At 40.5% G+C, this 144,179-nt stretch overlaps 1 protein-coding gene across 2 annotated transcripts; it reads right to left on the reverse strand.

The window, feature by feature from the left end:
• Nucleotides 1-12,170: 12,170 nt before the first annotated feature.
• LOC124712049 (D-arabinitol dehydrogenase 1-like) lies at nt 12,171-107,471 on the reverse strand. 2 transcript variants are annotated; one of them, XM_047242341.1, is made up of 8 exons: nt 107,270-107,471; nt 104,279-104,403; nt 99,586-99,752; nt 90,439-90,636; nt 68,579-68,765; nt 57,981-58,088; nt 47,880-47,997; nt 12,171-12,304 (listed from the first exon to the last, which is right to left on the reverse strand). In XM_047242341.1, exons 1-7 carry the CDS (start codon nt 107,405-107,407, stop codon nt 47,880-47,882), a joined length of 1,041 nt encoding a protein of 346 aa, XP_047098297.1. In that variant the 5' UTR covers nt 107,408-107,471; the 3' UTR covers nt 12,171-12,304. The 2 variants fall into 2 exon arrangements, with proteins under 2 accessions (XP_047098297.1, XP_047098296.1); XM_047242340.1 differs by lacking the exon at nt 12,171-12,304 and adding an exon at nt 41,344-42,229.
• Nucleotides 107,472-144,179: the final 36,708 nt, after the last annotated feature.

The following is a 144,179-nucleotide window of genomic DNA, read 5'->3' on the forward strand; positions in this document are numbered from 1 at the left end:
ACGTCTTGCGAATGCTGGCAAATGTAAGCATATTTGTACTAATTAAGCAGATAATATATTGATTTAATATTATTGTTCACTTTTAGTTTGTAAGAGGCGATCCCGATTTCATGTCCGCCTTCCTTGAATTAACCTGCATTCGTGTAATTTACAGTGTAACGAGCGCAGCGGCAGTTTCAGCCAACGACGCCATTACGTGGCGATATTAACTTATAAGAATTAGCGGAAGCGGAAAACTCGCCCGCTATTAACATAACATACAACAACGCACCAGCGCTTCGGGTGAACGCGATGTTGCAGTTTCATCGTGACAACAACTTTGGTATGATTTATCATGTTCCTTACTCACCTAACCCGGCTCCTGGCGACTTTTGGCTGTTTTCCAACAGTGAAATACATGTGATCGCACATTCACTAGCTGGGTCACTACTGCATCGTCGGTTTTCCTGTAGTCAGGCCAGATTCCCAATTAAGCGTCCCCAGCGCCCATCAGATTATCCCGTCGACGTTTTGGAAAATGTGTACGGTTGCAGGGAGATTCCGTTGAGAAGTTACATCAGTTTCACAGTTTTCGTGTGACTAATTTGTGAGAAAAAATTCGCAGATGTAATCTGAATGTACCTCGCATATGCATGCAGCTCTGTGAACACAACTATTATAATCTTGGGAGTGTCCATACCACACTTTTCATGAAGGTGTATAAGAAAGGTCAACACTTGGTCAACGAGAATGTTCAAATAAACACTCTGGTTTATAAAGTACAAAAAGAGAGCATCATGTAATTATATAAACTGACGGTGGTTCCTGTCTTATTCTATGGAAGCGAAACCTGGGTTCCCACAAAAAAAAAAATCAACAAAAATAAAATTTAAACAGCAGAGATGAAGTTTTTATGAAGAAGAAGGGGTACACAAGAAGAGGCATAATTAGAAATGAAGATATTACAGCAGAACTAAATATTTTCAACATGAATGAATAATTTCAAAAATATCGTGACGATTGCAGAGAACACGTTAAGAGAATTCCAGGTCACAGAATTTCCCAGAAGATCCTGAACTACAAACCGAACGGGAAAAGAGATACTGAAAGACCTTATTCTGTTTATGAATTCGGAAGAGGCAATAACCTAATCATTCAAAGAAAGATGATGATGATGATGATGACGATGGTTTATGTTCACAGTAATCTGAATAAGTGTGCTCAAGTCATGGTACGAAAAGCACCTCCAAAAGATCACCGAACCACCTCCAGTGTGAACTACACTCTCCGCACATTGCATGTTGAATGCCTCATTGAGCCGTTAGTGCAGTCAACGCTTTATTTCATTTGAAAAGAGACCCCTTCGGACCACACCACACACCTACGTGCAGCGTCTGTCCAGTGTCCGTTCTTGTTGGCCCATTAAAGACGAAAGTCTTGATGTGCCTTACTCCAAGTGCCCATTGCAGGCCGTTTCCTTCGCAATATTCGCTCAGAAACTAATTGAGACGGATCTGTATTCACTGGCAGCAGGAGTTCTCGTCAAATTTGAAACCGACTTTCATTGACAGGGCTTAACGTTCGTCTCTAGTCCCTGCCAGTTAGAATCGTTGTACGTCCACTGTTCTTCACCGTGTTACCTATCGGTCAACAGTACACCATTCCTCGCAGACTTTGATGGACAGTCCGCACTGATGCACCAACAAATCCGGCAAATTCATTCACAGTGTAGTCGTGGGCATAATCAAACAAGGATAGCTGCTTTCTGCCATATCTCACCATCGACCATCTTACTGCCCTGATTTCACGCAACGGAACGACACACACACCGCCTCGCTACCATGACTTACTTCGTCGGTGGAGGGTCACAGGTCCACCAGAAAACAGTCCTACACCTTATACACATCTCATTAGCTACCAGTATGGTCCTTTAAGAGGTATCTAATATTTCGCCCATTGAGCTTCGTTATCACATTTCGACACCACTGCTGGTGACTTCTTGACACTTTTTGTGCACACATGAGAACCCTCAAAACGTCTCCTAAGAACCGTTCTAGCAACTGCCAACGACCTTGCCGCTATGGTTCCCGTCCGATCACCGAAGTTAAGCACCACTGGGCGTGACTAGCATTTGGATGGGTGACCATCCGGGTCTGCCGTGCGCTGTTGGCAAGTAGGGTGCGTTCAGCCCTTGTCAGCCCAACTGAGGAGCGACTCGATTGAGGGGTAGTTGCTTCAGGTCAAGATAGCTGACAACGGCTGTGTGAGCCGTATGCTGACCCCACGCCTCTCCAATCTGCATCCGATGACGCCTTTGGGCTGAGGTTGACACGGCGTTCGGTCCGTGCCGTTGGATCTTCCAAAGCTTTCTCGGACGGAGTTTAGTTGAGTATTAGCAGTTGCCTTCTGCTCATGGAGGAACGCTCGGTACTGCTGTCACGAATTGGGCTCTCAACGAATATATTTAAACTCACGACTTGGGCAAATAACTATTCTGTAACGAGGTTATATTGTCAGATCTAGGAATCGTCAATTCGTTCCACACTTCTAGTGTAGAGAAGGGTAAGTACAATGAGAAGTCTGTACAAGGTACGATGAAGCATACAAGTGATAAGATGGTTTGGCAGTAGATATCGGTAGAAATCCGTCGACCACTTGGGATTGCAGAAGGTTTGTATTGCATCCGACGTCGACTCGGATATCGCTATATTGGCAATTACCAAAAACCTATGGATATTGATGGTGAAAAAATTTCTGTTAAGAAAGACCCCTGTCCACGCTAAGTCTAGATGATATAGTCAACGTTGTAAGGTAAGATGACAGCTTTTGCAATAATCTCGTTGCCCCGAAAATTGTAACGAGATCTAGCATTATTTACGGTACTGCAAACCAAACCTGTATTTCGGCTTCGGCGTCTTTGAAATTAGGCAGTTCTTCCTGCAGCGTTCAAAACTGACAGTTTCACTAGTGTCCACGAAACCCATAAAAATTTTCTCAAGTTGGTAAAAAAAAAGTACACAGACAATCTCCTTGCACGCTTACGAAGCATCTCTTTGATGAGGAACTCGTATATCACTGTACAAGGCTACGTCTTGTCGGTTCCAGCTCATCTAGATCTACATTTACACCTGTACTCTGTAAATAAATATTAAGTGGAAGAGAGCACTTCCCATTGTATCAGTTATTAGAGCTTCTTCCCGTCCATTCGCTTATGGTGCGCGGAAGAATGCTTAAACGCCTCTTTGCACTGCAGTTAGCCGGCCGCTGTGGCCTAGCTGTTCTATGTGCTTCAGTCCGGAACCGCACTGCTGCTACGGTCGCAGGTTCGAATCCTGCCTCGGGCATGGATGTGTGTGATGTCCTTAGGTTAGTTAGGTTTAAGTAGTTCTAAGTCTAGCGGACATACAACCTCAGATGTTATGTCCCATAGTGCTTAGAGTCATTTGAACCATTTGAACCACTGCAGTTAGTCTAATCTTGTTTCCTCGATCCTGCAGGAGTGATACGTAGAGGGCTGTACTACATTCGTTGCTTCGTCACTTAAGGCTTATTTTTGAAGCTTTGTAGTGAGGCTTTCACAGGCTAATTTATGTCCGTATGCAAGTGTCTCTCAGTTCATTTCTTTCAACACCTCAGTAACACTCCCCTGCAGATCAAACATTCTTCTGACCATTCCTGCTGCCGTTTCTGTGTACGTTGAATATCCCCAGCTAGTCCTGTCTGGAACAGATTGCACATATTTAGGCAGTATTCGAGGATGGGTCCCACAAAAGTCTTGTACGCAATCACCTATGTAGACTGGTTATATTTCTCTAGTATTCCACCAATGAGCTGAAATCTGCGATCTGATTTATTTAAAAATGAGCCTGTGTGATCGTTCCATTTTATACCCCTAGAAAGTGTTACAAGCAATATTCGTATCAACTGGCTGATTCCCATTATGAATCACTGATGTTGTTAGTCATAGGTTACTACATTTTTCGTTTTGTTACGTGGACAGTTTTACGTTCCTGAAAATTTAAAGCAAGTTATCAATCTTTGCACCACTTAAAAATCTTATTAAGATGTGAACAGATTTTTGCAAACAGTATTTCATTTTCGTAAACCGGATCGTCTGTGAGAAGTCTGGGGCTACTATTAATATTTTGTATAAGGTGTTTCATATACAACATGAACAACAAGGGTCCCAACACACTTCCCTTGGGCAAACCGAAATTACGTCTACGTCTGTCGATAACTCTCCATCTAAGATGACATACTACGTCCTCCACCAATAAACCTTCAATTCAGGAGCGAACTACGCTTGATACCACGTAAGGCGGTGCATTCGATAATACACGTGGCTGTGGTACAGAAGCAAACGGGGACATCACACTTAAACCGAAGGGCAGAAAATTGGACACGTCTGTCTCATATGGGTTCGGTACATCGTGGCAGATTCCCACTCGTTAGCGCAGAGTTTGCGGTAAACCATTGCCAACATCGTTTGTAACGCATTAGGCTGTTTACACAGTTCGCTGGTCGTTACCCGCAGATCTGTGCGGATGATCTTATCGAAGTCACGTTTACTGTGAGCGGCCGCAGCCAAGCATGGACTCCAGAAACGAGGCTTGGCTTGTTATAGGCTCTTCAAGTGTTTGGCATGCGACAGCTGGCGCACTGTACTGCCTCGCCACCAATACACCATTGGAAGTCTGGCATTGTCAGCTCCCACCATGTTGCCACTTACTCTGAACTAAGCATTGTGAGTGTCACTTCCCAATAAGACAACTTTCCCGGACGTAAAAAATTCATCGATTAAAAAGAAACTCCAGCCATAACTAAAACTAAGAATGGTTACAGAAACCACAGAGATCACCCAGCCAACCCCCGATTCTTTATTAAATCCAGCTCCCATGCATAAAACAGCTTCCAGCGGTTGATTACTTTACAGTTGAATTTCTGTCAAATCTTTGCCTTTAAGGAAGAAAGTGAGAAAAAGTTTAAGAAGGGTTTGAAATTATGCTTCAAGATAGTTAGAAGTCGCTAAGTGGTGTCATTATGAAACACTTGATGAATATAAACAGGACAACTTGCGCTCAATTTTGAGCAAAAGCTAGTCTGTTACGAATCTAAATGTTCAGTACGTCATATTTACTGAATCACGTATCGTTCAGTGAAATAACTTAGGTATTTTCAGTGGTATAGGTGGATTTAGTTTGAAAAACTCTGTTACGAATAAAGTCAGCAGTAAAGAAGTAATAAATTAAAAAACGTCATACCTGATGCTGCTGTTTTCCTACATGAACAGCGATAACGCAGTAAGCTATAAACTTTTTTCCTTTCATCTTTTTTTGAGGGGTTTCAGCGAAAAATAGTTTCGCGAAGGTTTTAAATTATGTGTAAGGTTTGTTGGAAGTCGACAAGTGCTCTCATTCTTAATTACTGGATGAAGTAAGTCGGGGTTTTTGCGTGTCGTCAGTTACACTAATTCAAGACGAAAACACAACTTCTAACTTCAGTATTTGTCTAATTGTGTTAAACTTTTGACATGAGATTATACCTCTTAAAGAGTAGATTACGACAGAACTTTAAGTATAACCAGCAGTAAATAAACCATAAGCTGATGCAAAAGCGAAGCAGTAACCGCACCATCATATAAAGTTGTGCTCAGATTGTTTACGAGTGTACAGCCGTGTTAATGCGATGGTGCAGATGCTGGTTCGCGTTTGCAAGATATTTTATCTGGCAATATAAGCTCAGCCATTACGTTCCCATAGAAATCGCGATGATGGCTTAGTGGAATGCCGAAGCCGATTGCCTTTGGAATAAATCAGAGATGAAAATAACGATGTTGGTTTACGTGGTTTATTTATTTTTGGCTGTTTATATATGATGGCTGTCACCCTATCGTCCCTCCTAGCAAGGGTGGATGAAGTGTAATTTTAAATTATGAAATTCGAACAATAATTATGAGAAATATTGAAAATCTTTTTTTCATGCAACTCCGCTGCAACTGGTACCGGGTTCCTGGTTCCAGCAGAGCGCGTTTAAGAACCAAAGATAGTCTTATAATATGGTATGTGAATTTCAGAATTTTTATGTGGTTTTTGCCGAATACAGAGATTTTAAACTTCATATATGCTAGGACTTCGGTATTAATGAAACTGAAAAAAACTATATTTCTAAGATTCATTGACGAACAAGGTGTTTTTGATAATAAACCCGAAAAACAGCATTTCATGACTTAATTACTTTTCGAGACGTGACGTAATAAGTTTGAAACTATTCCCTAGAGGGCAAAAATTAACCGGTTTCAAAAAAATTAACGTAGCTTCGGCCCTATATAGAATTAAGAACAAATTTTTGACATGCCTAGACATGATAAGAAATCTAAATGAATGTCAGATTTTTTTACATAATTTTTGTGACAGGTAGACTTTCTAAAGAGACTTTCTATCTCGCATTGTGATGGATGTAGACAGCACGTCGCAACTTAGGATCATTACATCGAAGCGAACGCAACCGAATGTGCAACAGCGGGCGAGATTTCCGTCTGGTGTAAACGTTAGGCGCTTGTTACCAAATGGCATTTAGGTTGTGCGCGGTTCGCAATCGCAGCTGCTCGTTCGTATTCCGATGGTTGTCGATTTTTCAGCTAACCATCCAAGGAAGTTCATGTAGCCCCCGCTTTGGCGCTAAAGAGTACAGAACTCTTTCGTCAGTTACGTTGACTACTTTTATTATTGTTGACATCAGTTATGGAGGGGTAGGTCTACCATTTTTTTTTCTTGAAAATACGGGACATATGAAAAGGCTGTGATCAACTGATCAATAATTTTTTAAATATTGTGTTAACAGAACCTTAGGATGACGGAAACATGATACTGAATAAATGCACTTTGCAGTAGATCAGTGGTTATTAATACACAAAGTGAAGTGCTCTTACAGATCCTTCGTTACGACAATTTTTGTGTATTTTTCGCCTGAGCAAATTTGCTCACTTAACTGCTTGTGGGAACATCGAAAGCTTCGAGAGGTCGAAACCTCTTTGACGTCCCAGGAAGAAGATCTCTGAGGGAAGAAAAAGCAGAGACTAATAGTACGTTCTTTAGATTAGATTAGATTTACTTTCATTCCAATTGATCCATAGTGAGGAGGTCCTCCAGGATGTGGAACATGTCAGAAAAACAACAATACATGACAGATATTTAAACTAAAACAAATAAGCTAATGTACCATTCCACAGGTCCCAAGTGGAATGATCGTCATTTTTTAATGAACACTAAGAGTCATTTTACAAATACTATTGCACTGAATTTAAAATAAAAAAGTTTTTTTTATTTATTTATAAGGTAAGAAACATGTAATACAACTACTGTAATACTTATTTACAATGAACACATTACTGCACTGAAATGGTGCAGAAGTTAGATTATACTTGCACACACACACACACACACAAATTTTCAGTGAACACATTACTGCACTGAAATTGTGCAGAAGATATGTTGTACTTATATACAAATCAGTTGGTTTTCCTCAGAAATTCATCAATGGAGTAGAAGGAGTTGGCCACCAATAAATCCTTTAGGCTTCTCTTAAACTGAATTTCATTGGTTGTTAAGCTTTTTATGGCTGCTGGCAAGTTATTGAAAATGTGTGTTCCTGAATAATGCACACCTTTTTGTACAAGACTAAGTGACTTTAAATCCTTGTGAAGATTATTCTTATTTCTAGTATTGATTCCATGAATTGAGCTATTGGTTTGAAAAAGTGATATATTTTTAATGACAAATTTCATTAAGGAATAAATATATTGGGAAGCTGTAGTTAGTATCCCTAGTTCCCTAAACAGGCTTCTGCAGGATGTTCTTGAGTTCACACCACATATAATTCTTACTGCACGTTTTTGTGCCCGGAAAACTTTAGCTTGGCTTGATGAATTACCCCAGAAAATAATCCCATATGACATTATGGAATGAAAGTAAGCATAGTATGCCAGCTTTTTCATTTTTATATCCCCTATGTCTGACAAAATTCGCATTGCAAACAGAGATTTGTTAAGACGCTTCAGCAGTTCTGTGGTGTGCTCCTCCCAGTTGAATTTATTATCAAGCTGTAATCCCAAGAATTTAACACCGTCCACTTCTTCTATCTTCTTGTCATCATATGTTAGACATATACTCTTGGGACACCCCTTACAAGTTCTGAACTGCATGTAGTGTGTTTTTTCAAAGTTTAGTGACAAAGAATTGGCTAGGAACCAGTGATTAATGTCTACAAATATTTTATTGGCTGATCTTTCTAAGACTACACTTGATTTGCTATTTATTGCAATGTTTGTATCATCAGCAAACAAAACAAACTTGGCATCTGGTAATGTTACTGATGAAAGGTCATTGATATACACAAGAAAAAGTAAGGGCCCCAAAATGGAACCTTGTGGGACCCCACATGTAATTAGTTCCCAGTTGGATGATGCCTGATAGCTTGATACATGTCTCTTTCCTAATAACACCCTTTGTTTCCTGCCAGAGATATAAGATTTGAACCATTTTGCAGCATTTCCTGTTACACTATAATATTCTAGTTTACTTAAAAGGATATTGTGATTTACACAGTCAAATGCCTTTGACAGATCACAAAATATACCAGTTGCCTGCAATTTTTTGTCTAATGAATTAAGTACATTTTCACTGTAAGTGTAGATAGCCTTCTCAATATCAGAACCTTTTAGAAATCCAAACTGTGACTTTGACAGTATGTTATTTGAGATAAGATGGTTATAAAGACGACTGTACATTACTTTTTCGAAAATTTTTGAGAATGCTGGCAACAGTGAAATTGGACGGAAATTTGATGCTATTTCTTTATCTCCCTTCTTAAACAGTGGCTTAACTTCAGCATATTTCAGCCATTCGGGAAATATTCCACTGATAAACGACTGGTTACACAGATAGCTTAATATGTTACTTAGCTCAGAATCACATTCTTTAATTAACTTTGTTGATATTTCATCATACCCACTAGATGTTTTTGATTTTAAAGATTTTATGATGGACATTATTTCTGTTGGGGTAGTGAGGGTCAAATTCATATTATGGAAGTTACTTGAAATGTCTGGTCTAAGGTAATCCATAGCAGCATCTACCGAACCTGACAACCCCATCTTTTCAGTAACAGTTATAAAATGTTTGTTAAAAAGTTCTGCAACACTATACACATCTGTCACCAATGCATCATTTACTCTTAATGCTATTTGTTCCTCTTCATGTCTGGTTCTACCGGTCTCCTCCTTCACTATATCCCATATTGTCTTTATTTTGTTATCTGATATGACTATCTTTTCCTTGTAATATATTTGCTTTGACATCCGTATTACAGTCTTTAATATTTTGCAGTATTTCTTATAATGTGCTATAGCATCAACATTGGAAATGTTTCGGATTGACAGATACAGTTTTCTTTTTGTTTTACAAGATACCCCTATTCCTCGAGTAATCCATGGCTTCTTTGTAGACTTTGCTCTAACCTTGGTAAGTTTTGGGGGAAAGCAGTGTTCAAATAAGGTAAGCACTTTATTAGCAAAAATGTTATATTTTTCATTCATGCCATGAGCACTGTAAACATCAGTCCAGTGAATGTCTCTGAGGAGTGTCCTAAAATAATCAATTTTTGGCTTACTGATTACCCTCTTGAGCTCAGATTTAACAGATTTTATATCTTGTTCAGTATTAACATTTAACAGAAGGAACTGCATGTCATGGTCTGAGAGGCCATTGACTATTGGTTTTGTAATATAATTTTGTTCATTTGACTTTTCTATAAAGATATTATCAATGGCTGTTTGTGAGCAAGTGGTTATCCTAGTGGGGAACTTTACTGTGGGAATTAAGTTGAATGATAGTGTTACTAACTCAAATAGGTTCTTATTGGGAGAGTCTTTAAGGAAATCTACATTGAAATCACCAGCAACCACTATTTCTTTGTTTTTGGTTGTTAAATGGGCCAGTACAGCTTCAAGGTGGTTTACAAACAGATTAAAGTTACCTGCAGGTGCTCGATATACACTTAATATTATGAAAGATTTTTTGTGAAATTCTAATTCTGTTGCACATGCTTCCATATGCTGTTCTAGGCAAAATTTATGAATGTCTATGTTCTTAAATTTATGACAGTTCCTGATGAATGTGGCAACTCCTCCTTTCTCCATTTCTGATCTACAATAGTGAGATGCTAACCTAAACCCTGTAACACTTAAAAGTTCTATACCAGTGGTCACATGATGTTCAGAGAGGCAGATTATGTCAGCTGGGTTTGAAGACTCTAATTCATCTATGCAGATAGTTAATTCATTAATTTTATTTCTCAGTCCTCGAATATTTTGATGCAATAAAGATAGCTGACATTTCACATTGACTGACTTAAAATTGGATGGAGTTAAAATATCTGCTGACAGTTGAAAATTCTTAACCAATGGCTGTTTATGTTGATGTAATAAGCTGGAATTATGTTTTTTGATTTCTTTCTCAAACTGAAGGTTTGTCTCAGTTCTAACCTCTCTTAAAATTTGTTTTCTTTCTTTCTTGACGGTAACGGTGCCGAAGCTAAGCACATTCAGTTTATGCGATAAAAAGATTCATGCATAATCGTGTAGAGCATCATTTAGTAGTGGTTCTAGTATGCCTTAGTACCCTACTTCCAAATACATATTGCATAACAATCTATCATACAAGCCCGCAGATGAAATGATTACACACTGGCAATTGTGCTACCTAAAACATCTGCTTTAACACATGACCAATAATGAATCTTTTTTTTTCAAAACAAACGCTCATTTCCCACATTCGACACTGGGATGCATAGAGCAAGTTCCAACAATAACAGTCAGAACTATTACTTTTATGCATTTTCCTTTAACATTTTAAATGTTCCAAACAATCTAATGTATCATGCACTTCTTCCTTGAAATCGTATCAGTAATTTAATTTTTAAAATACAATTTTTTGACAATACAATATTCATCAAACAGTTCTGTGCTATCAATTTCTACACTGCATACTTCCTTTATCAGTGGTGTACCTGATTGTATATCATTCCATCATAGCTCTCTTTTCAAAGGTGTCCAACAAATTGAATTATAAACTGTAAACTGTCTTCCCCATAAAATCAAGTATTCAACTGCTACATTATTTAAAGCATAAACAAAGGAATAAAACCTACCTTGATCATCAACATACAATCATCCATATGTTTACAGTAATATGCTGCATGCACCTACTTATTTTTGACTGTCACTAATAATGCGATTATTTTAGTCTTCTGAAGCAGGACACTGGGTGCCTGAAACTGGTAAAGAAATAAATATTCTTTTGTGCAACTGGTTGCGGTTTTTTTCAACAAATACTTTTGTAGTTGCTGAAGACAGCTCACGAAATTATTTCCTTTACTGTTTTTTATCTAAGTTCATAACAGCATACTGTAACGCAAAATAAACAGTCTGCTTTTCGATTTCTCGAATGCTTGTTTCAAAGAGAATGGTCTGACTATGAGCAATCCACAGCCGTAATTCAGAGTTCTTATTCCTGGAAACTAATTGCAAAGGTAAAGAACAACCTGATACAGAGGAATAAACTGATTTAAAAAAAAGATATGAATTCAAAATTCTTTCAAGAGGACGAAGTAATGCCAAAGATCTTGTACGACGCAGTTGGCCATAACTGACACAGAAGCACATAACTCTTTCGATCTTTCCTCCCTTCAAGTATAAATATGAAAATACTTGTAAATTTCATAAATGATTTTCTTTTACCAATTGGCGGCTTCTCAGCGGCAGTTTCCACACTGTTGTTAATTATATGTACCATGCAGTCCACGCTTATAACATAATTGCTACCAAGGTTTGCTTGTAATTTAGCAAAAATATAGTCTCTGTCACTTTTGCTTGCTCTATCAAACATACATTTCATATTATCAGCAGATAAACAGAAATGACGTCTTATTTGAGATATTAGGTTAAAAGTTTTGTATTCAATAGTAATGAATTGAGATATTTTTTTTATTCACCTGCTTTCTGAAATAAAATAATTAATCAATACTAGACGAAACTTTGTTGATTTGTGACTACTGGTAGGAGCGGAAAAACTTACAAGTTTACATGGTCCAGATCTTCGTTAAGAAGTTGTTTGTACCGAGGAACTAATACATTATTAACGATGGCTTCAGCTTTGTTTTATTTACAACTAAACACGACTTGACACTTTTTTAATGGCATTTGTGATGCAATCCATGGTACAGTATGCAGATGTTCCCTCAGCTGCAGCCACTGTAGCCTCTTCATTTCCTGGAATTTCACAAATTATAGTTTTACTATTTTTTTCCATTCTGTACTGATACAAATTAAAGCTCATAACTGTAGTACGTGTAGTTCTTTCTATACAGAGCGACTTTAATGGAATATTTCCTAGCAATTATGGTTAAGTATCAGGTCAACCATCAACAGTAAAACTATATCTTCCTTTATTATAATTAATACAAAAGCTCTGTGATCCTGAACATTAAGGATTTTATTTCATTATAGCCGTTTAATAAAACAAATTATACCACCAATGTTTTACATTTTAAGTACATGTTTCATAGAAACAACATAAGCAGAATTTCTCACTATGTATAAACGAACTTACCCATTATTTTTTGTGAACAACTAACTGATTTTAAAAGTTGTTGCAACAGCAAACAGAAAAAGCAAGCTTAAATTAACTTTATTTATCGAGTTGAAAAATATCAGATTTCCCACCATGTGCAATCGCAAATGTGGCATTGCAAATTTTACAATGAACTTCATAACTAAGTTTTGTCGCTTCGAGGAAAGGACATTTTTCCTTTAAGTTGGAAGAAAAACTACATTACCATTTAGACATAATAGATTAGATCACACAAATAACAATACACCATGTCAACCGCCAACACTGTACTAGGGAATCTTCGTTTGTCTTCATTGTTCACAGAATGCGCCAAATAATGACAACAATAAGTGAGATAAGTGTCGATCCAGCATTTCTCAAAACATGATATGGCAAAAATTTCGGTTTTTAATTTAGGAAAACGGTGTCAAAAAACTGTTCGCCTCCCAGCAAAAATTCTGGAGAGGCGTGACACAAAAGCAAAAAAAGGGGACTGTCCCGTTTTTTTTACGAAACTAATGATAGGCTTATGAAGTGGTCTGAAAAAAAATGTTATTTGTTACAGATACGAGAATACCAGTAAATCCCCATTCTTTAACGAATCGAACTCTCATTTATTAAACGACTTCAAACATCTGATTCTCTTAAAAATGAGTTTATGTGCTAAATATTGGACATTAAGCACGTACGCGCACCTAACATAGCAACAACCAATGAGAGCACGAGTTCAGTCACACCTTCTGTTCCATGCGCAGTTGTCATATTATCGCCTTGCTACCTCAGCTGGTGGTTATTAGCTGTAGGTGTAGGAAACATGTAACAGTCCTCAGCAGATAGGAGGCCTAGGTCAGCTGCAAAGTCTAAAAGTCTAATAGAATAAAGAAAGTTCTGTTGCTTGGTAGTCCGCTGTTGCAGAAGTGTTGGGCAGTCAGTACCAGGTCACCAGCATTATAAAGCCTGGTGCAGAATTGGCTCACGTGACTGACAACATAGAGGACTTATGTAGGAATTTTACGAAAGAGGACCAAGTAGTGATTGTGGGTAGAGCAGGGAATAGTCTTGATAGGGACGGGGAATATGATGTAAGTGTTGACCTGGTTGCATTTCGTGCAACTGTTTCAGCGTCATGATCGGCCTCATCTTACTGTGGCTGTTAGGTGCGTTAACCTGGGGCTGGAGAAGGCGCTGATGACAGGGGGCATAGGTCGCATTTCCGTGGTGCCAGTTGAGTCTATCAGTAGATCGAGTTTCACTAGGCATAGCCTGCACTTCAATAGGTATGGGAAGGGGAGGCTGGCAAAGCTTATAGGTGACAGTGTAGTGAGGGTGGTGGGATCACTCATGGAAAAATTCGTCTAGTAGTTGGTTTGGAGCTACACCTTTTCTAGATAGAAGTCAGCTGATAGGTCTACCTGCTTTAAGGAAGTCCCTCTAACTACGGGCTCACCTTCAGAGGACGTCATGTTTTCAAGTACAGAAGGAATTCACATATTAAATCAAAATATAAGAGGTATCAGAGATAAAGTTACTGAACTGCTTATAGATGTTGACTCTGAAATTATTGGTATATCGGAGCACCACTTAAATAATTTGACAATTCAAAGGTTTCCTTTACCAGGATACAGATTAGCTGGCTGTTTTTCGAGGAGTTCCTTACGGGGTGGAGGTGTGGCCATGTACATAAAATACTGTATCCGTTTGCGTCCACAGATGTATCATGGCACTGCACTGAACAGATATTTAAATGTTGTGCAGGGGCAGTTGAATTTAGTGAAACTAAATTTCTAATTCTTGTTGTTTATAGGTCCCCTAGTTCCAACTTCAGAGCATTTCTGCTCAAGCTAGAGAGGGTTCTTGGTTCACTTTATATGAAGTACCAGAAATTAGTTATGTGTGGTTACTTCAATATTAATTTTGTATATGATGGTGCAAGAAAAAGGATGTTGGTAGATTTCCTAAATCCATATGATCTGATACAGACTGTGTTTTCTTACAACTATGGTGCAGGGGAACAGTAACACAGCCATTGATAACATTTTTATTTATTCTTCATCACTAGATGAGGATTCTGTTCGTAAAAGGATGAATGGCCTTTCAGACCATGATGCACAAATATTAACACTAAAAGTCTTTTGTACTCAAATAAATGTCACATATAATTACAAACTATGTACATAGGTTAATACAACAGCAATAGAGAGTCTTTTAAACCTCGTCAAGGAACAAGAGCATCAGGATGTTTATAGTGCTGATAACATAGATGATAAATATAATGCTTTCCTTGACACATTTCTCATGCTGCTTGAGAATTGTTTTCCATCAGAATGTTCTAAACGGGGTACTAGCATTAAGCTAAGTAGTGGCATAAGGATTTAATGTAAAGCAAACCTTTAATTATATCAAAATTTTAGAAGTAGTCACAATCAAGCCACAGTAGCACATTACAAATAATACTGTAAGTTGCTTAAAAATGTTATTAGGAAGGCAAATATTATGTGGTGTGGAAATAGAATAGCTAATTCACAGGATAAAATTAAAACCATATAATGAATTGTGAAGGAAGTGTCTGGTCAGCAGCACAAGGTTGACGATATTGGTCAGCAGCACAAGGTCGACGATTTAAAGTCAGTTCATAGTAAAAATATTTCTGTTACTGATCAATCAGAAATATGTGCAGTTTTAACAATCATTTTCTGATCATTGCTGGTGGATTAAATAAAAATTTAGTTTATACAGGGAATCACATAACTCTCTTGGCAAATGCCTTTCCGAGATTTATGTCTGAAATACCCCTCTGTGATGCAGACAAGGGGGAGATTGAGTCAATAATTAAATCACTGAAGACTAAGGACTCTCACGGAGTACCTAGTAGAATATTAATGTGCTGCACATGTTAGCCCTGTATTTAGCCATATTTGTAATTTTTCCTTTAGGAATGGTCATTTTCCTGAACGATTAAAGTACTCAGTATTTTATAAAAAGGGAGAAAGACAATGTAAACAATTTTAGACCCATTTCTATGGCATCAGTGTTTGCTAAAGTTACTGAAAGGGCTGTGTATGTAAGGATAATTCATCATTTTATGTCACACGATTTGCTATCAGATGTACAGTTTGGCTTTAGAAGTCGTTTGACAACTGAAAATGCTATATTCTCTTATCTTTGTGATGTACTGGATGGGTTAAACAAAAGGTTTCGAACGCTAGGCGTATTTTTTGTTTTAACTAAGGCGTTTGATTGTGTTGATAACAAAATATTGCTCCAGAAGCTGGACTGTAACAGAGTACTGAGAGTAGCTCACAGTTTGTTCACCTCTTACTTTAGCAACAGACAGCCAAATCTCATTATTCACAGTACTGAAAATGGCTGTGATGTGGGGTCTGAGTAGGGTATGGTAAAGTGGGGTGTGTTGCAGGGATCAATGTTGGGGCCACTCCTGCTCCTTATTTATATTAATGATACGCTCTCTAGTATTACGGTTAACTCTAAAATATTTTTGTTTGCTGATGACAGTACCTTGGTAGTAAAGGATGTTGTGTGCAACATTGATTCGGTTTCAAATAGTGCAGTTCATGACATAAGTTCATGGCTTGTAAAACATAAACTAACGCTAAGTCACAGTAAGACACGGCTTTTTTCAGTTTCTAACACACAGTTCAACAAAACATGACGTTTTAATTTCACAGAATGGGCATATGATTAGTGAAACTGAACAGTTCAAATTTCTAGGTGTTCAGATAGATAGTAAACTGTCTTGGAAAGCCCACATTCACGATCTTCTTCAAAGACTTAATGCTGCAATTTTATTGTTCGAATGGTATCTGAAGTGAGTAATCGTTCGACACGAAAATTAGTCTACTTTGCTTATTTTCATTCGCTTATGTCGTATGGTATTATATTTTGGAGTAACTCTTCCCATTCTGAAAGGATATTTTTGACTCGGAAACGGGCGGTTCGGGCAATAAGTGGAGTAAGTTCACGAACCTCTTGTCGAACCCTGTTCACAAATCTGGGTATTATGATATATTCCTTACTGTAATATCTTGCTAACAATATTAGCTTATTCCCAAGAACAAGCAGCTTTCACTCAGTTAATACTTGGCAGAAATCCAACCATCATTTGGATTGGACTTCCTTAACTCTTGTGCAGAAAGGTGTGCAGTATACTGCTGCATCCATTTCCAATAAGCTACCACTAGAGTTCAAAATGTTATCAGTAATCCACGCGCTTTCAAATCGAAACTGAAGAGGTTCCTCATGGGTCACTTCTTCTATTCTGTTGAGGAGTTCCTCGAAAAATTAAGCTGATTCTCGTTATATTGTCGATTGCGTTTACCTAAACTTATGAATTGACTTTTTTCGGGTTCATAAAGATTTTATTTTTATCTGTTATTTCTTTTATGTTGTAATTTCAGGTACTGACATGTTCCATTACCTTGGAGATTTCCTCCGCAATTTGGTCCTACAGAACTTGATGTGTAAATAAATAAAAAACGCATAGGACAGTTGCGATCTGTAGTATAGTTGTCGTGATTTGTTCGTGCACGGTTTGTTGCTTTGTGCGGTATGTTTCTTTTATGAAATTCGTGAAACTAACTGTGGCATTGCTGAGGAAAACAATAATACTACTAATGTCTTGCGAAGTGAGCTCAACATGCACATTAACAGGGATCATAATGCAGTAAATTGAGAACTCTTTGACTTCTTGCATAAGTTAAGACATCCATTACTAATTATACTGGCCCATGTTGGGCGCCAAAATGTGATGAACCCTTAAAACCTCTGTGATATCACATAGCCTGCAGATTGTCAATGAGACCGCCCCAACCTGGGAGCCAACAATTAAGTGAAATCAAACAGAAAAAAGGTTATGAGATTAAGGGATGGTAAGTGGATGGAACAGATTAATTAGAGGATTTAAATATGAGTTTTCGCTTTTATTACAGTACATTTTCTACATAAAATCACAAATTTCAAGACCGGTTTGATTGGGTGTGGATTGACTCATTTATTAAGGGGAAGAAGGGGTGAATGACTAATATCGCTATTAAAAAACTTCCTGGGAGATTAAAACTATGTGCCCGACCGAGACTCGAACTCGGGACCTTTGCCTTTCGCGGGCAAGTGCTCTACCACCTGAGCTACCGAAGCACGACTGACGCCCGGCCATCACAGCTTTACTTCTGCCAGTATCTCGTCTCCTTTGCCCGCGAAAGGCAAAGGTCCCGAGTTCGAGTCTCGGTCGGGCACATAGTTTTAATCTGCCAGGAAGTTTCATATCAGCGTACACTCCGCTGCAGAGTGAAAATCTCATTCTGGAATATCGCTATTCGTCATAGTCTTTTGCCGTATTGTGATCTCGTCTGTAGACTCTGGGTCATAACGACGCATCGTCTCGGAGCTGGCGAGTCAGCCACCCTCTTCGGTGTCCCAAAGTTTTAGGGTGAGGCCCAGGAACTGTCTCCGCGTTGTAGGCTATGTTTTCGTAGCTGATGCACCGTTATCACTGAGTGGGACGAGGATGTTAGGCAAGGAAATTGCTGCGCTCCGTTGAGTGCTTCATTCCCAAGCACTGGGCCGTAAGGATTCGTCCAGTTAACATGGAAGTGGCCAGGAATAAGTCACAATGTGACGATGAACATTGGGATGGGAGTAAGGATCAGTTTCAAAGTCAGCAAACGGGGTAGGAGATGAATATAAGAGAGACTGTGTCTTGTTGCTTCCACGCTGTCTCACCGACTTTCCTCTCCTCTCTTCTTCTCCTCACTCTGCTAAGCTCACCGACTCCTCGAATTTTTCCTCCTCTTTGCGGACTAAATTTGCAATGTTGCCCAGTGACTGATCGCCGTTTCATGACCACGCCTCCCAGTGCAGGGTGGAACTTATCTGTCTTGCGTGGACTGCCGTCTGACCCGAGAAAAGGCGTCTTTCTTATGTTTTCGCTGTCAAGACTGTTCCAGCGTTGGTCGCACATCGTTCCGATGATTTCCGCGTTGCTTAGTTACTACGAAAGCATTCACAAACACTTCTTTGTGACAGCTATCTCTGCATGAGGCCTGGACAAATGTCTGTGCTTCGTCGAAGAATCTGTTGGCGTTCATAATTTATGATCAGCCTCCTTACTCTCCAGAAAATATTCTTTTTTTTTTTAAGTGAGCTGACTTCTTCTGTAGTTCTTTAGTTTCCTACGCCTCCCTGTGTGAATTCTTGGTGCTTTGTGAGTACGCTCCATCCCAATATCATCAGAGTCCATAAGTTATTGGCACATGTCACGCTTTTTAAGGCAGGCGAAAATGGGTGCTGCCAACCAAACATTTCATTCACCTACAGGTGTGCATTCCTGTCACTTTTCTGTCTACACTGTATCTTAGTGCCTGCAGGGCTCCACCGTCATCTGCACGTTTCGCATTGTCCACCAGGGTCTTCGCAAGGTGCCCGTTATTCTTAAGCGAGGCGAGAGCATCCGTCAGGCTATCCCTTGTGTGTTTGCAGAATGCTTCTCTGGCGCTCTCTGTATGAGGTCTGGCTTTTCCCTCATCCTGGGCAACTGGTGCTGTGAGTCGGCGAAAGTGACCCCCAGCGGAGGTATCACCATACGAACGTAGTCAGTGTGGAACAGCATAGCTCCTGCTACTGGGGCCACACTGCGCCGCTTACTTATAACGGCGAACTGACAACATCCCCTCCTTCCATACTCAACTGTCAGTCACTTTATTATTTTGACCCAGGTGTAGATGGGTATGTATGTGCTTCGCAAATCCGAGTGATCCGCAGCAGAAATGCCAAAGGAAAAGAAATGTAAATGGTTGAAAATTAAACTGCTATAATTTGATTGGTAGAAGAAAAAAAAGGGTTCTACTGGGACGTAACAGAAACGATTAATTCATTAACTGCTTGCATTAGGCGGGAATGGAGTCAATAAATACAAGCTTCATAACTGTTACGAGGTATGACCACAAAGTAAGTTCCGTTTGCTTATATAAAACAAACGTGTACAGATATAAAAAATATTATTGTACAAAAATCTTCAACTGTTAAACTACTTTTCTACATAGCTTCCGAAATTTTGTAGGTACTTGTCATAGCGTGGCACAAGTTTTTGTATGCCTTCTTCATAGAAGGTTGCCACCTGTGTATTCAGCCATGTGGTAACATGTTCTTTCAGCTCGTCATCATCGTTGAAGTGTTGACCACCAAGGACAGATTTTAGGTGTAAGAAGAGATCAAAGTTGCTAGGAGCGAGGTCCGGGCTGTACAGAGGATGATCAAACGCGTCCCAGTGAAATTGCCGTAAGAGTTGTTTGGTCACATTTGCCGTATGAGGTGGGGCATTATCGTGGAAAAAAACAACACCTTTTGACAGTAATCCTCGGCGCTTGTTCTGTATTGCGCGGCGCAATTACTTAATGGTCTCGCAGTAACCATGTGCATTGATTGTTTGGCCTCGTGGTAAGAAATCAATCGGCAATATGCATTTTCTGTCCCAAAAAACGGTGCACGTGACTTTTCGAGGTGTCAAGATTTGCTTAGGTTTAACCTTCGTTGGGGATGAAGTGTGCCTCCATTCCATTCATTGCCTTCATCATTGTAGTCAAAACTGAAGAGCACTGCCCATCCATTGTTTTTTGTATTGTTCAGTAAGAATTTTGGGTACCCAACATGAGCAAAGTTTTCGGAATTTCAGTTTTTCAGTAACAATTTCATGAATTTGTGATCGTGAGATTTGTGGAACTTCCATAGCAAGGGCACTAAGTGTAAACTTATGGTTGTGCTTAATCTTCTATTCAATTGTGCGAACCAGTTCATCAGTAACCACAGACGGGCGTCCACATTGTCCTTCATCGTGCACTTGATCTCGTCCTTCATTGAACAGTCTGACCCATCTTCTAACCATTGAATCACTCATAGCATTTTGTCCGTAAACCTCGCAGACTTGCCAATGAATTTCCTTTGGTTTAACTTTCTTTGCATTTAGAAAACGAATCACGGATCTGATTTCACAGGCGGCGGCATTTTCAATTACGGCTGACATTATAAAGAAGCACTACAAAGCACACGTCGGCAGCAGCGATCTGAAAATGGCGTACATGTCTTCTCCTTGAGTCAGAGTAACTGCCGCGCATGCTCGGAACTGCGATCGTAGCGCTGCAGCGGGTAGAAATAGAAAAGGAATTTACTTTGTGAACGACCCTCGTTTTACTAAAAAGAAAGAGAACAGTGCAAGTAAACAGGTGCAAACATGTATCTATTATGCTAATTAAAATATACAAAAAAACTTCAACATTTTCGTTGCTTACGTTCACGGTATCTGTAATAATATGGCTGATGTTTTTTATGATAAATAAACATAGTTTACCTGGGATAATACTGTCAGTCCTCTAACAGAGTACGAGGGGCAGTCAAATGAATACTTCATACCCACTTTAATGGGACCATGGAATTGTTCCATCCAAAAATAATCACCACATATGTTGAGATATTTATCCCACTGGGATACGAGAAGTTCAGCTCCTTTTTCGTAGAAAGCGGTCCACCGCTGACGGATCCACAATGGCATCCACTCTTATACTGCAACCAGTTGCTGGCCTTACATAATTTTGTAGGTTCCGGGCAGTTGCACTGCACCGGCGGAGAGGAGAGGTAACTGTATATCAGTCGTCTCTGGTCGATGTTTTCCGTTTCCTCCCTTGCTCCGGCTTTCTTGTGTATGTACTAGTTTCACGATATTGTTTCCGAACCCTCCAGACAACCGAGGCTTTGTAGACACTGCACAAACAGTTTAACCTTCCTGCTGTAACGTCAGTGCCCGAACAATTTCTGTCTCATATGTCACATGGTTACTGATGAAACATGCGCAAAAAGTATACACATGCACTCCTTAGTTACTTTTAATATATGTCAGAGTGAGACGTTGCTCGTTAATTCCCTCATATTTATTTATTTATTTATTTATTTGTCCATATAAATCTCTTTTTAAGTACATATATTGTACACAGGATATTGGACAGAAAACATTTTTTGGCTATTGGATTTTCAAATATCAAACATAAATTTTATAAATTTTTATGACAAATTGGATCTAAAAAAGTTAATAATTACAAATTTTTGAAATACTGTATATTTATAACTTATTTCTACAATTAAAGATACAAATTACATTTTTTCTTGCATAAGATACTGTGAGACTGAATAGTAGCAGTTTTTCAGAAGGTAGGATGTCACAGACTTTTTAAAGCTTTGTAGTTCAGTAAGAGATTTTATATGTCTTGGTAATCTGTTGTAAAGTTTTGTTCCTGCATGATATACACCTTTTTGGCATAATGTGGTGTTACAATGATTGACGTGTATGTCACTGTCTGACCTGGTACTGTAATCATGGACACTTTTGTTTTGAGGAAAAAGGTTTTCTTTTCTCAGTATGCTTTTTTTGACATGCGTGACTATTTCCAGTATATAAATGCAGGGAAGGGGTAGGATCTTTAGATCTTTAAAGAAAGGTTTGCATGATTTTCTGCTACTCACTTGTTTCATTATTCTTATAATTGCCTTTTGTTTCCTGAAAACTGTTATGGCCTGATGTACATTTCCCCAGAAAATGATACCGTACTTCAGTATTGAATGTACACGAGCAAAGTATACAGCCCTAACTGTTTCTGCACTAGTACTGTTGCAGAGAATTCTTACCACATAGCTCATTTTTGCTAGTTTTGAATTTAGGGCTGTGATATGAGTGTTCCATTTAAGATTTTCCTGGATATGAATCCCAAGAAATTTAGTTTCATTGACAGAACTAATGTTTTGGTTATCTATACATATTACAGGTTGTGCCGGATTTTTATTTTGATCAGTGTGGAAATTCATTAGTACAGTTTTTTGGGGATTAACTATTAGCCTGTTTCTGGTAAACCATTCAGACACTCCTTTTGTAATATCTTTTGCAGATGCAGTAAAATTTTCGTCATTATTCCCTTCAATCAATAGACTGGTGTCATCTGCAAACAGTACTGGTTCAGAATCCCTAACGTGTGATGGAAAATCATTAATGTAGACCAAAAAAAGAAAAGGACCTAAAATGGAGCCCTGTGGAACACCATGAGTTAGTCCACATGGTTCTGAAACGTGTACCTGGAGTTCATTTCCTTCTGTGTACTTAATTTCAGTTACCTGAGAACGATATTCCAAATATGATTTGATCCACTGATTTGGCACACCTCTTACACCATACCATTCGAGCTTCCTCAGGAGTATAGAATGATCAATCACATCAAAAGCTTTTGTTAGGTCCAAGAATAAACCTGAGATATTTCTGTGGTTGTCCACTGCATTTACGACATGGTTTATCAGATTGAAAGTGGCAGTTTCAATTGATCTCTGTGGTCTGAAGCCATGTTGACACCCAGAAATAATATTATTCTTGTCGAAGAATGTAATTAGCTTTGAAAGGAACACTTTTTCAATAATTTTCGAAAACCCTGACACTAGAGACACAGGCCTATAGTTACCCCTACATTGATGATCACCTTTTTTATATAGGGGTATTACTTTTGCCATTTTCAGTTGCTGAGGGAAGACACCACATGATAAGGATGAATTGCATATGTCCAATAAAGGTGAAAGTATTTGTCTTGCTGTTATTTTTATAATATAATCTGGAATATCATCAATACCAGTTGAGTACTTACTCTTCAGTGAATTAATGGTATTTAGGAGCTCTGTTGGGCTTACTGGACTGAGGAACATGGATATATTATTTATTTCAATAGATGAAAGTTCTTTCCATGTTGTATTAGGTGAATTTCCAAATTTTTCCTTCACTAATTTCCCAGCAACAGTTGCATAGTAAGAGATGAAACTATTTGCAACTTCCCTAGGGTCAGTGACATTCTTGCCATCATGTGATATCACAATATTTTTGTGAGTTGTCTTCTTCCCAGTAAGATCCTGCACAGCTTTCCACATGGACTTAGTTTTATTGGATGACTTCATAATATATTTGTCATTTTCCTTAATTTTTGCCTCCTTTATGATGCGTTTCAAAACTAGCTTGTATTTTTTGAAATAATTAATAAATTCTGGACTGCTGTTAGTTTTTGACTGCAGAAAAAGTTCCCGCTTCCTTTTACAAGATACTCTGATGCCTGATGTAATCCAGTTTCTGAATCTATCTGTGCTCTTGGAAATAACTTTCCTTTGTGGAAAAGCTATGTCAAAGTTATGCTTGAATATGTTCAAAAAATGTTCCATCTTTTCGTTAGTATTAGAGGTATCATATACTTCTCTCCAAGATTGTTCACTGATTAGGTACTGGAAGCATTCAATATTTTTCCCACTATAAATCCTTTTATGGATAACATTTTCTATACTGGTCGAAGTGTGATTTACAGGTATGGTCAGTAATTGTGAAAGGTGGTCACTATAGCCGGTATCAAAGTTTTCTGATGTACACTTGTCCATGTTTACACATACCTGATCAAGGAGAGTGACACTAGTTTTAGTTACATGTGTTGGAGAGCTAACAGTAAGACAAAGATTGTAGGCTTTTATAATATTTAAAAACGTTTCCCTGTGAGGGCTATGGCTCAGAAAGTCAATATTAAAATCACCACATAGTACCACTGTTTTCCCAGTTGTCTTAAGTTTGCCTAAAGCAAGGTCCAATTTTTTGAAAAAAACACTTATGTTGCTAACAGGAGATCTATACACACATAAAATAATAGTGTTTTCAGACATTAACTCTACAGCTGAGATTTCAAAGTCTCTTTCACAACCAAGTTTGCAAACAGATACTCTTATAATCTACATTTTCTTTTACATATATACAAGTTCCCCCATGTTTTGATTCCCTTCTACAAAAGCAGTTTGCAAGGTTAAAATGTAATATTTTTAAGTACTGAAAATACTCATTTTGTAACCAATGCTCACAAAAACATAACACTGAAACATCTTTCCATTCACTATTGAGGAGTATATTTATTTCATCAACTTTGTTTGTTAATGACTGTACATTCTGGTGTACAATCTTCAGTCTATATTTGCAATTTAATTCTGCATCACATTTATTTGTGTTACAGTCTACTTCCCTAAAAAATGCCTTTCACCCTTTTTATAAGACATTGCATCTTTCTTTATGACCCATTTGTCCAAAGTACTTTGGACTGCTTCTATATTAGGCCTATTGTGATTCCAATTTACTAGACGACAGATTTCTTCAACCAAAAATTGTTTCCCAATGTGATTTAAATGAAGGCCATGGCTGGTGTGCATGGACCTGTCTAACGTGCTTACATTTATTAAGTTCACGTACAGAAACTTTTTGCATACAGTATCTATCTCTTTGTTTACTCTTTCTATTAACTTATTTACACATGACCAAGGAGGAAGGTCGTATCTGTGTGGTTGATTTACAACAGCTACATTTGTGTTGCTTAATTTGGGTAGCACACTTTCAAGAACAGTGATGAGTTCACTACCTTTATCTCTGGCAACATCATTCGCACCTGCAAAAATTACGACACAGTCTTTTGGGTTAAGGTTTTCACACGATTTTACCACTGTTTTTGTCACTTCTGCAATGCCTGCTCCTGGTTTGACAAAGGCTTGGACACTTGCGTTAGTTTGTGTATCTGCTACCTTTTCTGCTATCTGACGTCCATGATTATCGGCAAAAATCAACACTTTTTGTTCTTTTTTGCGCACTTGAGGCCAGTCGACTGATTTTTTAATCACATTTCTTTGTTTAGGATGCAACATGCGCGAAAAATTTACAGTGCACGGCTGTTGTTGTTTGTAATTATTATCTGGACTCATATGTTCCTGATTGACATTGTTTGTGGAATCACGTTTGTCATTATAACTATCTGATGCACTTACATTATTATTTCCAAGTTTTGTACTGGTTTCCACAGTAGTTCTTCCTTTGATTACATCACTCGAAGCTGATATTTCTTCCAGGTTCAGACCATGCTCTGTTTGTTGAGTTTTACAGCCAAGATGTTGCAGCTGTTTCTCCAATAAGGATACTGTCCTTTTAAGTTTACTGATTTCACTGTTTTTTGCAGTTAAAACGAGACGAAAATCATCGCAATGTTTACATGTCGATGTCACTGAATTTGCATTTGCTACGGTTTTTTCACTAGATTTTGATCTTGTAATGATTTCGTTTGCGTTTTTTGCTTTAACTTCGCAGCAGTAACATTTTCCAGGTCGAACAACGATACTTTTTTTGCACTGAATACATAAAGACTCATTCTTTTTTACGTTTTTCGCGGAACTCGATTTTCGTGAACCTTTTTTCACCGCCATCTTTACAATTCATTTGAAACATAAGCTGCGATGTTTGCAAAAACAGACATAATGTATTATGGGATAACAGCAATCAGTGATTTTATAATGTTACTTAAAATCCGTCTTGATTGCAATTTTTTTTTTTTATTCGTATGACCGGTTTCGGTTCATTCAGAACCATCTTCAGATCTGATATATCTGAAATATCAGAACTGAAGATGGTTCTGAATGAACCGAAACCGGTCATATGAATAATAAAAAAAAATTGCAATCAAGACGGATTTTAAGTAACAATAAGCTGCGATATTGTTGCAAATAAAACAGTGACCCGTATATACAATAAGTTTCCTTTAATTTACGTCTATGGTCACAAACTTTCTGTTAACAGATTACCGGTTTCGGTCTATCTGTATCTCTGACCTTGTCTTGTGTTGGGGTCGAAATCTTCAACTTCATAAGTAACATCAGGCAACTGTCTTACAACCTTATAAGGTCCAAAGTAGCGCCTGAGGAGCTTCTCAAAGAGACCAACCTTTTAAACAGGAGTGAAGAGCCAGACGAGGTCACTGGTCTGGTGGACAACAGGGCGGTGGCTGGCGTCATACCTTCAGAGAGCGTTTTCTTGAGCCTGCAGCGTGCAGAGTCGAGCTAACTGCTGAGCTTCCTCAGCTCTTGTTAACACCTGGCCGATGTAGTCGTCGTCTACGTCATCAAGATGTAACGGAAACACAGTGTCCACCGTCGTAGTCGCCTCACGCCCATCCACCAGGAAAAATGGCGTAAATCCTGTGATGTCTTGTTTGGTGGTGTTGTAGGCAAACGTTACGAAAGGTAGCACCTCATCCCTGTTGCTCTGCTCGACATTGACGAACATTAATAGCATGTCGGCTAAGGTCTTATTAAGGCATTCAGTAAGCTTGTTAGTTTGCGGATGGTAGGCAGTTGTCATGTGGTGAGTAACATTGCACTGATGGTTTATCTCTGCCACAAGATTCGATTTAAAAACCTTCCCTCGATCTGTAATTAACGACCTTGGGACATCGTGTTTTAATACAATGTCTTCCACGATGAATTTGGCTACCTCTGGTGCTTCGGCTGTTTTCACGGCTTTTGTAATGGCATATGTGTCAGATAATCAGTGCAAACAATAATTCATCTATTGCCACTAGCAGACGTTGGAAATCGTCCGAGGAGGTCAATTCTAACACGCTGGAAAGGTGTTTCGGCTGATGGAATTGGTATGAGTCGGCAAGGTGGTTTCTGAGGAACTGCCTTTCTCCTCTGGCACTCTCAGCAGTGCGACACATAGTGACAGACACTCTTAAATAAACCTGGCCAGAACAATCTCTTGCGGATTCTTTCGTATGTCTTAATAACTCCTAAATGTCGGGCCTCAGGTTTGTCATAGAATTTCTGTAGAACATCTAAGCACATGTGTTTAGGAATCACTGGTAGCCACCTCTTTCCAAATGGTTCAAAGTTTTTTTTTTTTTTAAGTAATACATTAACTACCTTAAATTGTCGCTTCACGTCCTCTGACTGATTTAAGGCAAGCAGAATTTGAGATATCTTGGCGTCCTTCTTCTGCTCAGCAGAGAGATCCTGGAGTGCAGTGAGACAGTCAATATCTTCATCAAAGTCTTAATGGTATTTCACAGGGTTTCTTGAGAGGCAGTTGGCATCTTGGTGATTTCTTCCACTTTTGTACACTTTGGTAATGTCATACTCTTGAAGACGTAGTGCCCACCTGGCGAGTCGTCCTGTTCGACCCCCCCCCCCCTCCCTCCCAAATGACCTATTAATTGAGTCTTTTTCCTGCCAATTTCCAGGTGAGGAAAGAGTAGGGGAGGGCTGGAGGTTTTCCCAGAGAGGGAGGGATTAATTGATTGACTGAGTTAATTAATTATTAAATCAAATTGATATCAAAAATGTGCTTTTATTGGTGAGTGGAGTTCCCAGTGGCATGGGGGAGGGGAGAGGAGGAGGAGGGGAGGGACAGGGATGATTTGGTAAACCACTTAACCAAACAATAGGACAAGGACCTGTCAATCGAAAGGACGGATCCCCAGGGACTCTTAGCAGAACAATAGGTTAGGGACCTGTCAATCAGATGAGAACAATAGGTTTGCCCCTGAATGTATGCTTGCCCCTGATGTGGGCAACCAGCACTAACAAATTGCCGTCGCACCTCCTACACCACATACTACTCATAGACACACAAAATTATTCCCAACAACTGTCAGATTTATAGTCCCAGGGATTGGAATCGTCACATACCTGCTTGATTGTTATGGGGACCCTGATGAAAAATCGATCAATATTTACATTAATATTAAAAATAGAATCAAAGCGCTGGATTTAGGATTTCACAAATGTATCTGCTTACTCAGCCAACAATGCCGATGTTAATTTTGGCGAATACATTTCAGTATACAGACTACTATACTTTCTCAAGATAATACCAAGATCGTGTCTGCAGTGTGCTAGGCACACATGGTACATGATGTCCATCACGCTATGAGAGGTGCGAGTTTGACGTGGAGCATTTGGTACTTAAAGTGTATGGGTACTTATCATATCATGCTCAGAGAGTCCAAACCGTAAGAGAACACTTTGCTGAATCTGGAAGTATTAAAAGACAGGTCAAAACAAGGTGGCTGTCATTGCATCCTGTTATTGAGAAAATTCTATGCTAGTTTCCAGCATTGAAATCATATTTTATAACTCTTGGAGATAACTGGTTCAGTTGTATTAGGAAAATATTTTGATGATAAACGCACAAAGAAAACACAATGCTTTCTTGGTATCTAGATAATGCTTTAAAAATATTTCAGAACGCCATCATGCTTTTGGAAAAAGATAATGCTTTATCTTGTGAAACCTACAACATCCTAACAAATTTACGCCAAATAATAGAGGAAAGAATAAATAACAAAATATTTGGATTTATTTGCTCAAATGCCTTCACCAATTTCACAGCTGATGAACAAAACTCTATCAAAATTGTTTTGATTACATGGTACAAAAATACATTGAAATACCTGGACGATCATTTTGATTTTGCGGAAGGTAATAATTTGGCAATAACGCGAATATTTGCTTTGGAAAACACAATTATTTGCAATGATATGTCTTGTGTTGTGGAAAATTATCACTTACCAAACTCATAGATATGGACGAACTTTATAATGAGTTCTCCAGTGTTAAGGAAATTGGGCAAAGCAAAAAAAACCCTATCTATTAAACTTGGCATGAACAGTTTCAGCATTCGAATACACAGAACTTATTAAAAACTTTCCAGTTTATTGTGTCCGTTCCATGTCCTAATGCTGCTGCTGAGATGGCATTTTCACTTTGCGGAAACGCCTAGACTGATTTGAGAAGTAACTGAGTGTTGAACTCTTAAAGGCGGAACTGTAAGTAAAAATTATCAGTACAATTGCATTGATTTTTATAATTACGTTTTGAAGAATAAAAAATTGTTCAAATGTTCCAAACCACTCCTTCAAAAAGAAAAACTAACTAATTGTGCAAAGTGCTTTATTTACTGATTTGTGTCAAAGTTTTTTGTTATTACTTTGTAATAACAAAGAATTTTGTTAATTTTGTTTCTAATTAAAAAAAAACTGATAAATTATTTTAATTGTTTTTCTCTCGTTTCTGTATATTTAGAGGCAGGTCCCGCTTTTTTGTCAAGTCCTGCTTCTAATTTTCTGGTTTCCTGCACGTCAGTGAATAATACACTGAAGAGCCAAAGAAACTTGAACACCTGTCTAATATGGTGTAGGGCCCCTGCGGGCACGCAAAAGTGCCCCAACATGACGTAGCATGGACTCTATTAATGTCTGAAGAGCTGGCCATAAATATTTAAGAGTACGAGGGGGTGGAGATCTCTTCTGAACAGCACGTTGCAAGGCATCCCAGATATGCTCAATAATGTTCATGTCTGGGGAGTTTGGTGGCCAGCGGAAGTGTTTACACTCAGAATAGCGTTCCTGCAGCCACTATGTAGCAATTCTGTGTGTGTGAGGTGCCGCATTGTGCTGCCGCAATTGCCCAAGTCCATCAGTATGCACGATGGACATGAATGGATGCAGGTGATCAGACAGGATGCTTATGTATGTATCATCTGTCAGAGTCATGTCTAGAAGTCTGAGGGATCCTATTTCATTCCAACTGCACATGCCCCACACCATTACAGAGCCTCCACCAACGTGAATAGTCCAGTGCTGACATCAAGTGTCAATGGATTCATGAAGTTGTCTCCACACCCATATATGTCCCTCCGCTCAATGCAATTTCAAACGATACTCGTCCAACCAGTCATGAACAGCTCAATGTCGGTGTTGGTGGGCCCAAGTGAGGCATAAAGCTTTGTGTTTTGCAGTCATCAAGGGTACAGGAGTGGGCCTTCGGCTCCGAAAGCCAGTATCGATGATGATTTGTTGAATGGTTCACACGCTGACACTTGTTGATGGCCCAGCACTGTAATCTACAGCAATTTGTGGAAGGGTTGCACTTCTGTCACATTGAAGGATTCTCTTCAGTCATCGTTGGTCCCATTCTTGCAAGATCTTTTTCCAGCTGCAGCAATGTCGGAGATTTTATGTCTTACCAGATAGCTGATATTCACGGTACACTTGTGAAATGTTTGTACGGGAAAATCCCCACTTCATTGCTGCCTCGGTGATGCTGTGTCTCATTGCTCATGCACTGACTAAAACACCATGTTCAAACTGACTTAAATCTTGATAACCTGCCATTGTAGCAGCAGTAACGAACCTAACAACTGTGCCAGACACTTGTTGTCTCATATAGGTGTTGCTGACAGCAGCATCGTATTCTGCCTATTTTCTTATCTCTGTATTTGAGTATGAATTCCTATACCAGTTTCTTTGGCGCTTCCATGTGTATACAGTTACAATTAAAAGTGAACTATTTTTCAGTATTAATTCATAAGAACACGCTTCTATGTGCTGATCACTACAAAATCTACTTGTTTAGATTGGGTGGGAATGCAACAGTTTCATCATGCGTTGGCAAAGCCAATGAATCTGGCACTGAAAAAGCAGTCTATGGTGACAGACTGATCTGTAGTGTGGCCCAAGGTCTAGTTTAGGTTAGACTACAAAACTTTGTTTGTGATTTGGCAAGGCCAACGAATGTGGTGCTGTGAAAGCTGTCTGTCATGAAAGACTGATCTGTATTGTGGCCCTTTTAGTAGGTTAGGTTGAACTTAAAACAGATTGCTAATGAAAACCAATTAGACCACATGTGCTGAGACACTCACCTGTAATGGCCCAAGGTCTATGTTAGTGTGAACACTTCACTGGATATTGTCAAAGGGAAAGACTGTCAACACTTAACTACAGTTGCTGTAATATACTGTTCTGGTTGATAAATAGTACTTGTTCATCCTTGTAATAACGTACTTATATTTCTCATTCCTGATTTTGCCTAAAATCTGGACAATGTGGTTCAATTAAAACTTATTAGGACAAATAAACTGATGTTATTAATAAACAAGTATTGTCATTGGATAAGAACAGTGTACTGACAACTGATCATATTCAGTTTGTTGGTTGTGATGCTTGTTTGGCTATTAGGTCCAAAAAGGTTTTGATTTACAAGGTTTTTGTTTTCATAAATATTTTGCTATTTGAAATATAATTTAAGCTACATTTATTTACAAAGCAAATAATATTTTCAGGAATCTTATTGACTAACTATATGTGAGTTATTTCTTGTGTTGACTTTCCATTATTTAATGCAGGAGCCATTATTAATAATAACAGACTCTGCCAAAGTCCCTGATACCTTAAGATCACTCCACTTATCTTCTCAGTTTTCTATTACTTCCCATACTGTGTATTCCTTTCTGTTCATCCATTTTCTTGTATTTATCAATTTTTATTTTATTGTGATTTCCTATGTAGGCCTACTCCACGTATTCTGTTGTTGCAATTATAATTTCTGTATTTTGCTTTATTTCTGCGTCCCTTCTCATTTGTAATACCTCTTCAAGCTAGTCCTTAACAGTCTTGTCAAGTACTATTTTATTTTATTATTATTATTATTAGTTTAATGTAGATTGTTATAATTAGAGGCACTGTTTTACAAGTTTAGTGTTAATGTTTTTCCTGTTTTGCTCCTTTTTATATTTATTTACTGTTCAACTTTTTACCTTTTTAATTTCATTACCACTGCACTGCAAAAGATGACATTTAATGTTTGACTGTGCTTCAGTGTACAAGAGTAACATCTTCTCCAAGATTGTTTACAAATCTTTTAACTTCTTTGGTGATGATAGTCAGTTAAAATGTGATGATGGCCTCGTAAGCTGCAAATCAACTAACTAAATAAATTAACTTCTTAGAATATAAACAATATAATTAGTTTTAGTATATGTCTATATGTTAATTGTATGTAGCTGCAGTCTGCGGAATTTCTTTCTTTGTTACAGATAGCAGCATACCACCAGTACTCATATGGTATATTATGTTAGATGATGTAATCGGGCTAATAAGACAGGCCTGCCCAAGGCTAATGGTTCAGAACTGCCGAACATGCATCGATGGGGCAGACGAATTTTGTGATCATATGTACATGTTTAGCACATTTATGTATTTGTGTGTGTGTGTGTGTGTGTGTGTACATACTGCTAGATGGCCATGGAAAATGTAGCATATAGATTCCTTTTTTAGTCTTTCTCTTTTTACTAGTATTAGTGTAAAAAAAAAGTGTATATGTAAGTATTAATATATGAATTAATAGAGCGAAACATTCCACATGGGAAAAATATATCTAAAAACAAAGATGATGTGACTTACCAAACAAAAGCGCTGGCACGTCGATAGACACACAAACAAACACAAACATACACACAAAATACTAGCTTTCGCAACCAACGGTTGCTTCGTCAGGAAAGAGGGAAGGAGAGGGGAAGACGAAAGGATTTGGGTTTTAAGGGAGAGGGTAAGGAGTCATTCCAATCCCGGGAGCAGAAAGACTTACCTTAGGGGGAAAAAAGGACGGGTATACACTCGCACACACACACATATCCATCCACACATATACTATGTCTGCTTGTGTCTGTATATGTGTGGATGGATATGTGTGTGTGTGCGAGTGTATACCCGTCCTTTTTTCCCCCTAAGGTAAGTCTTTCCGCTCCCGGGATTGGAATGACTCCTTACCCTCTCCCTTAAAACCCAAATCCTTTTGTCTTTCCCTCTCCTTCCCTCTTTCCTGACGAAGCAATCGTTGGTTGCGAAAGCTAGTATTTTGTGTGTATGTTTGTGTTTGTTTGTGTGTCTATCGACGTGCCAGCGCTTTTGTTTGGTAAGTCACATCATCTTTGCTTTTAGATATAAGTATTAATATAAGTTTTTAGTCAATACTGAAGTATCTCTGTACAAAAAATTTGCTAGTTTACAGTAAAAAAAAGTATCTTTCAACATATGTATAAGATTCTGCTCATTATTAAAGTATCTTTGAACAAAAATTGTTAGCAAATACATTAAACGTATTGCACAAAAGCTTTATTAACAAAGAAAATATATGTACATATTGCTAATAAAACTGGGATTAATTTATTATATATATATATACTGTTATTATTAGTATTAGTACTACTACTATTATTGCTGCTGCTACTACTACTAATTACAAACAGCTCGCATCCTGATCTCACCAAATCATATCACATTGGCAGGTCAACTAAATCTGATCTCTGCTCATGGTGATGATCCTTCCACTATAGTGCACAGACAAAGAACAACAAAACCCCCACACTTGGCCTAGAGAGACAAGGTCTGAGAAAAGGGGAACTTGTTTTCTCCAACTTTTTAAGTCATCCTATTAGCCTAAATAAATTGGGGAAGAATGACCATGAATTGTGTCCTTGTGACAGCATAGTGGATGGATGACCTTCTGTTCCCTGCCATTCTTATGCCATACAATTGGACAATGGGTATGGGCAGCAAAATAGGGACCTTATCTTGACACATGATAGGCACAGTAAAACTTTCTCAAAACGAAATTGCATTGGATTAAAATAATTTTCCAGTATGTGCAAGTTTCCACATTACACAAATCACACTATGCTATATATAATTTGTAAATTACCATGCACAAAAGTATAAATTTGTAATTATGCATGTTTTTATGTACCATTACTGCTGTACAATAGGTATTCACTTACTGTATATTTTACGATAGATCACTATACTATTACCCTAACTGATAGATAATATGGCAGGTTCATATTTTTACTGTGACTTCAAATTAATATATTGTTATACATCTATAATTATTATTCCTGTGTTTAGTCATTTCACATTTTACTTTTTTTTCACATATCAAAGAGGGAAACTTGTTTGAATTTCCTGTTCAGTCTCCCCCCTCCACAATTTTTTCCACTATACAATAATTACTGCAGCTAGAGAATGTGTGTGTGCTGAAAATTGCACATCATTGTCTAAGCATGCAATACCTTCATCAGGCATATTATTTTTTCTTGGGATATCATTTTACTCCTCCTCTTCTTCCTTTGATTCTTACTGGTTTCCTTCTGTGATGCAGATTTCTATTAGATCTGTTGCCCTAGTTTCATAAAGTCTCACAAATTTGTGTTTTGCCACATGTGAAATGCAATATTATTTCATGCACAGAGAGATTGTCTGTCTCACTTGCCTTGATTATCTTAATTTTTTCATTAAATGTCAGTGACAAACACTTTTTGTTCAACATTATGTTGTCACTTAAATTGCTACAAGTAAACTGAAACTGGCAGAAGGTAATGCACGTAGTGCAGTTTTTTGAAATGCTTGACCTTGCCAGGTAAAACCATTGTTTACAGGAATAACAATCACTTCTTTCTCTTAAACAATGTTGTCATGGCTGTATAATCTTCATGTAAAAGGTTGTGTCCTTGTACAGACATGAATAGCTAAGGTATACTTCAATACAGCAGTTCTGTGTAACCTTTTTTTTACATTATACAATGAATTGTTTATTAAGTCTTAAAATTTATGTTCCATTTCCACATTAGCGAAGTTCCACTTTATTCAAAAAATTAATGTATAAAAGTGTATTGCATGTGTCATCTCTAAAATGGCTGTACAACTTGGCCAAATTTGTGAATTATATATGTTGTGCTCTGATCAAGTTTTACTGTATATGGGTACATGGTGAAGTTCAATTTACCACATCCAGTTGCTCTATAGAGGTGGGCTGGGTTTGTCTTCAAACGAGCACTGATCCACTATGAACCAGTTCTTAATCTATACAAGTGTTCTTCATGATACATAAAAATGTATCCTTAAACTACCTGATTTAAGTGTCATAAATATTACCCCTTACTTTGCACAAATACTTGGACATAACTAAGCTGTTAGAGTAGGAAGATGAATATCAAAAAGGCTTAGCTAGAGTTAAAGCAAATAGCAGTCATCAACTAATACATTGCTTATAAAATTCTTGTACAGCACATACTGAAATATTGAAATGTTTGAGATCCATATGAGACTGGATAACTGCACAACTTGAACATACTCAATGAAGAGTGTTGTGTATCATCGCAGCCATAGCTTACTCATGTCAGGGGAAAGTGTAACAGAAGAGCTACCAATGTTGTTGTTGTTGTTGTGGTCTTCAGTCCTGAGACTGGTTTGATGCAGCTCTCCATGCTACTCTATCCTGTGCAAGCTTCTTCATCTCCCAGTACCTACTGCAACCTACATCCTTCTGAATCTGCTTAGTGTATTCATCTCTTGGTCTCCCTCTACGATTTTTAACCTCCACGCTGCCCTCCAATGCTAAATTTGTGATCCCTTGATGCCTCAAAACATGTCCTACCAACCGATCCCTTCTTCTAGTCAAGTTGTGCCACAAACTTCTCTTCTCCCCAATCCTATTCAATACCTCCTCATTAGTTACGTGATCTACCCACCTTATCTTCAGCATTCTTCTGTAGCACCACATTTCGAAAGCTTCTATTCTCTTCTTGTCCAAACTGGTTATCGTCCATGTTTCACTTCCATGCATGGCTACACTCCATACAAATACTTTCAGAAACGACTTCCTGACACTTAAATCTATACTCGATGTTAACAAATTTCTCTTCTTCAGAAACGATTTCCTTGCCATTGCCAGTCTACATTTTATATCCTCTCTACTTCGACCATCTTCAGTTATTTTACTCCCTAAATAGCAAAACTCCTTTACTACTTTAAGTGTCTCATTTCCTAATCTAATCCCCTCAGCATCACCCGATTTAATTTGACTACATTCCATTATCCTCGTTTTGCTTTTGTTGATGTTCATCTTATATCCTCCTTTCAGGACACTGTCCATTCCGTTCAACTGCTCTTCCAAGTCCTTTGCTGTCTCTGACAGAATTACAATGTCATCGGCGAACCTCAAAGTTTTTACTTCTTCACCATGAATTTTAATACCTACTCCGAATTTTTCTTTTGTTTCCTTTACTGCTTGCTCAATATACAGATTGAATAACATCGGGGAGAGGCTACAACCCTGTCTCACTCCTTTCCCAACCACTGCTTCCCTTTCATGCCCCTCGACTCTTATAACTGCCATCTGGTTTCTGTACAAATTGTAAATAGCCTTTCGCTCCCTGTATTTTACCCCTGCCACCTTCAGAATTTGAAAGAGAGTATTCCAGTTAACGTTGTCAAAAGCTTTCTCTAAGTCTACAAATGCTAGAAACGTAGGTTTGCCTTTTCTTAATCTTTCTTCTAAGATAAGTCTTAAGGTTAGTATTGCCTCACGTGTTCCAACATTTCTACGGAATCCAAACTGATCTTCCCCGAGGTCCGCTTCTACCAGTTTTTCCATTCGTCTATAAAGAATTCGCGTTAGTATTTTGCAGCTGTGACTTATTATACTGATAGTTCGGTAATTTTCACATCTGTCAACACCTGCTTTCTTTGGGATTGGAATTATTATATTCTTCTTGAAGTCTGAGGGTATTTCGCCTGTCTCATACATCTTGCTCACCAGATGGTAGAGTTTTGTCATGACTGGCTCTCCCAAGGCCATTAGTAGTTCTAATGGAATGTTGTCTACTCCCGGGGCCTTGTTTCGACTCAGGTCTTTCAGTGCTCTGTCAAACTCTTCACGCAGTATCATATCTCCCATTTCATCTTCATCTACATCCTCTTCCATTTCCATAATATTGTCCTCAAGTACATCGCCCTTGTATAAACCCTCTATATACTCCTTCCACCTTTCTGCTTTCCCTTCTTTGCTTAGAACTGGGTTGCCATCTGAGCTCTTGATATTCATACAAGTGGTTCTCTTCTCTCCAAAGGTCTCTTTAATTTTCCTGTAGGCAGTATCTATCTTACCCCTAGTGAGACAAGCCTCTACATCCTTACATTTGTCCTCTAGCCATCCCTGTTTAGCCATTTTGCACTTTCTGTCGATCTCATTTTTGAGACGTTTGTATTCCCTTTTGCCTTCTTCATTTACTGCATTTTTATATTTTCTCCTTTCATCAATTAAATTCAATATTTCTTCTGTTACCCAAGGATTTCTATTAGCCCTCGTCTTTTTACCTACTTGATCCTCTGCTGCCTTCACTACTTCATCCCTCAGAGCTACCCATTCTTCTTCTACTGTATTTCTTTCCCCCATTCCTGTCAATTGTTCCCTTATGCTCTCCCTGAAACTCTGTACAATCTCTGGTTCTTTCAGTTTATCCAGGTCCCATCTCCTTAAATTCCCACCTTTTTGCAGTTTCTTCAGTTTCAATCTGCAGTTCATAACCAATAGATTGTGGTCAGAATCCACATCTGCCCCTGGAAATGACCTACAATTTAAAACCTGGTTCCTAAATCTCTGTCTTACCATTATATAATCTATCTGATACCTATTAGTATCTCCAGGATTCTTCCAGGTATACAACCTTCTTTTATGATTCTTGAACCAAGTGTTAGCTATGATTAAGTTATGCTCTGTGCAAAATTCTACAAGGCGGCTTCCTCTTTCATTTCTTCCCCCCAATCCATATTCACCTACTATGTTTCCTTCTCTCCCTTCTCCTACTGACGAATTCCAGTCACCCATGACTATTAAATTTTCGTCTCCCTTCACTACCTGAATAATTTCTTTTATCTCGTCATATATTTCATCAATTTCTTCATCATCTGCAGAGCTAGTTGGCATATAAACTTGTACTACTGTAGTAGGCATGGGCTTTGTGTCTATCTTGGCCACAATAATGCGTTCACTATGCTGTTTGTAGTAGCTAACCCGCACTCCTATTTTTTTATTCATTATTAAACCTACTCCTGCATTACCCCTATTTGATTTTGTATTGATAACCCTGTAATCACCTGACCAAAAGTCTTGTTCCTCCTGCTACCGAACTTCACTAATTCCCACTATATCTAACTTTAACCTATCCATTTCCCTTTTTAAATTTTCTAACCGACCTGCCCGATTAAGGGATCTGACATTCCACGCTCCGATCCGTAGAATGCCAGTCTTCTTTCTCCTGATAACGACATCCTCTTGAGTAGTCCCCGCCCGGAGGTATTATACAGCTCATGAAAATGTACTTGTTAAATTCCAATAATTGGGTTTTAGGCAAAGTATTATATAGCCCCATACCTATGCCAGCAAAAAAAGAAAGGGCTGGACATCAGTTTAGTAAGGATTAGTCTGATCACTCTATCTGTTGTTATTTGAATGCGCATGTTGGTAACTTTTTTTCCATTATGTACTGCCTATATAGTTTGCTTTATCTCATTATAGCTATGTTCTTTACACACACACACACACACACACACACACACACACACACACACACACACACACACATATACATACACCACGAGAGACTGTATGTACAGTCTTGGTGCGGTGCTAAATGACACAATGGCTGATTTAAGTTTCATATTGTTAGCTTGCTCTTGGCTGCATTTCATTACATTACCATCTGTCAGTCATCAAAATCACTAAACCTTTTCAATGGTAACCTGGCCAAATGCTACACAGTAGCTCTGCAGCATGATAACATCCCAGAAATATGGGGAGAGGATGAACTCTTAAGGTAAAGAGAAGGAAACAAAAGTCACCAAAGTTGTCAGAATATCAAAGGGGAATTGCATTTAATACAATTCTTCCAATTGTATTAGAAATTCTAAAGAGAGATCTTTATTCAGTGATGTCTGTATTGCTGCCTTCGCAAGATCTGAGCTTACTGTCATACTAATTATCAGTCCTGATATGCTGCTGAGCCTCTACTTCCACATCCCATCAACTGTTACACTAACACATACTCCAATTCTTTCTCAATGAAACTTTTTACCCAGAAAATTAAATTTACCCTGATACTTATCCATCCTATCACCCCTATCTCATTCTTCCCTATTCCACCCCACAGCAGAGTTCCCACCACCTCCACATCTTTTGCTCTCTCTTTCCTCTTCATGCCATGGCAGGGTAAACACCCAAATCTCCTACTTCATTTCTGTTTCTTACTACCCTCCCCAAAACCTACCTCCATCACCACAGTTTCAACTAACCATTCAGTTCCTACAACCCTACAAAATGCCTCAGCATCCCTCACATAACTGCTCATTCCCTGTAAATATCATTCCACTTTCAGAGACTGTATAGGACTTCCTTTTAAGTTCATATTTCTGAAAAATCTTTCTTATTTCAGTTTTTAATTTGAAAAGGTGATCAGTCTACTGTTTAGTATCACAAATGAAAATCACCTTTTTAATAATTTTAAAAACATATATGTGTTTCATCCGTTTAATTTTATATGTGGCTGGTAATGGAATGCTTGTGCTGCTGACAATCCATCTCCCTTCCATTAGAGCAAGATGGACGAACCAATGCTAACTATAAAAAAGACTGTCACAAGTAGCATTTTGGACTTAAAACAGATATGGGTCTCCAGCCCATATGTCACTTTTCTCATCCTTCTTCATTAAGAACTAGTGCTCTATCTCTCTCTCTCTCTCTCTCTCTTCTACCTTGATCTTACTTCCTTATTACATTTACAAATGGAGAGCGTGAAGGCTGATTGCTTATATGGCTTAGTGCATGCTGTTACTGGCCTAATTTTATCTGCTTTACCTTTGTGGGAGCAATATGTAGGAAGATGAAGAAAATTTGTAGACTGTGCTCTGAAAACAGTCTCTTAAAATTTTCAAAATAGGTTTTTGTGGATTATCAGACATCTGTTTTTGAATTCTGTCAGCCTAAAAGTTTCAGCTTATCAATTACAATCCCTGGTGAGCAAATGAGCCAGTGTTCACAAGTTATTAATGAATTAAAAATCTGTGTTAAACCAGAACTCAGACCCATTTCCTTGACTGTCACAATCAATGCTCTTACCAGCTAGGTTATCGAGATGTGACTAATAACTTGCCTTCATACATTCAGCTTCGTTTCCATCCTGGAAACTCTTTGACACTTGTTCAACTCTCTCTGTATGTGCTATCTATTTTATTTACAGTTAACCCTCCATGATCACTGTCCAATTTGTGGGTTTCGGGTATTTCAATGATAAGTCTTATTCACAACGTAGCTCATTAATCCTGTAGCCAATGACCATTATAGTGTTATTTTTCTTGCAGTGAACAATTTTTACACTAAGAGTAGATGAAATGGGGTAGGGGGGACAATTAATTGCACCTTAGTGTGGGATAAGGCAACCAACTAGGATAGACCAAAATGCCCAGTTGAGATGTTCATGCCATGCAACTGTTAGTATGGGCCATAAGGTAATACTCTTGATAGAATGCCCAATGAGGAATAAATATGGATGTACTGCTTACTAACCTGCAGTACTGACAGCATGGTAACTCACCAGACTGCTACTCTCACAACTAAATACGTTAAGCATCATGTGAAGAATGACTGATTGCAAAATTATGATGTGGCAAGAGACTTGAGGGCTCTGCTGGCATGTGATTAGTATGTCAATTCACCATGTTCATCCCCAGCTCTGAGAACCAGAAGCACTGAGGTCTTGATTGAGAGTCATGTGAGCATAACTCTGCTACAATTCAGCACTGTTCAAAGTTCCTTTTGCCAGACTATTTACAGCTAGGTAAACATGTGTACCAAGCATAGGACTGTCAGAAGCCTTAACGCGTCATGAGAGTTACTGATATGGCAATACTCTGGCCAATACTCTGGCCCAGAGGAAAGAATGCTGGTCATAGTGGCCTGAGGTAATTCAGGCAATGGCTTTCAGCCATGGACCACATCCAGATACTTTCATGCCTGGGCCTTACTACACAAAGTTTGGGAGTTTGCTGGAATTTAGGAATGAAAGATAGGTCAGTAGAGTTAAAAATGATATCACACACATTGCAGAACTGTCAGATAGATTAACAGGACTTTTATAAAAAATAAACAAAAGACAAACTATGGAAATCATTCAAGTCTGTTTACTAACATGATCACCAGATACAGATCAAGAAAAAGAATATCAATCTCAGTTGTAAGCTAACAATTATTTCTGGACATTTCCTGTGATATGTTTCCCTGATACAGTATTTGGAAAGACCTTCCCATCCTTCACTACCTGTATGTCTTAACTTTTATTTTTACTGATCTCTCTTCTCTCATAAATACTGATCTTGAAATTAATTTCAGCATTTCTCTAATAGGCATTTGTAATAATGTACAGTGGTTTGACTCTGGACAGAAATAAAACTTTTAAAGTACAGAGAGAAAGTTGTTTCTGCATAAGCCTACATGTGATTTTTTTTAATGCATTAGAAGCACAATTTCAGTCATTGCACAGAAAAAGAAACTACAACACACTTTAAACTAAGATATGAAGTTTATATATTGAAACCAACTAGTTTAATGTAGAACCAACAAGTCTTTTGAATGACAGTTTCTGTTGCAGTAGACACAGTTAAATTTTTCAACTAGAAATAGAGCACAACAAAAATCACTATCAGGAATATTCTGATGTTGCAGTGAGACAATTGATATCATCTCACAATTACATTGGAAAATCTTTCAAGTTTTCACAGGCTGATTGGTATCCATACCATCCATGAGACTGGAAAATCAGAATCTGAATATTAAATCGCAAGGTGACAACAAGACTGAACAGCCAGGTATATTCCTATTGTATATGGTCCTTAGCAATGTCACAATGTTTATTCATGGGTCTTTTAAAATGGTTGGTTAATAAATCTTTATTCCCATGTAATTTTTTATATCCATATTTTCAATTTCATAGTGGTTTTATTGTTCTACACTGTATGCTTCACTGTTTTTGCGTAGATGATAGAAATCTGTAACATGAAACATTCTAATTATTATTTCAGTTATTTGAATTAATGAATTCTCTAGAATTAATTATTTCATAATGGTCTGCCTACTTGACCTATGAGACATTCTGAAAGTATATTTTATAGTTAAAGTGCAAGGTGAAGCAGCTAAGACAGCCCACCTCAAATGGCTCAGAATGATATGTGTATTTTCATACATGTCTAGCAGTAACACTGACAATTCCTCTCAAAGTAAATAATAGCTAGTAACTCTGCCTCATAATTTTATACTTTTCTTGAGGGAACTTTCCTTTTGTTACAATAAATGTGTTGTGTGATTTTTGCTAAGTTACAGCAAACTGTTGCAGATTTTCTGATCCATGCAAGTAATTTTTACTGTTTTTAGTTGCTGAATTATGACTACAATTTTTAAAATTAAACTATATACAGATCAGATGGAATTTGATATGATACGCTGCCAGGAGAAGAGGTCCAATGATTTTTTGCTCTGCTAAACCAAATCCAAACCAACAGTAACTCTGGTATGGCTCAAATATTTATTACACTGACAGGGCAGAGGAGCGGTGGGGGACAATAGAAAACACTTTTAGAGGTTTCCAATTCTCTCAAGATTTATTGTGACAACATCATTGGACATAGAGAACATAAAATGATTTACAGATCAATAGCACAAGTGGTTCTGTGGTACCATGCTGAAACATCCATATCAGTAAGTGGTGTAGGCTCCTTGGGCGGAAACGCAGGTGCTGACTCTGGCATCCAGTTGATTGTACAGCTGGCAAATACTGTCATGGGATGCGTTATGTCATGCCTGCTTGACCTGTTCACATAGTTCTGTAAGAGTTGTTGACTGACAAGTTGCATTGATTGGAGACAAGTCCACATATCATGCTGGCCAGATGCAGAGTACATTGAGTGTCATGGGCAGTATGTAGAAGAACACAAAAGAACAGGTGCAACAACATTCTGCACACACCAAGCACTGGTTAGTGTCCCCTCCACAAACACAAAAGATAAAAGAGAGCTGTACCATTTCGCAACCCAGACCACAAGGCCAATATGTCTTGGATGAATTCACTCTACAAGACAGTGCTCACCAGGTCTTTGTACATACAAACAACCATCACTTGCATGCAGGCAGAATCTGCTTTCAGCACTGAAGATCACGTCGTGCCATTCCGGTCTCCCAAGTGATCTTCTAATGGCACCAGTTAAGCTTAACAAGGCATGAGTGGAAGGTGAGCTAGGTGTGTGTGTGCCTGTAGCTCCACCGCTAATAACTAGTTTGCAGCAGTTCATATTGACACATCTGGCCTGCCAACACTTTTTTCTGTGCTGTGGTAGGTGTACAGCCTGCCAGATGTACCTTTTTTTTTTTTTTTTTTTCAGTGTATTATGACTGTTATAGCAAATGTTAAAATTATTATATTGAGCACTGACACAGGCTATAAAGCATTTCTGGAGAGATGATTTTACACAGTGATTTCCATTAGAACTTCTCATAGTAAAGGCCAATGTTATAAGGCATTTTATAGCTTTGGGTGTCATCGTTGTTTCCTCTTATTTTAACTTTCCCCATAGGTAAAAGTCCAAAGCCTGGTGAGCAATCAAAGCATTTTGCGTTTTCTGAATGACCAAACTAAATCCAAATGTTCTGCTAAGAATAAGTGTAATTATCTGTGCAGAATGTATGGGACAGCCACCATGTTGGTACTACATGAAATGCTGTAAGTCCACTGAGGTTGTCTTCCAATAACTGCAGTAGCTTAACAGTTAGGAATTGTGGATAGTTTTGTCTGTTCAGAGTCAAAGCAAGAAAAGAAGGACTAAAGGGCAATTCTTGAAAAGCCTGGACAATATGCTGACAGACAAAGGTTGTTTTGTGCACTCCTCTCACCTCATGTGGATTTTATCATCCTGGCAGTAGAGTACATTGACCCATTTATTTGCCCGTGGTTGGTAAATGATGCTTCATCCATAAAAAAAATCTTGCATGTAAATGCTGCATTACTTTGCAGATTTTGTAGCCACAAGTCAGAGAACTGTAACTGATTTTGAAAGTCATTTCCACGGAACTGTAATAGATATGTAAGAGATGAACTGCAGTGGAATGTAGTATTTATATAACACTCCTTTGTCTGATCCCACTTGCACACTGAAGCTGCCTTGTAGTGGCATGTGGACTTTGTGTTACTACTGCTAAGACATTAGTTGCATTTATCTTATCAGTTGTTCTTTTGTCTTTATGTATTTTATGTTTTGCACTGCCAGTTTGCTGAAACATTTTTTATAAATTTTGTGAAGTTAGCTCATGAGAGCTTGGCATGATCAGGATACCTTTCAGCTTATAAAACTGATAGTGAGGTGACATTTCCTATAAATGAAAACCATATCCATCTCTTTGATTTTTGTATATGCTTTTAAAATCTGAATGGCTTCAGGAGCAAATTGTCTGGTTACTGTAGCAGCAGGGCACAGACTGACGGGCAGCAAGCAGACCATACTTTTGTCACATGCTTGCCCTATATTAGGTGCAGTCAAGTGGGTATTTGTGGGACCTCTCATGATGTCAACAGTAGTTTGCAGCAACTGTTACCTCAGTACTATTTGATCAAGTTCAACACCCGTCACACTGCTGAAGTCCCCTCTGAAGGCTCTTTCCAATGCCAGAGGAGTAAGCACATTGTCTTATTACATAAAAAATCAGTGTCTTAATGTGACAGCTATTAACAATAAAAATTACTTACTGACTCATGAACTACAATAGTATTCACATAGGTTGAGACACAGATGGGTATTAGATTGTTGCTAGTTCAAAGCAACAGTTGCAGTACCTTGTTTTGGTAAGACCATATGATTTGTATCACAGCAGTAATAAGTGGAGAGCATTCATGACCACAAGTCAGTTATAATGGAAATTACAGCGACGGGTTAAGGTTTTGTGACAACAGAAAATAAATGATTTTACCATTACAATTTAACAAAAGTAGCAGAGCTGCAGGTCTTTCAAATATAAAATGGCAGAGAGAGTGAATAGAAACTGGAACAACAATATATGACAAGTGGAGACAGTTTAGAGTATTTATGAGGAGGGTACAGGAACAGAAAGGACAAAAAAAGGCAAGAGGAGGACATGACCTGCATATTATAACAGAAACATAACAAGATTAAAAAGCAGATGCAGGACAGTGCACAATAAGTTACAAAAAAGGTTTGAGAAAATGGTTTACTTAAGACAAATAAGCAATGTGAGGAGCAAAAAATAATTTAATGTCACATATGGTAGAAAAAGATAGAAAGACACAAGGAGGGTTTATGATTATGTAGGATATGTAAAAGAAACTAATAATGTTCCATCTGTGGAGGAAGAAAGACAGATCCAGTCACATCTGCAAGGAAAAACCTTTAGTTATTTGTGTGGAAAGATGGTGGGTAGTATGTGGTGTATAAACTAGACATTAGTAGAGAAACAAGGTGGGCATGTAGCATGAAATGTTTCTGGGAAATTCCAGTTGCACATGAAGGAAATCATGAAAATACTTAGAAACAGCAGGACTGGAAAGGCATGTGGACAAGACAATATCTCTCTGACCTCCTGAGAAAGCTTGATTTGGCAGTTAGTTCACTACCTGGCATAATTGTTCAGACTGTTCAGATTAAGCTTACAGAGAGGGGAGGTGCCATATCACTGGCAAAAAGCTATACTACATAGAACACAACACATTGGCTCAAGGGAACTCATCACTGTTTTAGGGAACAGCACTCTTCTGAATCATAATTTGTAGGTTTTGCTGAGGATGCAGCAGACAGATTATATGAGATAAGGCAACTGGTCTGCATCACTAGCATTTGAGGAAAAGGCATTTGAGAGAAAGTCTGTCATGAGTTTTCATTGCACAAATTACAAACTGCTGGAATAGAAGACCTTGAATACAGGCATTTCAGCAGGGCCTAATCCAGAGGGTATACTAAGACCCATGTTATTTGTAAAATATTTATAAATTATGTAGACATAAGGATCCACTGTAATATTAGGAGTTGGAATATCTCACAATAAAGACAATTATGATTTGTGAGACTTTCCAGGAAGACCTTGCAACAACAGGGAAATGGATAAAAATAAATGGAATGATCAACAATGTACACAAGGGCCAAGTGGTTATTTCATGCTCCAGAAAATCCAAGACAGCACTTGAGTATAAGATGCGGGAAGAAATAATTTAAATGTCAACTAATTTTAAATATCTAGGAGTGAAATCTGGCAGAACAATACATATGGGTGTTCCTGTGACAGGGGTAGTTTGAGAGGTAAATAAGGTCCTCTTCCACAAGACAAGAATCTGGAAGGGCTTCAAGCACGATGAATAAAGATACATTGTTCTATGGTAAGGCTTCAGCTGGTGTATTGCAGTTCTGTATGGGACCCATACCAGTCATACCTGACATCATACCTGGAAGGCATACAAAGAAGTGCAGCAAGATTTGTTCAGGGGTTTTTCAACAAATCTAATAATGTCACTGCCCTGACAAGGGAGCTGAAATAGAAATAACTGGAAAGCCAGAGAATAAAATCACTGATCAGGTAACATGTTTAGGTCCATTGCAGGTTGCAGTGCATTGGCTTGTACTAAGAGTAAGTTTTAATGTGGAGAAATAGAGGAGAAGTCAGAGTTTAGATCATTCCCATATTAAAAATGTACTACAGTGCTAAAAGTCTGAGAGCTGGTTTTCTTTCATAGGTAAATGGAAACAGGAATGGAACATTTGACAGAAATGTTTTATATCCCAAGCCTAAGACACTACAGTGTTTCAGGAAGAGGCTGAAGTAGGGCATACTGAGAGATTAAATGAAATTCAGTGATTGTAAATATAACTAAAATGTATATTGCCACAGAAACATGAATGCTTCATTGCAGTATGATGTATTTCTAATAAATTGAGAACTAGTGAATATATTGAGTTGTGGTTGTCACTAAGCTATACATATTTGGAGTCACAAATGATGGCTGTCAAGTTTAGTTCTGCACCCCTTCATCATGCATTCTCTGACAACCGAGTGCTCTGTTATGGATGTCTTAGCCAGTGTCAGCATTAAACATGGTCATAGAGAATTACTTAGTGAATTTTTATTCCACTTTTTGCAAGCTGTCATCACTGATGCTGTTAAATGACAAATTCTACACAAGCAAGGAAGAAACATAATTTGCAGGATACATACTCTCTTTGCGTACAAAACAAATCCAAAATTAGTTCCTTGGTTATGGCCTCTGTTACTATTTGCTTAAAACCTCCATCCTCTAGCAAAGTGTTTGCTACCTGCCGCTTTTTTGTCTACACCTCCATTTTTGGTGGCCTGTTTTAGCTGCCTTACCTTGTGTGCTTCACTACTGATTCACACATAAACTAGGAAAGTGAAACTTGAGACAGCTGTACTTAAAGAAATACAGCAACCAGCCACTTTTGTTCAAGTACTTTAATCCACAGTCACCAGCCATCATTACCATGTATAAACTGATGCCACTCAGCTTCATTTTTATGCAAACCAGCTACATCCACCTCATAATCATATGCACTTTTAATTCAATTTGAGCATGTTTACAAATTTCATATTACAAATTCTTCTGTTTGATTTGACTGAGGTTTATGTTCTTACCTAGCCCCCAATTTTAAAGACAGCTTTAGCAATTAGTCCCTTCTTCAGCTCTGAAAAGGCTTCCTTGTGCTGTTTCATTGAAAAAACTTTTACTCCCAGCTTTTCATAGTCCATATATCTGAAACAAATTAATATGTTTTTTAGTATCACACAGGACATTTTCAGGTAACATGGCTTCAAATAGGCGATTCACATTAGTACTGTCCTCTTTCTTCTTAGTTTCAATTAACTTTATCTACAACTGCATCCATATCCTGCAAACCACTGCGGAGTGCATTGCATGTGGTACTTACCATTTATCACAACTACTGCAACTATCTGCAATAATCAAATAATTAGTGTCTTCAAAATTCCAGTGTTTACAAAATTTTAAAAGTGCATATTATTAGAGTGTTCCACGTTTGGAATTAGGTTCTGTTTATCATAAAAAGATGGGGTAGAAGTTTTCATGAAGCTACCTTCTTAACTTTTTTTTTTTAATTAATAAGTCAAGTCCAATTTTTGTGCCAAAAACTGAGGCAATGAGTTAGATTAACTAAGTATGTAAATTACAAAGCTAAAATGACAGCCCTGTATTTGATTTAAGTGATAATGAAACTGCACTGACTTTCATTGTGATATTGTAATTCAATAAAGATACAGAAATCAGGAAGAGACAGTTCAGAGAAAGCTATCTGTGCTGGTATATGCCTTCGCCAGCACACCGGTCGGCACTAGGAAACATTGTATTGCAGGTGCTAAACTAGGTGCGCCTATGACAAGAGAAGACCAAAACATGCCCCCAGGCTAGGCACCGATAATGCCCCCTGGGCAGCATGCATATAGGCTGCTGCTGCCGACCGAGCTTTCTCAGTCTCTCAATCTCAGTACCTCAGTACATAGCATCGGGACTCAGTTCTCATTGAAGCTCAATATGTCACACTGTGCTCTAATCTTCCACAGCAATAGTCTTTGCCTTGTACCTTACCTAGCTGTGAGGGAACAATAGTCACTGCAAATACAGGGTGGAGAAAAATTGTGACGTGAAATTTTAACCCTGGATAGCTGATGCTAGTAGGAACCAGACTTACTAGTGTTGTGTAAGTCGACAATGCATGATTTTTAAACTATGGAATCTTGGCACCACATGCTATGATTGGCCGTGGGATTGCCCTGTTGCTGGCTGCTCTGGACAACGCATGACTGCAAAAGCTTTGCCTGCCAGAGATTGCGATGTATCCAAGATGACCTGCATGCTTGGTGGTAGCATGTCAACCTTCCACCCTGGGGGCGAATCCGCCAGAGTCCTGACACATCCATTGTAGTTTCATGATAAAATGTACTGGGAGAAAACCCATCAACAGCTGTTAGTTTGTCAACAGAAAGTCTTTTAAAAATTGAATTGGCCCTCGAAAGGGCCTTTTTTATAGCTAGGACATTGTTTACTTAAAGCAGGTGCTCGAACTAGTGGCCCTCTGACACAACACAAGCTTGGCAGCATCTAACGGTGTTTTTCCAAACTCTTTCAAAGATCCCTGGAATTGACCTGATGTGATTGGTGGCATATTGAATGTTATCCATTAATTCCTCTTCATTTCTAGGTGGTTTGCTTCTGGGTGGGTGAACTAGAACCTTGAAGGATCTCCACAGGAAATAGTCCGGTTGAGTGATGTCTGGTGATTGTGGGGGCCATGTCATATGAGCACCTTTGCCAATTACCCGGCTATTGAAGAGTTCATTTACATATCCACACAAAGCATGACTGCTATGTGCAGGATACTGTAAACACATGCATAGCTGTATGTCCAGGGGAACATCTTCCAGCAGGCCGGGTAGAGTTTCTTGCTAAAAGTGAAGGTAATTTGCCCCAGTAAGTTGAGGAGGTACATGGACTGGCCCAGTCAGGTGGTCATCCACAATGTCTGCCCAAATGTTTAGCAAACATCCTTCCTGGTGTTCATGGACGTACATGACATGATGATTTCCCCTTTCCCAGTAATGAACATTTCAAGTGTTGTAAAGGCCATCCCAATGGAAGGTGCACTCATCAGTAAACAACACAATGGCAGGGAAGTTGGGATCTTGTGCAACACATCACAGAAACCACTAACCACTGGCAAAATCCTAGCCTGTGTTCATAGTCTGCCACAGGGTTTAGGTCTTGAACAGGGTGAAAATTAAATGGATGTTAGCCGTCATCCTTCAAAACCTCAGGCTAACCAATGAGTGATCCCCATGTCATGTCCAACTGCTCAAGTACTTGTTGTAGGTGCTTCCTTGAAGTGCTTGAGAACAGTCTCTTCAAATGCAGCATCCCATCATGTTTGAGTTTGCCAAGACGCCTGTGAATTGCTGTAAACATTTGCAGGTGTGGGTGGTGTCTTACTGGGTACCGTTCCTCATACAACCATTGAGTTCTATGTGCATTACTGCCAGCTAGTCCATAAACAAAAACCATATCTCATTGTTCTTCAAACGAATACTGTGCCGCCATGCTTACTGTATGATTAAATTGCAGGTGATGTGTGTGTGCTCCGAAGTGAAGCTTACATGTGAATGCCTCTGACATGAGGTGGAGACAAACAGCAAGACCTATCGGACACATGTGCATATCATGTTGTGGCAGTGACGAGGTGAGAGATGTTTGTGTATGTGAACTGACAACCATAGCACTGCCCATCAACTGACAAATGGCAACAGGGCAATCCCATGGCCAATTGGAGCAAATGGTGCCAAGTTTCCATAGTTTAAAAATGGTGCATTGTCGACCTACACAGCATTGGTAATTTTGGTTCCTAATGGCCACAACTTGACCAGAAGAAGGGATCGGTTGGTAGGACATGTTCTGAGGCATCAAGGGATCACCAATTTAGTATTGGAGGGCAGCGTGGAGGGTAAAAATCGTAGAGGGAGACCAAGAGATGAATACACTAAGCAGATTCAGAAGGATGTAGGTTGCAGTAGGTACTGGGAGATGAAAAAGCTTGCACAGGATAGAGTAGCATGGAGAGCTGCATCAAACCAGTCTCAGGACTGAAGACCACAACAACAACAACAACAACATGGCCATCAACTACCCAGGGTTAAAATTTCATGACACTATTTTCCTCCACCCTGTAGTTGTATTATGGACACACACAAGATTCAAGAATTAGTACATATTATTTGATTGCTGTTAGCTTCAGTACTCCAGATTGGACATCACTCAAGTTAAGTACTCAATTGATTCCTGTAATAAATTGTATTTTAACCACATGTGCATTTTGTGTTGTAGTGAGGGGAAACTGGCCACCCACCTGCCATACGGCCATCTCCTCATCCATCCACAAAACATTACAAGAGGGCACAGCCATAATAAGTGGCAACAAGTCTGACCAATAAGTTTTGTTTGTTTTTCATGTGTTCTAGGTTGCTGCAGTGATTCTATTTGCTCATTTGTTCTTGTTGTTTAATGTATTACAGGAGGGAGGCTGCAGAACTAATCTACTTCTCTTTTCAGAGGCTTTGCACATTGCTTTTTTCTTTGTCTTTTCATATTTTGTTGTAATTTGTCAGTGTCAGAAAGATTATCCTGCCCCTCGACCCCTACCCTGGCGTCTCAGCTGCAGACCACTCTTGCTATGGAACTAAATCAGATTTTTCAGTTTTAGAACCAGCAAATCACCACATTGCTATCTACTGTACAGCAATTGCTTACCGTACAAACTGTGTCAGCTGCCCGACCAACCAACCAACTGATCCAACATGTGCCACCACACAACATTCCACCATTTTGGCACTTCAATGAAAAAGAAGTGGAATGGATTAAATATCTCACCCAGTTCCAGGCCCACTGTCAAGTCCATTGACTTCAAAGTACTGTGAAATCTCATTATTTCTTGTCTGTCATGGGAACCCCTGTGTTTTGCTTAATTCAAAAAGTCTTCCCTAGATCCTCTGCCGATGCACTCTCTTATGATGAAATAGTAGGTGCATTAAGACAGTATTATGAATGGCAGATTCAGGTCATGGCAGCCAGATTTCAGTTCTTTCACCTTACAAAAAACCTGAACGGATGTACTGTCAGTGGTATACCAACTTACAGGGACTCACTAAGAAGTGTAAATTGAAGTGTAGTCTTGGCAGTTTTTATAGTGACATGATAATCTGTGATGTGATCACATACAATGTCCCTGACAACAGAATTACAGAACAGATTCTCAAGTACTCAGATCCTTCGCTCCATCAACTGTTGCAAATATTAGAACAATTTGATGCCAGTGTCATAACCACCAATAAACTTGATCAGATCCCGATTTGCTCACTACTGCCCCACTCAGCAGCCACAATAAATGCGCACAGACATGCAGATAGCCCAGTAAACAAGTGGCCAGGCCTATAAATCCAGTGATGTCTTACCCTCATTGTTTTACTTGCCATAAGTGGCAAAACTGCCCGTCACACAATGCGAAATGTTACTCATGTGGAAAGGAAGGCCCTGTCCAGGCAGTTTGCTTTCAATGGCAAAAGAACGTCAATTCTGCCCACTCTCACAACAACAAGTCTCATGCACATTCTGTGAATGCAGTGTTTTCAAAACTGACTACAGTTTCTAGCAGTAATTCAAGTAGGATTGTACACTCATCTTGCCCCAGTGCAGTGTGATGCCATTCCAACAAATTATTTGTAACATTATAGACTGCTGCCCATCACGTTGGCTTTGAACTGGACACAGGTGCTTCTGTAACTTTGCTTAATCATGCCATGTACAAACAGTTAGGCTTACAAGCCTGTCAAAGTCTAGCATCCACCTCACTGTGTACAATGGACAGGAAATCCCAGTGCCTGGACAGTGTAGTTTGCCTGTCACTTACACCTCTCACACTAGGACAGTGAAATTTACTGTGTTGCAATCAAGAGACAGTGAATACTTAGATTTGTTTAACTTATTTGGCCTTAGCATCCAAGACAGGGTACTTTCAGTGACTGCTTCCAATCCGAAGACAGTGTCGCTAGTTTGCTCAAGGAATGTCCTGAACTCCTTTCTGATGGACTTGTAAATGCTAATAATTTTGTAATGCACATTACCATGAAAGACAATGCACAGCCTAAGTTTTTCTGGGCTTGGCCCATTACCATTGCTTTATGAGACAAAGTGGCCAGTGAATGAAAAGAATTGCAAGATTATGGTGTGATTCCTCCAATACGAGCTAGTCAGTGGGAAAGTCCATTGGTTTTGATATCAAAGTCTTCTGCTTGCATTCACATTTGTGTTGACTTCAAAACTACAGTCAATCCACAGACAATAATTGACACTTATCCATCTCAGGTAGTACACTAGAAGAATACATTGCCAATTTGCGTACTCTTTCTCAAGTGTTGTCAAATGCAGTACTCAAGTGTTGTCTCAAAAAGTGTAATCCGTGGCAAATCACAACACTTCATATGCATTTTTAAACAAGAGATATCCAAGCTTCATACCTCCCACACACAGGAACAGCCAGTGCAACACTTTCTTACCTCCTATAACTCCCATCCACGAGACAGACCATCACCACCAGAACTTCTGCATGGCCACCGCCATTGGATGCTGCTACACTTGCTACACCCACTACAGCATCTACGTATTATCACATTCCACCACACAATCCTGTTCTTTTCAGGGTTTGTGGCAACTGTTGGTACTGGGAGAGAGTCATGATCCAAGAACACATTGGCTCTTTTATGTACTTGATTGCAGGTCCTGATGATTTGTAGCACCATCCTCAGAATCAAATTCACATTTGTCATTTGCCCCATGATTCTGCTGCTTTTCTTCCCCCAGGTTCATGGCCTCACAGGATCACATTGTCTTCACAGCCGTAGCACACCAGGATGAGCCAATTGACATCACCACTCTCCGACTCAGTGGATCTGGACCTGCTGTCACAGTTTCCATCACCATCATTGCCCAAGTAGATGCCCTCAGGACTGGACATACGTGTCCTGATCAGTGTTTCCAGGAGGATATTCCTCTGCTCTCGCAAGCCAGATCATGCGGTACAGCCGAGAGTACACGGCCCTCTACAGCTATGGCTCCCAGCTCATCTCTATATCCAGCTTCCTCCCTCCCTCCCCATTGTCATTCACACATATCCAGTACACGACAACGTGTGGTGTTTTGGTGTGGGGGGGGGGGGGGGGGAATGTGCTGACATATGCCTTCACCAGCACACTGGTTGGCCCTAGGAAACATTGCATAGCAGGTGCTGAACTAGGCACACCTATGACAAGACAAGACCAAGACATGCCCCCAGGTTACATGTGGATAATGCCCCCTGGGCAGCATGCATATAGGCTGCTGCCACTGACAAAGCTGTCTAGCCACTGGTATATTTTACATACATCCAGTATCTCTTTGGATTTCCTGCCAGATTTCAAGGTAGAGCTTCAGGGTAAAAACTGTCAAAAGCATCTCGCACTAAAGTCCATTCCAAGTGTTGAGCATCTATAAGCCATTGTCAGTCTTGAAGATTTTGTGTTCTTTTAAATCAGGATTTTTTTTGGCTTCTACACAGTGTCCTGATCTTTTTTGTCTACCAAGGAGGGGAGTTCATTCTGTCTCTTATTAATTTACTCAGTATAAAAATGATTCAAATGGCTCTGAGCACTATGGGACTTAACTGCTGAGGTCATCAGTCCCCTAGAACTTAGAACTACTTAAACCTACCTAACCTAAGGATATCACACACACCCATGCCCGAGGCAGGATTTGAACCTGCGACCGTAGCAGTCGCGCGGTGCCAGACTGTAGCGCCTAGAACTGTTCGGCCACCCCGGCCGGCTTACTCAGTATAAAACTCTGTGTTGCCATGAGCACCATTTCTTTGAATTTAATCCACATTTGGTCAATGCTTATGTAGTTACTGTGGAAGGAATGGAGACTGTTGCTTATGAAGGCACGAAATGAATTTTTATCTGCTTCCTTAAATAAATGTATTTTGCATTTATTTTTGGTAGTTTTGGCTGTTATGGTTTTCAGTCTTGCTGTACTCACTTTGGGATCACTAATTCCCGTATCTGTCATGATGCTTCTATTTGCTCATGAATATTTCTTGCTAAGAGGCCAAATCTGTTCTGACCATCATTTACACTTCGTGTGGGATTGTGAACTAAATGCTCAAAATAATTTTTGGAGAACACATGTAGTACATTTTTGATGGGTTTTTATGCTTAGCACCAACTTTAAACCAGTATTTTGTCAGCATGTTGAGGGTACATTGAAGTCACCACCAACTATAATTGTACAAGCCAGGTACCTATCCAAAATGAGGTTCAAATTTTCCTTGGATCTTTCAGAAGCTGTGGTATATTTTCTGAGTCAGGGGAGTGGGCTGGAGAGGTAGGGATGATCACTAAAAGGAACCAATTATTAATTTATCCCAGTTGTTGAGTATCACCTCTATCCATACTAGCTCACAGAAACTTTGGTAAAGGCTTCTGCTGAACTTATCCCTGGCTTTAGCGAGCTTTCAGCAGATATAACAAATTCCACTTCAGTGATTTCTATGAGTGCTTAAAGCTCTGGTTCTTTCCAAACAAAGCTACTACCAATGCTTCCTAGATCTATCCTTGTCCTGTGTTTAGCCTGCTCCCTTTGAGACTGTGCCTCTGTTTGTACTTTATTGAGACCCTCTAACCTAAAAATCCACCCAGTCCACTCCACATAGCCTTCGCTACCCATGCAGCCACATCATGTGTGGAGTAGACCTATTATCTATTAAGTGGATCCTGACACCTTTCCATTGCATGGCCCAAGTCAAGGAATCTCCAGCCTACATGGTTGCAGAACCATCTGAGCCTCTGATTTATACCCTCCACTTAGCTCTGCACAAAAAATCTGCAGTCAGTCCAGTCAATGATGCTACACATGGTGAGCTCTGCTTTCGTCTTGCAAGCAAGTCTGGCTCTCTTTACCACTTCTGATAGTCACTAGATAGTGGAGACATCTCTTCAGATCTGAAGTGACACACATAATTGGTATCAACATAAGCCACCACCAGCAGTTGGCTGCACCCTGTGCCCTTTATGTCATTTTGTAGTATTTGTTCCACATCTGAGATGTCTGCCTCCAGAGTGGACTCTGTGTGTACACTGGATTTGTTCCACTCCTTGGCATACATATTCCTAAGGGGCTCCATCATGCACCTAACACTGAAGCCACCAACTAACAATAATCCCACCCTCTGTAAATGCCCAGATCTTGCAGTCTGCTCAGAAACAGAGAAATTGGCTGCATCTGGTTCAGGATCTCTATCAGCCATAGACAGCACCTGCAACATGACTGTCAGACATACTGTGGAGGCCTTTTGACCAGTCTCCAGGAAAGTCTTATGCTTGGCATTAAAACAACCTTCCACTCGACTCTGGGTTAGGGTCAATCTCTAAGCAGGCTGAAACAAGGAAATCCACAGCAGTGGAATGATTGGGGGACATGTGGGACATGCTGGACACCTTTTGGATCCCCATGTCTTGCTCTCCCACAGTGATATTCACTGGCAACAGCCTCAAGCTGCATGACCAAGGCAGCACAAAAAATATTTTGCAATGCGGAGACCTTTTGAGGGCATATAGCATGCATGGCATAGACACAACAGCTGTCCAAACCAGTCCCTATCCCAAAGAAAGAGAGTCAAATAAAACTGAATTTATAATTCCAGCTACAGATTCAGCTGCCTACAAGATTTTGAACTTATTGACAATAATCTCAGACAAAATGGATCATCAATTAAAAAGACATAAAAATTAAACAGTCAGTTTGTGAAATTATATTAATTTTCCCCAGCCAGTGAGTACCACCAATGGATAGCGTACATGGAGGACCATCAAATGGAAGGGCAAAGTAATTTCAACATTCTCCATTTGTTTCATGCAGAAAATCCTCTAGATGGCAAATTTACTCAGAAGTTCATAACCAACTTTTATTAATTTAAGGTGACTGCATGCAGTACTGTCAGCATACCAGTTTCTACCTCATTTGGGGAATTTGCATCCAAACAGGTGTCCAAACCTTTGAGACAAAGAGACTGAGCCACCTGCCGAGGCAACGCTGCACCAACAGTGTTTTCTTCCTCTGTCATGTCGACTGTAAAGACTTACTTGTTAACTATGGAGATGCACTATGGTGTGGCATCCAAGTTCACAAACAGCACTAAGGGCCACTCTTGAAGTCAATTCAGTTGCTGATTTGGACAAATACACAATATAGGAAGGAGGGTGTGGCATTTACAGCCATTCTAGTATGTAAGTGTTGCCTTCCACCATCCAGGGAGCAGCATTGTAATGGGACCGTCTGGTGTGATCAGCATGTTTCTTGTTAGAAAATGTGCAGCTCTTAAAATGATTGATTTTGTGTGATCATGCCATTTTTCACCACAAGAATGTGGAATTGCAATTCCACTGATCACAATGTGGTATGTTCTGCTGTTTGGATCCCGCCTCTGTGCCTATGACACAAAAACCGTGGCATGGCTAGCAACTCTCAGTTTGTTGGTTTGTTTCAGTGAAACAGTCCTCACTCTCTCTGGGGACTGGACCTATTCTTGATTAGATTTTCATTGTGTGAGATGTGTTGTTTTAGTCTCATTCCTGGCCCACAGCATGGTGACATCTTGCCAAGTTGTCCAAAACTGTTTCTATAAAATACTATGACTGGTTACTTTGCATTTGTCTTTCTTCTTGCAATGTACTGTATTATTCAAATTTAATTGCTCTTACTGGCTATCATTGATCTGTAGGTTTCCCCCTGCCCCCTTTTTTTAGTTAATCAATCAGGCACTGAAAAACAGCTGCCAAGTGAAGAAGTCTCATGGTCCAGGGATAGCAGACTTTCAAGTGAGTGTTACTACCTTTGTGATAAGGAAATGTTGATAGGTAGTGATTTCCCCAGTTTTGTTCATATCACTCATAATCTACAGATCAGACACTACAATCAGACATTGCAATTTTACTGTATTTGGACTACAGGTATCCTTTCCTTTGGTGCACATTTTCGTCTAGTATTTGTAAGATGCTGTTCACTGACAAACAAAACAAAAAAATAAAAATATCACATTTGAAAAGGAGTATGCTAAAACATTCTACTAAAAGTTGTAAGCATTTTACCTTGCACCCATGGATTCTAGAAAGCCCAGTGCCTTCGGAAAGCTAAATGGGTTGATCTTCACTGCAAAAATTGTGATTTCATTCTTGTACAAAAGATATGGTGATACACTGAAAGCAGAAGAAAAGGATGCACATCAAAACTTCGCTGTGTTACTCTGTGATAACTTTAGTGTCAAGTGGCAAGTATTACTAACACTGACTGGTCAGCTTTTCTATAACTTAATAAGCCATCCCACAAAATATTAGATGTTTTTGAAAAACATTTTCATATTTCAAGGTTGTTTCATCATGTTTACAGGCATTGCTAGCATCATTCTCTCACAGTTAGATAGTTTCATGGTCTTTTCACAATTTTCAAACAATAATGTGGTTACAGTATTTCAGAACATTAAAATGTGAACAATTTAATTGTCATGTAGTATCTTTGATTAGTGGTCACTTTGCCTGTGTAATACCTTTGGTCAATCAGTCATGTTTTATTCATGTGTTGAGCAGCAATTCTTCTGGAAACAGCAGTTAACTAAATTTTAAATGAATGTTATTACTTGTCAGATTGGTTTCCAGTATTTGAATGGAACAGGTAAAGTATCATTCCTGGCTATTACAACCAATTATGGGCCCAGATACAGTGAATCCAAGTGTTATGGTGTACCAGTAAAACCAGTAGCATGTGAAATACAGTGTACCAATTACATATCCTACTATAATGGTGCAGGTAATGGAAAAAAATATAACATACGAGGGTCGGTCAAAAAGTAATGCCTCCCATTTTTTTTCTACTTAAAGAAATTAAGTTAAGTGAAAAATTTGAATTTGGCGCCATTCCTCAAACCTTCTTCTGCAATCCACTGCAGTAGTAACTTTCTGTGTCAACAGGTGGCAGCACAGCAGAAGTTTGTAAGATGGCCGACATCGATGTTCGTTTGAGACAGCGTTGTGTGATTGAATTTTTGAATGCAGAAGGTGAAACACCCATACGCATTCATGAAAGACTGAAGAAGGTGTATGGTGTTGTGACAGTGGATGTCAGCACTGTTAGACGATGGGTTCGTCGTTGTAAGGAAGCTGAAGGGCAAACACCGTTGACTGACGAAAAGCGGAGCGGCAGGCCGGTGAGTGCAGTGACTCCACACAACATTCAGCAAGTTGATGACATCATTCGTGGTGACCGTCGGGTGACTGCAGATGAAGTGTGTCGCATTATTTCTCTTAGTAAAGGCAGTGTGATCACGATTATTAAACAATTGGGGTACTCAAAAGTTTGTGCACGGTGGGTTCCAAGAATGTTAACCGATCAGAATAAAGAGGCAAGGAAAACAATAGCCTCCCAACACTTGCAGCGCTTCCGTTTGGAGGGAGATGAGTTTCTGAAAAAAATTGTGACCGGGGACGAAACATGGGTGCATTTTTTTGAACCCGAATCAAAGAGGCAGTCAATGGAGTGGCGTCACACAAGCTCGCCGAGGAAGAAAAAATTCAAAACTGTGCGATCGGCAGGGAAAGTTATGGCAACAGTTTTCTGGGATACAGAGGGTGTGATTCTGGTTGATTTTTTGGAGCAGGGATGCACAATAAATTCTGTTCAATACGTCACAACCCTCAACAAACTTAAAGCACGTCTTCAGCGAGTTCGCCCAACAAAATCAATGGCAGATGTTCTTCTTTTGCATGACAATGCAAGACCACACACCAGTCGTCACACCTCTGACGAGATTGTCAAAATTGGATGGGAAGTTTTGCCTCATTCCCCATACAGCCCTGACCTGGCACCATCAGACTTCCATCTGTTCGGGCCACTAAAAGAAGCTCATCGTGGGATTCATTTTGAAGATGAGGAGGCCGTCAAAACATCCGTGCGTCAATGGCTTAGGAAGCAGAGCTGTGATTTTTACCGTGCTGGGATACATGCCCTTGTTCAAAGATGGACCAAAACTGTAGAGATGGGCGGAGATTACATTGAAAAATGACAAAATGATCCTCAATGTTGTGGTTTTCAACCTATGTAATTGCATTTAAATTTCCTGACAATTAAACGTAGAAAAAAAAATAGGAGGCATTACTTTTTGACTGACCCTCGTACCTTTGTTTGATGGCACAAACTTCAGCAATTGAAAACTCAGGCTGAAAACTCTCATAAGCAAACTTAAGTTACTATTTTGTTTTCGAAAGGCAGTAAAAGGAAATTTTGGACCTTCTTCGAGATGACACAGCTGGACAACAAGCACAGAAGGACAACTGACGAAAGAACACCACAACATGAATAGAGAAAGTAACTCATAAATAATCTAGTAAATCTTGGACAGCTACTCAGAGTATATCAATGACATGGAGACCATCTATGATTTGTGAAATTCACTAACAAAAAATTTTGAGCAGAAAATTATGATGAATCAACATTTTGTGACAGTATGTAAAATGTTGTTAACAACGAATTTCAACATAAAAGAAGATGTCCTTGAAATCATCAACTGCAAACTTCTGTTAGCTGAGAAGTTTTGAGAAACTGATGCTGAAGACACTGTTTTTGGAAAAGTATTTCAAATAAAAATAAAATATATTCTTGTAATGCAATGATTATGAAACAGCTTCTTGCCAGAGGAACTTAAAAATGGCTGATGATCACATTATTGTCAGAAATTCACTGTGTTTTGAAACGATGAAAAAATTACAGCTGCAGCTCACAGCAAAGACTCAGGATTGTATGCTTTCATGTTCAAATGAATGAAAGCAATGTCGAGTGTTTGTCTTTCATTAGTGACAAAATCTCATTGCATAAATACTTCAAGAATATAGAGAAATTTTGTTTGCTAATACATGGACAGGGAAAGGCCAAGGTTTCAAATCCTTTAAATATATGTTTGGACTGCCTAAAAGATAAGTAGACTCATTTATGTCATATTCAGTCTCTTTTTCCCACTAAAAACCATTTCAATTGGTACCTAGTATTGCATATGGGCCTCTAACATTTGTGGCTTTAGATGTAAAGAAATATATAGTGACTTTTGTTGATGATTATACTCACTTTAGAGCAGCTCATGCTCTTCAAAGCCAGAAATTTTTCATTACTGCTCATTTTAACATTAAAATCAGCAGATGTAAATGTGGTGATGGTGGAAAATGTATTTAAAATAAAATGAAAACATTCTTCAAAGAAAATTTCATACAGTTTGATTTTAGGATGCTATACATACCTCTGTTACCAGTAAGTCATATTATAATTGAAAATGGTTGCATCATTATTATTACAGGAAAACTTGGAAAGCAGTTTTTCATAAAAAGATATAATAGCACAAGTTTTATCATTAATTATGCCCCTGCTTCAGGTTTGGATGGAGAAATTGCATAAACACTATGTTCTGTTTGGAAATCAAATTAAGAAACATTACTTACTTTTGTGTAAAATACGTATTTGCAGATTCCTAAGAAATTAATCACAAACATGTCTGAAATGAAATCATTGAAGTGTTTCATGACTGATCACTGTCCAAACGGTTATGGGCTATTGGGTCCTGAAGAATGTAAAATTGTTTTCAGAAAATATGTCGTTCTCGAAGCATGGAAGTTTTTGTTTAAAAATGAAACAAGTGATGGATGACTCATAAAGGGAACTGTTCAGACAAAATACAGAAGAATATCAAGGACATCTGATGAAATCGGTTTCAAGAATTGTGTGTTCAGAAGAAATTAAGCAAACTGATCTGTTGGATGAAGCAGTAGACTAACAAGAAGACATAAATATGTGGATGATTATTGTTGTGACTCGCCGATCTTTCAAAGTGCCGCCGCGCAGTTACGCGCGTCCTCTACATGCGGCGCTGTCTGCCAGCCATACAGCAGCAGTGCCAACTAAGCGGCCAGCCAGCCAGCGGCCGCTAGACTCAGAATCAGTTATGGTTTGACTGTTAAAGTGTACACATGTCTTACTCTGTTCACTTGATCTGTGACTTTCATGTATTGCATCTTCCTTGAAATATATTTGTTCACCTTGAAGTTATAACAATTGGCAACAGGATGGGATTTTTCTTTTCCATCATTGACCCACACGTTTCCATGGCTACTTTAGAGCAACTATTGCAAGAACAGCAAACGCTTCTCACGAATGCGATTCATGATTTTGTTGCGGCATCAAATGCGGGGCATCTCTCGTCGTTGTCTCTACCTGCTCTTCCTCCTTATGATGAGACAGTGGAAGACTGGTCTGATTACGAAAAACGTCTTTGACAGCACTTCTTGTCATTTCATGTTGCGGATGAACAAACATGTAAGTCTCTGTTCCTTTCATGGATTTCACCTCAAATGTATCGGTTGTTGTCGCAATTGGCTCCTTTGAAAGATCCTGCGTCTTTGTCCTTTGCTGAAATGTGCTCACTTCTGTCCATCTATTTTCAAAAGCAAACACATGTGGTAGCCTCTTGTGTTGCCTTTTATCATTGTCAAAAACAACTGAATCAATCCTATCGCGTTGGGCCACTCAATTTCACGGCCTCAGTAGAAAGTGTCAATTTGTTACTGAAGTTCACAAAGAATCCTATGCCGATTCCATGGTGCAGGATGCTATTATCCGATCGGCGCCCGACAAAGAAGTTAGGCAGCGTGCCCTTCAGTTGGCAAATCCGACTGTAGATGAAGTCCTATCCATCGCTCTGTCTTTTGAAATTTCTCACGCCGCTGGAGCACAAATACAGGCTTGGGGTGACATCAGGGAAATACAACCTCTGTGCGATGTTGACAAAGCGTGTGGCATGTCCCTGCCGGCCGACGTGGCCACAGTACGCTCCCAAGCGCAGCCTCGGCCTAACCGTAAACAAACCTCTAAGAAACTGCAGCAAAACCCATGGCAATTTCCTTCATGTCCGCAGTGTTATACGAAACATTCACAAAAAGATTGTCCACAACATTGGGCCGTGTGTCACAAATGCAAAAAAAAGGGTCATGTGTCATCCGTTTGCAAATTCGACCACATACATGATGTTCATGAACGTGTCGCTGTTTCTGATTCTGTGTTGTCTGTCAATTGTACTTCTTCCCTTTCAAGGAAGTTATTCCTCACTGTCCAAATACTTGGTCGAGATGTTCGCATGCAGGTGGATACTGGTTCTGCTGCCACTATCATCAATTCTCAGACGTATCTTCAGTTGGGTTCTCCAATCCTGTCACCTGTCACTAGGCAATTACGGACTTACAATAAACAGAAGATTTCTCTCTTGGGACAATTTGATGCTGAGGTATCTTACAAATCTGTCGTTCACACTGTTCCCATATTTGTGTTCGACCATAGTAACGCAGAGAATCTTTTCGGTTTCGATGGCTTTCACGTTTTTGGGTTCTCCATAGATGACTCTGTCAATATCGTCTCTGATGCTATTCCTTATGCTCAATTGGATTCCTTATCGACGACATTTTCGTCCCTTTTTTCTCCTGGGTTAGGCCATGCAAATGACTTTGAAGCTCATATGCTCAAACCCACTGCTCGGCGGCCTATTCCTGTGGCCCTTCGTGATCAGGTCAAACGGGAGCTGGATCATCTCACTGCTTCAGGGGTCTTGCTTCCTGTCACTTCCAGCGAGTGGTCCTCCACTGTTATTGTTGTTGCTAAGCCAAATGGTGATATTCATCTCTGTGGCGATTTCAAAGCCACTGTAAATGCTCAATGCCTTATTGACATTGATCCTATGCCTCTACCTGAAGAATTGCTCACTAAACTTACTGGAGGCCAGTATTTTCCTAAACTTGACCTGTCAGAAGCTTATCATCAACTTCCTCTCGACACTGCTTCCTGGCAGTTTCTGGTCCTTAACACGCCTTTCAGCCTCTATCAATACCAACGATTGCCATTCGGGGTTGCCAGCACCCCTGCTCTCTTTAAGCGATTCTTGGAACAATTATTGCTCACTGTCCCTGGGTGTATAAATTACCAGGATGACATTGTTGTCACTGGCTCCACCACTGACGAACATCTTCAAAATCTCCACACACTTTTTCATGTCTTACAGACTGCCGGTCTTAAGTGTAATCTCCAGAAATCAAAATTTTTTCAGGCATCTATCACGTACTTGGGGTTTCAACTCTCTCGGGATGGTATTCGTCCGATTCAGCAAACTGTCGCTGAGATCGATGCCCTTCCTCACCCTACATCTGTTAAGGAACTGCAGGCCTTCTTGGGGAAAATAGCATACTATCACAAGTTTTTTCCATCTGCTGCTTCGGTGGCTAAGCCGTTGCATCGCCTGTTGCATAAAAACGTGCCTTTTCACTTGTCCGCATCATGCGATGCGGCTTTCCAGAAATTGAAGACTATGCTGAAACAGGCCCCGTGCCTGGTTACTTATCGACCTGGCCAACATCTTGTTCTTGCCATGGACACCACTCAATACAGGGTTGGTGCAGTCCTCGGGCACCGTTTTTCTGACAGTTCTGAACAACTCATTGCTTATGCCTCCAAAACACTCACGGATGCCCAACAAAAGTATTCTCAAATTGAAAAAGAAGCTTTGGCCGTTATTTATGCTTTTCATAAGTTTGGTGTTTTTCTCTATGGATCCAAATTTCATCTTGTTACAGATCACAACCCACTTGTTTCCTTGTTCCATCCATCAATGTCACTTCCCAATAAGGCTGTACACTGCCTCCAGTATTGGGCTCTTTACTTGTCTCGTTTCAATTATGAGATACATTTCCGGCCGATGGCTCAACATGCGAATGCTGATGCACTGTCTCACCTTCCCATGGGTCCTGATCTGGCATTTGATTGGGACAAACATTTGTGTTTCCACCTGGATGTTGCCGAGCAGCGCGTTGTGGATGGGTTCCCCATCACCGGGGACTGGCTGGCACCTGCTACGGGTTCTGACCCTACCCTCTCCTAGGTTTTATGCTGTATTCAGAAGGGTTGGCCAGATCATCCATCCACTAAGACTTCTGATCTGTTGCAGAACTACTACGCTTTGCGTTACTGCCTCACGGCTAGGGATGGTGTTATCCTCCTTTCCACCGAAAATGCTTCACCGCGTGTTGTGGTACCTGTGTCTTTGCATGCTTCGGTCTTATGCCTCCTTCACCAAGGGCACTGGGGTGTCTCTCGCACAAAATCTCTGGTGTGCCGTCATGTGTACTGGCCCAGCATCAACTCTGAAATCGCACACATGGTTGCTGTCTGCAGCCCTTGTGCGTCATAGGCTGCCGCCCCGAAGCCATCTTTGTAACTGTGGCCTTCGCCTGAGAAGCCCTGGAAGTGTGTTCATGCTGACTTCGCGGGACCTTTTTAGGTACTTATTGGCTTCTCGTTATTGATGCCTACTCTAACTTTCCTTTCATTGTCCATTGCACGTCGCCTACCACCGTGGCAATCACCAACGCTCTAGCTAGCATTTTCTCTTTGGAAGGCCTTCCCTCTACTCTTGTTACTGATAATGGTCCGCAATTTGCCTCTTCTGATTTTGCGGATTTTTGTGCCTGTCACGGCATTGTGCATGTCACGGCCCCTCTCTTCCATCCACAATCAAACGGTGAGGCTGAACGACTGGTCCGCACATTTAAGGCTCAGATGAGGAAACTCCTGACTTCTTCTGCTGCTGATGATGCACTTCTCCAATTTCTGGCTTCTTACCGTTTCACCCCCATGGGCGACCACAGCCCGGCTGAGCTCTTACATGGCCAACAACCCCGCATCTTCTGCGGCCATCCACCTCACGGCCGCAGGTGCCTTCGCTTGGCCGGTTCACTGCTGATGACCTTGTATGGGTACGGGGATATGGCAGGCAGCCAAAATGGAGTCCTGGCTGCATCTTACGACACCGTGGCCAATGCCTGTATGTAATCCAGACGGACACAGGTGTTGCAGTGCATCATTCGGACCAGCATCAGCCTCGTGTGCCGGCAACGCCTGTTCCGGATGCTGCTACACCACCTTCGGCTCTACCTGATGCTCGGGATACTGGAATCTCTCATTACTCACAACACAGTCCTCTCACCATCATATCAGTGCCAGCACAAGAACTGACGCCAACAGGAGACATGCCCATGCAGGAACCAGATGACCATCATCTGTCGGAGCAACTCTACTCACCTCCTTCTACAGACACGGACACATAACCCATGTCTCCTGTTATAACTACTGGACTTGCCGCAACGGGCCGATTGGTGCACAGGGCCCCAGCAGATTCGACCCCCATGTCTCCTGTCATCTCGACCTGTTATCATCGAGGACACTTCTGTCCGTACGGGAAGCCTCCTCCTCGAGACTTTACGGCCAGTCAAACAACACTTATGGACATTAGCAATCTACAGGCCACCTCCATCAAGACCTGTGCAAAAACTACAAAGGGGGAAAGGTGTTGTGACTCGCCGATCTTTCAAAGTGCTGCCGCGCAGTTACCCACGTCCTCTACATGCGGCGCTGTCTGCCAGCCATGCAGCAGCAGCGCCACCTAAGTGGCCAGCCAGCCAGTGGCCGCTATACTTGGACTCAGTTATGGTTTGACTGTTAAAGTGTACTCACGTCTTACTCTGTTTACTTGATCTGTGACTTTCATGTATTGCGTCTTCCTTGAAATATATTTGTTCAACTTGAAGCTATAACAATTATGCAGAATGGATGAATGAATGACTATGTGGCTAGAATGAAGAACGGTTTGAGGAAGATGTACTCCAAAATTTGTGGAAGTGAAGGATTAACATGAAGAATTTCTTCTTCCTGTCACATAGCTGATTGTCTGCAACATTTTGTTATAAAAGTTAAACACAAATTAAACAATGCATTACAAGGACAGCTCCAGTTTTTCATTCTGCTGCACTGAAGACCTTACTCAGTGCAGTGAATGGTCATGATCTTCTCAACAAATGGGCTAACAGAGTGCATTTCTGCGTATAGGACAAACTGAAAAAAAATTATGTGAAAGTGCCTCAGGGATCAAAGATTAAGGAAGGCTTGAAAATACAGCCATATATGGGATCAATCAGGCACAAGAGTTCAGAAATTCACATATGACAATGTTTTGAAGGAAATCAGTCTACAACAATCTGAGGTTGATATATGCCTCTGTGTTTGATGTTTTGATAACTCTAATATTTACCTTGTATTATATGTTGATAATATTCTGTTTGCTGGAAATTGTAAAAACAAATTCAAACTGAAATCAAACATAAGTGAGAGATCCTGAAAAGCACCAGTGCTTCTTGGGAATTAATATACAGAGAACCATTGGGAAACCGTTCCTTAGTCAATGTGTTTATTTCCAGAATTTATTGAAAACTTCCAATATGGTGAACTGTAAACCCTGAAAGAAATTAGCGGAAGTCAGCCTCAGTGAATATTTCAATAGACTTAGTTAAATATAAACAACATACAGAATTAATAGGCTCTCTGTTGGATGCAATGACAGCTACAATACCAGATATCAGTGCATGAGTTAATTATTTCAGCAGACATTGAAATAAATGTACTGAATGATATTGGAAATGTTTGGAATGAATTCTTCATTAGATTAAAGGCACACTTGATTTTAATCTGCTTAATAAAATTTCTGTTGATTCTGATTAGGGAAGTGAAGAATGCACAACATTTAAAACAGGATACAGTCTCCAAATTTTTAGAAACGCTGTCTGTTGGACAACAAGGAGGCAGACATGTGTTTCAGTATCTTAAAAAGGAGCAGAATATGTTGCTTTTGCAGTAGCTACAACAGAATTCTTGTGGCTGAAGAGTCTTCTTGAAAAATTTAAAATATTTCAAAAGACTCCAACAACTTTTGCAGACAACCAGCCATGCATAATACTATTGCAGAAATTGGAGCACCATCAGCTGAAACATTTAGACATTAAATACAACTTGATATGCCAACATACAACAAAGGACATTTGTATGCTCAATAGACCAGCTTCGAAGAACTAGTGATGGATGTCCTGACAAACTCTGTTAAAACTGTACTGTTCAGATTACTGTGTTTCAGAATGTGATTGGTGCTAAAGGAAATTGGATTTGTCTATCATCCTTAAATTTGTATTCAAGATTATTAAAAGTTTCTAGCTGTAGCCTAACAGTTTATATATGTCATGTTTTTAGACAAGTAAGATAGTTATTAAACTGAGATGGAGGGGACGTGAGTCTTCCAAAACCTGAACTTATTTTGTAATTGTGGTTTATTAGTCTCATAACAGATATAATTTAAATCATTTGATTCAGGTAAAGGAGACACATCAAAGTTGTGGTACAATATAGTTTCACGCGAAAGTCGGAACTGTTTTCCTATGTTTCTCACACAGAATCTGATGCAACCTTATTTTTAGAATCTCTTGTTTCATATTACATATGTTTTTGCCCATTATGTTATTATCTGTGTAACATGTTTGATTAGTGATGATTATATCTCTTTGCCTGTGTGATTTATTTGCTCAGTCAATCATTTTTTTGTTCTTATGTGGGCTAAATGCTTTTTTATAAAGTATAATTAAATAGATGTTATTGTTTGACAGATGGCTTCCAATTTTTTGTGTATAATACCTAAAGTGTTAATTCCAAATACTTACAACACAAAAAAAACCTAATCTCATAATCAGTTTAAGTATCAACCTCAAGATTTAATTAAACACAGTTGCTATACCTTACTCTTGTTTCTGGTGCAGCACAACCAAAGATGGCCAGTTTTCCACCACATTTGAGCATCCACACAGCATCTTCTATTGCTTTTCCGTTTCCACTGCAGTCAATAACAACATCAAAACCAAACTTTTCATCTTTTTCCTTCAGTTTTTTTAAATTGTCTGGAGTGACGACTTCAAATCCAAATCCTAGAAATTAGAGTAGCTTGTACATTAATCCCCCAAAGAATCTGCTGAAATAATAGTGGATGTATCATTTTATTATAATGAATATATGGGTGTGTCTGTAGTGATGGTTATGAGTAAGATATTTTCAAGAAAAACAGGTCTAGGCGTGGCTATATGGAAGCTTCAGTGTCAGAAAGGTTGTAAAGTGGGTGATGAAGCAAAGTTTCCAATATTACCATGAACAAGGAAAGTAAGTTCCTCACTACTAGAGTAGTTTGATGAAATTTAGGTGTCCCCTAAAGGCTACTCCTTCAACTAGTGAAGTGATTCATGACAAAGAGAACTCCTGAAAAAAAAACCTTGTAATAATGGTTTTTTTTGGCTGATATAGTTAAAGACATGATTAGATTTTAAGGTTGGGGTGGTGCAGGGTGTTGGTACAGCTTTTAAATACCATGGATGCAAAGAAAACTTGTTACATGTGTCAAAAATCTTATACAAATAATTGAAATTGAACACCAGACAGTTTAGAAGGAAAATTTCACTCTTTTTTTGAAACATATTATAATTGTACTTTGTGGGTCATTTCCCCTAAACCCAAAGGGGTAAAGTCAAAGACAGGCAAGAATAAGTGATTCATCGCTGTTTGGACTGAGGCATCTTATATTAGGTTGAGAGAGTTACCTAATTCAGAGGAGAGCTATGTTTAAGAGCTGAAACTCTATTATGACCAGTATTATAAAATCATCCAGTCTGTTATTAAAAGAGTGAAAGTTGTTTGCAGTGTTCAAGAGAAATGAAATACAACCAGAATAATGCAAAAAGAATTTGAAATATTATTAGATGTAATACAAACAAAAGTAGCAACACAAATGAATCTGAGTCCCCTAGAAAATTCTCCCCCATCTCCTCTCTCCCTCTCCCTCCTTCTTTCCCTCTCCCTCCAACCATCCCCCTCTCTCCCTCTTCTCCCCCCCCCCCCCCCAAAGGCCCAATTTGCTGACCAACCACCATGTCATCCTCGGCCAGTTGGTGTTTACAGATGCTGATATGGAGGGGTTTTAGGTCAGCACGCCATTCTCCTAGCCATTGTCAGTTTTCATGACCTGGAGCCACTACTCTCAGTCAAGTAACTCCTCAATTGACATCATGAGGCTGTCTGCTCGCAGGAAGGTCAACCGCATATGGCTGCTCAGATGGCTACCAGTCCACGTGGAAACTGCACCTGACAGTGCTTAAGATGACCTGACAGAAACAATGTATCCACCACATGTGGCTGTTGATCCCCTAGAACATAGCTCTACCAGAAAGACACTGTGGCACTTTTAAATCATTGGTAATCATATTCAATGATTACTTCATTGCACTTCACAAAATGCTTCATCCACTAATAAACAATCAAATACAGGCTCCAATTTTTTGGTTTCTCCTGGTGTATTTCTTGCTCGAACATTCCAAGGGTGTACTGTCGGTCCATGTGTCCAACAGGCAAAATGTTTTGGTAATCAGACATGTCACCATCATCAGGTGCACTGACGAACTGAGCTCCGATGCCACCACAGATGCTGACGCCAGGGTCTCAGCAGCTGCTGACATGCGGCAGCAGGCACAGACAGCGGGGAGAATGCCTTGCAGAGGGAGGGGATTTAAGACGGCTGCCCACCCTCAGGAGCTCAGTTCGTCAGCGCACCTGATGATGGCGACATCTCTGATCACTGAAATATTGTGCCCTTTGGACACTATGGACTGGCAGTACACCCATGGGCTGTTCAACCAAGAAATACGCTGGGAGAAACTGAACAATCACATCATATACTACTACGAGGAGGAGCCGTATCACAGCATGAAAAAATTTGATAAGCTGTGCCACCGAAAGAGCCATTTGCTGAGTGGTCTTGCTTTTCTGAAGAGATGTCATGCTGATCAGGTTGTGCCAAATCTTGCTAAGGTCACGCATCACATCGATTCTGCAGCAGCTAAGAGAATTAAGAAGGTGCTAACCTTGCCTTGGTTCATGAGAGGGTGCCCTTTCCTAGGTGCAGCATTGACTACAACTCCTAGGAACAACTTAAACTACATCTACAACTAGCCAATCATTTTAATTCTGGGACCTGGGACTGGTTTGATGGTGTTACCTAGGTGACGACCAATTCTGCACATAAGAAGACCTTGGGATGTCAGATATCTAAATTCTCTCATCTCTCTGACAAACCATCACTGGAGGCCCCATGCAAGATGGTCATCAATCTCATGGACATTGAGCTGACTGGGGATGCGATTTCTGTTCTGTAGAAGGGACTTAATTTTGCTCCCACACCTAGGTTCATGCTGGTAGTGGACATTGACAGTGCAGTTGAAGAGGTTGCTGTGCGGCTACCACCTGAAGCAGCTGAAGAAGTATGCCAGGAAACCTGCCGTGCTCTGATAAGAACTAAACCGATCAAGTCGAATATTACCAGCAGGGAGAGGGCAGTCATTCAAGACCTGAGACAGAGCCATGAGATTGTTGACTTACCAGCTGCCAAAGGCAATGGTATGGTTATTCTTTCCCATAAGGACTACATTGAGAAGATGCAGAGCCTGCTAGTTGATGAATCTTACAGGAAGATCAATACTGGCCCCACAAAGAAGGTGGAGAACAAGACTAGGGCTCTTCTCAAGGACATGGATGTACCGGAGTGTGTTGCCAAAAAATTTAACACCTCAAGGACCTGTACCGCCAAGACTTTATGGACTCCCTAAAGCCCACAAAGAAGGGGTGCCATTACGCCCAACTGTCAGCAACATTAGGGCACCTACATATTTGCTGGCCAAATACCTGGCAGAATTACTAACCCCTTATGTCGGTAAATGCCCTTATCATGTTCTCAATTCTGTGGATTTTGTAAAATGTCTCAACAGCTTCAAGCTGAAAGACTCAGATATCCTGGTGAGTTTTGACATTGTTTCATTATTCACCAGGGTACCTCTTCAAGTGTCAGTTGAGCTTATTGCACAGAAATTTGACAAGAAGATGACCGACCTTTTCAGGCATGTCCTGACCTCCATGCATTTTTTCTTTAATGGAGATTACTATGAACAAACAGAAGGAGTCACAATGGGGAGCCAACTCTTGCCTGTGGTTGCAAATTTCTATACGGTGTACTTCGAGCAGGAAGCTTTGGCATCATCCAAACGGAAACTTACTTGTTTACTGCACCATGTGGATGACACGTTCATGATCTGGCCCTTCATAGACTCTTCACAGAGGATTGGGGCGCTAAAAACACTGATGCACAGGGTGTGCACCATCTCTGACACAGAGAGTCTGCCCCATGAGCTGGAACACCTCAAAACTGTTTTCCAGAAAAACGGGTACTCGGGATGGCAGATCAGACACGCTCTCCACCCCACCTCTATGGTACAGCATGTGGAAACAGAAGTCATGGAGGAAGAGATAGCCACTGCCTATACAGGGTGGTCCATTAACCATGACCAGGCCAAATATCTCACGAAATAAGCGTCAAACAAGAAATCTACAAAGAACGAAACTTGTCTAGCTTGACGGGGGAAACGAGGCGGTGCTATGTTTGGCCCACTAGATGGTGCTGCCATAGGTCAAACAGATATCAACTGTGCTTTTTAAATAGGAACCCCCATTTTTTATTACATAAAGAAATATGAATGTTTTAGTTGGACCACTTTTTTCGCTTTGTGATAGATGGCACTGTAATAGTCACAAACGTATAAGTATGTGGTATCACGAAACATTCCACCGGTGCAGATGGTATTTGCTTCATGATACATTACCCATGTTAAAATGGACCATTTACCAATTGTGGAAAAAGTCGATATTGTGTTGATGTATTGCTGTTGTGATCAAAATGCCCAACGGGAATGTGCTACATATGCTGCATGGTATCCTGGATGGCATCATCCAAGTGTCCGGACCATTTGCCGAATAGTTACGTTATTTAAGGAAACAGGAAGTGTTCAGCCACATGTGAAGCATCAACCATGACCTGCAACAAATGATGATGCCCAAGTAGATGTTTTAGCTGCTGTCGCGGCTAATCCGCACATCAGTAGCAGACAAATTGCACGAGAATCGGGAATCTCAAAAACGTCGGTGTTGAGAATGCTACATCAACATCAATTGCACCTGTACCATATTTCTATGGACCAGGAATTGCATGGCGATGACTTTGAATGTCATGTACAGTTCTGCCACTGGGCACAAGAGAAATTACGGGATGATGACAGAATTTTTGCACTCGTTCTATTTAGTGACAAAGCATCATTCACCAACAGTGGTACTGTAAACCAGCATAATATGCACTATTGGGCGATGGAAAATCCACGATGGCTGCGACAAGTGGAACATCAGTGACCTTGGTGGGTTAATGTATGGTGCGGCATTATGGGAGGGAGGATAATTGGGCCCCATTTTATCCATGGCAGTCTAAATGGTGCAATGTATGATGGTTTCCTACGTAATGTTCTGCGGTTGAAGTGGTATTGAATAGCATATTTGCCCATTGGACACTATGGACCAGCAGTGCACCTGTGGACTGTTTGAGCAAATACAGGTTCCATTCCTGCAGTGACAATATATTTACCATAAAAAGAATTTTAGAGAAGTTACGAAAATTCAATTTGGAGACAAACATAGTTTTCATTGACTTCAAAAAACGTTTTTGACAGACTGAACAGGAAGAAACTGTGGGACCTAATGAGTAGAGCTGGATATCCTAGACATCTTATTGAAACTACAAAAATATTACACATGGGCACAAAAGTAATCATAAGGTTTGGTAATAATACATCTGAAGAAATCACTACCAATAAGGGACTCAAACAAGCCTGTAGCCTATCATTAACCTTATTTAATGTATATGCAAATGATGTGATTAAAAATGTCAGACAGGAAGTAAATCTAGCTATACAGGTTAATAGAAATAAATATGTTAATATTGTCATGTACACAGATGGTGTTAACATTTTGGAAGAAAGTGAAGATGATTAGTCCATAAATTACATCAATTAGGAAAAAAGAATAGAACCCTTGAACATCAATAAAGAAAATTAAAATCATGCTTCATCATGGGAAATGCCCCATACACCAAAAATAATAATAGATAATACACCACTTGAGCAGGTCTCCAACTTTAATTTCTTAGGATGTGAAATAAGCTGTGAACTGGACAAAGACATAGAATGAAGCCAATTACCGTTTGGAATGATAAAAAATTCCATAACAAAATTACAATTTTATAAAACAATGGCTACACCTGTATTGCTATCAGGAATTGAGTCATATATCCCTAAAAAACTTGATAAAAGCTAACTACAATCAGCAGAAATGAGATTTCTAAGGAGAATGAGAGTTGTTACCAGGGAAGATGATATAAAAATTGAAGATGTTAGGAATGAACTAAATATTTGTAATGTTAATGAAAAGATTGAATAAAACAAAGCATTGTGGAACCATCATCTACATAGAATGAGTGCAAGAGAATCCCACTCCTGGCCATTCTGTATGACACAACAGGAAGCAGTAACACAGGAAGACACAGAATGAGATGACACTGAAAAATGAAGACAGAACAGGCACAAGGGCCTAAGCCTTCAAATTCAGAAGAAAAAGAAAATATAGGTGCTTTAGATTTAATTGTGCAGATACTACATACACCACCAACAGACACTAGTTTCAAAAGTACAACCCCTCAGGAACTACAAAATTCCATCAGAATACAGAAAATAAGTGTTCCTACTGGCTATGGTAGTGTCCAATGATTTAAAAGTGATAAAATTCAATTCAATTTATTATCATCCATCTCATTATTTACTGAATATAGGAATTGTTATATAGAAAGAAAGAGAGAGAGAGAGAGCATGATTTATATTTTTAACAATTAAGGGAAATAACATTTTGTTAGTTACACTTTACATATTTTGTCTTCTTTTTACATGAAAGATGGGAAAAAATTTACAAGGCTTATACAAAGAAAAATCCATTAAGGGGAATAACATTTTGTTAATTACACTTTAATATTTTTCTTAATTAAACTCCACATATTTTGTCTTCTATTTACATGCAAGTTGAAGAAAAACGAAGGATTATGCAGAAAAATCAAAAGATGAGCAGTATCTCTTTGGATAGCAAAGAAATTCATCAACATTATAGAAACTCTGACCTAATAGTAGCCTCTTCAATTCTTTTTTAAATATACGTAAGTTTTGTATGCTTTTTATTTCTTTGGTGAGGCATTGAACATTATTTTGCGTAGATACATCACACTATTTTGGTACAGGTATTTTGAATGTAAGTTTCTCTGGAATTCGTGCCTCTTTCTGGTCTGATAGTCATGTACTTCTCTGTTTAGAGAAGATAATTCTTGATTTGACTTTAGGAAACATACTGGTTCATAGATGAATAAACTAGGGAGGGTCAAAATTTTTAACTCCTTAAAGAATCCTCTACATGGATCTCTGTAGGCAACACCCTTCAGAATACGAATAGCTCTCTTTTGGAGCTTAAAACAACTTTTTGCGAAACCTTTATTCCCTCAAAATATAATACCATATAGTAGATTACTATGAATGTAAGAGTAGTAGGCACATAGTACTGTTTCAAAATTGCAGTTTTCTTTAAGTTTTCATAATATATAACAGTATCTACTAAGATTTTTTATTAATTTCTGGTAAAGCTGTTTTCTATGGGGTTAACTGCTATGCTGTAGTGGATATGCTGTTTCCTGTCAGATCACAAAAGTGCTGACTTGGTTGGATTATCCTAAAACTGCCCCATTATTAATCATGACTCAACACAAATTTCCTGACAGGAAAGCGATTCAATTTTAGTTACAGACATATTTAATTATTTCCACTCTTTTCAAAAGTGGTGTGTGACAGAATACTCATTTAACTGAGCAGAGCTTGTTAACTCCCTCTTAGTTTGATTCTTGTAGAGTATTCATCACAGCAAAAGCAATACAGAATCTCACAAATGAAGTTCTAGAAGAAAAATTATCCTATTGCAACATTCCGTGATGCTGAAGCCTTTGATTGGGTGGCTCACAAAATTCTGTCTGTCAGACTAATGTGTTAGGGCATTAACAGTATCTCTCTTTCATGGATGCAGAAGGTAGCTAAACAGGCTTGCAAGTGATCACAACCAACAGTTTTAGTCTTAATCCCACAGAGATTCATATTAGAACTTCAAACAAGAAATAATAGTCTGTTAGCACCAGAAGTAAACATTAATTTCCATACATGGAATGAAACACAATGTGGAAAATTCATACAGTCCAGTTGGATGAAAAGTTAAACTGGATGTAACACATAGGTAAAGCAATCAAGCAGCTCAGCTCAACATGTTTTACCTTTAAAAGAATCTCTCACTATGTTGACTTAAAGACAAGACTGTGGGCTTATTTTGTATATTTTCACCTCTACTGCCTTATGGAAAACTTTCCTGAAGCAGTGCATCTAGAATAAATAATTATTCAGCAAAAATAAGCAGTAAGAATCTTGTATAAAATGGATAACCATGCTTCTTGTAGCAACATTTTTAAGGATTTTGCAATTCTTATACTTGCTTCCCTATGCATTTACTCCATAATGGGTTTTAATGCTGACAATAGTAATCAGTTTCTGCTGACCTGTGCTGTGCATAATAATAGTACACGATACAGGTGTAGACTTTGTCTGTTAGTCTAAAGTAGTTTAGAGTGGAGTTATATACTCTTGTGTAAATGTAGTCAACTAACATAAAGCAAAATATTGAGAATAACCTCCAGTGTAAAAGAAAACTAAACTATTCCTCATTAGTCACTTTTTTTTTTACAAATTATTTGAATATCTAAATTCCTAGACTGAAAGGTGCAACATTCGAAGTAGGGTATCAGTTTTAAAGGTGCATGAAAAGTAGTGCTGTACTGTAAATAGTACTCAATATAAATAAATATTAAGCTAACAATGTATATCTTTTCTTTTGTGTAAATAAAGCAGGGTGTATGTGTGTATGACTGGGATCTCCTTCCAAACCCCTAGATCTATTTCAACCAAATATGGCACACAAACAGCAGGCCTCTTGTGTATCAGCACTGTGGGGTTCATACCTCCTAGCTCCAATAGAAGTGAAGAAATGGGCAAACATGTGTTTTTCTGGCCCCTGCCATAAAGACTGCCCAGCATGACAGGTGTGATGTGTGGGAATAGTATCAGCCTGCCTCATCAACCTGCTTTGCAGGGTAGCCAACACATCAGAGGCAAGAAATGGTTTTCAGCCCCTGGTGTGTAAGCTGCCCTGCACAATGGGTGCATTGTGTTGGAGTAGTATGGAACTGCCTAACCAACCCACTTTGTAGGGCAGCTAACATGTCAGTAGCAAATAATAGTTTTGAAGCCCATTGCTTGGAGGCTACCCTACACAACAGTTACATGAGAGTTATGTCAGAATCCATCATCAACCTGTTGCGCAGGGGATGGGTAGAGAGCAGGGGCAGGTGGAAATGGAAGGTGAGAAGGGGGCAGAAAGGATGGACTGAGGAAAAGGGCAGGAGGGGCTCTTTCAGGAGGGAGGATGAGATGGGCAGAGAAATGAGCAGCAAGAGATGTGCAGAGAGGGGTGAGGAGGAGAATGATATGGGCAGAGAGATAGTGGAAGCAGAATACTGTTAGAGACATGGGAATGAGGAGATGGGCAAAAGTGGTGGCAGAAGAAGATGTGTGGAATATACGTGTAAAACAAGTATGTGGTGTGGTGAAGCTATGGGGTAAAGGCTATTGTGTGTGTCTGTGTGTGTAATAAAGCAGAGGGTATGTATGTGTATCTGGATCTCCTCCCAAACACCTCAATCAATTTCAACCAAATTTGGTACAGAAACTTTAGGCCTCATGAGTATTATCAGTGTGGAGTTTATAACCTCCTAGCTCCAATAGAAGCAAAGTTAAGGGCACAAACATATCTTTTAAGCTGCTGTCATATTGACATCTCGTGGGAAATCGGGTTTTCTGCCAGATATCAGCGTCTTCCAAACACGATATTTTGACGTCATTACTTGACGTCTTCATCAGGTGTGACTGGAAACTGGCTGCTTGCTGGACCGGGTCGCATATTTATGCCTGCCTGGTGCCTGGTGTTCTGTTTGCCATTCCCTAGTCGGTCTGTGCCCGCGAGTCGCGCTATCCTGCCGCTCTAGGTGTTCCCTATTCCGTCCGCGCCCGCTCTGGCTGCCTCCAACTGTGGTCGTGGCCTCCTGGTGTTGCCTCCTTGATCCGGGCCTGTGAGTGGCGTTCCCCTGCCACTATGGACGTTCCCTATTCCGTCCGCAACCACTCTGGCCACCTCCATCTGCAGTGGTGGCCTCCTGGTGTTCCCTTTACAGTCCGTGCCCACGAGTGGAGGCGACCAGAGCGGGCACAGACGGAATGAGGAACATCCAGAGTGGCAGGGGAACGCCACTCATGGGTGCAGACCGAGAAGGCAACACCAGGAGGCCACGACCGCAGTTGGAGGCGGCCAGAGTGGGCATGGACGGAATAAGGAACACCTAGAGCGGCAGGATAGCACGACTCGCGGGTGCGGACCGACTAGGGAACAGCAAACAGAATAACAGGCACCGGGCAGGCATAAATATGCGACCTGGTCCAGCAAGCAGCCAGTCTCAGGTCACACCTGATGAAGACGTCAAGTAATGACGTCGAAATATCATGTTTGGAAGATGCTGATATCCGGCAGAAAACCTGATTTCCACGAGATGTCATCAAATCGCCGGGAAAGTCTAAGAAATTGCTGTCATATTGGTTGCTGTGCACAACAGGTGTGTTGTGTGGGGATAGCAGTAGCTGCATTACTGGCCTGCTTTGTTGCTCAGCCTGCATATCAGAGGCAAGAAATGGTTTGCAGCATCCAACATGTAAGGTGCCGTGCATGAGAGGTGTGTCTTGTCAGAACAGTACTCACCTGTTTTTTCGCCCTGATTTGCATGGCAGCCTAGACATCGGCAAAATATGATTTTCCAGCTCCCAACATGTAGGCTGCCATGCACAACAGGTATATTGTATAAGAAAAGTGTTAACCTGCCAGATCAATCTACTTTGCAGGGCAGTGCACATGTCAGGGGTAAAAAACAATCTTTTGGGCCCCGACATATAGGCCACCATGCTTGATAAGCATACTGTGTTGGAGTAGCATTGATCTGCTTTATCGACCTGCTTGCATGGTGGCCTGTATGTTGGAGCAAATAAATGATTTTCAAGCCCCTAGTGTGTAGCCTGTCCTGCATGACAGGCATGTTCTGGGAGTAGTATTGGTCTGCTTTATTGAACTGTATTACCCGCATTACAAGTGTTGATGAACATGTCTGGGCACAAGTTAAAAAGGATAGAGGAGGGAATGGACAGAGCAAGTGAGAGGAAGTAATGGACAGAGAGATGGAGGGAGGTGGAGAAGCATGAGGTAGGTTGAAACTGTAGAGGGGTGGTGGGAATGGACAAGGGTTAGGCAGAGATGGAAAAAAAAGTGGGAGAGAAGGGTATGGTGAAAGAGAAGGGAAGAGAATAATGATATGGTCAGAGAGAAGCAGTGGAGGAAATGGGCAAACAGAGGGGGAGAAGGAGATGAAGAGACACAAGAGGAAATAGACAGGGATGGGAGGATGAGGTGGACAAACAGAGGGAGGAAGAAGTGGACACAAAGAGGAGGAGAAGAAAGTGTGTTCAATACATATGTCGAATACATATGCATGCAATGCTGCATGGAAAGGATATATAAAGTGGACTGTAAGTATGTATGTATGTGGGTCCAAGATCTCCTCCCAAACCATTGGATTGATTTCAACCAAATATGACATACATATAGCAATTTTTATGAGAATCAGTACTGTGAGGTTTAAAAACTCCTAGCTGCAATGGAAGCAGCAATAAAACAAATATGTTTTCTTTCTGCCCCTACCTAAGAGGCTGCCCTGTAGGAGAGGTTTGATGGAGCATCTAAAAGGACACCCTCCTCTAGTATTATTTTTCCTCAATAGAAGTAGCCAATATCAGAAATATTTTCAAAATCTGAATAGGTCAATATTGTCTCAGCTGTTTTTCTAAAAAAAATCATATGATTTTGTACATGATGTTTTATGTTACAAGCCAAAATCTATAAAAAGAAATTACTTTATTTTCATTATTGCAATCTATATGTACTAGCTTTGAATGTACAGCTGAAATTGTTAGTTTTCTTTTAGAAACACTTGAATTTACAAAATATTTGGTACACTTAAAATTTATATTATAAAGAATTATTTAGTACATTTTATTATATTTATTTCTGGATTCATTTATAAAATAATACTATAAATTAATAGAAATTCATTTGTCAAGAAAATTTGTAAACCTTTTGGAATATTTTTATTACCATGGATTGAAAAGTAGTGGGTATGCCTGATATGACTGGACGTGTTTTTTATATTTGGGCTTTATATTTGGCTTTGTTAATGTGAAAATTCAAAAGACAGGGTGCTACAGAAAAATGTGAGAGAATAAATTATCATGACAACAAAATATTTGCGCAGGCTTAATTCAAATGTAATTATGTCAATTGAAACCATGAGATCCCAAAATATTAAAATTTCAGCTTCAAGAATCAGCTCCTAGACATTAAGAACTGCAGTGAGGTAAGGGGAAAAAAGGTAAGTAAATAGTTTATTGTAAATCTTACTCCTCTTGTATTTTTCAAAAAAGAGACCATACCAAAAGCAATAGTAGCGACATCAACAACAAATTTTGAGGGAGGGGGAGGTTACAAGCAGTATCAGCCTACCTTATCTACATGTGTTGCAGGGCAAAATTTTTTTTCAGCCGCTGAAATGCAGATTATCCTGCATGACAACCATATTATGTTAGAGTATTATGAGCCTTACATGCAGGATGTCTTGCATGAGAGGTACATTGTGGGAGTAGCATTGGTCTGCTTCATTGACCTGTTTTGCAGGGATTACACATGCAAATGTTTGTGGTTGGGGGAGGGTTGAAACGGACAGACAAGGAGATGGAAAGAAAGGGACAGGAGTGCATGGACAAGGAGAAAAGGAGCAGGAGATGGAACAGAGGGAGAGGAGGAGATTGATAGGGAAGGGTTGAGGAGAAGGTTGAGAGGAAGAGGGGAAGGAGGGAGAGGTAGAGGGAGGGGCAGGAGGAGGCGGATATAGAGAAGAGGAGGAGCAAATGGATAAGGAGAGGGGCAAGAGAAGATGGACACTGTAGAAGTTTGGACAGAGAGAAAGGGATGAGGAGGAGACAGACAGGAAGAGGTGGGAGGACAAGATGGACAGAGAGGCATGGGAGAGCAGGAGATGAACAGAGAGGATGGAGAGGAGGAGTAAATGGACATATAGGGAAGGGAAGAGATGGACAGAGAGAGTGGAGAGGAGGAGATGGGCAGAAAGAGAAGGGAAGCAGGAGGGGATGGGCAGAATGAGTGAGAGGAGGAGATGGGCAGAGAGGAGGGGAAGTATGATATGGGCTTAGGTGGGAGAAAAGTATGGACAGAGAGATGGAGAGGAGGCTATGATGAGAGTGAGGGAGAAGAGGAGACTGGTGTGTGTCGGGGAAGAGGAGATCTAGAAAGAGTTGATGAGAAGACATGTACAATACATGTTAAACACATATGCAGGTGAAGCAACAGGGAAAGGAGCACAGATGCTGGCAATCACTTGTTTCTCTACAGCCCCTAGCGTATAGGCTGCACTGCACAACACACAGGTTTTTTATGGGAAGCCTATATGTCAGGGCTGAGAAACTGTTTCTGACCCCTGACATGTAGACTGGCCTGTACAGCAAGCATGTTGTATTGAAGAAGTATAGGCCTGGCCTGGCGACTTGGCTGAGGTGCAAGAAACTGGTTTTGAAGACCCTGACATGTAAGCTGCCCTACATGGCAGGCATGTTGTTGGACTAGTATCAAGCAGCTCCATCAACCTGTTGGGCTGGAGCTACAAATGTGAACAGGCACATTTGGGGAGGTTTGATATAGATAGTGGAGTGGATGCACAGAGAGCAGTGTAGGAGGCGATGGATAGGAAGAGAGAGGGTGCAGAAGGGTTGCACAGAGAGAGGGACCAGGATGGGATGGACAGAGTGAGTGGAGACAGAGGGGAGGAACAAAGGGGTTTTAGAGGGTTACAGACAGGAGGAGGAGTTGGATAGGAAGAGGGGAGCGTGAGGAAATGGAGAGTCGGAGGTGGGCAGTAGGAAATGTACAGAGAGACTGTGGCAGGAGAAATTGTACAGAGAGAGAAGGGAAGAAGAAGATGGTCAGAGACTGAAGGCAAAGGAGGAGATGGACAGAAAGTAAGGGGGAGGGGGGGGAGGATAGAAGTAGTGGGAAGAAGAGATGGAGAGAAACATTGTGGAAAAGTTAGATGGAGAAAGTAGACAGGATGGTTTGGGTAGAGAGAGGGGGCAGCAGGATAGGGGAGAGACATGTGCAGAGAGGTGGAGAGAAAGAGATATGAAGAAAGAGGAGCAAGGAAAAGATGTTCTGACAGGGGCATAAGGAGGAGCTGTGTGAGAGATAGGGGAAAGGAGAAAACAAATTAAGGGAGGAGAATAGTATTGACAGAGAGAGGAGGGAAGGAATAGATGGTCAAAGAGAGGGAGAGGAGGAGATGGGCCAAGTGGAGGAGGAGGAGGAGATGGACCAAGAGTGGAGGAGAAGGAGATGTGTGTATTACATGTGTCAAACACTTATGTGAATGAACACCAGGAAAAGACATTTATATAATAAATCAGAATAAGTTTGTCCAGAACGTTGTTCCAAACTCCTTGATTAATATCAACCCTATGCAACAGACAAACAGCAAATGGTATGAGTATCAGCACTGTGGGGTTTATACCCTCCTACTTCCAATAAAAGCACAGCTAACGACAAAAACATGTTTTTTCAGTCCCTATCACACAGGCTGCTTGGCACAACAGGTATGCTGCATAGAGATAGTATAGGACTAGCTTATTGACCTACTTTGCATTGCAACTTTCACGTCAGATGCAAGAAATGTATTTCCAACCCCCGACATGTAGGCTGCCCTGCACAACAGATGTGTTGTGTGGGAGTAGTACTGGCCTGCTTTATCAACCTCTTTTGCAGAGACTACATGTGTAGATGTGCACAAATGAACAGAAAGATGCAGAAGGAGATGGATAGTGAGAGGGGAGGAAGGACGAGGTGGGCAGAGAAAAGGGACAGGAGGAGAGGACAGAAAGGGGAGATGGGTAGAGGGGAAATACAGAGAGGGGGAGGATGAGATGGGCAGAAAGCATAGGGAAGAGGAGATGAACACATGGAGATGGGGAAGGAAGAAATATACTGATAGAAGGGAAGGACAAAATGCACAGAGAAGCGGGAGGGAAAGATGGGAAGAGAGAGGGGAGGAGGAGATGGTCAGTGAGAGCAGAGGAGCAGATGGACATGCATGAGGCAGGTGGAAGGTGTAGATGGTAGTGGACAGGTGGAAAAGGAGGAGGTGGATTGGAGGAAACCTAGGTATAGTGAGTGTGGAGGAGGAAATGGATAGCTATTTATGAATGGATCAGGTGTGCAGGGATGCAGAGTGACAGGGGAAGGAAGAGTTTGGCACAGAGAGAGAGGAGGAGGAGATGTGTGCACTGCATGTGTTGAATGCATACATGAGTGAAGCTAAGTGGAAAAGACTGCTCTGCATGACAGTTGAGTTGTGTGGAATAGTATTGCCCTGTCTTATTGACATGTATTGCAGGGGCAAGAAACAGTTTTTTAGTACCCTGGACGACAAGCTTGTTGTGTTGGAGTAATATCAGTGTGCTTTATTGACCCTTTTCGCAGGGCTACTCCTGTGAATGAGCATGGATATGGATATGATGAGATGCACAGAGGATGGGATGTACAGAGAAGGGGCAGGAGAGGATAGACAAGGAGAGAGTGTGTAGGAATGGATGGACAGGAGCAGATGGACAGAGAAGGAGTGGAGGAAATGAACAGACTGATAGGAGCATATGGCAAGGTGGATAGGGGGAGGGATGGCACAGGAGGGGAGGACAAGAGGACATGGGCATAAATAGGGAGAGTGTGTTGTGCAGGTAGAGTAAGCATGCCTTACAGGGGCTACATGTGCAGATGGGCATGGCTGTGCAGGGAGGGCAGATCGGATGAGTAGTGAGAAGGGGAAGAACGATGTGGACAGAGAAAAATGGCGGAGGAGGAGATGGACAGATAGAGAGGTGGGAGGAGGTGATGAACAGAGAGAGAGGGAAGAGGGGTATATGTAGAGAGGGAGATGGATGGAGAGACTGGGGAGGAGATGGATGGAGAGAAGGGAGGAGGAGGAGGAGGTGAAGAGAGAATGTGGAAGAGGATGAGGTGGACATAGAGGGGGGCATAGGAGAAGGGCACTGTGAAGAACAAGGATGGTTCAGAAGGGGACATGGGGAGTAGAAGGTGGGCAGAAAGAGGGGTAGGAGGATATAGACAGAGGGAGGTGGAGGAAGATGTGATGGGGAAGAGAGGGCAGAAGAGATGGAGAGATAGAGAGAGTGGAGAGAAGGAGATGCAGTGAGAAAGGAAAGTGAGTGGTGAGGAGGACACAGACAACAGAGTTTGGTGGGAGGAAGATGTGGACAGAGAGACAGTGAAGGAAGAGTTGAACACAGGGACCTGGGATGAGGAGATGTGTGCAGTATAACCTTGAAACATGTATGCAAGTGCAGCTGTGAGGAAAAAGCTAAAAGCATATTAAAACAAAGGTTATCTAGAATAAATCAGGAGGTAGAAATGTTTTTTTAAAGTAGCAGATATTTTTTCTAATTTAATTTATTAAATTTAGCTGGTATAAGCTTGAATAGCTTTAAGCAATATAGTTAATTGGTACTATGATATACAGACAAAGTTTCTATGATATCCTTGCTTTACAGCTTAAGTTTCTAGGATTTATTTGCCTTCTGTTAATTTACAGCTTGATTGTTACACTCCTGTACTGTTCTTCTTGATGGGGTCATCAAAACATGGTGAACAGATGAATGAATGTGGGAGGTGAGGAAATGAGGACTAAGTAGTTAAAGTAATGAGTCAGGTTTGCAGCAGAGGATGGGCAGAAAAAAAGCAGGTATATTTGAGTTTCATGTCCTGTTTGTGTTATGCTTATTAGAAGAGTTGCACTTTCTAAGATGAGCAAGGTTTAGGAAGGCAATTGGCTTCCTTCTTGTTGAAAGAATCATCCTGACAAGCACCTAAGTAAGTAAAATATAAATCTGGATAACTGCACAGATATTTTGAGTCTCATTTTTCCATAATATGAATTCAATGCCTTAATCAAGGCACAGAAAATAGAATAGAACAGATGACTGGAAATAAAAGAGAGGAAATTTGGAAATTGTGAACAAAGCTATTAAAATGGTTTAAGAAAATGTATACATGAAGAAAGAGAGAGAGAGAGAGCTGCAGAAGGTGATATACAGAGAAACGCATAGCTAAGAAAAACATTCTGTAGGATATGAATTAGTGAAGAAAATGTTGTGAGCAATACTTACAATAAATATCTATATAAGCTGAAAGAATGACAAGACAGCAGAATTATATTCAAGAAATATAAAAATGAAGTAGGTGAAAAAGTATGAAAATGCAAGTAAAAATCAGCGAAAGATACAAGAAACAGTAAATTGCCTGAAAACTGATATATATTACAACAAGCATACTGAAAGATAGTAGGGAGGAAACATTGAAACAAATGAGAAGAAAAAGAATTGAACATAGAAGAGGAATAGTTAAAAGCAAAGAAAGAGAAAAATGAGTTGTTATTAAACAACAGCAAAGAGCACTAGTGGAAAAAACATACAGAATAATGAAGATTAGTAAGAAGTAAGCCACAAAAAGAAATACATTTATTGAAATTTGGCAGGGAAGAATTGAAGGTATTTTATCCAATAAAGAAGTGTTTTTGTCTCGCTAGAGATAGAAAAGTGTTAATGGTAAGTTCTGGGCACATGTAAATAATTTAAGGAACAAAGGTAGCAACTCATTGAATAGTAAAGACAGTGATTTGCTGAAAGGCAAATAAAAGAGAACGAGAAAATTGCTAGCTTTTGGACAAAACCTTTTTTCAGAGCTATAGATTCTCTCTCTCTCTCTCTCTCTCTCTCTCTCTCTCTCTCTCTCTCTCTCTCTCTCTCTCACACACACACACCCACACACACACTCACACACACACACACACACACACACACACACACACACAGGTCCATTGAAAGGAACACAAATAAGAATGCGAATTTTGAAATCTGTGTGTATACAGGGTGGTCTATCTGAAGGATGATTTAATATTTCTTAAAATTTAAAAAACCTCTCTCACACCGGCCTGATTTAGCTTCACTGATCAGGATAGTGAAAACATGCATATATTAAGGGGATTTTCATTAACAAAGCAGGCTTATCACATTCACACAGTTCAATACTATTCTATCCTGATCTGCTGGTAAGACCGTATTAGCCTATTTATTTGAAGTAACTGGATATCTTGAGCATACAAAATGGCAGGTTCGTCCAGTGTAAATCAGACGTTCCCCACTGATCCTGTGCAACACAGCGTAGTAAGCAAACACTGTCAATAATAAACAGTTAAATAATACGCGAACACACTTACTTTAGTTTAGTTCATGTATTAAATTCCTTCTCATACAGAATCTCATCAAGATGACGACTAGCTCAACAATACATACATATACATCCTTCTTTCATGACTAATCGGCAAGAAGTCCCCATTCTTTTCATAAGAGAAAACATAGATAGCAGAGAAGCTATTCCATGGAGTAAATGGACGCTCCAAGGAATAATTGGGCTTGAAACTACTTTGCATTGATAATCGGTAAGATAAGAAAAGATATTTCAAGATATGTACTGAGTTATATAATTTATAAAATTTCTGAAAATATCGCGGAGCGACTGCTGCAAGAGACATTACATCGAGATGGACAGATAGAGAGGTAGGAGGAGGTGATGGACAGAGAGAGAGGGATGAGATTATCTCAAAAACTATACATTGAGTAAAAATAGTGGGTAAGACAAGTTCATAAGCTCAAAGGAGGACATCAAACGATACTACATGTGACCTCCAGTGCCCACCCACACTGAAATCAAGAAAAAAGTAAAAGTGGGGAAGAACTATGATTTATTTAGAATCATTCGAGAAAGATGCATCAAATCAATAAAAAATGTGTGTCAATTCTTTCTTTACACCAAATTAAGCTATTTTTGTACAAAATGTACTGTATCCTACTTTTAGTATTACTCAGGAACAATGACATGGACGCAGTAGAATGATGTTCCCATGAGGTGTTTCATAAGTGTGAGTCCCCTTGCTTTTCACAATACGGGGTGCTTAATTAATGAAATTAGCCATGAAGAAATTGTTCAAAATTATCCCCATTTGCTTCAATGCATAACGCCACTCATCTGTGAAAGTTGCCCACAGTTTTGAGCAGCACATCCTCTGGTATGGCTGCCCATGCTCTTCAAATGCATTGCTCCATATCATTTTGGGTTGTGGGCTGTCTTTGATAAACAATATTTTTTAAATAACCCCACAAGAAAAAATCAGGAGATGTTAGGTCTGGTGAACATGGAGGCCACTGAATTGGTCCACTGCGTCCTATCCACTGACCACTGACCAGGGCACCATAAATTTAAAATGTTCCACTCATTTTTAGCATAATGGGGAGCTGCTCCACCCTGCTGGAACCACATTTGTTGCCTAGTTTCTAAATCAACATCTTCCATTAGCTCCAACAAATCATCAAGGAGAATTTGTAAATAAGATTCCCCAATAACATTTCGATCAAAAAAATATGGTCATATCAAGCAACTGTTTAAAATTCCACACCAGACCTTTAACGACCATTTGTGTTGATTATCAACAGGTCTGTGCCAGTGTGGATTGACAGGGGACCAATAATGACAATCATGACAATTTAATCCGCCATTGTTTTTGAATGTGGCTTCATCAGTGAACATGATATATCTAAAGAAATCATTGTCACCTCTTATCGTTTCCAAGGCCCACTGGCAGAAATGCGGGTAGGATACATTTTGTAAAAAAATAGTTTAATTGGTGTAATTAAAGAATTGGTGCACATTTTGTATCTATTTGATGTGTCCTTCTCGGATCATTCTAAATAAATTGTAGTTCTTCACAATTTTAATTTTTCTCTGTTTCAGTGCCATCTGTCAATGGTTTAAAAAAATGTTTCAGACTAAACTTGATTACCTTTTTATGAAGAATCCGAATCTGCATTAAAAAATGGGGGTTTCTGTTCAAGATTTAAAAGTTGCCCCCCGCCCAACCCAATGGGGCAGGGGCTGCAGGTCATGTGTAGTATCATTTGATGTCCCCCTTTGAATTCACAAACTTGTCTTACCCACTATTTTTACCCAATGTATAGTTTTTGAGATAATCTCATCTGAAACTTCAGATAGACCACCCTGTATATGGTGTAACTATAAAATAATGGAGCTATTGCTGAAAAAATTTTATTTCAAAAACATACATATTTAGTTATTGGCATCCTCAATATACTCCCCTCCTCTAGCCCTGCAACACTCTATGAGAATTTTCCACTGATGTAAACAGTGCTGGAAGTCTTTCTCTGCAAGCTCCATGATGAGGTGTGCAGCTTTTTCTTTCACAGCTTCAACAGATTGAAGTTTTGTTCCTTTTAATACAGCTTTGATCTCAGAATAGATAAAAATCACATGCTACTAAGTCAGGTGAATAAGTTGGGTGGTCTAACAATGGGATGCTGTACTTTGCTAGAGACAGACAATGCAATATATATGAAGATAGTAATTGTTCTCGAAAGAACAGATGCCATTCATGACCAGGCAGCTACTCTAAAATAAATGATAATTAATTGAAACCCTCAGCTCCCAACAGGTGTTGTTGACATACCTCAATGGGGACAGCTGAAAATGTGTATCCTGACTGGGACTCGAACCCGGGATCTCCTGCTTACGCGGCAGCTAAGGGTTTCAAATACTTATCATTTAATGCAGTATATGACGGTGTTTTGTCTTGATGCAGAATCCATGACCCATGACTTGTTCTTCCACAGTCCATGTCTTTTTCCCTTATTTTCTCACAGAGTTGAGCAAGATGCTCAAGGTAATAATGTTGATTGATAGTTTGACCTTCAGGAAGATATGCAGTTCCATGAATATTGAAAAAAAAACACAACCAACATTGCTTTGAATCTTGATTAGCTCATTCTATCTTTTCCCACTCAGTGAAGTTGGGCATTTCCAGTGCAAGGATTAGCACTTAGTTTCTGGATCATAAGTGACAAATGAAGATTTGTCACATGTTGTCACCCTTTCCAATAATATAAGATCATTTTAAATGGTATTCAAAGTAAGTGCTAACCTTTTTGTGGTCTTGTTTTTGTTTGATCATGAGAATTTTTGGCATGAATTTGGCACACACTTTCCTAAACTTACATTGATTATGTAAATCTTGCCTTAAGCACTTTTTGTCAATTCCTACATTTTCAGAAATCAAATACTTGACCAACAATTAGATTGAACCACATTGCGGAATTTTCAGTATTTTAATCCATTTCTAATGCTGAATGGTGAGTCAAGTATGATTGATCTTCAACCATCTGGGTCACCTTCGAAATGCTTGAACTTCTTTAAAACTTGTATATGTGATGAACAGTCTTTGGTATGTTTTCTTTTAGAAAAAGAAAAGTTTCAGTGGCAGTTTTTCCAAGTTTCATATGAAACTTCACAACAATTCATTGCTGTATTATTACACATATTACTCTTGGCAAAACAAAATAACACCTCTTACACAAATTAAGGCCACAGCCACAGTGATTTGACTACAGACACCGGAGATGCTGCATTTGACTGAGAAGGCTCCACTCTTCACAGCCATTGGTCATTCACGGTATGGCATGTTGTTCTAAAAGAAAAGGAAGGAAGATTGGATGTAATGTCCTGTTAACATTGAGGTCATTAGATTGGGTTGTTTTGGGGAGAAGACCAGACAGCGAGGTCATCGGTCTCATCAGATTAGAGAAGGACGGGGAAGGAAGTCGGCCATGCCCTTTCAAAGGAACCATCCCGGCATTTGCCTAGAGCAATTTGGGGAAATAATGGAAAACCTAAATCAGGATGGCCAGATGTGGGTTTGAACTGTCAAGAGGTCATTAGAGACAGAGCACAAGTTTGGACTGTGTCAAGGAAGGGGAAGGAAATAAGCCGTGCCCTTTCAATGGAATCATCCTGGCATTTGCTGGAGCAGTTTAGGAAAATCACAGAAAACCTAAATCTGTATGTCCAGACATGGGTTTGAACTGTTATCCTTGCAATGAACTAACCATGGCTCCACCTCACATGGTCCTGTTATTTTATACCCACATGTCATGTGTACCTTTCAATGTTCATAGCCTCTACTGTTCAGTGAGCTGTTACCTTCACTCCATAAATTTTATGAACTTCACAATACATCTTAATAGAATTAAATCAAAATCAATTAAAATAATTTTATTACATGACATATGCCTAACTGAAGGCCGTAGCATTTTGTCACAATTTTTGGAATTCTACAGTTGATGAAAATTAATGTTGATATTTGCTACAGAAATTAGTAGTTACTTATGGTTGTCACAAAATTAGTATGATAAGAGTACTAACCAAGATTTTCAACAATCTTGCGCCTGTCTTGCATAGGCTCACAAACAGTAACCTTTCGATGGCCCTGGACATGAAGTATACAGGCCCACAAGTTGCCTATAATGCCAGCACCTATGATAAGAATTTGAGATCCTACAGGTACAGGGCTGAGCATGTCCCAACCATGGGACACACATGAAATTGGTTCTACCAGTGCACCTGAAAAATAATGAGAAAAACTTGTGAACTAATGTAAAAAAGTACAATATGTAAGTGAATAAAATCTTAATAATGATAAAATTAAATCATCATAAAGATTGGTGAACTGTTCTTAGGTTATCAACTGAGAAACAGTATCATACTGGTTCCATATTTCTACAAGTTCCCTAATCATCATGTTCTGGGAGTCTAAGATTCCTGGAGGAAGTTATCCTCTATAGATACCAAGTGGCATTCCTTCTTGCCATTGAAAACCACAGACTGGTCATTATGTTTCTTGTGAAGCAAATGTCACAGGTGGTAGGTAATTAGTAAGGGGGTTGCTTTCTCTGAAACCTACTTAGAACCAATGGTGGCTTGTGAGTGTACATTGTGGGTGTTCACAAATTTTTAGATTCAAATAAATTTGGGAGTGTGAAATTAAAAGCATCTGCTCTATAGCAGTTGTGCTTATCAACAAGTTTATACAACTACAGCTACTGTCAATAATAATAACAATGACAATAATAAGATTCATAACCGATCTGACAAAAGTAAGAATTGTTTTGTGAAATTTTGTTGTTTTGTACATAATTATGTACAGTTTAGGACAATAATGTGTAAGCTTCCATAACTCTCTGTTTCACATTTTTGTGCAAGTGGGAGTTTTTGTGCTTTTACTTTTTTTTGGACAAGTGTGCAAGATCCCTAACAGATGTATTAATTCACAAATTTACTTCCGGGCAGAAAATTAGATATTCTTATGATGCACCTACATAACATCTTGTGCTAACTGTACACTTTCCTTGTTAAATGTTCACTTGTAGTCACGCTTATTTGAGTTCGTCACTCCCACAGTCAAAGGATCTGTTCTCAATGGTTCTAGTTCCTTTGTGGCTAACGTTTCCTGATAATTTACTTTTACATTCCTAGAATGAGATTTTCACTTTGCTGCAGATTGTGTGCCGATATGAAACTTCCTGGTAGATTAAAGCTGTGTGCTGGACTGAGACTCGAACTTGGGACTTTTGCCTTTTGTGGGAAAGTGCTCTACTGAATGAGCTACCCAAACAGAACTCATGACATATCCTCACAGATTTACTTTTCTGTTAGCATTTAAAATAGATTCAACACAGTTCATGTTTACACTGCACACAAAAGCCGATTCCCACACAGTAAACAACCAACTCCAAACACAAACTGCCATTTGGGGGAAATGGTTAAACTCAAGTAGTAATGACTACCAACACGGTCACTTGACTAGAACTCAAAAGAGGTGCCAAGATCCATAATGGCCTAAAGGACACCACCATTGGTTCCACATTTAAGTGAATATCAGAGAAACCAGTGATATAGCTTTTGATGAATTTTATAAGATCAACAAATTTCAGAAATATGAATAAATACTACAATCTCACAATCAACAGTGATGTGCTTTCGGCCCTAATGATTGTCACCACCTCCAATGGATTTCTGTATGATAAAATTCATAACTTAATATTTTATAACTCATTAAGAAATGCACAAAATAGGTTTACTGTCAGTACAACTTCAACGTACTTTACTATATAGTGAATGAATTAGTGTATCTGAGGAGTGTGCTATCATCTAGTGAGGTTTATGTCACGTGAATGGGGATAAAAGTTTGTCGCAGTGTGCTACCATCTGGTGGCAGTGGTGTAAACTTCTAGTGGAGTGGCAAGGGTTAGCTGTGCACCTTGTGAACCATGCAAGCTGTTTATCAAATCCATATGCATTTGGCCCCTAAGTCAATTATGTCACACAAGTCATTCATGTACAAAAGCTCCTTAAAACATGCACAACTGAAGCTGTGCTCATGACCCAGATGCCAAGTTTCATGGAATCTATATGAGCAGTAGTGCAGTAGATTTAAGTGCCATATCTTTCAGTTTGGAGCATCTATGTTATGTTTAACAGCATTCAAAGAAAAATAACCAATAAATCTGCAAGATGTTGAAAGTTAGGATGGTCACGTGCTCTTGTCCTCTTACACAGCAGCTGCCACTGCTTAGAACATATAGTTCAGAAGCAAAGTCATGATTAGAAACATATTAGTTTTAATAGCAACAGGTAGACATGATCCTTTGAGGATATCTGCACTGAAACTTTTATCACTACTGTATTTTATGGACTATATGACCCACCTTAATTTTTAAGCACTTTTTTAAAATATAACATTTTTATGACTTTTACAAGTAGACTGCAGCGCCAGACTAAAAAGCATCTTAGTATATAAAACCAAACTGACTTTTAAAATCCTTCAAAATCTTCATCTGAACTTTGTTCTTCTTCTTCCTCTTCATTTTTGTCATTGTTTTCCTCTTCGTACTTAAGACAATCTTCACTGTATCGAGAGCATTACTTATGCTGCACTTCTTGAAAGATTTAACAATGTCTTCTCTCACTCAAGGCCATGACTGTTTTATCCACTGACACATTTGTTGGATTGTAAGTCATTTTAAACCTCCCTTCAAAGTTAATTCATGTTGTGTTTCATCCATCATCCATTTGTTCCAAAAAGGTACAACCAAACTTTCAAGAAACATTCCCCACACACAAATAAAGAAAAGATGTTATGTGGACATGTGTCCGGAAATGCTTAATTTCCATGTTAGAGCTCATTTTAGTTTCGTCAGTATGTATTGTACTTCTTTGATTCACCGCCAGTTGGCCCAATTGATGGAAGGTAATATTGACTTTGGTGCTTGTGTTGACATGGGACTCATTGCTCTACAGTATTAGCATCAAGCACATCAGTATGTAGCATCAACAGGTTAGTGTTCGCTACGAACTTGGTTTTGCAGTCAATGCAATGTTTACAAATGCGGAGTTGGCAGATGCCCATTTGATGTATGGATTAGCATGGGGCAAAGCCGTGGCGCGGTACGTTTGTATCGAGACAGATTTCCAGAACGAAGGTGTACCGACAGGAAGATGTTCCAAGCAATTGATCAGCGTCTTAGGGAGCACAGAACATTCCAGCCTATGACTCGCGACTGGGGAAGACCTAGAACGACAAGGACACCTGCAATGGACGAGGCAATTCTTCGTGCAGTTGACGATAACCCTAATGTCAGAGTCAGAGAAGTTGCTGCTGTATAAGGTAACGTTGACCACATCACTGTATGGAGAGTGCTATGGGAGAACCAGTTGTTTCCGTACCATGTACAGTGTGTGCAGGCACTATCAGCAGCTGATTGGCCTCCACGGGTACACTTCTGCGAATGATTCATCCAACAATGTGTCAATCCTCATTTCAGTGCAAATGTTCTCTTTACGGATGAGGCTTCATTCCAACGTGATCAAATTGTAAATTTTCACAATCAACATGTGTGGGCTGACGAGAATCCGCATGCAATTGTGCAATCACGTCATCAACACAGATTTTCTGTGAACGTTTGGGCAGGCATTGTTGGTGATGTCTTGATTGGGCCCCATGTTCTTCCACCTATGCTCAATGGAGCATGTTATCATGATTTCATATGGGATACTCTACCTGTGCTGCTAGAACATGTGCCTTTACAAGTACGACACAGCATGTGGTTCATGCACGATGGGGCTCCTGCACATTTCAGTCGAAGCTTCTCAACAACAGATTCGGTGACCGATAGATTGATAGAGGCGGACCAATTCCATGGCCTCCACACTCTCCTGACCTCAACCCTCTTCACTTTCATTTATGGGGGCATTTGAAAGCTCTTGTCTACGCAACCCCGGTACCAAATGTAGAGACTCTTCATGCTCATATTGTGGATGGCTGTGATACAATACACCATTCTCCAGGGCTGTATCAGCACATCAGGGATTCCATGCAATGGAGGGTGGATGCATGCATCCTTGCTAATGGAGGACAGTTTGAACATTTCCTAAAACAAAGTGTTTGAAGTCACACTGGTACGTTCTGTTGCTGTGTGTTTCCACTCCATGATTAATGTGATTTGAAGAGAAGTAATAAAATGAGCTCTAACATGGAAAGTAAGTGTTTCTGGACACATGTCCACATAACATATTTTCTTTCTTTGTGTGTGAGGAATGTTTCCTGAAACTTTGGCCATACCTTTTTGTAACACCCTGTATACTTTAAATGGTTTATTTAGTAGAACACCAAGAGGTTGCAATTGTGTAGTAAATCTTCTTGGAATAATGGCAAGCCCTGCATTAACCTGTCTCAATTTCTCTTTCACAGAATTTTTCAAATTGATGTAGCATGATAAGATAACTCTTCTTCAACAATGCACCTTTCCTTCTCTCTCATGCCCTATTAATCCATAATTTCATACCAGCCTCATCCACCCAACCCTTTTCATGTACATGAACAACACCTGGTGGTATTTCAGAAGGTGTTGGCATTATTTTGTGCTTGAAAATGATCAGTAGATTAAATTTAGTATCATCAGCACAACATGAAAGGAAAACAGTGTAATACATTTTTTCAGGTCGACTAGTTTTTATAGTTACAATTTTAGTACCTTCCGTTGCAACAGTTGTCTTACTTGACACATCAAATGTCAAAGGTGTTTTTTCCATATTTGCTATTTGGCTTATATCTGCACTAGTTTCCTTTCAACGTACAGTAATAAAGTGATGGAAGGTTAATATTTTCTCTTTATACTCTTGTGTCATTTTATAAGATATTTTGGTTTTGGTTCACATACTAAGTCCATGACACTCCATAAACCTGTAGCACCAATCAACTCCACCCTTAAAGTCTGTTAAGTTCCAGTGTAGCGCTAGCTTACAAGCATGTGTTTGAATCTTTTTTGTACTAATTCCAATGCCATTTTGATGGTGTCACTAAATGCGTTTCAGTACATTGTGGAGGTTATCGACTGCAAGAGTCGACGGCCTCATCTCTCAGAATAAACTTCTTTGAAAACTGTTGATCTCACTGTGTTCCGAACTCTGTATTCGAGCAGATGTGTTTGTACTGACTTGATCAAAATAAAGTTAATTCACTATAAACGAGCGAATACTTAATGTTGGGTTCAATATTACTGTACGTAACATCGTGATCCCCACACTGGTGAGCCCGACCCTCATGAACGCTGCTTATGATGCCAGAAATGTGCACTGGAACATCGCCATGGACAAACAATGCAGCAACTCTTTGTTGGATTTCTACGTCCATCGACTTTGCATCGCGCCGCATCTGGATGCAGTGTACAGGAAGTGTAATTAGTGTGTAAATTCCTGACTCTTGTGTGAATCATGCTTTTTGACAACTTTCATCACCTTCTCACACATCAACAATGCGACCAAGGTGAACACGTCGTCCGTCGAAACCCGCTCAACGCATCGGTAATTTCACTTCCGGACAGCGCAGTGCTCCTTCGCCAATTAATTTGGACTATCTTGACTTGCTGTTGTGTAATGAATTAACTTTGTGCAGTGCTTCGATACTGGACAATCATGCCAAACAATGAACTGCAACAAACGGGGACTATGTTGCAAATCCCAGTGAGCACGAACTCCAAATTACGACTAAATTGCATGCCTGGTCGAATTCACAGGAACAATTTCATCAAGGACATACTACCGATCAACGACAGTGCACCAATTACACCAACAACAATGCTGGCTGTTTCTCAGTGCAACACTGGACATGCCACGCCTCCCTCTACACAGCACCTGAGCCGCACTGACTCGGCTTGACCCCTATCGACAGCCACGCTACGGCCACCGCCTGCTGGCTCACTGAACTCGACCCAGTCAAAACAATCAGCTGCACATATCAACAACTTGCCGACACTACGCACGCTTACTGCCCGGCCGTTCACTACTCAATGTCGCCCGCAACTTGTTTACCCACCCCAGAAGACGATTTCAGCCGTATCAGTGCTTCATACAGCAATGAACATGTTCTAACTCTGCTGCCACCGAGTACTGAGTTTCACATTCACGATCGCCCACACGATCTCATCTACTCAAACTGTTACATCAATACTGTGCCGCCGACCTTATCTTGTACGGCAGGTTACCCTTTGATAGAGACAGATTCTGATTTTGACCCCATCTTACTCAGTCATACACAGAAGACTGCTTCACGACATACATTTTCGCCTGAACAACTGCAACAGCTACATGAGCAAATTGCGACATACAACTTGTTGGTACAAGATCAGTTACACATGCTGCATCTGACACTGACCGAGTATGACATGCAACGAAATGCTCCTGTCATTGTTCTGCCTCCGACTGCTGATGATCCTTCGCTGTTACTACCAGCTACAACTAATACCCTGATGATCACGCTACATGGATCTATGTCCCAGATGCCACAACTGTCATCATCACGCCACCTCAAGTGGGAATTCTACATTACTGATGTGATACAAGCAACTTATTTACGCCGCTGCCACCTTTCCTTGGTAGTCCCAAACACCTCATTTCTGTACCACGGCATAACCAGCCGCATTCCAGTGCCTCTTGCTTTGCTGCCCTCTTCACTACCTCCGCAATGTATGACCAAAACATCTGCTGTTTCTGCTTCAATGAGTGAGCATCCTTCCGCTCCGACACATGACTGTGCAGCAGTTTTGCGCAAGCAGTTTGCAGCCTTATGACTTGACCGCAGTGCTGACAGCAACAGCACACATGCTGTTCCAGTTCCATCGAACTGTGTCACCTCTCTGCCACAGACCAGTAGTTCATCCACCAATTCGACTTCTTCACGTTCACATTATGTCTCATCACCTTCCTGCTCCGACCATGGTTTCGCTGACCACGTCCGCCTTCCACCACCTCTCGCCGTTGCCATGCCTCATGCACAGGGCTCACGGTCACACCCCCCAACCTTCGATCACAGCTTGGAACATCCTGCCATCTACCGCTGTACCACACTCACTGTCCACAGACTCTGAGGTGACGCTTCCATCTACACCAAAGTCATCCGCCGCCAAGGTCTGTCATGTGCAGCTTGCTGTTTTCTCCCCTGCTGTGACATCAAGTGCCTCTATAACTCCATCGTTATTGCGAGTGTTGCTCATCCGGCATCTCTTACGCAACCTGTTAAGCCACAGCATGCTTGTTCCTTTATGTCATACGGCCAATAACAAACTGTTACCGGACACGTGCACTTACCATGGCACTTGCCAGCAAATACTTCAGCAATACATCGCATCGGATCTTCGACGCACTCCGTGCCTTTGATCGGATCAAAACTCTGCTGTGGCACACAGCCTCGGCACGACGATGTTCTCCCCACTGACACGCCGCCGCCTTCTGCTCCCACAGTGCCATTAGCAGCATGGCACGGTCAACCTGTGGACACCTTCCATGCCTGCTTCCCTCCACCGGTTGTGCCTACCAAGACATCGAGAAACGGTCCGATCGTGCCTCGCACTAGCGCCTGCCATGACATGATTGGTCACACGCACCTGCGCCATCAGCCGGCCGGGTGCGCACACGCCTCTCATCATCCTTACCATGCTCTGCACTACCGGCAAGGGCTTTGAGGCAGTTATTGACTGCAAGAGTTGACCGCCTCATCTTTGAGAACAAACTTCTTTGAAAACTGTTGATCTCAGTGTGTTCCGAACTCTGTATTCAAGCCGATGTGTTTGTACCGACTTGATCAAAATAAAGTTAATTCATTATGAACAAGCGAATACTTAATGTTGGGTTCGATATTACCGTACATACATCTTGATCCCCAAGACATCATTTTCTGGTTTTGGCCATTTTGCATTCAGTCCTCTAGTTGCACATTTAACCTTTCTCATTTTTTTCATTTCTTCTTTATTAGCACACCACTCATGAATGATTTTTTCCATTAGTGGAGGGCCAAACTGCTGACCAGCTGCTCTCTTTCCGTGTTCTTCTGCACATGCTATTACTTTCAATTTATAGGCCACATCATAAGAATACCTCTTTTTTTTCCCATTACAAAACTGGTTACTAAAAAAAATACTGTATTGTTACTGATCATACAAATCATGTTCAATTCATATGTTGAAAACACAGGTCACACTGATCTACAAGAAAGGTAGCAAAAGTGATTTACAGATTTACTATCCAGTATCACGATATCCACCTGTTGCAGGATTTTAAAACATACTGTGATCTCAAATGTAACTATTACCTCAAATACAATGGCTACTCCATGCCAACTAAAATGTATTCCAAAAACATTGGTGTTGCAAGACATAATCTGTGATAGTGTGACATTACATCCTGAAAGCCATGGATCAAAGCAATCAAAAAACTCATATAAACAATTCAATAAATGAAAACAGTAGGTGAGAGGAAGAACAGTGGCCATTTTTTCATTCACTGGTGTTCTCCTAATACCCAAGAGGTACTGCAATTCCCTTAATTATCAGTGTGACTAAGTTAGCTCTAGCTCTAACCAGTAGCTAGTACAATTTAACATAAATGCAGTAATTAAAATAACACTTCTGTCGCAATGTCCTTTGTGCTGCCAGTTTTGAAAAATAGGCAATAATCTGATTATATTTGACAGCTGTCTGAAGGCAGAGGTCTAGTCTTCTGAAACTGACAGCATTGTCAATCAAGGAGATTGAGGGCATGGTGGAATTTTATTTACAGCATACATGCATAAGTTTACAGCGATAGCCTGCAGTGATTGTTTCTGTATGTTAATGTGTAATTTGATTTGCTTCACATCCCATAACACTCTCTTTCACTGTAAGATTTACAGAACATGTTACCTGAATGAATTAGTTAATTAAAAATTGTGATAGTTGGTAATACAACCTACAGAAGCAGTTTGGGACAACTACTGCTCTCTATTAATATCTGTTTCAACTTGCTGCATATTATAAAAAAATGTCCTCTATATCTATGAAATGTGATGTATGAATGAATGAATGCTGTATTTTGTCCTTATTAATAGGCTAGATAGCTCAAGATTCATAAAAAATGAAAATAAATTTTCATAATACACCCACACAGAAGGACAGAGAAAGAATGAGAGAGAGCTCCACTCACCTTGCTCAAAGGTAATGTTGTCTGGTAGTTTATACACTTGTCTGGCAGGTGCAAGGCAATATTCAGCCCACCCACCATCATTCATCATTCCTAAGTTTCTGTAGATGCCACCAATCTCACAGTAGTGTGGCTGTCCTCCAGTACAGGCATCACATGTGTCACAGCCACTGAAATGTGTACCATATGTAGTCTGAAGCATCAATGACTATGACACTGAAATGTTATAATTTGTAGACATGGATACAAACAAAAAGTAACAAATATGCTAACTTTTTGAGTCTGAAATTTCTCCTTTAATAATATATCATTTGGATTTGTTTCTTCAATACTACAAGTAAGATCCTAGATCAGATACGATTAAGGCCTGATGTTTGTAGTAAAATCTATGAAGTATATGTGAGCATACCATTGATGATAAAAATGGTAATACACAAACATGCTTTCATTTTCTGTTGCACTGTGGAATAGTCTTCTGGGGGTAACAATTAAAATTAAAAATATATTTATCCTACAAAAATGAGCTGTAAGAACATAGTGTTAAGTATAAGAATCCAGTTTAAAGTATAAAGTAGGACATATTACAGAGGAGTCTTCTAAGATTGTGATATCATCACATTCAGTTTCCAGTATATTTCTCTTTAGTAGCGTTTGTGATTATATATATAAAGCAATGTCAGATGAATTGTGGCTTACAACAACTGTCTACAGATTACACATTACTTAGTGTGACAGGAAGTACTGTGACTTCAGCAGTCACTACAAATCTTGGAATTTTTTGGTTGCCATACTGTACACAGGAAATTATGTTGATTCATTGTTGAAGGCTTAGTAACTGTCCTGAAGTCAAGACTGATGTTCATAATTACAGGGCAGTGCTGAAAATGTGCCCTCAATCTTTCACCTGTCACCTCCTTGCAGAGCTATTGAGATGTTGAGCTACTGAGCTACAAAAATGGACAGGACCAACACTCAGATGTATGGTTTCCAAGCACCATAAACATGTCAGCAGTATATGTGCATGTCATGCATTATCAGTTTCCACAGGAACGCCTCACCCATTCCCCCTTATCTTTGCTTGACAATGGAATCACAACAGTAGTTTATCATTTGTCTGAGGAGAAAGAAGATCTGTGATGGTTTGCTAATTCCACATTCCATTTTACATGGCTGAAAACACAGTCTTATTATGTGATAGATGTGCACATCTATACTTAATCTCTGGACCATATACATCTGTCAGTAAAAGCAAACATCATTCTCTCACTAAAGAAGAGAGAGAAAACAGTGTGAACTTTAGGATCAAAACGATGTCCTCTCTAGGAGTTAGGACATGGAATGAATTCTGCGCATGATTTGGCATGGATACTCAATAATGTGATGTACAGGAGAGACAAGGTACAGTAATATGCAGCTGAATGTCAATTCTTTTGGCCAATCTGAAGATGGTTTTAGAAGATTTCCCATATTCATCTAGTGATATACTGACCTTAAGCTACAATTTACTTGTCAGCCTAGAAAATGTATCTCCCAAGAACATTTTGGTCAAATTTATTTATGATAATCACATTTAAAAAACAGAAAGCATAAAAGTAATGCAGTAATTCTGTTAACAAGATCAGAAGTGAATTTTTGTAAGCACCAGGTACAGAAGGGTGTGAAAAGGAGGGCTGATAAAGCATAAACACCATCTGATGCTTCAGCTCATATTAAAATTTCATCAAATGGTTTTAAACAGTTCCTAGTGGTTTCACTCAGTACACTAGAGCAAAATTTTTTGTTGCACTACTCTCCAAAGGATGTGCAATCATGATCAGCAGTGTTGCAGGCCCACAGTGTTCTTAGAGAAGGGTGAATTGTCCAGGGGTATGTCAGTAGTGTCAAAGGTTCTAAAGAATGTCATCCTGTTGTTCATCACACTGGGAACAGTCATTTTTTACTGTGGAATGTGTGGGAATCAACACCCAAAAGGAAGGGGTGATTTAATTGATGTACTTTATCCCACCCCACCGAAAGCCTTTCTGTGTTGATTCTGAGCAGCACTGTGTCTGAAATACTTTATTCAGCCACCACAAGAAAACTACATTATTTCAATACTGGGCATTGGGGTTAGGACCTCTATTGCAGAGGCATCAAGAAAACGCGTAAAAGTGGATAAGAAGGGTATGATGATCTTCCCCTTGTCTGGCATGTCCATGGTGACAATGGGCATAATTGATGTGAAATGTTATGCTAATGTGACATTAACTCATCCTATACCTCATGTGAACTTCTGAGTTCTGCCTTTTTTTCACATGTGTCAACACCTTGCTGTTTGAAGTATCACTGAGCCTAAGGCTGAAGTCACAAGATGTCATGCTTTTGAACTATTACAGAGGAAGGCTGTAGGCATCTTTGAGCCAAATTTCAAACTTCTACAATGCAGTTGAAGATTTGTGCAGTGTAATTTTTTGGATACCCACAATTTAATCATATGAAGATGTAAATTCAGATAATTAAATAAAAGTATGGCATCCATATTGACATTAATAATATAAAATGGTTTGCTTTGCCTATACTATTGAAATATCCTCACTGTTTAGGTATCAGAAATTTACCTGAAAATTACTGAGCAACTATCAATCATTTGAGATATGATAAATTTTGTGAACTTCTTGACAAATTTATTTCTTCAAATACATATTTCAAAACTAACCACATTTGTCACATCAAAAACGCCAGTTTAGAAAATGTCCTCCATCTTGGAAAAAATTCTGTGGGCTACCAGATCTTCCTGTCAATAGCTCTTGGTCAGATTCAGTATTTTGGGACTATGGTCTCCAATATGCTATCTGAAGATGTGAACTACAAAACTGAGAATCTCTCAGTATTTAACAAAAAATTAAAATTGTGCTTTATTAGCCACTTCTCCTTGTAAAGAAGCAAGCTGGGATCTTTTTACTTCCTCTCTTGTTTTGCCATCTGACTTCTTAAATTCTTCCTTTTTTTTCATTTTAGCTAATTACCATTAACGTACATAAGTACGATCTACATTTTCATGAAAGAGAAAGGTTGGCCCATGTTCTTAAGGAATATAGCACCAGATCTATTTTTGTGCTTAGTTTTGTGTATGTAATTAATTTCCTGATTCATTTTGACTATTCCTAGTTAATATTTTTCATTATAGGATGAAATCAGTAATTGTTTCTTAACTTAAATTCTATTATTGACTTATAAACAAATATAAATTCTGTATTAATTATAAACATCTGAAAGACAAAAACCTGTCATGCTTTAAGTACCTATTTGGCACTACACGGAAACATATCAGCAAAACCAGCCCTTAATTAATTACAAAGTTATTACCAGTTTTATCAAAAGTATTTTTTGCATAACTGTATCTGTTAATTTCACCATTTAAACAAATAACTCAGCTTAACTCTTGTAATAGAAGAAACTGTTAAAAAGAAAGAATTTTTCCATGTATTCAGTTAATTGAATGACATATACTTAATTGTAATTTCTGTAACTCTAACATCAAACAATGTATAGTTTCAGTATCTATTATTGTGATTATATATAAGGGCCCAAAATTTGGTCCCGAGGCAGTCAATTAACTGCCGATTTTCAGACAAGAAACTCACGCTGGTTAGGTCAACAAAGCTGCATCAACTTAACTGTGAAATAAGTGTAACAGGCCATGTGTTAAAACAATGACAGTGTCTGTTCAATACGTGGCACATTATTCTGCAATGTTGGCTACATTATTTACAGTAGTCAGTGCTGAAATTCCACCCCCCCCCCCCCCTCCCATTTTTCAGCCAGTATAATAACGCAGTTTGTCAACACCAAGGACTATTAATGAAGAAATAAAGCAGGCGAATGTCACATCCAGATTGTCTGGAACTGGAGAAGGTAAAACCAAATAGGCAAAACTTTTAACTGTATGTTCTTACAGGATATAGAAAACTGTCAACTTATAAAAATTTTCAGTGTATGTTATTAAGAAAGCAGTAAAAGTTAAACAAAAGCTACTCTATACATCTGGGAAAATAACAGTTCTTTTTATATACATTTTTTTCCTTTTAATTCATTATCATCATTTATGACTTTAAGAGAACAAATAGAGCATAGCTAGTTAATGACTACAGCTAATAGCAGCAGTCTCTGGCAGGTACTGGTACTTCTCTCTATTACTTTGCACCTTGACTTATTCAACATCCCTGTCCATCATGACATGTATGGAACACAATGTATTTATGAACAATGAATGAAGAAAATCTAGAAATAATGTAAGGTTATGGAAGTTAAAAACAAGCAAAGTAGCTGAACGTTTATGAGTAACTTGCATTTATAGAGCCTATATTTTGTTCCGATTTAAGATGATCACGCACATGCCCATAGTTATAAAATTCACTCCTATGTCATCTGACTCTGTACTACATCATTTTATGTAAAACTGTATCAGACTGCTCTCATGTTGACTGTTGTACCTGTTACTTCTATGACTTTTCTTAAGAGATTAACTATAAAAGTCAGTCCATAGACGTAACAATGTTACTGGCAACCACCTCTTTCATGCTAGCATCAGGGAATACTTTGCTGTCTGTGGTAGTTATACTGTCTAGTGTCCTTTTTTTACTCTTAATAAAAACAAACAAGCTGCTTAATGACTGAGAAGCTGACATCCCATATGTTTCACATGCAGGATTCTTACCTGTTTGGGTCAACAGCAACCCTGTCTCCTACTTTTAAGTGAGTCACGTTTGATCCAACAGCTGTAACAGTTCCACTAAACTCATGTCCCATGACAACTGGACTGTCAGAGCATGGAAATGAACCCTATTTAACATAGAAACCATTATTTTTACAGGAAAATTTGTGCTTTCATCAGATACTTTTTGAAACTATTACAAAAACACAGAGGTTCATAATAGCTAAAAACATTATTATGACAAATCATAGTAGATGAAAACACTGCATTTTGGACATATTCAAAACTACAAAAAAATCTCCCATTCAGCACATTTTGTGAAAATATAAAAGGCCTCTAAAATATAAAGGAACCATTTTTTAGTGATTGCCACACCACCTCGCAAATGACATTTCCCTATTTTGTAATAATATAAAATGAGCTGCCCTTAGCAGTTGAGCTCCATAGTGCTCAGAGCCATTTGAGCTGCCCTTCTTTGGAATTTTTTTGATGCAGGCATGATGAGTGAAAAACCTGAGAATTTTACAGAAACTCTTTTTCTTTTACTTTGTCTTAGTGTAAGACGACTGTATTATTCTAGCCTGTTCTGATTTTATGTTTCTGTTCTTTGTCTCTTGATAAAACTGTAAAATATTTAATTTTATTGCTTCATCCACTTACTTTTTGTGCACAATACACGATTTTTACATTTCTGCTTACATATTTTCAAACTTACAGTAGTTTCTATAATTTAAATTTATTGCTTGGTTCTTACAAGCCCTTTACTTCAGACAAAGTTCTTTCTTTGTAGGACACAAAATTTTCTCACATACCAGTAAATTTTTCTCACTACTTCTTTTATTAACTTTTATTTGTATTAGGGAAAAGATGGCTTCACAGAGTTTGAGAAACGAATATCTACAAAAATGAATTAAATTTCTCATTCACCATGCATGACAGGCAAACTTCTTCCAGTTTTTCTGTAGTAGAATATGTCTAGATATCTTTAAACTGAATTACCATACTTTCATAATAATAATAATAATAATTTTATTGTCTTTAAGCCATTACAGCAATAGACAAAGTCATACACATAATACAATACAGTACATGCTATAAAAGAACAGAATTGTTAATAACATTACAGTTTAATATCACAGGTCATGAAATCCTTTATATTGTAGAATGGATTTACAACTAACCAGTCATAAAGTGTTTGTTTGTATTGTTGCTCTGGTAAATTTTGTATAGCTTGTGGAAGTTTGTTAAATAATTTGTGGCCCATAAGTTCATAACTGTTAACTGATTTTGACAGTCTGTGGTAGAGCGTATAGATACAGCTGTTTGTCCTAATGTTGTAACAATGTATATTTGCCCTGCGTTTTACTTTAGGTAAGTTCTTTTGTGTGTAGATTAAAACATAATAAATATACAGGTTTATTACTGTCATGATTTTTTGTTGAGTAAACAAAGGTTTTTTTTTTCAAAAGTTTTTATAGCAGCATATTTTACCCCTTTTTCTGCCAAAGATAGGTTGAGTAAAGGATAGTGTAAGAATTATTTTTTGGGGATTATAATCATGAATGTCACTGTTGTTATTAAACTGGTCCTTGTTGATGAGAACAAATTTCATTAGTGAGTAAATGTACTGTGAGGTTGTTGTACGAGTTCTCAATCTTTTAAAAAGATGCCTACAAGATATGTGACTATGAACCCCACACATTATTCTAAACATTTTCTTTTGAGCAGTGAATACTTCTTGTCGAAGTGTTGAGTTACCCCAAAATATTATTTCGTATGACATCAGAGGGTGAAAGTATGCAAAGTATGTTAGCTTACTAATTTCTATAATTTCTATATCCTCAAAATTGGCAATTATTCTGATTGCAAAAGTTGCTGAACCTAGTTGCTTTAGAAGATCCACAATATGAATTTTCCAGTTAATATTCTCATCTATATGTACACCTGAAAACGTAGTATGCTCTACCCTGTCTACTGACTTCTGTTGCTGTGTTAGATTTATTGAAGGAACTTTACTTTTTGCAGCAGAAAATTGGATGTATGGATGTACTGTGGGATTTTTTTTTATTTTTTTTTATTTTTCTAAGTTTAAAGCAAGCAAGGCCATTTGCAGAAAACCAATTAATGACTTTTCCAAAGAATTTATTTGTACCATCTTCAATTGAAGTTTCTTTTACTGGATTAATAATGGTGCTTGTATCATCAGAAAACAGTTCAGCTTCTTGTTTCAGATAAGTTGTTCGCATACATCAAGAACAGAAGGGGACCCATGATTGAACCCTGTGGAACACCTAATGTAATTTCACTCCAATTAGATGAAGCGGCAAACTTATTTAGATCACTTGACCCATATAAAGAAACTTTTTGTTTCCTGTTCTGTAGGTATGACTTAAACCACACATATGCTATTCCATTTATACCATAAAATTGTAATTTCTGTAACATAATGTCATGGTTCACGCAGTCAAATGCTTTGGACAAGTCACAGAAAATTCATATTGATGACATTTTACTATTTAAAGACTCTATTATGTGGACAGTGAAACTGTATATTGCTGTCTCAGTGTAACAGCATTTCTGAAATCCAAACTGTGATTTACTAAGTATACCACTACTGTTGATGTGGCTAACTGCTCTTGAGTACGTTACTTTCTCGAAGATTTTTGAAAATGCTGTAAGCAAGGATACTGGCCAATAATTGTTGACATTATTTAATATGATACTGCTAGGAATAACCTGGAAGAACTGATTCTGACTAGTTAAGTCTCAAAACCTTACACACAGCTTGAGCTAGCAATATGACATATCAAATCAATAACGTTAGAAAAATGATGAAACTGTGATGGGGAAATCCAGTTTACAGTGCCTATAATTACCTCCAGGAAAACATTAATTCTGTGTTTTCATGTAAGTCACACAAACATACACACGCACACACACACAAATATCTTTTGTCAAAAACATATTTGTCAAACAAATAATTTTGGTACTTGCCTCAAAAACATGTAGATCAGTGCCACACACTCCTGAATATGCAACTTTAACTAGGACCCAACCTTCCTTAACTGATGGTATAGATTTTTTAATTAGTGAAACTGTCTTGGTTTTGGAATTGAACTGTAATGCTTCCATTGCTGGATAAACTATTGTGCCTTGAAGTTAAACAAGTATTTTGAGTCAAGAGGCAACTTGGCTAATGAGAGTAGCTTTATATAACACCGATAAGAGAAGTGAACTGTGACATGTCAGGGTTATCCTTGTTGTATAATTAATACATGTTTGACAAATTATCTTATTAAAGCAGATTTCTTGGCAGCAGAAAACCAAAGCACATACAGTGATAAATGAGAGATTTACTAACAAAGACTGTTTATATGTTTTACATTTGTTATTCACTATACCTCAGATGTGTTTTATATGAGATTCATCAACATGTAGGTACAGGGAGAAAAATCATAGTACAATAAAGTTGGGAAATAATTACATAGTTTATGATCCTGTGCATCGTTGTAGGGCACAAAATGAGGTTCTTGGTTCTTTTACATTTATTTAAAAAATATTAAAAGTGTAGCCTTCTCAATATTAACTGATTATTTAGATTCTCAGTTACCAGATACCTTAGTCACTGAACAGAAAAATTTTATTTGCAGGTAATGTAAGCAGTATTTAACAATCATTATACATCAGTAATAATACAGATAAAGAAACATATGGATTCACAGGAGACCTGTTTCCAGCCAACTTCAACCTATTGCTTCCACACCAGGTTTACACTTCTTGGTTACTTTATAACTTTGTGTCAATGAATCCATTTTAATCTTAACTTTTCTCTTCATCTCTATCTCTCACCCTGGAACCTCTGCCTATATCCTGCAATTTTTTTGTTCAGCATTTCTTGCAGCACATTCTTTCCTGCCCTTGGCTCCCAGAGTAGGTTCCTGTCACCTTCCCATCACACACTTATGTGTTTCACATGAGGATCTCTCCCAATCAAATATTCTCCTGCTTCTCTTCCTCTCAAACCCATTGCCTTTCATTTATGGGCAACCTATCTATCTATCTGTCACTTGAGCCTTGTCCCGCAGGGTCAGCCATCGTTAATTGGATTTGGCATGTTAATGTTTAAGGGGTGGCCGGATGCCCTTCCTGCCACCACCCTGTACCCCCTGGGAAGGAATTAGTGTACCCCAACTGTCTGCGTCGAGTGTAATCCATGGAATAGTGCGAATGTGTTCAGATGTGTGCGAGCTGTGTAACTGAGGCGGAACATGGGGACCAGCCCAGTATTCACCTAGTGGGATGTGGAAAACTGCCTAAAAACCACATCCAGGCTAGCTGTCACACCAGCCCTCATCGTTAATCTGCTGGACGGATTCGATCCGTGGCCTGCGCTTCTACCCTAGTCCAGGAAGCAACGCATTAGCATTATCGCCTACCTCGGCGGGTCATTTATGTGCAACCTGTTATAGACAAAATCACTACTTCTGCCAGTCAAGACGCATTATTAGGAGTCAATAATGGCTGAGTGTCTGTAAGTTGTGTGTGTGTGCCAATCACAAAATGTTCTTGGCAGATATTCTTAAAATTTTACTCAATACTCAAAGGAACATTTAGATGGACAATAGTCTTTATATTTTAATACAAATAATATATAAAGATATACATTATAGAGGGGGATTAAAAAAAGGTTTATAGACTGACGTAGCACATCAGGCATAAAACAAGGGTCAGTAACCACACAGAAACCAAGGGTCGCAAATACCATGAGAGTGCGCTATGGTCACGATAGGGTGCTATGGTTACGAGAGGGCATTGTTGTACAAACATGAGCAGAGCACATGGAGACCATTGCTATTTGAGCTGTGGATGCATTGGGAGTGACATTACTAGCTACATGTACCATAAAATGGCTCAGATGCATTTGACTTGTAGAGTGGCAAAATGCATTGGATGACAAGCCGTGCAATTGTGTTGTACGAAATATCCAAATAGAAAGGTGCTATGCCACACAGTATTCACAACCCTGCATGACTGATCACGCAAAACTGGCTCTTCCTGTGCACATAAGCTGGATGCTGGTTGCCAAAGAACAACATGGACAGTTGTGACAGAAGGAAGCATTCTCAAAAGGGTGCAGCATATGCCGTCAATAAGCACATGAGGTGTATCCAATTCTACTGATGTCCCCTAACCCTCTGTCTGGAGCATTGTCCCAATGGAGACCACCATTTGTTTTATTTCCAACATGCCCAGGCATAGCAACCAGGGGACTGCAACAAGTGCATGGGACATGTGTGGTGGTTTCTCCAGGTATCAACTGAAGACTGAAGCTCCACAGTGAGTGTCCTCTTCATTCATGAGGCTGCATTGCTAACGTTTTACTGCAACCTATTAATGGTGCTTATCAAAATTTACCAACAGTGAACTGGCCATATAACAGCATAATATTGGAGGGTTGTGAGCAGTGGAAGTAAAGAACTGTGAAACACAACTGTGCAACAGTTGGCTACATCATTTACAGTAGTCAGTGATGAACTTCCATCCCCCATTTTTCAGCCAGTATAACAATGCAGTACATCGACACCAAGGACTATTAATGAAGAAATAAAGCAGGAGAACGTCACACTTTTTTTTGTTTCACAGTTCCTTACTTTCACTGTTTCACAATCCCCCAACATTATACAGTTATATGGCCAGTTCACTGTTGGTAAATTTTGATACGCTGCATTAATAGGTTGCAGGCAAACATCAGCATACTGCTACAATAGTTTGCTGTTGAACATCTATGAGCAGTAAAAACCTAACGACACAGTTCACAGTTCTTGCAGAATAATACGGTAAGCATGACACTATTTCTCAAATAAATTGGACAGACACTGCCACTGACCCCCCCCCCCTCCATGAACCATGGACCTTGCCATTGGTGGGGAGGCTTGCGTGCCTCAGTGATACAGATAGCCGTACCGTAGGCACAACCACAACGGAGGGGTATCTGTTGAGAGGCCAGACAAATGTGTGGTTCCTGAAGAGGGGCAGCAGCCTTTTCAGTAGTTGCAAGGGCAACAGTCTGGATGATTGACTGATCTGGCCTTGTAACAATAACCAAAACGGCCTTGCTGTGCTGGTACTGCAAACGGCTGAAAGCAAGGGGAAACTACGGCCGTAATTTTTCCTGAGGGCATGCAGTTTTACTGTATGATTAAATGATGATGGTGTCCTCTTGGGTAAAATATTCCGGAGGTAAAATAGTCCCCCATTCGGATCTCCGGGCGGGGACAACTCAAGAGGATGTCGTTATCAGGAGAAAGAAAACTGGCGTTCTACGGATCGTAGCATGGAATGTCAGATCCCTTAATCGGGCAAGTAGGTTAGAAAATTTAAAAAGGGAAATGGATAGGTTAAAGTTAGATATAGTGGGAATTAGTGAAGTTCGGTGGCAGGAGGAACAAGACTTCTGGTCAGGTGACTACAGGGTTATAAACACAAAATCAAATAGGGGTAATGCAGGAGTAGGTTTAATAATGAATAGGAAAATAGGAATGCGGGCAAGCTACTACAAACAGCATAGTGAATGCATTATTGTGGCCAAGATAGATATGAAGCCCACACCTACTACAGTAGTACAAGTTTATATGCCAACTAGCTCTGCAGATGATGAAGAAATTGAAGAAATGTATGATGAAATAAAAGAAATTATTCAGACAGTGAAGGGAGACAAAAATTTAATAGTCATGGGTGACTGGAATTCGAGTGTAGGAAAAGGGAGAGAAGGAAACGTAGTAGGTGAATATGAATTGGGGCTAAGAAATGAAAGAGCAAGCCGCCTCATAGAATTTTGCACAGAGCACAACTTAATCATAGCTAACACTTGGTTTAAGAATCATGAAAGAACGTTGTATACATGGAAGAACCCTGGAGATACTAAAAGGTATCAGATAGATTATATAATGGTAAGACAGAGATTTAGGAACCAGGTTTTAAATTGTAAGACATTTCCAGGGGCAGATGTGGACTCTGACCACAATCTATTGGTTATGACCTGTAGATTAAAACTGAAGAAACTGCAAAAAAGTGGGAATTTAAGGAGATGGGACCTGGATAAACTGAAAGAACCAGAGGTTGTACAGAGTTTCAGGGCGAGCATAGGGGAACAATTGACAGGAATGGGGGAAAGAAATACAGTAGAAGAAGAATGGGTAGCTTTGAGGGATGAAGTAGTGAAGGCAGCAGAGGATCTAGTAGGTAAAAAGACGAGGGCTAATAGAAATCCTTGGGTAACAGAAGAAATATTGAATTTAATTGATGAAAGGAGAAAATATAAAAATGCAGTAAATGATGCAGGCAAAAAGGAATACAAACGTCTCAAAAATGAGATTGACAGGAAGTGAAAAATGGCTAAGCAGGGATGGCTAGAACACAAATGTAAGGATGTAGAGGCTTATCTCACTAGGGGTAAGACAGATACTGCCTACAGGAAAATTAAAGAGACCTTTGGAGATAAGAGAACCAATTGTATGAACATCAAGAGCTCAGATGGAAACCCAGTTCTAAGCAAAGAAGGGAAAGCAGAAAGGTGGAAGGAGCATATAGAGGGTCTATACAAGGGCGATGTACTTGAGGACAATATTATGGAAATGGAAGAGGATGTAGATGAAGATGAAATGGGAGTTATGATACTGCGTGAAGAGTTTGACAGAGCACTGAAAGACCTGAGTCGAAACAATGCCCCCGGAGTAGACAACATTCCATTGGAACTACTGACGGCCTTGGGAGAGCCAGTCCTGACTAAACTCTACCATCTGGTGAGCAAGATGTATGAAACAGGTGAAATACCCTCAGACTTCAAGAAGAATATAATAATTCCAATCCCAAAGAAAGCAGGAGTTGACAGATGTGAAAATTACTGAACAATCAGTTTAATAAGCCACAGCTGCAAAATACTAACACGAATTCTTTACAGACGAATGGAAAAACTAGTAGAAGCCAACCTCAGGGAAGATCAGTTTGGATTCCGTAGAAATACTGAAACACGTGAGGCAATACTGACCTTACAACTTACCTTAGAAGAAAGATTAAGGAAAGGCAAACGTACGTTTCTAGCATTTGTAGACTTAGAGAAAGCTTTTGACAATGTTGACTGGAATACTCTCTTTCAAATTCTAAAGGTGGTAGGGGTAAAATACAGGGAGCAGTTGAATGGAATGGACAGTGTCTTGAAAGGAGCATATAAGATGAACATCAACAAAAGCAAAACGAGGATAAGGGAATGTAGTCAAATTATGTCGGGTGATGCTGAGGGAATTAGATTAGGAAATGAGGCACTTAAAGTAGTAAAGGAGTTTTGCTATTTGGGGAGCAAAATAACTGATGATTGTTGAAGTAGAGAAGATATAAAATGTAGACTGGCAATGGCAAGGAAAGCGTTTCTGAAGAAGAGAAATTTGTTAACATCGAGTATAGATTTAACTGTCAGGAAGTCATTTCTGAAAGTATTTGTATGGAGTGTAGCCATGTATGGAAGTGAAACATGGATGATAAATAGTTTGGACAAGAAGAGAATAGAAGCTTTCGAAATGTGGTGCTACAAAATAATGCTGAGGATTAGATGGGTAGATCACGTAACTAATGAGGAAGTATTGAATAGGATTGGGGAGAAGAGAAGTTTGTGGCACAACTTGACCAGAGGAAGGGATCGGTTGGTAGGACATGTTCTGAGGCATCAAGGGATCACCAATTTAGTATTGGAGGGCAGTGTGGATGGTAAAAATCGTAGAGGGAGACCAAGAGATGAATACACTAAGCAGATTCAGAAGGATGTAGGTTGCAGTAGGTACTGGGAGATGAAGCAGCTTGCACAGGATAGAGTAGCATGGAGAGCTGCGTCAAACCAGTCTCAGGACTGAAGACCACAACAACAACAACACTGCCACTGAATCCATGGAAAAATTTCTTCTTTTTAACAGTTCCTTCTACCACAAAAGTTAGGCAAAATTATTTGTTTAAATAATGAAAATAACAGATATAGTTATACGAACAATACTTTTGACAAATCTGGTAATTATTTTGGAATTAATTAAGGGCTGGCTTTGCAAATTTGTTTTTAATAGAGCCAAATAAACACTTAAAGAATCCTAGCAGTTTCCAAATAATTATAATTAGTACAGAATTTGTATTTGTTTGTAAGTCAACAACAATAGAAAAATGGCTCTGAGCACTATGCAACTTAACTTCTGAGGTCATCAGTCGCCTAGAACTTAGAACTAATTAAACCTAACTAACCTAAGGACATCACACACATCCATGCCCGAGGCAGGACTCGAACCTGCGACCGTAGCGGCCGCTCGGCTCCAGACTGTAGCGCCTAGAACCGCAACAACAATAGAATCTATGTCATGAAACAATCACTGAGTTCATCCTATAACAAAAGATATTAACTAGGAATAGTCAAAATAAATTAGGAAATTAATTACATACACAAAACTAAGCACAAAATTAGACCTGGTGCTATATTCCATAAGACTGAGGGATAACCTTTCTCTTTTATGGAAATGCAGATTATATTCATGTATGTTAATGAATGTTAGGCAAAAATGAAAATAAAATGAATTTAAGGAGGCAGATGGCAAAACAAGAAAGGTAATTAAGAGATCACAGCTTGCTTTGTCACAAGTTGTGGCTGTGTTATGTTTAGTAGAGTCACTCCCACCATAGAAGCTAGCAAATGAAACATAGGTCTTGTAATATCACACTTGGTCCCATCGATCAGCAATCCACTACCCTGAAACTCTAAACGTTTTGCTCCTGTAATCTTCTCCTGTTCATAACAACTGGCTACCATTATCACGTTGTTGTATGCTGAGTGGTGTAAATCTCATCTGTGAAACAATACTGAGAAGGAAAGTTGCTACTTACCATATAGCGGAGATGCTGAGATGCGATAGGCACAACAAAAATGTGTGAAAATATGATTTCAGATTGATCAGCTCTTTCTAACATTGACATTCCTCCACTCCGCCTCTGAAAAATTGCATGACACACACACTTCCACCTGCAGCAACCTTGCATGCCAGGCATATAGTAATCATAAAGCTCATCCTCAGTCATCACCAGATGTTGATCCCTGTCTTCCACTACTAACAACACCCCCTCTTATTTAATTTGCACAAAATCCCCAATGCCATCAACTTCACCAGATAGGTGTAAGATTTAAATAATGCATGCCTGCTCACTACTGGTACCCTAACTGACACAAACAACTGTGCATTATCTGTTGTCACCTTCAGTGTGGCACTACACTATTAGAATGACAGATTCTGGCTACCCAGCTCCACTACCAGCTGCAATTTCAGTAGTAACTCTACCTGAACCTTCCTTAAACTGTGCTCAGGGGCCAGCAAGACCAGATCCATTTGCTCTTGAAGCTTTTGATACATGGCTTCCTGTAAGTTTATCAGCTCCATTCTTGCATCCCAAATGCTATCTCATACAGATTGCAACAATCATGTTAGTGTAATCCTCACAGCCAGTATCTGCATTCACATTTATATGGCACCCAAATCTTCATTCAAAGTACTAGCAAAGGGCATGGTATAATCTGTAATCTTCTTAGTAAACTGCTGAAGCGTGCATGTGTTATTTAGCATCCCACCCCTAGATTCATAATTTGTATGAAATTCCACTCTGCTGTTGCTGCGTTTGCCTCAGCAAACTCTTTCACATCTTCCACAGTTTCATTCAATCTGTTCATATCAAATGCACCTCCTGTCCCAAACAAGGTTTCCAGTATCCTACCTGCTGCATTTATCCATCCCTTTTTTACCCTTCTGGCCTTGTACAGCATGTTGACTTCTGGTACTGGTTTGATTACCTCCTGTGTCTGCTCTTTCAAATGTGCATATCTCCCAAGTAGCTTCCTGTGCTCCTTGGCAATTTCCCTAAACACCCCATTACTACTCACTAACTGCTGCAGCTGTGAGAACATCCCTTCAGGCCTCCTTAACTCATTTTGTAGATCCCAAAAATTAAACATGTTGCCTGGAAAATATAACTGCTGCGCCCAGGTGATGACCCAGTGAAATGGCAACGAGAAAGTGCTGTGGCAAAGCTTATTTAGCAGGCGATCTCTGGTCTGTCGCACACCTGCTGCTGCCTGCTGTAATGCGAGGGTAGGCCCTGCTGACAACACGGGTTTTGCTAGTTGTGTTCTGTCGTCCTATCAGAAGGACCGTTGTCTGTGTTGTTTGTGTGTCTGCACCCACGTGCTCAGCATCTTTGTATGGATCGACAAGAATTCTCTTCCTCGTGCATAGTGTGGTGTCACCACCAGACACCACACTTGCTAGGTGGTAGCCTTTAAATCGGCCGCGGTCCATTAGTATACGCCAGACCCGCGTGTCGCCACTGTAGCAGACCAAGCGCCACCACACGGCAGGTCTAGAGAGACGTACTGGCACTCGCCCCAGTTGTACAGACGACTTTGCTAGCGAAGCCACACTGACAAAGACTCTCTCATTTGCCGAGACAATAGTTAGCATAGCCTTCAGCTAAGTCAATTGGTATGACCTAGTAAGGCGCCATCACCAAGTTATATTGAGATGATAATACTGCATGTACAAGCAAGAGCGATGTTCTACAATTGTGGATTAAAGTTAAGTATTCCAGCAGCTACGTACTTTTCTTTATAGCATTCATTACGTATCCTGTTTCAGACCTCACACCAGCCTGCGTGAGTTTAAGCGCGTGCCTTTCGGCTTCCTCTCATTGTGTCTAGGCTGTCTTGTCTAGACACAACACATAGTAAAACATAACACACACATAGAAATACCCTGTGATATTCATAAATAGAACAAACTTTCCAAAATATCCTAGTTTTACAGATTTGGGACCAGTTGCCCCATGAAGAGAGAAATATGGAACAAAAACATCACAAGAAAAAAATACAAAAATGCTAATACACACACATCAAAAAAAGTTTTGCATCACCCCAGTTCCCAGAACTCCTGAAGATAGGCGTTGACTGTGGATATTGTATCACAGCCACAGTCCCTTTGACTGTTCAGAGATGTCACTAAACTCACCCAAAGATGTAAACAACCATGCATGAGCAGCACCTGTTAAACCTTCGGGGGTCCAACAGCAGATCAATTTGTCATTCCACCAGGAAGGAAGTACACAGCTTGTGTTGTCTGTATTTCAACCATACCTAGGCAGTCAATACCGTGGTTCGATTGCGTCCACATTGTTACTTTGTGCCAGGAAGGGCTCTCAACAAGGGAAGTGTCCAGGCGTCTCAGAGTGAACCACAGCGATGTTCAGACAGGAGGAGATACAGAGAGACAGGAACTGTCGATGACATGCCTCGCTCAGGCTGCCCAAGGGCTACTATTGCAGTGGATGACCGCTACCTATGGATTATGGCTCGGAGGTACTCTGACAGCAATGCCACCATGTTGAATAATGCTTTTTGTGCAGCCACACGACATCGTGTTATGACTCAAACTGTGCGCAATAGGCTGCATGATGCACAACTTCACTCCCGACGGCCATGCTGAGGTCCATCTTTGCAACCACGACACCATGCAGCATGATATAGATGGGTCCAACAACATGCCGAATGGACCACTCAGGATTGGCATCACATTTTCTTCAGCAATGAGGATCGCATATGCCTTCAACCAGACGGTTGACGGAGACGTGTTTGCAGGCAACTCAGTCAGGCTGAACACCTTAGACACATTGTGCAGCGAGTGCAGCAAGGTGGATGTAGCCTGATGTTTCAGGGTGGCATTACGTGGAGCCATCATATGCCACTGATGGTCATGGAAGGCGCAATAACAGTTGTATGATACGTGAATGCCATCCTCCAACCGATAGTGAAACCATATCGGCAGCATATTGGCGAGGCATTCATCTTCATGGATGACAATTCGGGCCCCCGTCGTGCACATCTTGTGAATGACTTCCTTCAGGATAACGACATTGCTCGACTAGAGTGGCCAGCTTGTTCTCCAGATGTGAACCCTATCGAACATGCCTGGGATAGATTGAAAAGGGCTGTTTATGGATGATGTGATCCACCAACCACTCTGAGGTATCTACGCCGAATCGCCATTGAGGAGTGGGACAATCGGGACCAATAGTGCCTTGATGAACTTGTGGATAGTATGCCACGATGAATACAGGATGCATCAAAGCAGGAGGACTTGCTACTGGGTGTTAGAGGTACTGGTGTGTACAGCAATCTGGAACACCACCTCTGAAGGTCTCTCTGTATGGTGGTACAGCATGCTATGTGTGATTTTCATGAGAAATAAAAAGTGCGGAAATGATGTTTGCGTTGATCTCTATTCCAGTATTCTGTACAGGTTCCAGAATTCTCAGAACCGAGGAGGTGCATAACTTTTTTTGATGTGTGTACTAACTTACTATTTTTTTACACGTCTGAGACCATTTGCTCCAGGATTTATCATTACGACTCAAAGAAATATGAACAAAATCATATTAAGAAATATAAAGATGAAGGGTTGATTATTATTTTTATTTTCAGTGCCTATCCTGTGTTTGTAATGTCATACTTAATTTAAGTACAAAATTTCCGTTAGATTTGTCTTATCTCATATTTTATGTTTGTTGGGTTTTTGTCAGTTCAAATGGTTCAAATGGCTCTGAGCACTATGGGACTTAACTTCTGTGGTCATCAGTCCCCTAGAACTTAGAACTACTTAAACCTAACTAACCTAAGGACATCACACACATCCATGACCGAAGCAGGATTCGAACCTGCGACCGTAGCAGTCCCGCGGTTCCGGACTGCACGCCTAGAACCACTAGACCACCGCGGCCGGCTTTTGTCAGTTGGGTAGACGGTGGTTCTGGATTGATATATAGGTACATTGAACTATTATCTACTTGCGGAGGCACTAATCCGTGTAATTATCTACCTCTGTCATCACTGTTGTGATACATTCACCGATGAGCCAAATCATTATGACCACCTGATTACAAGTTTGTTTGTCCGTCTTTGGAACGAAATACATAATTGATTCTGCGCATCAGGGATCCGACAGTTTGTTAGTATGTTTGTGAATGTATGTGGCATTAGATGTGTTACAGGTCATGTAATTCGCATAAATAACGAGCCGCTAATATGCGTACGCGGTGATGGCGTCTGATAGCTACCCAGATGGGTTCCATGGGATTTACATCGGGCGAATTTGGTCGCCGAGCCACCAACGTGAGTTCACTACGTCCATAAGCGCAACGTCCCTGTGCTGTTCTCTTTCAGAATCTCGCAAGGAGGCAGTGATGTCGTTTTCGAATGCAACTTTTCGTAAATAACAGGCAGTGAAATTATTCTGTTCTAGGTCTTCCTGCACTGTACAGTTTGATCGGATAGGAGATCTGGACATGGCATCTGCAATGATAATTATTGTTGATGCCAATATATGTAGAATGGTGAAGTTGTACTGCTGTATGTACAACATCCATCTCTCTTAATTTCCTGGGGTCAGCTTTGACACCAACAGGAAGTTAAGAACTTTATGGTCCGTATACACCTTTGTCTTGCGTCCAAAAAATAAATATCTGAATTTCTGGAACGTTCAAACCACCATAGGTGTCTCCAGTTCCGTGACGGAGTAGTTTCTATCAAATTTAAGCAGAACCTGACTCCCAAATCCTATCATCTTGCCATCCTTGGTTTCAAATCCCTGGAAAGGACAACTCCTAATCCCGTTTTTGCCATGTCGTGGTCATACAAAATTCTTTGCTCAAGTCAGAATGTGAAAGAATTGCTGCAGACAACAACGCTTTCTTCAATGCCTGAAACTCTCTCAACGACCTCGTCCTATACCCATGGCGTTTTCTTGACAGTTGGGACTTGGGGAGGCAAAGCTGTTGATGTTAATAAACTTTTCGTAAAAATTAATTGGACTCAAAAATCCTCTTAATTACTTTTGCGCAGTTGGCGTAGCAAAATGTTTGATTGAATCTAATTCTTCCGGATCAGGAGAGTTTCCTTCACTCGAGATTACTTGACCCAGAAAATTCACCTTTGTCTGCTGAAATCTGACCTCTCTATGTTTACATTTACCCTGTACTCCTTAAACGTATGTAATAAACCATTCAAGATACTATAATATTCTTCTCGACAACCTTCTGCGATTAAAATACCGTTGACATGCATCGTAATATGCTGCCCTCAGTTGTCCTCTAAAATGGCATTCAGACTGCAAATTAACGCTGCTGACGAGATATTTAACCTGAAAGATAACCTTTTATGTTTATGATGTCGTCTAAAGGCCAAGAACGCAGTGTACGGCCGACAGGAGGTTTGGGGTTCCACTTACCAAAACCTAGAACGTAGATAGTTGAAAAGAAAACAGACCCTCCACGTAATTTCTGCAGAAGCTCTTCACGGTTTTGCGGCGGTCGGTTTCTGGGGCAATCATAGTCTGGACTTAATGTGAGTCCAGAATAGGCCTAACTGAACCATTCTTTTGCTTTACCAGTGGACCAGTGGAGATGACAAGGCATGTTCAATTATGTCAGTCTCTAGCATTTTTTTCCTCAAAAATCTTGTGTCTCATAGACAAAGAAACGGTGTATGAAGATATCTTGAATTTGTCATGTCCCTTCGTTTTAAATTCCTATTGTAAATTTTTAACTTCCCCAGGTTTTCATGAAAACACCTCAGAATTAGCCTGCAGGATATTCAGCTAGCTCTTCTCTCTCTTGTTCCTGTATGCTTTCACATGCCTCTACCTTCTTTTGGATTCCCTGTTCAACTTTCTCTTTTACTGCCTCTTCCTTGTCTTTTCATTTATATACTCGTTCTCACATTCTCGTCGTGGATCCTGCTTCTTTCCTCCTCTTTTCACAGTTTCAATCACTTTGTTGAAAGTTGGGCAGAGAGAACCTGTTCCTCAGATCTTATAAGTTTCGCTTGTGTGGCGACATTACACCTCAGCCCATATCAAGGACTGCCTTATTTTCATTTAGAAAGATCATGCTGATGATGATCTCGATTCCTAGAATTGTAATAAATAAGAAGTTGCCGTCAAGTGTGTTACCTTGACAGATAAAATCTACATAAGTTTGTTGTGGCACCTCCGCACATTTGCCTCAAAGGACTCCTCATATTTTTAATTTCTTCATCTTCAGTGTGTGCCAGTGGTCATAATTTGTAAATTTATCATATGCTGCTTTGGAAATAGCCGAAAGCTGGTTATCACCATCAACAATTCCTTTTTAAAGTGACATTCCTCATCGATACTTTGATAATCAGATGGAGAGCTCTCTCCGTCTTTTCGTAAGTCAGGTCCTGTGTGCCATCGTCATAAGTTAGCAAGTCAATTTCGCTCGATCCCAATGTTTTTGCGGATGTTTGAGGAGCCATTTCTACGTCTGTTTTACGTCATTGCTGAGATGGATTGGGATTTAAGTCTTGTAATCTCAGCTGTGGTGACCTAGTTTCAATAACTTGTGCTGGCTGGTCATCCATTCTCTCATCTCGTCAGGAATTCTCCGCTCTCTGCCCATTTTCGCAATGAGGCTGGTTCCTCTGTCTTTGATTATGGACCTCCTTTATACCTACAGTTGTGATACAGTTTCTGTTGTCTCTGTTATGTGACTGTGATCTCTAATTTCCTCCTTCCGGAGTCCTATTTTTGTATCTGCCATTATCATTTTTATTACGATGTGGTGATCCGCCAAACCGATTATTATTGTTGTTACTCTGTCTCTGTCCTCTCCTACGTCCCCTTCCATTGCCTTCTTCAAACGCAAATTCTAAGTCCTGTAATAAGTTTTTGGATTCTTCTATGTCTCCAGCACATTTTCTCTTAAGGATTGACAGTGCTGCAATGGTAGATTCTTGTAGCACAAACAGATGATTTTATCCAGCAACTGATTTTTCTTAACCATTGCGTCAGAATGTTTGATAGGGCTTTTGTAACCGGATGGTCCGAAATCCTTACACGTCGTAATTTCTTCCTTTATCGTTTCATGCATAGCCTTGGACCAGTATCTATCCAAGAACGTCTCTTTGAACTCCTCAGAAGACTTGCGTGTGGTAGCAATGCCAAACGTTTTTTCTGATACATTTCCTTCTAGATACCCACAACTGAAGGCTAACTTGAATTACAAAGGCCAATTTGTTGACAAAAGTACTCCGAATTGAGACAGTCAAATCTTGGGATGTAAAGAATTTCCGGTGTCTCGGTGCGTGAGTGTTTGAAATCGAAACCTGCAGCTTCCTGCTTACCAAATCGCCACTCTACTAAAGTGCGCGTCATTTATGTTGGCGGCCGAGTTTAGGTTCGTTCTGCGCATCTGACGTCAAAAAATACAGTCAGCCAATGAACAGAGAACGACGTTGCCAGATCTCGACTGCAGAGCAGAGCACGGACGAGTGTCTTCAGTTTTAGAAACGTTCAGTCATAAACAAAGTAATAGAACAAAAGCAATGTCTTGATAGCAGACTTTGTTTTTTGAAAGTTTGGGAAAACCATTCTCTATACCAATTGCTTCATTTTCTATTAATTAATTAAACCAAACAAGCAATAAGACTCTTAATTCAGGCGATAGCAAGGAAAGGTGTTTGTATCAATTTCATGAACCGCTTTTTCGCAATAAAGAAAAATGGTAATTGTTTATTTTCTATTGTACTTCGACGAAGTGCGAGTAATTCATAGGCATACCAACAGTGTTTGTCAGAATTTTGTGTGACCTGTTAGACTTCTTATGCAGAAACATTATACAACGAGCTGTGCTAGTGGAATGGTTAAGGCGTTGGGTTAGTAACTGAAATGTGACAAGTTCAAACCTTGTGCGATGCTAAATATTTTTTTTATTTTAAAACAATATCGAAGTGTCTAACTTCATGAATTTGATTCGTTTGAATGCAATTTTTTGAAATTTCTAGTGCTTTGTCTCTTCATTAACCCTTTCGCTGCTGCAGTCACGTGCTCCCCGCATTCCACGCTGTGCGTGATTTTGTCATCACTGCACTGCTCGCCTGTGCAGACACATGGTGTTCCCACTGCTTTGACACACTTATCATTCGATTTCACAAAAACTATTTGGCCTAAAAATTAGATTTTTACACATCTTCTTGACTGATACCTTCCCCCCATAGATGACTTAATTTTGTTTCGATGTTCAACCCAGTTATTGTGCAGCATTAAATGTAGTAAACCACTGCACGAAATTTTGAAGAGTTTGCAGAGGTAAAAGTCCATAGGGTATACTTTCCGTATGGTTGATTTTAGTTGCCACAATGTTGAGAATGAAATGTGGACAAGGTACCTAAATTTCATATAAAATTTACTGTATAACAATATCTCATTTAATTTAAGTACCACATAGGTGTCGTATGTAATATTGAGAAATATTCCGTCTTTCGCGACTGTAATAAAAGTTTTATTTACACCGGGCGCGTTTGGCTTTATTTTAAAGCACTTCAGTCGGTCAAAGGAAGTGGGGGGAAGGTATCAGTCAAGAAGACGTGTAAAAATCTAATTTTTGGGCCAAATAGTTTTTGTGGAATCGAATGATAAGTGTGTCAAAGCAGTCAGAAACACCATGTGTCTGCACAGGCGAGCAGTGCAGTGATGACAAAATCACGCACAGCGCTGAATGCGGGGAGCACGTCTCTGTAGCAGTGAAAGGGTTAATGCGGCCGTGGTGGCTTTACTTCATGAACTGCGCCCTCCCCCCTAAACGTAAGCTTGCGAACTATACTATACTATGGCGCTGTTTCTCTTGGCGCGTGCGTCGTGTGCAACTGGCAACGCAGCAATCTCCTGCGTCTGGGCGGGCATGCGCGAGCCAAGATAAAAGAATTCAGCTATAGTGTCAGTGTGCGCTGCAGGTGCATTCCGGCAACAGACATTCGCAAAGGTATGTAATTGTCAAAGATTCACTAACTTCGACAACTCTCGTTTGGGATGTTTCACTCTGCAAATCATCAATGCACTTTTACAAGCTTTTCGTGTACTCTTCCTGTACACCTACCGTCTCGTTTTGAAAACCAAAAGGTCCTGTACTTCTTCAGTTTCACCTGCTGGACGTGGATTCGTCATAGCTAATCCCTCAAGCACCTTACGAATTTCTTGTCCTAACGCACTTCAGTTGCTTCTCGACAACTGTTCGGGAGCCTGACCAAGTTTGGTCACAACGTGTTGTTTTACATGGTTCATCTTATTCTCGTCGGCTTCAATATGCTGTTCGTGATTTGACTGCCCTTTCTGTAATTCGCTAATTGATTTGAGCATCGCAGGGGCATGCTTTGCTAGCAGTTTCATAGCAGACAACGAATTGTTTAAACCTGTGATACTGTTACTATTAATGTCGCATTTTGATACTGTATTTTTTATCCGTTCATCAAAGTATTTTCGCATTTGTTCCTGAACTGTTTTAATTTCATCGATTTCATGGCGCTTGTCCTCAACACGGTTTATTTTATCTCTAGCTCCTTTGCCGTTCCCTGATTCATGCGAACAATATGATAAACGATTCCTTCGATAGAACGTTACATAAAATCAAACGACATATCGAGTTTCTCTTTCTCCCTTGTTGTATTATCAGTCTCTGTTAGGTGACGACCCATGAAAGTTGATCTGAACATTTTCATGGTTGAACGGTGGGGAGACTGCCCTCTCATCTTCACTATCACCGAAATTTTGATTGGTTACAATTGCTTGTATGTGCTGTGGAATTGCATATTCAGACGTGAAACTATCCACAGATTTTGCGTTATTTGGTGTCAACATTTCGTCACCAGATGGTTCACTTTCGAAACCGATAGGATTTGGTTGTTCTGCCAGAGCAAACGATTCTGGCTCTGGCTTTTCAACCTGAAATTATTCTGCTGTTGTTCCATGTTATTGACTGCACTGTCGACTTGACTTTCCTTTTGACTACGAACTCTCTCCTAGTTAACATTTACTTTAACAATAAAAACAACAAAGACAGTAGAATGTGTATCACTGAGCAACACGCAATCCTGACTCGAATTAACTTGCATATCACAAAAGTGCCTTTGTGTTCTCAAAGTACAAGGACGAGATATAGGGCAGAACCAAGCTGTAATTATTAGAAGCGTTTATAAAACGCGTCTGCGCCACGCTACTAATATCACGCGACTACTATTGAATTTTAAATGCACATTCAAAGATAAATTTATTTAATGGCTGCTTTACAGGATAACCACGAAATTTCTCATCCAGGCAGCGGTCGCCATTTTTATGCCACTGATTGTTTTATTAACTGTCGTCTGACTCATGTGTGCATAAGTGAAATGACATACTACTACCCTCAAATTGATTGTCTGATAAACTTGCGCAAGGATCTAAAAACTGCATCTAAGGGAATGAATTTTGCCCTGTGACATTCAATTTAAGGTCCAGCATTTAGCACAAATGACTCCTGCTCCTAACTATTTCTAATAGTGCACCCAACTTACCTGACGGGATACCAATTCGATTCTACACAGAGTACGTGAAAGAAGTTGCCCCCTTCTAACAGCCGTGTACCGCAAGTCTCTAGAGGAACGGAAGGTTCCAAATGATTGGAAAAGAGCACAGGTAGTCCCAGTCTTCAAGAAGGGTCGTCGAGCAGATGCGCAAAACTATAGACCTGTATCTCTGACGTCGATCTGTTGTAGAATTTTAGAACATGTTTTTTGCTCGCATATCATGTCGTTTTTGGAAAGCTAGAATCTACTCTGTAGGAATCAACATGGATTCCGGAAACAGCGATCGTGTGAGACCCAACTCGCTTTTTTTGTTCATGAGACCCAGAAAATATTAGATACAGGCTCCCAGGTAGATGCTATTTTCCTTGACTTCCGGAAGGCGTTCGATACAGTTCCGCACTGTCGCCTGATAAACAAAGTAAGAGCCTACGGAATATCAGACCAGCTGTGTGGCTGGATTGAAGAGTTTTTAGCAAACAGAACACAGCATGTTGTTCTCAATGGAGAGACGTCTACAGACGTTAAAGTAACCTCTGGCGTGCCACAGGGGAGTGTTATGGGACCATTGCTTTTCACAATATATATAAATGACCTAGTAGATAGTGTTGGAAGTTCCATGTGGCTCTTCGCGGATGATGCTGTAGTATACAGAGAAGTTGCAGCATTAGAAAATTGTAGCGAAATGCAGGAAGATCTGCAGCGGATAGGCACTTGGTGCAGGGAGTGGCAACTGACCCTTAACATAGACAAATGTAATGTATTCCGAATACATAGAAAGAACGATCATTTATTGTATGATTATATGATAGCGGAACAAACACTGGTAGCAGTTACTTCTGTAAAATATCTGGGGGAATGCATACGGAACCATTTGAAATGGAATGATCATATAAAATTAATTGTTGGTAAGGCGGGTGCCAGATTGAGATTCATTGGGAGAGTCCTTAGAAAATGTAGTCCATCAACAAAGGAGGTGGCTTACAAAACACTCGTTCGACCTGTACTTGAGTATTGCTCATCAGTGTAGGATCCGTACCACATCGGGTTGACGGAGGAGATAGAGAAGATCCAAAGAAGAGCGGCGCGTTTCGTCACAGAGTTATTTGGTAAACGTGGTAGCGTTACAGAGATGTTTAGCAAACTCAAGTGGCATACTCTGCAAGAGAGATGCTCTGCATCGCGGTGTAGCTTGCTGTCCAGGTTTCGAGAGGGTGCGTTTCTGGATGAGGTATCGAATATATTGCTTCCCCCTTCTTATACCTTCCTAGGAGATCACGAATGTAAAATTAGAGAGATTCGAGCGCGCACGGATGCTTTTCGGCAATCGTTCTTCCAGCGAACCATACGCGACTAGAACAGGAAAGGGAGGTAATGACAGTGGCACGTAAAGTGCCCTTCGCCACACACCGTTGGGTGGGTTGCGGAGTATAAATGTAGATGTGGATGTGGAATGAATTTGGTGGTTCTTAATAATGCACCTGACTTGCATTTATTTATAATTAATACTTCTTCATAACACATCTGACTTACGTGAACTGAAATTGGTACTTTTTTGAATCTGCATTCATAACATACAAATTTCAAGGGTGAAACAAGATGTTACGTTCAGTGACTACCATTTATTTTAACCACATAAAAGTGGACATTTAATGTTTCCAACACTGCTGATTAGATTAAACATGAATCATAAGCTCCGTTAGAAAAACGAGAATGAATGTAATTGAATTAGATGGCGTGTGTTTGGTTACGGGAATGGTGGAAATAGAAACCAATAGATTTCCTACTTCTTGTTCACAAGACAGATTGTCCTTCGCGAGTAACAATGAACGTGCATTACAGATGCTAACGACATTGTGCTTGCCTGGAAGAGAAAAGAAACACTACTGAACCGAAATGAATTACCACTAGTCTTGCCAGCTGACTTCCCTGCCATGTCGGAGCTGAGCGGTACTTTACCACAGCGAGTGACGGTTCTGCGGCGTCGGCGTCGCGACGAGTAGCGCTGGTCAGGGTGCGTTCTCTGTACCGGCTCTGAGATTGCAGACTCGTCTGGCGGTGGACTAGACCTGCCCTACACTGAAATAATTTTCCGAAAAAGTCCTGTCCCAGTTTGAATTAAAGAGGAAGACGACATGCGCTCAGAACGCACGCAAAACCTATCTTTACACTTTGGCGAAGTTCAACGCAAAGTGAAGAAGAACTTCTAACATAACGGTAAAACATACAAACATGAATGAAGCTACCGAGTAAACCCATACTTAGATCCAAAGTAACCCCTAATGTGGCTCAGCAAACGAAAATTTTATGCCCTTTTAACTTTCTGTAATCATGACCAGCAATCTGTCAAATTTTGCGTTCTAACAACGGAGCTCGGTCTGCCACAACTGAAGGTTGTACTATGGCAGCTAACCAATCTGCACTTGCTAATTATCAAGCAGAAGTACCTCCTGTCTGTTACCAGGGCAGCCAGACATGGAGATACCTGTTGATCTTATAAAGTAGTCCGCCTGAGTCAGAAGATAGAAGAAGAACGAGAGTGCAGAATGACGCCAGACTCTCACGATGGAAATTACGAAGCTTCACATTCTTCCACTTTCTATCATTTCTTGCATGCCTCTCCCAGTCACACGAAAGACAACAGTGCAAATCTGTATCACAGAAGGAGAAAAGAAATTGAGTCCTGTCCCCCATGTTGTTGCATTTTTGCTTGCCAGGGAAATGTCTCCTATCACTCCTTTGACGTCGTGGCATCTAACCCAATGAGAACTTCTCTTTCTAGATGTTGTTAATGTCACAGCGTTCTCATGCTCAGTTTGGAATTTCTCTAAAAAGAGAAGACTAAACAGCAGTGGTTGTGGGAAGGTGTCAGACTGTTCTCTGCCGAAATTTTTAAGATTTTGGCTTCCAGGACAGCTGTCGCCTCACTGTGGGGGTGCAGAACGCTCTTTTCCCCGTGGCGTGCAGTGAAACGGCAACGGAAAAGCTTGTCCAGAGCTTTCGCTGAACTAGAAGCCTGTTGCTTACTTCAGGGACAAAAACTGCCCTCTACGTGTGGCTGCCCATGATCGGAGGCCCACTGCAGATCCATAGCGTCTGTCACAGTGGGTGTTGTCACCTCTCACCTCACTGGTGTTGTAAAGGCACGTATCTGGAGGCCAAGGACTTGCCACTGCTGACCGTCCCTTGTAAAACCTGAATCCTCGCTCGGCCCTAGCAAAGTCTGCTCTGCTGTGAGCTAACTCATGGCAGCTAACAGCTGAACTACAATTGCTATAAGAAATACAAACGAGGTTATTGAATTATAGTATGAAGAAAGCAAGAAAGAAAAAACTGTATGCGTTCTCATTGACTACTCATACTAGTAACATAAAAAATTTGCATAACCTCACGATTCAATGCTCTGTAAGGCACTCAAAAAGGTAGGTTTAAATGGACAAGAATATTAAGCGAACTTTTATCTGCATTTTTAAATAGAGGTATTTTGCGTTTAAATTGGAGGGGTTCGGACGTTATAGTATTGAGTCTCCCTATGAAGTGCATTCAAGTTCTAAGGCCTCCGATTTTTTTTCTAATTAACTACTTACCCGAAATCGATGAAATTGGCGTTACTTCTCGACGTAATCGCCCTGCAGACGTACACATTTTTCACAACGCTGACGCCATGATTCCATGGCAGCGGCGAAGGCTTCTTTAGGAGTCTGTTTTGACCACTGGAAAATCGCTGAGGCAATAGCAGCACGGCTGGTGAATGTGCGGCCACAGAGAGTGTCTTTCATTGTTGGAAAAAGCCAAAAGTCACTAGGAGCCAGGTCAGGTGAGTAGGGAGCATGAGGAATCACTTCAAAGTTGTTATCACAAAGAAACTGTTGCGTAACGTTAGCTCGATGTGCGGGTGCGTTGTCTTGGTGAAACAGCACACGCGCAGCCCTTCCCGGACATTTTTGTTGCAGTGCAGGAAGGAATTTGTTCTTCAAAACATTTTCGTAGGATGCACCTGTTACCGTAGTGCCCTTTGGAACGCAATGGGTAAGGATTACGCCCTCGATGTCCCAGAACATGGACACCATCATTTTTTCAGCACTGGCGGTTACCCGAAATCTTTTTGGTGGTAGTGAATCTGTGTGCTTCCATTGAGCTGACTGGCGCTTTGTTTCTGGATTGAAAAATGGCATCCACATCTCATCCATTGTCACAACCGACGAAAAGAAAGTCCGATTCGTGCTGTCGTTGCGCGTCAGCATTGCTTGGCAACATGCCACACAGGCAGCCGTGTGGTCGTACGTCAGCATTCGTGGCACCCACCTGGATGACACTTTTCGCATTTTCAGGTCGTCATGCAGGATTGTGTGCACAGAACCCACAGAAATGTCAACTCTGGAGGCGATCTGTTCAACAGTCATTCGGCGATCCCCCAAAACAATTCTCTCCACTTTCTCGATCATGTCGTCAGACCGGCTTGTGCGAGCCCGAGGTTGTTTCGGTTTGTTGTCACATGATGTTCTGCCTTCATTAAACTGTCGCACCCACGAACGCACTTTCGACACATCCATAACTCCATCACCACATGTCTCCTTCAACTGTCGATGAATTTCAATTGGTTTCACACCACGCAAATTCAGAAAACGAATCATTGCACGCTGTTCAAGTAAGGAAAACGCCGTCATTTTAAGTATTTAAAACAGTTTTCATTCTCGCCGCTGGCGGTAAAATTCCATCTGCCGTACAGTGCTGCCATCTCTGGGATGTATTGACAATGAACGCGGCCTCATTTTAAAACAATGAGCATGTTTCTATCTCTTTCCAGTCCGGAGAAAAAAAATCGGAGGCTTTAGAACTTGAATGCACCTCGTACAACAACCTTGCGGTCACTAATCCCTGTATCAATCATGATGCTCCCTATTTGCTTAGGATTATTTATTGCTAAAAGATCATGTATGATTTTTCACCCACCTGCACTTCAGGTGGGCTTTAGGGCAAATTGTTCAAAATAAGTTTCTGATAATGCATTCAGTAGCCGGCCGGAGTGGCCGTGCGGTTCTAGGCGCTACAGTCTGGAACCGCGGGACCGCTAAGGTCGCAGGTTCGAATCCTGCCTCGGCCATGGATGTGTGTGGTGTCCTTAGGTTAGTTAGGTTTAAGTAGTTCTAAGTTCTAGGGGACTGATGACCTCAGAAGTAGAGTCCCATAGTGCTCAGAGCCATTTTGCAATCAGTACAATTTCAGACAATGTTTTATGCCATCCGCCAGCTATATACATCTGTTTTCTCCAACATATTGAGGGTAGATTGAAGTTATCACCAACCATAATTTTATGTGTAGGGTATCAATTTGAAACTAGACTCAAGTTTTCATTGAACTATGCAGCAACTGTACCATCTGAGCTAGTGAGTCAGTAAAGGAACCAATTAAGTATAACCTCTACCCATAGTAACCAACAGGAACTACCTGCTTCAATTCCACTGCAAGGTAACAACATTATAAAGAAAATATAGATTGTTGCTCACCATAAAGATGACACAGAGTTGCAGACAGGCACAAAGGAAGGACAGGTACACATTAGTTTTCAGCCAAAGCCACCTTCAGTAAAGGAAATGCTCACACATTCATTCACACAAGGAAGCATATTTCACATACAGGTGACTGTCATCTCTGGTCGCACTGACCTCAATGGAAATATCACGTAGAACAGAAGGAGCAATCTCAAGATAAGGAAGGGGAAGGAATAGCAGGCTAGAGGTGATGGCAGAGAAGAGCACTGTCTGGTGGGATACACAGGGACTAGAGTGCTAATGGGTGCATCATCAAGTGGCTGAGGGACAGGGAAGTTAGGAGAGGGCAACAAGGAGCAAAAAAGGGTAGGAGCAAGGAAGAGGGAAGACAAATGGATGCATTGACTGAGGTCAACACCGAAAGAGTGTGAGGGGACGGGAATAGGGAGGTGTGGATACGACAGAGGTGGTGGTAACTGTTGGGTAGAAGGTGTGGGGACAGTAGGCTACTGTAAGTTGAGGTGGGGAATATTTGGGAGTAGTGAATGTGTTGTAAGTATAACTTCCATCTGTGCAGTTCAGAAAAGCTGGTGGTGGAGAGGAGTATTTCTTTGAAATCCAGCACGTAATGTCCAGCTGCATGCTGCGCAACAGGGCCACAGTTTGGCAATGGCTCTTCATCACCGATGGTTGGTAGTCATACCAATATAAAAAGCTGGGCAATGATTTCAGCAGAGCTGACATGTGACGTAACTGCTTTCACAGGTGGCTCAGCCTCTCGTGGTGAAAAACGTCGCAGATATACGTGACATTTTTAGTACTGTGATCTCCCTATGGTGCATTGCGGCAAGCAGATTAACGCAGTTTCTAACATGTGAGGCCTTGTGTTGTCATGGAGATGAGAGTAGCACAAAATATTCAGAGTCGATTGTTGCACGATGAGGGAGGAAATCAAACACAAGAACCCCTTCAGAGTGCTAGATGAGCATCGCCATGACTTCAGCAGCGGATGGTTTGGCTTTGAACTTTTCCGTCAGAGGAATAGATTACCATTTAGTTTCCAGTTTCGAAGTGATGACCCATGTTTCATCACCTGTGATAATGTTCGACAAAAAATTGTTACAACTAGCCTCATAACACGCAAGCAACTCCGCACAGATTGTCCTTCAGTTCTCTTTATGGTCTTCTGTTAGGTGGTGAGGAACCCAGCGGGCACATACCTTCAAGTATCGCAATTAGCTAATCAATGTGTCAGCACTACCAACAGAGACATCCACTTGTGCAGCGAGGTGTTTGATTCTGATCGGTCAATCACCTCGAATGAGAGGATCTGCACATTCCAAAATTGCAGGAATCTCAGCTGTGTGTGGCTGGCCATCACTCAAGAGATCATATAGGCTTGTATGACCTTTCGTTGATGATGAGAACGCCTCGCCCAACGACTCACCATGTTTTTATTCACTGCCAGATCTCTGTAGACATTCTACAAAGAATATCTCTCATGCTCTGGTTTTACACCAATAGAAACTCAGTGACTGCTCTCTCCTTAGAACACACCTTCACTACAAAGGCCATTTTGAAGACTATGTATAGTGCTTCATGAAACTATAGGGGCTGAAGCAGGAATATTCCAAGATGTCCTACAACAAATTACGCATTTTTTAAAGCAAAATTAGCTGACAAAAAATGTGCTACATTGCTTATTGAACTTCTTTCACATTTTATAAAAAGGGATGAATACAGGGTGTTACAAAAAGGTACGGCCAAAAAAAGAAAATATGTTATGTGGACATGTGTCCGGAAACGCTTACTTTCCATGTTAGAGCTCATTTTATTACTTCTCTTCAAATCACATTAATCATGGAATGGAAACACACAGCAACAGAACGTACCAGCGTGACTTCAAACACTTTGTTACGGGAAATGTTCAAAATTTCCTCCGTTAGCGAGGATACATGCATCCACCCTCCGTCGCATGGAATCCCTGATGCCCTGATGCAGCCCTGGAGAATGGCGTATTGTATCACAGCCGTCCACAATACGAGCACGAAGAGTCTCTACATTTGGTACCGGGGTTGCGTAGACAAGAGCTTTCAAATGCCCCCATAAATGAAAGTCAGGAGAGCGTGGAGGCCATGGAATTGGTCCGCTTCTACCAATCCATCGGTTACCGAATCTGTTGTTGAGAAGCGTACCAACACTTCGACTGAAATGTGCACGAGCTCCATCGTGCATAAACCACATGTTGTGTCGTACTTGTAAAGGCACATGTTCTAGCAGCACAGGTAGAGTATCCCGTATGAAATCATGATAACATGCTCCGTTGAACGTAGGTGGAAGAACATGGGGCCCAATCAAGACATCACCAACAATGCCTGCCCAAACGTTCACAGAAAATCTATGTTGATGACGTGATTGCACAATTGCGTGCGGATTCTCGTCAGCCCACACATGTTGATTGTGAAAATTTACAATTTGATCACGTTGGAATGAAGCCTTATCCGCAAAGAGAACATTTGCACTGAAATGAGGATTGACACATTGTTGGATGAACCATTCAGAGAAGTGTACCTGTGGAGGCCAATCAGCTGCTGATAGTGCCTGCACACGCTGTACATGGTACGGAAACAACTGGTTCTCCCGTAGCACTCTCCATACAGTGACGTGGTCAACGTTACCTTGTACAGCAGCAACTTCTCTGACGCTGACATTAGGGTTATCGTCAACTGCACGAAGAATTGCCTCGTCCATTGCAAGTGTCCTCGTCGTTCTAGGTCTTCCCCAGTCGCGAGTTATAGGCTAGAATGTTCCGTGCTCCGTAAGACGCCGATCAATTGCTTCGAACGTCTTCCTGTCGGGACACCTTCGTTCTGGAAATCTGTCTCGATACAAACGTACCGCGCCACGGCTGTTGCCCCGTGCTAATCCATAAATCAAATGGGCATCTGCCAACTTCGCATTTGTAAACATTGCACTGACTGCAAAACCACGTTTGTGATGAACACTAACCTGTTGATGCTACGTACTGAAGGGCTTGATGCTAGTACTGTAGAGCAATGAGTCGCATGTCAACACAAGCACCGAAATCAACATTACCTTCCTTCAATTGGGCCAACTGGTGGTGAATCGAGGAAGAACAGTACATACTGACGAAACTAAAATGAACTCTAACATGTAAATTAAGCGTTTCCGGACACATGTCCACATAACATCTTTTCTTTATTTGTGTGTGAGGAATGTTTCCTGAAAGTTTGGCCATACCTTTTTGTAACACCCTGTATATGTTCCAAATCTGTTTCGAAACGAGTAGATGAATTTGAACCAAAATTGGCACACATGACAGTTATAGCATGAGAAGAAATAGTGGGCAGGAATGAACCACCTCCCATTAGTGTCAGGATGCAGGTGAAAAAGAGGTGACACAGGTAATTAAATGAGAGAGGAGAAAAGGAGATGGACAGAGGGGTGAGGGAGCAAAGAGAGTGGTGGGGGTGGTGGTGGATAGAGTGGTGGAAGGAAGAGATGAACAGAGCTAGGAGGGGGGAAGCACTCAACAGAGAGAGGTGGGAGGGAAGAGACAAAAAGAAGATGGTGTTAGAAGAGATGGTCAGAGAAAGAAAGGTGGGAAAATTGACAGAGGGAAGGGAGAGGAGGAGATTAACAGAGCTAGAGGAGAGAACAAGATAGACAGAGAGAAGGGGAGAGGGTGATAAATAGAGAACTGATGAGATGATGAACAGAGAGAGGTGGGAGGAGGTGATAGTCAGGGAGGGGAAAGAGGAGGAGAGAAACTAGAAAGAGCATAAGAGAAGACCAACAAAAGGTGGAAGTGGAGGAGATGGACAGAGAGAATGGGGAAGAAGGAGAGGGTCAAATAGAGGTTGGAGAAGATTGATTAAGAGAGGGAGATGTACAAGAAGAGCAGTAGGAGGAAATGGCTTAGAAGAGAAGACAGCATGGAGATCGACAATGGAAGGGGCAGAGGAGGTGGGCTAAGAGAGGGGCGAGGAGATGATGAGCAGAGAGAGATGCAAGAGAAGACAGAAAAAGAGAGTCACAAGGAGAGGAGGGACAAGTAAAGAAATTAGGGGAGGAGACGGACAGAGGGAGGGGGAGGACAAGACGGACAGAGAGAGAAGGAGGCGGAGATGGACAGAAAGAGAAGAGAGGAGGAGATAAGCAGAGAGAGGGGAATGAGGAGCTGGCAGAGGGAGGGGCGAAGAAGTGATGTAGATGTGTGCAGCATATCTGACAAATGCTTATGCAGGCAGGCAGAACGTAATAAGTTGTATGTATGTATGTGTGCTCCACATCTCCTTGCAACCAACGGTTGGATTTCAACAAAACCTTTTACATACGCCACTTACTTTCTGGAAAGAAGTTCTGTGGTGATTAGAACCACAACACATAAGAGCATGGGTAGCAGTGAAAAGGAAGTGATACAAGAGATGGACAGAGAGAAGGCAAGGAGGACATGAACATAGAGGGGAGAATGAGGAGGAGACGGTCAGAGAGACGTGGGAGGAGGTGATAGATAGACTGAGGGGGAATGTGGAGATGTATGGGTAGAGGAGGGAGACGGAGTTGGGCAGAGAGAGGTGGGAGGAGGTGGTGGATAGAATGAGGTGGAATGTGGAGATGCAAAGGCGGAGGAGGGTTTGAGGAGATGGGCAGAGAGTGCGGGAAGGTGTAATGGCCGGGAAGAGAGGCTGGAGGGAGATGGATGTGATGGACAGAGAGAGTGTGGGATAGGAGGAGATGGACAAATATTGGGGATAGGAGAGGATTGACAGAGAGGGTGGGGATGATGAGGTAGAAGGGAGGGAGACGAGGAGACAGGCAGAGCGAAGGAGGGAGTAGGTGCACAGAAAGAGAAGTGGAAGTTTGAGCAATATATGTGAAAAATACTTACACAAACTGAAGCTGCGGGTAATAAGGTAAAATATTCTACGAATGGTCATATCTATATATGTATGTTCTATATCTCCTCCTAAGCCACTGGACCAATTTGACCAAACTTGGTACAAATATCACTTATTGTCTGGAAAGAAGTTATGTGTGGATAGGAAAAACCTCCCTTTAGGGTAAGAGTGGTGGTGAAAATGAGGTGATGTAGAAGATGGACTTACAGAGGGGGAGAAGAAGATCCACAGACAGAGTGAGGAGAAGGTGATCAACAGAGAGAATTGGACGGAGGAAATGCATAAGGAATGAAGCAGTGGAGAGGTTGGAGGAGCTGACTTATACAGAGAGGGAGAGGAGGAGATCTACAGAGGGAGGAGAGAGGAGGAAATGGACAGAGAGGGGGATGTAGAGATGGACAGAGAGGGGGATGGAGAGATGGACAGAGGGGGGAGGGAGAGAGGGACAGAGAGTGGGGAAAGGACGATATGGGCAGAGAGTGAGGACAGGGGGAGGCAGCCAGGCAGATGGGAAAGAGGCAGTATAAATAGACATGCATATGAGGGAACAAAAATGGAGAGAGGGAGGGGAGGAAGATATGCTCAGTGATAAAGGAAGGAGATGTACAGAGAGAGAGAGGGAAGAAGACATGTGTGAGGAAAGGGAGGAGAGAAGGCAATGAAACGAGAGATGGAGGGAAGGACAGTGAAATGCGGACAAGGAGACAAACAAAAGGTGAGGGAGAAGGAGGAGATGGAAAGGGGGAAATAGAAAGGGGTAAAAGCACAAGATCATAGATAGGGTGAAGAGGAGGTGGGCTGAGAGAGGTGGGAGTAGGAAGTGGACAGTGAAAGATGGAGACTGGCAAAGGTAGGGGGAGGAGCAGATGGAAAGAGATAGGGGGAGAAGCAATAGACAGTGAAGTTATGAGAAGACTCACAGTAAGAAGGGGAGAAGGAGACAGAGAACAGAATTGAAAGAGATGGAGAGAGAGGGGGTGGAAGTAGGAAACTGCCAGTGTTAGATGGGTGGAAAAGATAGACAGGATGGAGTAGAAGCAGATGGTCAGATACAGGATGTAGGATTGCAAGGACTGAGAGAAGGATGGGAGGAGGATATGGACAGTGAGAAAGGTGAGGAGGAGATGGGTGGTGAATGGGTGAGGAGGATATGGACAGAGAGAATAGGGAAGAGGATATGAACAAAGGGAGAGGGGTAGGAGGATATTGCTATATATAGTGAAGAAGAACATGCAGAGAGAAAGGAGGAGGATGTGATGGACAGAGATAGTTGGAAGTGGAGATGGACCGAGATAGGGGAATGGGAGATTGACAGGGAGGAAAAAGGAGGAGATATACAGAAAGAGGGGGAGGATGATTTGGACAGAGGGTAAAGGAAAAAGAGGTGGACACAGCAGTAGAGGGAGAAACTGAGCAAGAAGAATAGGAGGAGGAGGTGGTCAGAGAGAGGACAAGGTGGATATCAACAGAGAGAAGGTGAGGAGGAGAGGGACAGTGAGGGGAGGGGGGACAAAATAAACAGGAAGAGGGGGAGGAGAAGATATCCTTTGAGAGAGGAGGAGGATGGAGAAGGGGAGGAGTGGATGTACAGACACATGGAAAAGAAGGAAATGGACAGAGTGTGGGAGAAATATATGGACTGAGAGGGGGAAGTAGATGGACAGATAGAGAGGGACAAGGAATTGGCTAGAGATAGTTGAGAGGAAGAGCTGAACAGAGGAAGGAGGTGGAGGAGATGCATGCAGAGAGAGTGAGGATAGGAGGAGATGTGTGCTCTGTGTAATAAGTTAGTATATTATAAAAATGTATGCATGCATGCATAGTTCACATCCCCTCTCAAACCACTGGATTGATTTCTACCAATATTTGCACACTCGACACTTATTACTTGAAAAGAAGTGTTGTTGGGGTAAGAATCACCTATCTCCTATTGAGTGGGAGTGCAACAAGAGTTGGGCAGAGAGTGGGAACTGGCGATAGACAGACAGAGGGGAGGAGAGGAGGAGATGGACAGACAGAGATAGGGTTGAGGAGGAGATGGACAGAGACAAGGGAGGGAAAGTGATGGCTGGCATTGGGTGGAAGGAGGGGATGGAGAGGCAGAGGGGGGAAATAGCAAATGGACAGTTGAATGGAGGCAATGGACAGAAAAAGACTGGATAAGGTGGACAGAGAGAGGGGAAAATAGGAGACTGACAGGGGGAGAGTGATGGAGAGCATGAACAAATATATCAAGGAGGAGGCAATGGATGGAAGTGGGGGGGGGGAATGAGATGGACAGAGGGAGGGCGAGGAAAAAATGAACCGAGAGAGTATGGTGGAGGACATGGATAGAGACAGTGAGGAGAGGATGGGATGCATAGAGAGGTTGTGTGGAGGAGGAAATGGATAAGGAGAGGGGAGGAAGATATGAATAAAATATGTGGAGAAGCAGGAGGAGGTAGACTAGGAAGGTTGAATCAGAGATGGAAAGAGAGAGGGTTGAGGAGATGAACAGGGACAGGTTGGAGGAGAAGCTGAACACAGTGAGGGAGAGGATAAACTGTCAGAGACATGGGGGGAAGGAGATGGACAGAGAGAGGGTTGAGGAGGAGATGGACAAAGAGAAGAAGAAAGAGGTGATGTGTGCAATACATTTGACATTCATATGAATAGGCGAAACTTTGAGTAAAAGACTGGTTTATACACATTGATCTACAAAATGTAAGGATGAAGGTCACAGTCACTTTCCCACAATGCATCACTGCTAAGTAACATATCTCGATGTAACACGTTCCACATACAAAAAGAAATTTTACAGTATTGTACACAAGGTATATTTTTATTGGAAGATAATTATTACACTGAAATCATCAAGATTTGTGATAGCCCTCTGGACGTTACCGGAGGAGACAAAAAGAGAGAGTTGAGAGAAGATGGAGAGAGAATGGGGAAGAAGGAAATCATCAAAGAGAGGGTGTAGAAGAAGATGACTAGAGGAAGGCAGAATGAGGAAATGGACAAAGAGAGTGAGGAGTACGTAATGGATTCTGATGAGGGGGAGAAAATGTACTGAGATATGGAGAGGATGAGATGGACAGAAAGAGGGGAAGGAGGATATGGACAAAAAGACGGCTGGAAGGTGGAGATGGACAGAGAGTGGAGAAGGATGAGATGGACAATGAGAGAGGGGAGGAGAATATGGACAGAATGTGTGGGGGCAGGAGGAGATGGATAGAGAGAACAAGGAGGGTGAGATAGACACAATGAGGGGAGAGAAGGTGATGGGCAGATACAGGGATGAGGAGGATCTGAACAGAGAAAGATGCAGGAGGACATGTGTTATATATATGACAAACACTTATACGGGAGAAACTGCGGGTAAAAAGCTAGTATGTATGTATGTGTCCTCCAAAACTACTGGGCCAAATTCATCCACTCTCGACAAACTTGCTACTAATTGTCTGGAAAAATGTACTGTGGGTGTGGTGGTGAAATCGAGGTGATATAGGAGATGCACAGAGTTATGGGGAGAAGATGGTGTGCAGTGTGAGGGAGAGGAGGATGTGGACAGCAATAGATGTGGAAGTGATGAATAGAGAGATAGGGAGTAGGAGATGATAGGAAGAGGAGGGAGGGAGGGAGGAGAAGGACAGAGAGGAAGGTGAAGGAGAGGGACACAGAGAGGTGTGAGGAGACAATGGGCAGAATGAAGGGGGAGAAGGGGATGGAAAGAGAGAGGGGGAGGAAGAGATGGACAGAGGGTCGAGAGATGAGCAGATGGGCGGAGAGACGGTCTGTTGGAGACGGGCAGAAAGACGGGGCAGAGAAGATGGACAGTGAAAGGATGAAAGAGGACTCGTGTGCGATGTATGTGACATACCTTGACATCAGTCAAAGAGCTCACTGGGGCTGTCGCCAGAGAGTTTGAAACGTATGGATTCCATACTTATATAGGTAGCTTTCAATTTTCTGGATTTTCCCCACCCTCATTACTAATAATGAAATGACACCAACTGCTAATCTATCAGCTTTTGATCTGAAACACCAAAACTATACATTGACAATAATGTTGATCAATTTCAGTTTATTGATATCTAACCTACACTCCTGGAAATTGAAATAAGAACACCGTGAATTCATTGTCCCAGGAAGGGGAAACTTTATTGACACATTCCTGGGGTCAGATACATCACATGATCACACTGACAGAACCACAGGCACATAGACACAGGCAACAGAGCATGCACAATGTCGGCACTAGTACAGTGTATATCCACCTTTCGCAGCAATGCAGGCTGCTATTCTCCCATGGAGACGATCGTAGAGATTCTGGATGTAGTCCTGTGGAACGGCTTGCCATGCCATTTCCACCTGGCGCCTCAGTTGGACCAGCGTTCGTGCTGGACGTGCAGACCGCGTGAGACGACGCTTCATCCAGTCCCAAACATGCTCAATGGGGGACAGATCCGGAGATCTTGCTGGCCAGGGTAGTTGACTTACACCTTCTAGAGCACGTTGGGTGGCACGGGATACATGCGGACGTGCATTGTCCTGTTGGAACAGCAAGTTCCCTTGCCGGTCTAGGAATGGTAGAACGATGGGTTCGATGACGGTTTGGATGTACCGTGCACTATTCAGTGCCCCCTCGACGATCACCAGTGGTGTACGGCCAGTGTAGGAGATCGCTCCCCACACCATGATGTCGGGTGTTGGCCCTGTGTGCCTCGGTCGTATGCAGTCCTGATTGTGGCGCTCACCTGCACGGCGCCAAACACGCATACGACCATCATTGGCACCAAGGCAGAAGCGACTCTCATCGCTGAAGACGACACGTCTCCATACGTCCATCCATTCACGCCTGTCGCGACACCACTGGAGGCGGGCTGCACGATGTTGGGGCGTGAGCGGAAGACGGCCTAACGGTGTGCGGGACCGTAGCCCAGCTTCATGGAGACGGTTGCGAATGGTCCTCGCCGATACCCCATGAGCAACAGTGTCCCTAATTTGCTGGGAAGTGGCGGTGCGGTCCCCTACGGCACTGCGTAGGATCCTACGGTCTTGGCGTGCATCCGTGCGTCGCTGCGGTCCGGTCCCAGGTCGACGGGCACGTGCACCTTCCGCCGACCACTGGCGACAACATCGATGTACTGTGGAGACCTCACGCCCCACGTGTTGAGCAATTCGGCGGTACGTCCACCCGGCCTCCCGCATGCCCACTATACGCCCTCGCTCAAAGTCCGTCAACTGCACATACGGTTCACGTCCACGCTGTCGCGGCATGCTACCAGTGTTAAAGACTGCGATGGAGCTCCGTATGCCACGGCAAACTGGCTGACACTGACGGCGGCGGTGCACAAATGCTGCGCAGCTAGCGCCATTCGACGGCCAACACCGCGGTTCCTGGTGTGTCCGCTGTGCCGTGCGTGTGATCATTGCTTGTACAGCCCTCTCGCAGTGTCCGGAGCAAGTATGGTGGGTCTGACACACCGGTGTCAATGTGTTCTTTTTTCCATTTCCAGGAGTGTATTTCCACCACCAATGCTAGTTATCTTGGCTTGCCTCAAAACCCCAAATAGTCATATGAGTACCAAGTACAGTAAGGTCGTGGGCATTACCTCGTATCAAAACGAGTTTATATGCAAAGTATGACAGTCACATACCATCAATAAATTTGGAACTACATTCTTAAAGACAGGTTCTGCCATCAGATCTACCATCACCCAGTACAGACATCAATCCCCAGCAGCTCCGCCAGTGCACCCTCTTTTATCGTTTCCTGCCTCACTCTGAACAGTGTAGAGACAATATCAAGTGCAGCAGATCCACTGTGCAGCACGCCGTCGGCAGGTTCACTACCAACCAAGAGCAATGTGCTAACTATACCAATCCCTATTGTGTCACTGCAGTCTGCCCAGGGAGATATGCAAAACCAACCTCAACATAAAAAAGGTTGAATTTGGTCTACATGACCGCTACGCCCAAACTCCTCTCTTAAAGAAGAAACCTCATGTCAAAGGAATTAAGCACAGTTACCAAACAATTGTTCAGACTAAAGTTTCAAATAAATTGCCATTCTAAAAAAATAGAAACTGCCCCTCCACACCAAAAAAAAAGAAAATCGTACTCCCTTCCAGCACTCTAACTACTGGTAATCAAACTTCCCATGTAATGAAGCTGGCTTTAACTGCTTATATGTTAACGGTATCAAGTGACAAAGCACTAGTACAGCATGTCATCACAAGCAACAAATAGATAACATACCTGTTGCAGAAGTTCAAGCCAAACCTCTGCCACAATGCTTGGACAACTGATTTGCCATCGCTCCATCCAAAACGACCCCAGGATCGGCGGATCTGCTATTCTAAAGGAAGGAAAAATCGTGCCTATAGTGAAATTAGGACATCAGCAGTCTTCAGACCAAAATATCGTGGCTGGGAGACTTGAAACGCCCAGAGTTGGTTTTGCCGACATCGTCTCTGTCTGTGTTTCACCAAGCCCCATTCCTATATTTCTCATATCAGCACAGGGAGAGTGCATGAAGATAAAGAACTTTATCAAAGTGAACACCAACTTCTTCCATCACACCACTAATACCAGGGGTGCGAACTCGAAGAAATTCTTGGTGATGTGTCTCATATCTGGTTAATGAACCTGTCACTTACGTTGATCAATCAAGCAGAACTCTCTGTTCTTGATCTCCGTCCAAATCGCTCCTATACACTCTCCTTGCTGAACAGGCAACAGTTTGGGCGTAATCATATTCCCTCATTTTATTCCACTTCAGTTATCACATATCCCTACAACTTAGCGCTAGGACTATGTATAACCAAAATTCAGCCAATTAATACGATTAAACTGTTCGCCTAAATTGACTCGAATAAGTGGAAAATGTGGTTAAAACAAACTCTCTGACTACAGACATCAAAATCGTAAATTATCTGATTTGAACCACTTCTGTGACAAAACTGCGAAAGCTACTGATGCAGTAATTGCTTAGCCACTTCCTACTGCACTGTCAGACCATAAAGAAGAAACTCTCTCTTTAAATTTCACAGACCATCAAAATTAAGAGGTAGTTTTACTCCCACTTCTGCACGAGCAGTCATCGATTCCTGAAACCAGAATGGCACTACCTGCATTTCTGGGTACGGCAAGAACTCACCCACTGGCGAGCACAGTCTGGTAACAGCAGTGCTCAGAATTAGATCACACTCAGGCCAGAAAACCTTGGAAAAATTGAAGGAAATAACTGTTACCAACACCACCTCAGCGGTGCATAGTTTCCAGTGTCAGAACACATCTCTTCAACCACGCAGCCTCCCCCTCCCCCCTCCAATAAAAATCACAAGTTTCGACTTCTGAAAGATTGTAATAAAACTTACAATGATAAATTGTTTTCCACAAAACACTGTTCTGAAATTTAGGACTGTAAAAGATAATTTCTTACGAGGGGCATTAATTAATAAATGCAACATATTTTTGTCTGAAAGCAGGCTGATTTTATTCAGGATGCCAGTACACAATATTATTCTCCACTTGTAATGTCCCCACAGAAAATACCCTCTACCACGCACCAATTAATCATTGCCAATCAAACCATCCACATTCATTCACTTTGGAAGAGTATCTGATCTGATTTTCTCGTAACATATGCGGCGACCGCTCGACGACGCCAAAGTTTTTTCTAGCGCGTTTATTCTTTGAAATAACAGAGATGCATATATGCATTCTCCATGGTTGTTAGAGTGGTAACTAGGACAGCTTCTGGAGTAGGGATTGAGGGATTGACGTATTTCAGAGAGATACATATTCTGATTTTCTTCTCGCTAAATCGAGCGAATTAACTTTTGTGCCACTAGCGGTTTGATGAATAGAAAGAGAGTGTAAACGGAAAATAATTAAGACGTGGAATCACCGGAGATCTGGACATGTAATGGAGATGGATTTAATACACAATTTCCTTCATAAATAAGGTTTGTGACTTTTTGTTCCGGAGTGAATGAACGAATGAGCTTTTTCCGAACCACTTGATGATCACGTTGGCCCTGTAATTAGTGGGGAAGTTTCAGCTGTGTCGAAGAGAGCCTGCAATCACTGAGTCTGTGTTAAATCGTCCAAAAAGGCTTCGTACACATCTGGAATTCGCAATCTTTCGTAAAAGGAACAAATTGTCCACACGATTGATTCTCCCGACTGAATACAGTGTTTAACAGTAATAATAAATGTAAAGATCTCTTACAGCAAGCCAGCCGCTGATTACCAAGACGAAGGACTCCACCAAAGATCCTATTTGGCTGATTTCACGTAATGAAATATTATAATAAAAACTGTACTTAGATAAAAGAGAGAAAGAGAGAGAGCGAATGAAAATAGAGATAATACTAATAATCCTCCATTAGTCTAACTTTTCGCCTGTCTTTCACGGATCAGCCAAGACACCGGAGGCCCTTACATTACTGTATAGATTTATGTGTGAAGGTGAAAGGGTCTTAAAGGCAACAGATACACGTCTATACAGACAAGACATTACACAAAGTTAGCGGCTAGCTGCATTCATCATCTATTCATAGAGGAAGAGACGACAACTTATTATCATGTTAAAATGGCCAATCCGTGACAGGACACGTTTTTGGACGTTGCTAAAATAATTTTGTTCTCTGTTTCATGTCAACTACGACGAGCTAACCTAACTGATGCTTGGAAAAGAGAAGAAAGACTCGCAGGTGATATAATTGGATCTACAAACAAAGCCGAAAGACAGCACGCTGGGCGCAGAGAAAAGGCCAGATCTATATTTTTATTATTAAAGCTTGCTAGTATAGTTGAAGTATACGCTTTTTTGTTTAGTGTTATTTGATTTTTGAACATGGATTAACTCTGTTCGTGTTAGATGTATTTTCATTGACCTGTTCCAGTTGCATTTATCTGTATATGTACATTAAGAAGGTAGACACAGAAGTACTCTTGTGTGAACGGAGTTACATATAGTGACAGTAGAAGGGAGTTATATATATAGTGACAGTAGAACATTTATA

The sequence above is a fragment of the Schistocerca piceifrons genome, chromosome 8, assembly GCF_021461385.2.
Source record: "Schistocerca piceifrons isolate TAMUIC-IGC-003096 chromosome 8, iqSchPice1.1, whole genome shotgun sequence".
Taxonomy (NCBI): Eukaryota; Metazoa; Arthropoda; class Insecta; order Orthoptera; family Acrididae; genus Schistocerca; species Schistocerca piceifrons.

What these genes read in the sequence shown, in the direction of transcription:
- LOC124712049 (XM_047242341.1), bottom strand. Translation starts at nt 107,407, where the DNA reads ATGGAAGCATTACAGTTCAATTCCAAAACCAAGACAGTTTCACTAATT. An exon ending in CTGATCTACATGTTTTTGAG is followed by an intron (nt 104,404 to 107,269) that starts GCAAGTACCAAA and finishes TATGTTAAATAG; the next exon opens with GGTTCATTTCCATGCTCTGA. An exon ending in CAAGATTGTTGAAAATCTTG is followed by an intron (nt 68,766 to 90,438) that starts GTTAGTACTCTT and finishes TCTAATTTCTAG; the next exon opens with GATTTGGATTTGAAGTCGTC.